The sequence below is a fragment of the Molossus molossus genome, unplaced genomic scaffold, assembly GCF_014108415.1.
Source record: "Molossus molossus isolate mMolMol1 unplaced genomic scaffold, mMolMol1.p scaffold_m16_p_15, whole genome shotgun sequence".
NCBI classification, from domain to species: Eukaryota; Metazoa; Chordata; class Mammalia; order Chiroptera; family Molossidae; genus Molossus; species Molossus molossus.
The window spans coordinates 50206656-50350834 of record NW_023425350.1 but is presented as its reverse complement, the minus strand read 5'-3'; the positions used below and the strand labels follow the sequence as shown (position 1 = coordinate 50350834).

At 45.3% G+C, this 144179-nt stretch overlaps 2 protein-coding genes and 1 non-coding gene across 5 annotated transcripts; 2 read left to right on the top strand and 1 right to left on the bottom strand.

Annotated features, from left to right (window-relative positions):
* Positions 1–27793: 27793 nt before the first annotated feature.
* Positions 27794–34224, top strand: BMP10 (bone morphogenetic protein 10). Its single transcript, XM_036263395.1, has 2 exons — positions 27794–28283; positions 33136–34224. Exons 1-2 carry the CDS (start codon positions 27950–27952, stop codon positions 34074–34076), a joined length of 1275 nt encoding a protein of 424 aa, XP_036119288.1. The 5' UTR covers positions 27794–27949; the 3' UTR covers positions 34077–34224.
* An 11106-nt stretch (positions 34225–45330) lies between these two features.
* Positions 45331–45433, top strand: LOC118631264. Its single transcript, XR_004959755.1, has one exon. It is a non-coding gene; the product is annotated as a U6 spliceosomal RNA (small nuclear RNA).
* A 22566-nt stretch (positions 45434–67999) lies between these two features.
* Positions 68000–142508, bottom strand: ARHGAP25 (Rho GTPase activating protein 25). 3 transcript variants are annotated; one of them, XM_036263505.1, is made up of 11 exons: positions 141811–142508; positions 108682–108881; positions 101149–101236; positions 95401–95517; positions 83460–83667; positions 78673–78805; positions 77779–77852; positions 75905–76026; positions 74888–75084; positions 71355–71884; positions 68000–68884 (listed from the first exon to the last, which is right to left on the bottom strand). In XM_036263505.1, the coding sequence occupies exons 1-11, from the start codon at positions 142025–142027 to the stop codon at positions 68677–68679; spliced, it is 2094 nt and encodes a 697-aa protein (XP_036119398.1). In that variant the 5' UTR covers positions 142028–142508; the 3' UTR covers positions 68000–68676. The 3 variants fall into 3 exon arrangements, with proteins under 3 accessions (XP_036119398.1, XP_036119399.1, XP_036119400.1); XM_036263506.1 differs by having other exon boundaries at positions 142088–142508; XM_036263507.1 differs by lacking the exon at positions 141811–142508 and adding an exon at positions 109396–110864 and having other exon boundaries at positions 108682–109249.
* Between the last annotated feature and the right edge of the window lie 1671 nt (positions 142509–144179).

Sequence of the window (144179 nt, the reverse complement as noted above, 5' to 3'; positions counted from 1 at the left end):
TATGCTTCTAGCTTGTTTCATTGTGTTACATTGCTCCATTTATTGCTCTTGTGAAAATACTAGTTTTTATAACTACAGGTTTATAATATATTTATCTTCACCTTTTCTCTCTCTCTCTTTTTATTGTTAATGCTCACCTGAGGATATTTTTTCCATTGCTTTTAGAAAGAGTGGAAGGGAGGGGGCGAGGGGAGAGAGAGAGACATTGATGTGAGAGACATCGATGTGAGAGATGCATCGATTGGTTGCCTCCTGCATGCACCCCGACCAGGGCCAGGGATCAAACCTGCAACCCAGGTGCATGCCCTTGACCAAGAATAGAATCTGTGAACCTCAGAGCACAGGCCGAAGCTCCAAGCTCCAACCATTGAACCACACCAGCAAGGGTATCTACACTTCTTTATTCTTTTGCTTCATTTACAAATATTTACTGGATACTGATTCGTGACAGGGATTTTGCTAGGCCATAATAACAGCTCTCATTCCCCTACCCCACTTTTTCTTATTTGTCAAATTTATCTGGGCTATTCTTGCCCATTCAGTCTTCTACATGAATTTAGAATCATCCTATTAAAAGCTTTTATAGGCACTGTGTTGAATGTATTAACTAATTTAGGGAGAAGTAACAAATAATTTTTTATTTGTAAATTTGTCTTTTTTTCCTTGCCAGCCTTGAACTGCAGCATGCCATTCACAAAGCAGCCACCAGGTGGGTGTAGGAGCAAAGAAAGTGGGATGGAAGGAGGTTATGATGATCTGCATTTGACACCTTGCACTTACCTTGCATAACTCACACACTTTCATTTATGTTATTTCCCTCGGAATTGGCAAAGAAAATGATCTTTCCCCATTTTATAGATGAAAAAGTAAAGCCCAGAGAGGTGAAGTGACTTCTCTAGGCTATGCAGCCACTAGGAGAGGATGCAGAGCCTGTGACCTCCTCCCATGTCACCGATGCTCTTTCCACCACATGCTACTGTGGACTGCAGACTTCCCTTCTCCACACCATCCAAAAGGAATACAAAATAAGTAGAAACTAAAATCCTAAGCAACAGCAGGAAAATGTGTGCACGAACATTACCTCTAAATTCAAAATCTTGGCATCACCTTCAATGGGTCTCTCATTTCCATTTACTAATTTGGGTGCTCTCCAAGCCTATGCAGTTTTTCCTTTTTGGCATATCTCACATCTCTCCTATCAGCATCATCATCGTGTGTGTGTGTGTGTGTGTGTGTGTGTGTGTGTGTTAATCTTCACCCCAAGAATATTTCTTTCCATTGATTTTTAGAGAGAGTGGAAGGGAGGGAGGGAGGGAGACAGAGAAACATCAATGTGAGAGAGACACGTTGATTGGTTGCCTCCTGCACACGTGCTGACCAGCGCTGGGGATAGAACATGCAACCCAGGTAGGTGACCTTGACAGGGAATCGAACCAGTGACTCTTTCGTGCATGGGCCACTACTCTAACCATTGAGCACACCAGCCAGGGCCCAGCATCATCATCTTCATCTCACTTCTGGCTGGCAACCATGACCCCAGGTTTCTCCTTCAATTCATCCCCGTCACCAAACTAATAATTTTTATTAGTTAGAGATCAGGAAACTGGGGACAAACCAGGTTGTTTTTCAGGATGAGGTGACTGGGGTTGAATGGGAAGTCTGTGGGGCTTCCAAAAAAGGCAGAACCTTCCAGGAACATTTGGGTGTGTCGGTGCACAAGTTGCTGAGCGATGGGGAGACATGGTTCAGGCAATCATCTCTATCCGATTATCTGGTGGTCCGTTTGTTTATCTGGTGGGAGTTGGGGAGGGAAGAAGCAACAGGAGGCAGGTGAGGGACTATCCAAAGTTCAGCAGGCGTGGACCTTGGACCTTGTGGTTTTTTAAGAGATCAGTTCACACCTTGTGGAGCAACAGTACCACAGCCACACTCAACCATGGCCCTGGCTTGAGAATCAATTATGCTCCAGGTCATGTTAATTCCAGCAACTCTGAGCCAGGGGCCTGGTAGCTCAGGGACTGTGCTGCTTTGACTCTGTTCACTGGTTCTGGATACTGAGCTCTGGGCACGTTCCACGTGAATGGGGCTTTATTTCCCACCAGGCCCTGTACCACAGGTCTCGTGCCTGAGCTCAGCCCCCAGATCTTCCAGCCCCCGGATCCCGCCTCAGGGCTCTTTCAGGGCCTGCAGGCCTGGTCTTAACTCAGCCTCGCAGGTCTCCCTGACCCTGGACATCTGCTTCCCTGGATTTCCAGTTGTTTTCTGCTCCGAGCTTCCCTGCCATCTGACTCTGCTCTGCCTACAACCCCTTAATGGACCATCCTGCTCCTGGACCCTGCTCTGACCCTCGGCTCTGCCTGCCTCACTCACATCCTCCCTGCACCTGCAGTAGACTGCCATAGCACCCCTTTATTCCTCCGGAGACACCTACAGGAGCCTCTTGAAGTTCTCCAAAGGCCAGGGCATATTGTCCCCAGAGAATGGGCAAGCACGTTGGAACAAGCACCAGGAGCAACGGGCAAGCCCTCCATTGCCAATCACCAAGAGGCTGCTGAAAAATGAGCACCCTCGTGGGGGCCTGTTTTCCCAGAAGACTTGCTGAGTCACTGTGGAAATGTGACCCTGGGCCAGGCCTCTCAGCACCTGCTGTTTCTACTTCCTATAGCCTTAACAAGAGAAATCAGAAGCCTCAGTTTTGCCTTATAAGGTAAATTGGGGCAATCCTTTTGGAAGGCGGGGCTATGACTCAAGGAGGCCTGCAGGGGGCCATAAGAGAACGTTTCTATACAGGCATAGATCAGACATTTACACACACACACACACACACACACACACACACACACCAGGCTTCATTGTGATGTCTGGGAAAGAGGACATCTTCCTTTACCCACCACACACACACACACACACACACACACACACACACACTCCTATAGCTCTTCTTTGTCCTCTGTGAATTCTTTTCCTCTAAACTCACAGAACCTGGATTCATCACTGCAGGAATGGGAGTTAGGGGTGTTTATTCCCACCATCTTGGAAGCAGGTCTACATAAACTATGCCTCTAAAAGGAAAACATCAGATTTAAGAGCCCATCAAGGGGTTGGGGCAGAAGAAACATGGAAACCTTAGCCAATCTGGTGAACAGAATTAGAAACTGTATTAGATTTTGAAAAGATTTAACCACACAGTAAACATTTCCTAAGCTGTATTGTAAGACACATTCTTAAAATAACACCTTAAATAAGAGACAGTCATAAAAGCCAAAACATCCTCACTCGATTCCTCTCTTTTGTCCAATCCAGCTTTATACCCTAGTGAATTCAAGTAGAACCCTAAGCAAGTAGAATAAAATTAAGAGGATGGAAAAGACCTTTTACTTTCTCTCTTCTGGACTCCAATTTACCCTGTGGCTTGGCAACAGTAGGTGCTGAATACTTTGTTGAGTGAACTGGGGGATGGTTTGGCCCCCGAGGAAGGACAAGTTGGTTAGGAGCTATTAGGACAGGTTGGAGAGGACCGAACCCAAATATTTCTCCTTGTTTAAGTCACCACCCTGGACAGCCACTGTTGCCCGTTCACACTGCTGGGAGTGACCTATGGATATTTTTGGTGGCTGTGGCCAGAACACCTCCCCTGGTTTTTCTACTCCAGGGCCAAGGACCACTTGGGCTCCCCGGACAAAGATGCATGCTTGCCCATCTTCAAGCTCCTGATGTCTTCACTTCACACCATATATCCATCCTATCCACCCAGCATTCAGTAACCTTAGAAAGAAGGTCCACGTTATCTCCTTGCCTAAATCCCCCATTGCAACTCCTTGTTTGGGGGGGGGGCAGAGTTTGCCACCCAAAAATATGCCTTTTGGATATTGATTACTTTAAACTGGTTATTTTTAAGAAACAAAACACCGAGGGAAAACCTTTGACCTTCCCCCTAATTGCCTAAAAGGATTTAGATAGAGGGTCTGCTCCAAAAAGGGCGCTATCATCATAGATAACTACAGTTTAATATGAACCAGGTGTGATAGACAGGGAGGAACTAGCAAGGCCTGGTTGATCAAAGTCCTCTCTGGGTCCCATTGTTAAGGATGATCCAGCAAATATTTATTTATCAAAAGTTTGCTTTTTTACACTCATGTGAATTATCTTCCTCCCCTTTGAAGTATATACCATTATCCCCCTTTCTCCTTAGCTCAAGATGGCATATACGTTTAAACTGTATGATTCATCACTGAGTCCCATATTTTTATGGCATCCCCATGTGTACACATGTAATAAATGTGGTTATTTTCTCCTGTTAATCAGTCTCATGTCAATTTGATTATTAGACTAGCCTTAAGAACTTAGAAAGGTAGAAGTAAAATTATTCCCCCCCACAACATTAGTGTCATATTTCTCTGCCCCTCTCCTCCACTCCCCAGGATTCACAAGTTACCCGATAGCCAACCTTTGTCCCTAGCTGGTGTACTGGTTTTGGAAACTGTTGTTCAAGGCCTTTCACGAGGACTTATTTGCTGTCCGTGACCTACAGACTAATTGCCAAGTGGAACAGTTCCTGAGATAGCAGCTATACATTCACTGTAGACCAGCTGCTTCCTGTTACCATGTAACTGTTCCATTTATCCCAGAAGAATTTAGCTTTATCATCTTCTTGTGCTCACCAGTCACATCTCCCCTTTTCTCAGTGTAAGGGGGTATAGAAAGTTGTACACTTGTTCTACATATTGACTGCCCCTCCCTGGGAGGGAGGGAAGCATTTTATCTCCTGCCCCATTGATGTCCGATTTTCCCATGTGACTTGTTTTGGCCAATAAATGTGAACAAAAGTGGGATGTGTTGCTTCTGGGTAGAAGTTTAAGGAACCAGCATCTGCTTCACCATATTCCCTTTCCTTCTGCCAAAAGCAACAGTGATGTTCCAAATAGAAGCCACTTGGTCTCCCTGAGTCCCAGAGCGAAGATGACAAGGAGTAAATCTGCAGCCAACATACAGTGGACATGTCATCAGCAAGACGTACACTTTAGTTATTGAAGGTGTAGGGGCTCGTTCCTGCAGCATGACGTGCAGGGGAAGCACTACAACCCTGCCCCTTGTGTTTCCATGAAGGGGAGGGCATACCTTCCATTCTGCAGGAAGAAAACACTACGGCAGAAACACTTCCAACACCCCCTGCCCCACCCCACTGTGGGATTATGCTGAGGTTCCTGTTCTTCACAGTCTTCCAGAGATTCCAGGGGGATTAAGCCCTAGTTGCCCACAGTAGTAACTGGTTTGATAGCTCGCCTTCCCTTCTCTGTCTCATTTCCCCACTGCTTCACCGGTGTTTCCTGGGATCACCCCCCAAATGAAGGACTCGTACTGGAATCCTTATGTGACTCATCTGACTGGTGAGTGGGAGAGGGAGGTGGCCACGGGACCTCCTTCCTGTCTCCACCAGGATCTTGTGTCTGCAGAGAGTGGGCATCATCTGCAGATGGCTGTGGGGTAAGGTCTCAGGGGCCAGCCTTGTGGGGGAGGTGGTGACAGTCAGTTGGCTGGTAAGATATTAAGAAGTCCATGTGGGCAAACATCTAACCCAACCAAGTTTTTATTAGTGATAAAGGCGATAGTTTGATATCCGTTATCTGCTCCCGTGTCCAGCTCTCTTGTCTGGACTTGGAAACAAGGGTGTTATCTATTTGCCTTTTAAGAATCCACAGCACATCTGTGTGGACCAAGTCCATTTCCCCAGCTTATCATATAGCACCAGGGACATCCCTAAAGATTCCTGGGGGATCTGTGCGCCACCCAGAAATCCTCTCCGCCACAGCCTGACAAGCCAAAGATGCTGTAAGGAGAGTATTACTGCTCTGACAAGAGAAAAGAATCTGCCCAGGTAGGGGGTCAGAGGACTGCTGTTTGTGATGTATTAAACTCAGAAGTCATCCTTTATCCAACTTTCCATACCATTCCTCAGCAAACTGCTTCAGTGATCCAAAACAGGGACGCAGTGCTTGGTCGAGGAGGTACCTCTGGTCCATACCTCTTTGATTAGATCCATTCACTTAGAAAACACATTTGAGTCAACTGCCTCACTTGGCTCTGAGGAACTAACCCTAAAAGACCGAGGATGGAACTAGACCAGTCCATGGCACCCTCACCCCAACCTACTAAAGCTTTTGGTTAAGCCGCTCCATCAGGAGAGGACCATGGCTCTCAAGGGAACACTAAGTATGTGTTTCATGTTGCAAAATGAGAACTAGAGAGGTTATGTGACTTGTCGAAGGTCACACAGCTATTGTTTCTGTGTCTCCTTTCAAACCAAATAACAGTCATTACAGTGACAGTTCACTGCGTATTCCCTATGGGTCCAACCCCATGCTAACCTCTTGAATTTAGTTCTCATTTCATTCTCACACCAGCCATGTACAGTGAGTCTTAGTGTTTATTACTTTAAGGATGAGGAAACCGCTCCTCTGTTTTTTATAACTTTATGGATTTTTATAACTTGCTTGAAATTTGATTCTGTAATTGATTCTATTACTCATTCTAGGCACTTGTATTGTAAAAGTTAGGATTACAAAAGTGTGATACAGTATAATAAAACTTGAAAATCGAGTCTGAGAGCTACTCAGTATTTTGCATGTGGGACTTCAGACCCTACACATCCAAAAAGGGATTTGAGAATGTTAGAGCTGGAAGGCGTTACCAAGTGCCTGCTGTGGCTGGGCCTGCACCACCCCTACCCCTTGATCACTGCGCACGCGCGCACGCACACACACGCACAGACCAGATACTCAATGTCAGCTGCCACCAAGAAAACAATTCTCAGAGGGCCAGCTACAGCTACACCCTGGAGCTATGCTGATCGTTTTATCCAGACCAAGAGGTTTATTCCAACTTGCTCACTGCACTGGGACAAAAACTAGGTAGCTTCGGTTGAGATGTTTAATTCTGAGAGTTGAATAGTGTACTGGTCAACTGAATGTCCTCACCTCTCAGGCCTTTGTTAAGAAGGTAAATATTGGAATACTTGCCACTTAGGGGCTTTTGTTGTTCAAAGTATCAGTACAAGATAGATGGAATAAATTACCATCCCATTTTGATGGTCTCATTTGGTGGGAACAGTGTGTCATGGGCCAGTGTAAGTAAGAAGCCGAGGCAGAGTGGAATGCTGCCTACATTTTGTCAACAGAGGAGCAATAGTTCCATGTTATTTATCCAGCAATTATTTTTACTTTGATACAATTCCAAAGTTATACAAAAGTTTTATCGTATGGACTCTTGGTTTCCTGTTTTATTCAGTGGGTTGTAATCCATTAGTATCATTATTTATTTGATGCGCAAAGTGTCCCCAGGTTGGTCAGAGGTAGTGCTTCCCACTGGCTTTGGTTTCCCTGTGAGCTCCCCCATCACTCCTTGAATTGCCTTAGTGTCTTGTTGAACAGAACAGATGTGCCAGGTCATCTTGTAATTTCCCTGCTCCCAGCTTGGAATGAACTGTTTCTTCAGGAGCAATGGCTCTTTTTACTGGAGAATGGTGTTCAGAAAGCAGGATCTGGTGTCTAGACGTGCTCACTGCTGTTGCAGAATCTGTGCTCTCAGGCCTTCTCGGCGGTCCGAGCTAGGGAGTACCTGTGTTCATATGCATGCATACATTCATGCTTATTTAGAAATGGATTGAGACATAGGTATAGATGTATATGTGTCACATTCTATATCTGCATATTGATAATTTATCATTAAAGTATCATTCATAGCTATATCTATAAGAAATAGATATAGATATAGTTTACACTGATACCTATCATTTAAATTTAACACCACCGGGTCCGTTTTAGTTTCTCACTTTCCACATTTATAACCCCCTTCTCTGACAGTGAGGAACCTGGTTCCCATTGTCCTTATTACACGTACTTATGTAACCAATCATCCTGCAAGTGACCGATGCCCCATAGCCATCAGCACACCTTCCCCATGTGGTCACCCTTCTCGCCCACTCAGACCCTGACTTCCTGCTCCAGGCCGCCACGCCTCCTGCTATCACCCCATCTCCCCAGCATGGATGCCTACTTTGTGTCCACCTAATGGATTTAGGTAGAAATTGCTGTTAAGTTGTTCAGGAAGGGAAGGGAAAAAAACCAAAAAACTAGGAGTACAATTCAATTTTGCAGGATAAGGCAGAGGAAAGCTCCTCCCCCACAGCACTGTACCATTTGAATGTCCTTAACAGTGAGTATTCGAACTGGCTTAGATTTGAAGGAAAGAAATCATATCCTGAAAGTTTTAGAGCAAAAGGTGTCCCCAAGTAGATAATGTTTGTTCAAAGACAGCCTCCACAAGCAGTGAGGACCTAACCCAGAAATGACTAAAGCAATTTGTGTATAAAGGGCCTGAGAGCATCTCTGTGGTTTGTCCTTCAGACTGGGAATGGGATGGGTTGGAGATTGGGGGGCAGGGGGGCAGGCGGGGTGTGTGTGCTGAGCCTGGAGTCAGCTTTGGGTTCTAATCTTGGCTGCACAACCCATTCAAGGAGGACCCAGAGGGGCAGTCTTGTTAGTAAAACCTGTTACTCTCCCTAGGTCCTCTTATAGACAGACAGCAAGGGATCCCCACAGCTCTCTGTGCATTTATAATATTGTCTCCCACCCTCCTGGGGGGCAAGGACCAGGCCTTACTCGGCACCTCTACTGTGCCTGCCCTTGTGCCTGAGTGCAGGGCTGAATCGCCCAGGCTGGCCAGGTCCCCCTTTTTGGAAGCATCCTTTACAGCACAGCTGAGAGCTCACTTCCAGATTGCATTGCAGAGAAGTCATGCTTATGAGGACAGCTGGTGCCCTGCAGGGACTTACATCCACCCCACCCGGCCCTCATAAAAAGCCCCGATCCAGATACCCCGATAAGGAGAGGAAGTGACTGCCGCAGGAATTTGATCCCTGATAACCCGTTCCGCCACTCTCCGGGCTGTGGGGCGGCCTGCAGTGCGCAGCCGCTCGTGGCGGGAGGCAGCCGCCGCCAGGAATGTGTGTCCAGACTCACTGCTGAAAGGCTGCAGGGAGAAGCGAGCCCGGACGGGTCGGGGCGGGCGAGTCCTGATGAGAAGGGCACGACCCTCCTGTGGGCAACCAGCAGGCACCGTCGCGGGGAAGAATGTGGGGACGGTTAGGAGGTCTTGCTTCCCGGGACCACTGTTCTAAAGAAATAGAAAGTCTGTCCTTGTAACATTTCAAATATGTTTCCCTTTGATCTTGCAACCTGGCCTCTCCTAAAGCTGAGATTCAAATGAATTTGAAGTTAACGCTGCCCCTTGTGTCGTTCGAGGACTTTGTAAAGGGCAGCTCCGTCCGGAGAGGAGGAAGTAGTCATCGGCTCAGTTTGCAATCTGAGGACCCCAGCTTTTTCAGTTTGGAGTGACGGGGGAGGAAGCACATTCTCAGAAGTAAAGAGCCAGGTGATGGACACGAATTCCTGCAGGAAGAAGGGAACGCCTATGCGGTTGAATCTCTGACAAGGCACCCCACCCATTTATTAGGATTATCTGTTAGTGGAAAGAGCCCTGGGCTGAGTGAGGGGAGCGTTGCCACCTCCTGTTTCTTTTCAGAGAGAGCACGGTGTACCCCGAGCCGCACCCCTCCCCCGCCCCCACAGTAAATATCCTGCTCTTTTCCAGCTCCCAAGTGAAAGTGCTATGTGCAAGGCCAATGGCTACAAACAGGCCAAAGGCATTATTAATGGTGACTTTTCTTGTTTTTTAAAACACACATATTCCCCGGGGATTAAATCTATTGTCATTCACTTAGTGTTCATTGTATCAGCAGATTGGGGTCTCCTAGTCCCTAACTATAATTAGCAGTGGGAAAAAAGAGAATTTTGTTTCAGATGAAGCTTCTACTCTCACAGCTCCAGTCGATGGGGCAGCGTTCAGAGCTGGGCAGTTGCAGGGAAGGTGGAGAAGGGATTAGCTGTGGGATGCTAATGTGAAATGATGGAAATGCTCTGGACACACAGGGAGCTGGGTTCAAATCCCAGTTCTTTTAGAGACTGAGTAAATCAGCTGGGAAAAGTCATTAAACATATTCAGGCCTAAGTTTTCACATCTACATTATAATGATGAAGGGCTTCAGCAGATGATCTGTGGCCACAAACATTCTTGAATTCTCTGGTTTAGGTTGTGAGAGTACAATATGCAGTAAACAATGAACTACTGTTTAGTATATGATATTCTATTAATGTGAATCATTACCTGAAAAGAATTAGTAAGATTTCCTATGAAGTGGTAATTCGGGTCTGAACCAAGTACAGATGATTAGTGTCATTTGAGAATCCCCAGTAAAAAGCACAGTCTCTGGTATACAGTAGGTGCTTATGTGTTATAGAGACATGTTTATATAATGCAAGTCTTCATTTTAAGACAAGGAAAAAGTCAACGCTTCTGCTTGTACCACTGAGCATGTTGTGAGTTTATCCATTCTGATTATCAAAGATTCCCTCTGTTAATTTTTTTTAGGTACAAAGAAGTATTTAAATAGTTAAAAAAAAAAAAAAAGAAAGAAAGAAAAGAAAAGAAAAAAGAAACAATCTAAATATTTAATAAAAGATTGGCTAAACAAATATAGGTTTAGGCAAATGGGGTTTTATGTAGCTATTTAATAAAAATTATATAAATGTACACTGGAATAAAGAGACAGTCAAGTTACATTGTTGAGTTTAAAAAGGTGGATTAAAGCTTCTCATATCATGGAAAAAAGTCCAGAACCCTTGTACCTCAAAATACTTACAGAGGCTCTCTATCTTCATAGCAAATTAAAGGTTTGTAAAATAATTTTTTTCTTCCTTTTTTCTTTTGTTCTTTAGCAAAGCTTAAATGAGCTATAATTCACATTTCATGTAACTCACCCATTTAACATGTATAAGCCAGTGACTTTTAGTGTATTCAGAGTTGTTCAATCATCACCACAGTCAATTTTAGAACTTTTACAACACCAGGCAGTAATGCTGCTTAGCATGTGGGGTGAGATCTGAACATTCCCAAGCTCCCTTTGACTTCTCATGGTGCTCTCATCGCTCAGAAAGAGCTTTGTATCTCCTAGCTTCTTGCATCTGGGATCTCTTCTCATTGTTTGGAGAAGGGCAGAGATATAACTGAAACCCTCATCCTTAACTTAATACCCATTTCCATGCTATGGCTTGCACAGTATTGTTTTTCATCGAGAATCACTAATTTGAAGTGAAATGGTTTCCATAAGATAGATTTAGTTCCCAAACTCAACCAAGTCAACTCAGTCATACATATTTGCTATTCATGTTTTTTAAATGATTGTGTCGCCCTGGCCGGTTTGGCTCAGCGGTTGGAGCGTCGGCCTGCGGTACAGAGAGACCCGAGTTCGGTTCCTGCTAAGGGCACGTACCTCGGTTGCAGTTAGTCCCCGGCCCTGGTTGGTCGTGTGGGTGGCAGCCACTCGATGTGTCCCTTCACATCGATGTTTCTCTCTCTCTCTCTTCCTCTCTCTCCGTCCCGCTCTATCTGAACAAAGAGTGGAAAAATGTCCTCGGGTGAGGATAAAAAAAATAAAAATAAAAATAAAATAAATGATTGTGTCAACTTGATCTTAGGTATCAGAAATAGAATTTTATAATCAAGGGATATAGGGTGATTTTTTAAAAAACTGTTGCCTATTTCCTACAGTTCAGGTATTTCATATATATGAATTTATTGCTCTAATATTTATAAATCCCCTCCTAGTAGAGACCCTCTAGTTAAGTGCTCAGTTATACAAGAAAGTGTAATCCTAATTTAAATAAACTCACAATTTATATACCTGCACCTCCAGTCTTTGGACACCATGTTTCTTTCCTTATTTACATGGTGAAGGAGGTCACTCTCCTTAACTCTGATGGCAACCAACATAAGCCCATCTAGAAAACACAGCATACATTAAGTCCAACCATATGAAGTTAATAATAGTCTACCATTTTTGATATACAAAAATGGCAATTTCAAATGGCTCAATCTAATAGAAAAAAAAACAAAACAAACTTGCACTAAATAATGACAATGAATGCTTAAAATTTTACCTGCATTGGATTTAAAATATTTTATAGGTATTGTCTCATTTTAATCTCACAACAACCCATGATGAAGTTAGTACTTTGATCTCCATTTCATAGATGAGAAAACAGAGTATCATAAAGATTCAGTAATCAGCTCAAGTTCATATGGTCAGTAGTGGTTTTATTGTCTGATACATAAAAAGGTCTGCATGACACAAAAAGACTATGCTCTTCAATGTTGTATGAAATAAAACATTAAAGGAATTGGAAAGAAAGGAATAACTATGGAGAAGTTTTTATCCCAGTGTCTAGCATATAGTGTTTGCTTAATAAATTTAGAAGGCAGAGAAGGGAATGATTAATAAAAACGCTAAGGTATGAAATTCTTTCGATATCCTTCTTTTGTATTCTGAAGCATACAGAACTCCCCTCAAGCTGTAACACATGCCCCATTGAGTCCCATCCCCATCTGATTCTGTTTTCAGAGGTTCTGAAAACTGGAGGCTTCACTCAATTCTCCTTTAATCAGCAATCTCATCACCAGCAAGAACCTTCAACTTGTTGAGACAAAAATCTCATTTTCACATTAAGCTCTTCTCTTTCCAAATGGGACCTCAAACATTCCCTGTATCCATCTACAAACTAGTTAAGAGATAAGATATTGACTCCTGAAAATTAATAGTGATAGGAAACATCAGTAGAAGAGATATATGAACCATGCATGGGTTTTGCCCTAATACATTCCAGCTGAATTCTCTTGCAGCTATGACTCAGGCTGTCTTTGGGCAGAAGTAATCTGTGTGGTAGGATACCTCTGAGTTTGCTAACAACAATCAACAACTGATAAAACACCAATGTGTGAACCACTTGACTCCATCTTGTGATGAATTCACTTTCCCAAAATTCTGTCTTTGTAATCCACCACTCTGTAAGTTTTTCTTTCTTTTTTTTTTCAAACTGTGTGCTGGCAACTGTTTGCACAGCTATTTCAGAATCCTTGACATCTATTGATGCTTTTTGGGCAATGAAATGATACAAGTCGTTCTCATAAGTCATTGGTACCAAAGGGCAACGCTAAATTCTTCCAAAGCATTCTGGGAAGAGCATCATGAAGATGGCCATAAGTGCTATCAGGCACTGCCTGCCACGTGAGCAAACCATTCAGTGAGAGGAGAGATACAGAGGAGTGTGACGGGCTGAGCGTGTGCAGGACAACTAAAATTAGTTTCCAATCTGAGATCCTCCTTTCTGCCTTTTCTGGAATGGCTGTCATTATCCACATTTTTCCCCATACATGGTCCATTCTGAAATACTCACCATTCAGAGGTCTAAATGTCAACTGCCCTGAAAAAAACTACTGAAATTCTGATGATGAATGAATGTATAACATTTCAAACAGATACTCAGTGGAATCTTATCATTCTGCCAGAAAAGCAGCCAGGGAGAGAACCACGGTCATATATTGATGAAAGGCCTCGGTGATGGCCTTGTAAGGTGCTATCTCAAATATACAGGCACAGCGTTGCGGGGTGATACCTCCTCCCAATAACAGAGTTCCATCTTGACCTGCATGCCCTTCTCCAGCCTTCCCAGTGTTGACTGTAAGCAGCCCCATCCCCCCGTCAGAAGTTGGACTGTCTGTGGGCAAATGAAAAACCCTCTCCCGGAACCACAGCACAGAGCCCTTCCGAGCCCTTCATAGGCCCAAAGGAAAGGCAAGCATGTCCCCCAAAGTTCTCCCCAAGAGAAGAGGCCACCTTCTATTTGAGGCCGTACAAAATCTCATCCTACGGTTACTGTCTCAATTACTTTTCTTTTGACTAATGAGGTACTGCTGGGAGGAAACATCAACCTAACAACCTATTTCAATATTTACTAAGGTCTGTCTGTTTGAACTGACAAAATAAAAAAAGGAAGCAAAGAATTTAACCCGTATTTTATAATTAGCTTTGGAAGCGTGCTTCCCTACAGCAATCACTCCATGTTACAAGGGGGAGGGGGAGGGGGAACCTTGCTTTAAAAAGCAATAAAATAAATGGTTACCTTGGACAGGTCATACATATACACCTCAGGACAACAGAAAAATTAACAACTGATGTTTTCTAAATGCATGTTTATGCTTGGGATCAGTTTTCTAGTGAAAGGCTGATGTTGCAGATGTCTTAGAAGTGAAGATGACAAGATCCAGAAACCATGCTAAATGACCAAAAAACCATGTCACTGATGTTGAGGATTCGTGTGAAGACTTTACCTAAAAGGAAGAATAAATAGTTTCAAAGTCTGCAGCTGAATAGATCTCTGCATTCATGGTAATGAATACTAGAACAAAGCGTTATTATGTCAAGCACCATTATCCCTGCTTTGTAGATAGTAAAAATAAGGCCTTGAGGGGTTAAGAAAACTGCCTAATCAAAGCAAGTACCAAGGTTGTCTGAGCACAGGTCACACTCTACACAACAGGAGACCCTAGGCTGGACTGTGTCTGATTCTTGGCAATGCGTTTGAATTACATTTTCAAGTCATGAAAGTGAAAATAAAATATGCAAAGTTTCTAAAAATAAATTTTCTAGAAATAAAAAGAATGGAAATGTGTCTACAGATTAAATTTACAGCTGTACCCACTTGACAGCATTACCACTTTGTTGCAGGGTACTGAACATTGAAGATGCTGTACAGGAGAACCCCCAAAGGTTGACTGTTAAAAGCCCTGTGGGTTAAGTCCCTGCAGAACTTTCCTTCTGAGGAGCGTGGACACCAGCCACTGTGCACAGAGCAGGAGTTTGTGGGCTTGGCTGAGGGTGATGGGAAAGAGTCGACTGAGGGTCGTGGGAAGGAACAGATGGAAAAAAAGAAACGTTGGTCATCCTGGTAAAAAAGTAAAGATCGTGTTGTAAAATTTTACCGAGTTACTCAGGACATTTCATTAACTTAGTAAAACACTTGAGCAAGTGACACTGGAACCTGACACCTTTAGTAACAGAAATTCAGCTACAAAAGAGGAACTTCTGTCTCTGGAGAAATTAACCTCTCATTGGCTTTGTACCAAGAAAAGAATAGCAAAGTAGCAAAGGAAATAAAGCAGAAGCTATTCTTTATCTCTTCCCTGGAAACCCCCTATTTCTTCAAGGCCCACTCCCTCTGGTCCCTGGCAGTCTCCTTCACGATCGTCTTCCTCCTCTTCTCGCTGTTGAACTCACTGTTTCCACTGAGGACCTCTGCCTGCTGTAATGTGACCGCTTCGGGCGCTGCAGACCATTTATTCATGTTCTTTACCTGGATGCTTCATGTGTGTCCTGTTTCAGAGCAGCCTTCAGTATTTGTCATCATCCCGTGGTTCTGCGGGCTCAGGTGGCTTTACTACTGAAGTCTGCAATATGACTTCAATATTGTTGAAATTCAAAGTAGAGTTGACTTTAATAATTATGGGAATAGCTGTGGTCTGCCCAGCAGGTGTGGCTCAGTGGTGGAGCATCGACCCATGCACCGAGAGGTTACCGGTTTGATTCCCGGTCAGGGCACATGCCCAGGTTGTGGTCCAAATCCCCAGTTTGGGGGCATGCAGGAAATGACCAATCGATGTTCTCTCTCACTGATGTTTCTACCTCTCCCTTTCCCTTACTCTCTCTCTAAAATCCATAAAGAAAAAAATATTTAAAAAAAAAAGAAATAGCTGTAGCCCTACTTGTATTGACTGGTTAAAATACTTTAGGGATTGCTTCAAATTTGTTACATTTTACTGAACTTTATGGAGGGAAAATGATATGTTTCAGTGACATTTATTGGTGCTGGGATTTATATATGGGTTGAGTTGTATTGCTCACTAAGTCAAAATTTTGGAACCTAGAATGTATTATACCTATATGACATATTGTTGCTATTTAAACACTATACATGCCCTGGCCAGTGTGGCTCAGTGGGTTGAGCATCATCCTGTGCACCACAGGGTTGCTGGCTCGATTCCCTGTCAGGGCACATGCTCAGGTTGCAGGTTTGCTCCCTGGTCAGGGCACCTGAGGGAGGCAGCCACTTGATATTTCACATTTGATTTCTCTCTCTCTCTCTCTCTCTCTCTCTCTCTCTCTCCCTCTCCCTTCTTCTCTCTTTAAAAAAAAAAAAAAAAATCAGTAGTCCTGGTTGGTTTGGCTCAGTGGTTAGAGTGTTGACCTGTGAACCCAAGGGTTGCAGGTTTGATTCCGGTCAGAGCATGTACCTGGATTGAAGGTTCTATCCCCAGTTGGAGTCATGTGGGAGGTAACCAATCTCTCTCTCTCCCTTTCTCTCCCTTTCTTTCTTCCCCCCCTTCCCTTCCACTCTATCTAAAAAGCTCAATGGAGCCCTGGCCAGTTTGGCTCAGTGGTAGAGCTTCAGCCTGCGGTCCAGAGACCCGGGTTCGGATCCCGCTAAGGGCATGTACCTTGGTTGCAGTTTGTCCCCTGTCCTGGTTGGGTCGTGCGGGTGGCAGCCACTCAATGTGTCCCTTTTACGTCTATGTTTCTCTCTCTCTCTCCCTCTCCACTCTACCTGAACAAAAAATGAAAAAATGTCCTCGGGTGAGAATAAAAAAAATATAAATAAATAAATAAAAAGCTCAATGGAAAAATATCCTTGGCTGAGGAATAACAACAACAAAAATCAATAAAAACATATTTTTAAAAAATGCTACACATAATGTATCTCTTGAACTTCAGTTTCAGTATATCCAGCTACCCCCTTGACCTGTTGACCTTGCTGGTCTGTTTTCAGTTCAAGTGTGCAAAGCTAAAACCATGAACCACCTCTAAGACCACCAATTTTCCATTTTATAAAAATGTTTTCAATGAAATGTAAGTTAAAAGTCATTTTCTTATATGTTCCTGAGCAGTCGTCTACTTTTTCCTCAGCTGCTTGGGCTCTGGAGTCAGAATTCCTGGATTTAAATTTTACCTTACTTAGTACATAATCTGCAATAGGTATTTTATTTCACTTCTTTGAGACTCAGTTTCCTAAAGTGCAAAATAGTGACTACCTCATGGATTTGTAAGAATTAAAAGGAATCAGTCATGTAAATAAAGTACTGCATTGTCAAACACGGACGGCACTCAATATTTGCTGTCATTATCATTATCCTCATAATAATTGTTATTACTTCTACCTCATTCTGGCTCTCATTTTACTCATCAGAGGATTGTGCTTCTTACTTCCCAGAGGAAATTGTGGATATTAGGTATGAAGTTTCTCAACTTCTCCTACCACCTCAAATATGGCTGTATTTCCACCCATCTTTCCCTCTCTCCCTTCCTTATAGACAAAGGTGTTCCCTTTTCTATGCCTTATCCTCTTCCTCCCGGCTGTGGTCTCTCCCCACCCCCTTACTTCATCAAATCAACTCCTCTTGGGACTGTGGAATAGTGTTGACGTGAATGACTGGACCTCAGAATGATCAATTTTGGATCTTCTTCCCGGCTCTCTGTCTAGCATCTTCATCTGTGGAATGGAGATGATAGCACTTAGGTCATAGGGTTTGGGAGAGAATTAGACGAGATAATAACCAGAAACCATGGGGCTCAGTACCTGGCACAGTGTATGACCTGAATAAATGGTCGCTTTTCATTGTTGTTCTGTCGGTCAGCATTGCCAGAGCAGTGCCTTTCTTTGTACCCTAGTGCCACTGAGCTTTACACAGTGTAGGTGCTTAACAGACATTTGTTCTAGTGGTGGTGGTGAAGGATGAATTATTAGCCATGATAAGTTGCCTCTGGCTGGGGCTCAAGATTCTTAATTTCTCAAAGAGCTGCCTGATATCACCACCACAGTTCCCAGAGAACAACATTTCTGCAGCGAGGAGAAGCTCCAGGCAGAATAATTTTATTTCTATGAGGATCTCCCCTCCCCCCATGAGGTCCCCTGATGAGCTGGACTGAACCAGGCAGAGGAACATTTTTTCCTCTGGCCACAAGCAGGTTCCAAGTTTAGAGCCCCGGGGTAGCCACAGTCTCCTTGTCTCTTTTTCCAAAAACCACACTTCAACCCAGCTGAGAAGAAAAACAACCCCATAGAAAACATCGTTAAAAGAGATGAAGTCCAGAGACCTTCACCCGGGGAAGGAGGTAGTACGTTGGGAAGGATATGCCCTTCTAACTGAACGATACCCAGACCCTTGTCTCATCAGCCACTTCGAGGACCAGGATTCTCATGAATTAAGCCCTGGCCAATATTCCCAAAACAACGAATCCACAGAGAAATAGCCAGTGGGAATCTCAATATTTTCAAAGAGATCCCTGAAGGAGAGTAGGTGACTATGATGTGGCACAGAAGGCAGATGGCAAGAGGCAAGAAATACCAGCACACTTAAAGATGAGAACATGCCAGCAGTTTTGAGGCCTATAGGAAGGTTATAAATACTGGGGCATTTAGGAAGGTTAGTATCCTTAATTTAAATGTAGATTTCCTTGAACACCTTTATGCTTAACTCTCTGTACAGTGCTATATCGAACTCAAAACAGATAAATATATAATAATATCCACCACAAATGTGCTCCTTTGTTTATTGATTCATTGAGCATGTAATATGTGCCAAGGTTCCAGGGATAAATGAATGAAATACAGCCTCCACTCAGGTTGTCTATGGGACTCAAGAAGACAGGCATTCTGACCTTATCTCAGGGAAGCTGATACAACACACAAGTATGTCAACCATGCATCAGAGAATGACCATTCCTGTGCCTGGAATAACAGTGTGGAGATGCATATTTTGGAATTCTTTGGATCACAAATTTGGTCAGTTGGCATTATTACTGAGTTCCCCTGGGTGCATTATCTTAGCCAAGCCAGTGACGGCTGTGTGACGACAGTGGCAGAATCAGATGACTGCAGAATCTCCTTAAAACAAGTCTTAACATTTTTCTATTATTCAGCTATCCAAACTCCATTTGGTTGTCTGTTTGGCTATTTAAAGAATTCTAATGTTATCCTCGACTAGAATTCCTTTTAAGTTCTGTTATCAATTCCAACTGCATAAAATCCCCAGAGGCAATTAACCACCGAATCCTCAACACAAAACTTTGATAAATAATTCTCTAGTAATAATATTCGTGGGCATGTGAAGGACCATTTAAATGGCTTCGATCCCCTGGACTTCCACACGATGCAAACTGCATCATAACAAGCTTAATTGAAGGTGCTTATCTAAAATACACGTTGTCACTTTCCAGCTATATTTTCACATTGTTTTGTAAGAATTGCTTAGGCAGAGTTGCTGTCTTATGACATCATAGGATTAGACTGAAGCTTGACTCTGTAACCTGACCTTTTTCCACTGAAGGAGAGAAAGAAAAGGAAGATTTTCTTGGGAGTAACTGAGTCTTTTAAGGCAGAACCGGCTACCCCTTTCTACTTAGAAGCCAAATGATTGATTCTGTAAATAGATCTGCCATTTCCAAGTTGCCGAAAACCAAAAATCGTCCATGGCTTCAACGTTGGTTTTCTCTTTATTCTGTGCATGGCATTTAATGAAGATGGGTCCATGTAGACTCTGCTTTCACCAAGAAGTGTATGATGCTCAGCAGCCGTTCTGTCACAACACACTCAGGCTATCACTCTGATACGGAAGACCTTCTCCAAGAAGCCCTTCTGGCCTGCAACCTTCAAAACGTGTCAAGTGAAAGTCGTCAGAAAAGTGGCTGCCCACTGATAAGGCAGGTCTCAGTTACTTCTCTCTCCTTCCTCCTCTCTTCCCGCAGACTGTCTGAGGCCAGCCAGGTTGAACTCCAGTGTTCCTTCCAACTCCGAGAGTCAATGATTCTAAGGGATAGGATATGCCTCGGTGGCTCATGAAACTGGGGAGCAAGGGGTTACTTTTGTAATGCACTGCATGGGTATACATTCTCAGACCATGACACCGCATTCACAGACTGATATGGCTGTAATGAATCTTTTAAAAACAATACAATGAAGCCATGTTTATTTTTCTTCTAGGTATTCATCATCTTGTCAGAGTCACTTTCCAAGTTCAATGATGTCACGGGGGGGGGGGGGTGCTTTTTCTTGACCTTGCAGCTCTAAGAAAGGTCCCGGGGCTGATCACTCACAGAGGAAATGCATGTTGTTCCTTCAAAGTTTATGTATAATGAATTCTACAGACAGGTGAGCATGTTTTCTTAATGAAAAAAGAAAAAAAAAGGCTCATATTTTGCCTATCCTTCTGGGGAGACAGAACATTTGAAATTGGAACTGTCCTAAGAAATGTAAAAATATTAGAGGATTTATTTAGCTTTCATGGAAACCACATTTGCAGCTAGTCCGGAGAAGCGATGACCATGCAGTGAGAGTTTCTGCTGTGCCCCATCCACCTTCTCAGGAGTCCAACCATGGACTAATAAGTAACCCAACAAAGGCTGTTTAGACAAATGGGAGGGAGCAGTGGCAAGAACGTAGGTATGCATCCAAGTTTTCCCAGCACGTGACCTTGGGGTGATTCATTTAACCTTTTGAACCTCAGTTTCCCCATGTAAAATGAGGAAACAAAATGCCACCTTCCACAGTGGGGCTCAGATAACGTGTGCAAAATGCGAGACGGCTGACAGCAAGGGAATTGGCATAGGACCAGGGGTCGGTCCTTTTCCCACATGGTCCGTCTGAGAAAGCCCAGGGTGCATGCTCCTCACGGCTCCTCGTGGAAAAAGTCAAAACAACTTGAAATCTACTCATTTCCTTCCCTGAAAGATTGTCCTTATTCATGTCTCAGTTTTTCCTCTGAGCTGCTTTCCATATCTGAGTGTCTTGTGAGGCGTGAATGGCAGCTTATCTTGCTGAGAGTGTGGAATAAACGCTTAGCCAGCCTCTGGTGTTAAAGGGCTTGACTTATCGGGTGCGGTGGCGCAGCGCCTGGCCGGGCCCACAGCGTTGTCTCTGCTCTCCACACGGTTGCTTAGCGCAGCTGTCAAACACCTCGAGTGATTCCGAGAGCACGCTGGCCGCCAGCCGGTCCACGGCCGCGATACCCTAGGCCGGTGGGCATTTTCATGTTTAGCATTTACTACTTAAGAAGCCCTTGCCAACAAAAATTTTGTTCGATGTAAAGAACTGTGCAAATATTATTTAAGAGACGGATCATGTAATCTCCCACAGCTTGGAAAGCGTCTTGCCTCATTCTAGGAACAAATGTGTTTCTCAAAGTGTAACAAATGCCATTTGAAATGTAATTTGGAAACTCACTATTCCAAGGAACTCTTGGTGAAGCTTTTTCTAAAGTTAATAATAATAATAATAATAATAATAATATTTTGCTACCTTGGAATTTGATAGATAGTATCACTTTACATACTTTTTCTAAATGTGGGCTGTCTCCCCCACCCCCATCTTTTTGAGCAAAGGGGGATAGGATAATAATTTATCTCCTTGTTATCTTCTAGGGTTGGAGATAGCCTGTGAGGTACTAGTGCTTAGGATGAAAGAGCCCTGCTCCCAGGACTTCCCCAAGGGCCTTTATATGACCAAGATAAAGGTTCAAAATTGTTTTTACGTATTTATCCCTTATGTGTGCTTTTGTCCAGAAAACTCTCATGCTGGGCTGCAGATCCCAGGAATGAATGGGCAGCAGAAGAAAGAGACTCCAAGCCTCAATCCGAGTCCCTAACGTCAACCAACACAGGTGCTGGCGAGGATGTGAAAAGACAAAAAGCCCTGCTGGGAGGAATAGAACTGGGAAAAATCATTTGGGGAAACAATTTGCTGATAAGATTATTCATAATATATAATGGGAGAAAAGAAAAAAGCCACGTGTCTATCAGTGGTGTAATGAATAAATAAATTTTTATAATTTATGAAACCAACAATTATGCAGTAGTGAAAATCAATGAACTACAGCTATATGTATCAACAGGTATGCATCAAAAACATTCTATTGAGTGCAAAAAAGCAATAAAACATATAGTATGATTTCATATATATATAAAATAGGCAAAACTAAACTATATAATTTTAGGGATGTGTTCATATGTAGTAAAATCATAAAAATGTAACAGATTGATTAGCAAAACTGTTTAGTAGCCACCTCTGTTAGGGAAAGGAGAATTGGGAAGGGTTACATTAGAAGTTTTAAAGGTATTGGTCTCTTCCACTTTTGAAACTAGATGGTAGGTACCTGGTTGTGTTTGTTTTATTATTGTCTTCAAAGGTTTTTATATTTATACAATCATTTTGTGTATATGGCACATTGCATAATATAATTTTAGAAGAATGATAAATTAATTCTTTGCACATTTTGAATGAATAGTGTACCAATCAAGGTATATAGTGGGTCTCTCCCTGGCTGGTTTGGCTCAGCGGTTGGAGCGTCGGCCTGCAGACCAGACAGCCCTGGGTTCGGTTCCCGCTAGCAGAACATACCACACACACACACAAAAAGATATATAGTGGGTCTCAAAAAATGCATGCATATTTCAATGATGTATATTTATTTGAAATGACATTCATGCTTTTATGCTATAAGTAATCTAAGGATGAAAATATTTAATTTCTTGCCATCATTTATCCTTTCAATGACTGTTTATTAACTATGTGCCAAGCCAAGCTCTAGGCACCTTGACTCTATCAGTGAACAAAACTAAGGTCCTTGCCACCAGGGAACACATGTTGGAATTGAGGGGGGGAAGAATGACAGGGAGGGACAGTCAGAAAGCAAGGAGCATGCTATATTCCTAGTTGTATTTTATGTTGGGAGGTGATGAGTAAATGCTGGGGCAGGGTAGGTAGGCTCAGGGTTGCCCAGTGGACTGCCATTTAGAAGAGGGTGGTCCGGGCAGATTTCACTGAGTAGGTTAATTCTGAGTCAAGACTTGAAGAGGTTGGGAGTGACCAGCAATTAGGGGGAGATTGTTTTAGGTGGAGAGATCAGTTGAAGTCAAAACCCAAGGTGGAGCAGGAACAGAGTTGACAAGTGGCAATGTCATTAGAGAGGTCATGGAGGGATACAGGGGTTTTTGCAAGGTTTTGTCTTTTTCTCTGAGTGAGGAAAGAAGTGATGATCTAATGTCACAACAGCATCTGACTGTCTTGTCAAGAATAGATTGTCAGGAGGTGGAGACAGAGGCAGGGGCCTGGTTAGTAGCCATTTCCTCAATCCAGGCACTGGGCAATGTGGCACAGACTATTAGTTTCCACTTATTTACGAGACTTACGGTATTTTACAGAGACGACATGTTATTTGACCACTCTGCTTTTTTAAAAATTTCTCCGACCCACATTTCAAGTAAGCAAATTTGTTATGTTCTCAGTCTTAGAATACATTGGCTTAATATTTCAAATCTAAAAATCTAATGTCTTTACATTTCAATAAAATTGTTAGTTTTTCTTTATTACTTTAAAAATTCTCTTACAAGGTTATGGGATATCCACCTAGTGGAATTAAGCAATTACTGTAATTACTGGTTGTGAAGACTATGTGGCAGCAGGAAACACCCTCAGATGGAATGTTCAGCGAAGAAAAAAACTAAGAGGCAAAGTTGTGTATTTGTATAGTAGGACTCAAGAAAATATCCATCACCTACTAACTGGTCCAGCCCACACTTCCTCTTGGACCTCATTTCTAGTAACTCTTCCCCTTTTATGGCTTTTCTATACCCATCCTGACCTGGCTGATGCTTAAGCCGCCCAAGCATGCTGTCTCTTCGGTCCTCAAGGCTGTTCCCTCTGCCTGCAACGCTCTTCTTGCTCGGGCCTCCCAGCCTGCACCAGGGAGGCCTTCGCAGGGCAACCGCAACCCTCCCGCGGCACGTCACACCCTCTTACTTTCACTGTACTTTCCACCACCCAGCAGGCACCTCACTTTATTTGTATATTTGTTTACTGTCTCTTTCCCTCCAACTGGAAAATAAACTCCACACGGTCAGGGGTTTGGTCTAATTGCTCCAGGTTTTGTGTTTGAACGGTACCCGATGCAGAGTAGGTACACACAATAAATCTTGTTGAGTGAAGACCTCATTTTTTTATCGGTAACCTAAGTATTGATGATAATTCACATTATAGGCCTTCTGGGACAGTGAAGGGATCACGAGGAAGGTTGTTAAAGGAGGGAGCTTAGGACTGTTTAAATCCCTGCGCTGGAGGAGTTGCGTTGAGGAGGTGGCCTCTGGGGGTTGGTGTGTGGGAACCGCTTGGCAGACTGATAAACCTCAGGTGAGCAGCAACCTAAAGGCTGGGGGGTCGCGAGAGGCAAGGAAATGTTTCCTCTACTGTAAATGTGGACTCTGGAGTATGGAGTTGATGAGAAATGTCACTGCCAAGGCAACTTCTAACCCTAGAATGAGGTGCTGAGGAGATGGTATCAGAGAAGAGCAGAGCTCCCCGACCCATCCTAGGGACAACCCCCCACCACCCACCCAGTGGTTTCCTAGGTCTGGGCACAGTGGTCAAGGTCTGGACTGAAGAGCGAGAAGACAGCCAGAGAGCAGATTCTGACAGCAGTCAAGGGAATAGTCAGTGCAAACTATCTGTCCTCATACTGAATTTGCAAACGCCAATGCCTGTAGCTTTCAGAGCTCTGGAGTAGGAATTTTAGGCTGAAACTATAGCCACCTGTAATACATAGTACAACATGGTACAGCAGTACTGTGTAGTGCTACAGTGTCCCAATACTGCCATACAGGTTGGCAACTAGCTGCCACCTGAGCCCCTCCCTCAGCATCCCATCCCCTCAGGATCCAAAGGTCAAGAGGGGAAGCTTGGGGTCTCTGGGGTCCTGCTCTGGGGTACTACAGCTAGGATCCGTTCAGATTGGCTGGGACCTGCTATATAGCTTGCTAAATACTTTATTATCACACTTGCTTTGAGAAGGTATACTCCAAAGTCCTGACAATTTCTGAATAGGTAGCAAGAGTAGTGTAATGCTTCCAAAGTAGGGTCCAAGGTGGAGGGGTCCCAAGAGCCTGAAGACATGTTCAGAAACCTCCTAACTTCATTGACCTCTTGTCAATCAGGTGGACTTTATTGATAATATTTATTCAAGGTCTGTGTATTAATCACAGGAAACAGCAGAATTCATAAGGGTGTTGTCCAAGGGTCCTCCCCTTGTCTGGACCACAGATATCTTTGAGAGGCCAGTGAAATTCAGTGTTAGAGCCTTCAAATTTATACAGTTATGAAAACTTACCTTAAAACTTGGCCCACAACTTTATTTAAAAAAAAATTTTTTTTATTGATTTTTTTTTAGAGAGAGAGAGGAATGGAGAGGGAGGTAGAGATAGAAACATCGATGAGAGAACATCGATTGGCTGCCTCCTGCATGCCCCCCACTGGGGATTGAGCCCACAACCTGGGCATGTGCCCTGACTGGGGATCAAACCGGTGACCTCCTAGTGCATGGGTCGATGCTCAACCACTGAGCCACACCGGCTGGGCTTGGCCCACAGCTCTGTAAAGCAGAGACTCTGGAACATTTTGCGGTGGGATTGGAAAGCAGAGGGATCCTAAATAGTGAGATCACTGCAGAGTAATAGATGGTGTCCAGAAAATCAAGATAGGGGAAGGAATGTGGGGATAGTTGGACTTCCAGCATCAGATAAGAGGCATCAGGGAAAGCTTCCACAGAAAACCATGGGCTAACATAAGTTAACCCAGGCCTGGAAGAGAGAAGAAGCATATGTCTCCTTCCTCCATGCACGAAACCCAGTCTCCTTCCTTGTCTCCCCCAGCAGCGGTGTGGGCTTAAGGACACTGCAGTCCAGGAAGTCACAGGCATTGAGATGTGGTTATAGACATTTTTCTATCCTACCTTCCAATCGGCCCCAACTATGAATATTTAAGATTCAGAAACTAGCTCAAATATTTAACCCCATGGTTACTACGGCACCAAGTACAAGGCAGCCAGTGGTATCTCAGTGACGTGTCTTCCCCATGAGCATGTAAGGACGAGAACTCTGCAGGGTGGGATGCCCGTGTCTCCTCCTGACCTTTGAAGCCAGTGCGCCCGGGGTTGTAAGTGCCGCCACTTACTCTGCTGTCCTGTGGCGGTTACACGCACATGCCTGCCATTCAGAGAGGTGGAGTGTGCGTTGACATCTGTGTGTGTGAAGATAAACGGGGGCTTGTTTTGATGCAGGACGTGATACAGGAGCCCTGCTGGCATGCTGTCGGAAAACTCATGTTAAAGCGTACCACCCTCAGGGTGCAGTCTGGCCCCGGCACTCACTCACCAGTGGACCTGGTCAGGGCATAATCTATTTTCAGTCTGCAGGCGTCTCTTTGATGTAGGAGCAGAAGCTTCAACCGAAAGGCAGCAACGAAGCAAAATCAACACTGCTAAACAAATGGACAGTTTTGAGGAGGAATTTTTCTTCAAAATACTGTTGTTGTTTTTCCCTATGGTAATTCAAAAATTTGCTGTAAAAATTTGCATTTTAGGAGAGGGAAAAAAAAAATCAAAAGTTTACCATTAACCTTGGGAGTCTAGAGGGGAAAAAAAGGTGAAGATATTATAGCTACCTTATTGGGGTAAATGCAGGAAAATTTAACTCAGAAACTAAGAGTATCCCAGGGTATCCGATATCTAGACACAACCCTCTGAGCACAGTGCCAGGACCCCTGAATCCTCATGCAGGGAATGAGCGCACCGAGCAAGCCGGGGAGACACCACCAGTCCCGCTGCCTCAGTGGTACAAGCCCCCCACCCCTGGCAAAGTTGTCCACAGCACCGTCCTGAGCAGACTATGCTGCTGCTACCACCAGCTGGGGTTGGAAAGTGAGATGAACTTGATTTGTCTTTCCTCAACCAGACACACAGTCCATTGTTTTTCAGACCAAGGCATTTTCCATTTGCCCAACAATGGTATGCATCAATTAGAAGAGTCATAAAGATAGATTTGTCGGGATTTGGGTCATCTTAATAATTCATTGTATGGGTGAAGGACTTGCAGACTGTTGCCTGTCTCCCGACAAGGACTCCTTGGGGAGAGCTGGGCTGGGGTTTCATTAGCCTTTCAGCATCGCTGCTCATGTCCCAGTCTAGGGGGACACTGGTTCAAAAGCCAGATTGTTTCCTTTTTTTTTTTTCATAAGAGTCAGACTGCCTGGGTTCAAACCTAGCTCTATCACTTTGAATCTTTGAGACCTCTAGCAAGCTATTGAACTGTGGGGACCCACATATATGATGGAGATAATAATAAGGTTATTACAGGGAGCACATTAGATGATATATGCAAAGTACTTAGCACATGCCTGTTTGTAGGAAAACACCTAATAAATTGTGGTTGCTTTTATAATGAGGCGTTTTCTCTATTTCCCAAAAGCTATTTTAGCCAGATCAGAAGAAGCAATTGACCATAAAGTTAATTGCTAATAACCTAATATTCTAAAAATTTATATGAATTCATTTATATCTATTAACTTAAATTGGAGGTTTTGGATATTTGGTCTTTCTTCAGAATTGTTTATGTGAGGATGGAAACCCCATTACTGAATTAATGCATATCACCATTGACGTGTATCAGGTGGATTCTTAATATTTATTATATATGCCTGCGTGAAACTGAACCGCGTAAAAGCAGAATGCAGGCATTCCTGCCCAAAGGAAGTGAATTGAAAGGAAGAGAAGCAGAGCCTTTGCAAGGAGAAAATTGTCCTATCTCTCAGCCAGTGTCAGAATGTGGAAATGTTTACAAAATGCTCATTAAAAGAAAAAGGGATTGCAAGATAGAAACAAAATCTGGTGCACAAGTTTACACTAGAGAGATAAGAAAGGCTAGGCCCCTATAGGGTATTTTGTTATCCAATTACTGCAACCTGACTTTTGGGGGAAGAGGAAGAATGGTAGGGGGAGGGAGAGAGAGGAAGAGTTTCCAAACTTGTCTCCAGTGACATGAGACATTTACGCTCCGCAAGATAAAACTGCCACTTAGAGCCCAGGAGAGCTAGACCGTCCTGGGTTGGCCTGGGGCGCGAGCGGAGCCATGGGTTCTCCGGCCCTGCAGCTGTGCGCTCTCCTCTGCCTGGCGGCTCACTCTGCTTCTGGCAGCCCCATCATGAGCCTGGAGCAGTCACCTCTGGAAGAAGACATGCCCCTCTTCGATGATGTCTTCTCAGAGCAAGACGGTGTTGACTTTGACACACTGCTGCAGAGCATGAGGAATGAGTTTCTCAAGACATTGAACCTGTCTGACATCCCCATGCAGGATTCTGCCAAGGTCGACCCCCCAGAGTACATGCTGGAGCTCTACAACAGATTTGCCACAGACCGTACCTCCATGCCGTCTGCCAACATCATTAGGAGTTTCAAAAACGAAGGTAAGTTTTATTGATGAGATCTGGCTTGGATTTGTTTTCAAGAAGGGATAAGTAAATTTATAACCCATGGAAATGATGTAGCCAATAAGGACGAATACATCTATATAAGGGTGTGTGCACACAGATACACAAAACAATGCACATTACGGCCTATACCATTTTAATGCTTATTTTCTGAATGGTAGTAAAAGGTACCAAAGACTATTTTTAATTCAAAGTCATAGAGTGTCTAGCATTTTGACATTATAATGGGTCTTTAAATTTTCGCTCTGGTCAGTTTGGCTCAGCGGTTGAGCGTCAGTCTGTGGACCAGAGAGTCCCGGGTTCGGTTCCCATTAGGGGCACGTACCACCAAAAAAAAATTTAATTTTGACAGCAAGTGATACAAAAAATTAATATTGGTCTACTACTATACCTTTGTCGTTTTTCAGATAGGCCTCAGTATCCATTTGGCTCTTGACTGATTACACAGTTTGTCAACTTCTACTTAGAATGAAAATGATGAAAGTAGACAAAAACCAGAAAGTTGTGATTTGTGTTTCGCTCAAACTTTGGATGAGTTTCTCTTGTGTGACTTATTTAAAAGATGTTCAAACAGGATGAACATATTTTAGAGAGTCTTCCTAAAGTTTTGTTGCATTTGATGTGACATGCACATCCTTGAAGCACTGTTTATCATTTCCAGGAAGTGTGCACGGCCCAGTTAGTGATCCAGCTTATATCTGTGTCTCTATGAAGAGTGATGCACAGACTTTAAATATCAGTGGGAAAGTGTTTTCTCCTTCCAGATCTTTATTCAGTAACTAGATCTAATGACCTCGCAAGTTAATCCTTCATTTATGGTGTTAGAAGGCCAAAAATTTTTTTTTTAAATCTCATGTCTATGGTAAAAACTGTGGGTCTGAAGAAATGAATTCTTTAATGTCTACCAATTATACTTTTCTAGTCATGCACCAGGGACAGAAAAGCGTTTAGATCGATGTTGGCCAGACCTTCTTACAAGGAGAAAGGTGATGTCAGAGAAATAGCTCAGGATTTGGAATTTTGAGAAGAGGTTGACTTAGTAATTGCAGATAACGAGTTTAATTTCTCTGAACCTCAATTTCCTCATCTCTGAACTGGGGATAATGTAGCGATATAATAGAACTGAGCAATTCAAAAGAGGTTCTGTGTAAGAAGTATTCCATTTCCTGTGAAGTGCTGAGTGAACATTAGTTATTTCTGATGAATTCCCTAAATTCTAGACATCACAGAAAATGTTGAATAGATATTTCTCAGTCCTGCAGACACCATTTGCCTTAAAAATTTAGTTGACAGACCAAAATTTCTAATATTTAATAACATATTGGATACATTATTTAGCGACATTTAGTAACATAATGGAAATGGCAAACTGTAATTACAGATTCCTTTGGAGGTGAGTCTGAACGGCAAATGGACAGTCTTCTATCCTGGGAGCCCTTCCTTCGTAATGTTTCTGAGGGCTGAGCCCTAGGTTCCTGGCTCACGGTGTGAGTGGAAAGGGCTCATATCCTCCAGGGAAAATGAGTTTTTCAGTTCTCACTTCTCGCACTGAGGCATTTGGATGCTCCAGGTCAGGAAGTGGAGTTTCAGAGCTTCTCAGTACTGGAGATCGGCGTGGGCAGGAGCATCTCTCTGTGGACAGCTCAGACACCCACACCTCTGTCAGTCTGTGGGTGGAAATGTGCAGCCCCCAGGACATAAAGTCTGCCCTGGGCTCGCCCTGCTGGCTGCTATTGTTTCTCTTGTGACTCTTTGGGTCTGCTCAGTGCAGCTCCTTAGGAGACAAAGACCAACAAAACCAAACCAAACAAATCCCCCAATCCCTCCAAACCTAACTAATCAGGGGAAACAATTGCCACCTCCAAGGTGGAGAGAGCATGACATCTATTCCTACCACTGCTCTGACCTAATCTTATCATCTGGGGGAAGTCAGTTCTCTGCACTGAGGTTCAACCTTCTAGTGTAAAATGGACAGAGGTAGGAATACCTGTATTGTAGGCACATCGTATGAGCTAAAACAATGTTTGCAGAGCACCTGCACAGGACATTTGCTCAGAAATGTCACTCCTCCACCTATTTCCCACTATATTTGCAAATGCATGGTAAACTTATATTTAAACAGCTTTTTTGAAGTATAATCAACATACAAGAAACTGCACATATTTATACATATTTGTAAGTATATAATTTGATAGGTGTTGACATATGCAAACAGCCATTGAAACCATCACTACAATCAAGAGAGTGACCATATTCATCCTCACCAAAGTTTCCTAGTGCCCCTTGGTAATCCTTTCCTCTCACTATAGTGAGCTTTTATTTTGCACTTTTCTTGTGGGTCAAGCAACCAGTCTACTCCCTTATTTTTGGTCTTCACGTGTTCCCCATCCAAGGGGACCTGTCTCCTCCATTCTTATAAGGGGAGGGAGGCAACTCCCAAGCTACTTGATGTAATAAGGACATATGTTATATTTATAAATCAATTTGGTCTGCTCCCAGGAATCACCAGTTAATCAACATGTTTAAAGTGCTGCCTCTAAGGCATCGTGACACATTGAAGGCATAGAAAGGAGTTTAAGCTGTGATCCCTGCCAGAATGATGACAGTCTAGTTGGGAAGATCCATTCATAAAAAGACAACTGAAATACAAGGATGCACATGGCAAAGGTCAAAGGAGAGAGAGAGAGAGAAAGTACTCAAGTGATTCAGAGGGATGGGAATGTCCAGGCAGGAGGTGAGAAGGGGAAGGTCCCACAGGGAGGGGTCACAGCTAGATAGGTGGAGATGAGGGGTCAGGGCTTTCCAAGGGTCAGAAGAACCTATCCAAAGGTACAGTGTACATATATAGCAAAGGGGTGTTTTGGCAAGTGATGAAGATATCAGTCTATTTTAAACAGGACGGGTCACCCTGGCCAGCTTGGCTCAGTGATTAGAGAGTCGGCCAGCAGGGGAGGCAACCAATCCACGTGTCTCTCTCACATCGATGTCTCTCTCTCTCTCCCTCTCTCTCTCTCTCTCTCTCTCTGTCTCTCTCTCTCCCCCTCCCTCCCATTCTGTCTGAAGATAAATGAAAAAATATCCTAGGGTGAGGATTTAAAAATAAATACATACATACGTAATACATAAACAGGAGGGTTCACAATTTATTTCATCTTTCATGCACTGGAAAGGATGAACAGGCACAGCGACTGGATTAAGAGGTGAAGACATGATTATAGCTGGTTTTGAGAGTCATGCTAGAAAGTTTACGTTCATTCCATTGATTAATATTTCCCACTGGCAGTGGATGAGGTGATTTTAGGTCGTATTTAGAGGAAGCCGTAAATCATGTGAAATCACTACACACTTTTATTTTTGTGAATTAGAAAAAATCCACATATTACCTCAAGCTTCTCATATCATAAATGCTGTTGCTTAGGACAAATCTAAAAGAGGCTAGAAGTATAAAAATAATCAGATCAAGTTAAATAAAATTGTTAAATTCATGAATGGTGTATACAGTTGGGAAAATGCTGCCAAAGATGATAGAGAAGTGGCCCTTAGCATCTTTGGTGTCACGGAACCCTTTACTTGAGGACAAATGCCCCCAGGGATTCCTTTTAGACATGTATTGCCTGGGGCAGGAGCTTTAGACTCCTATAAAATTCTTAGAAACTCAACATGATGATATTTGGAGGTGTGCTTCTAAGATAAAAGGACCTTTAAAAGTTTATTCCATAAATACTCTTGAGTGGTTTGCATATGCCAAACTCCATGCCAGGTGCTAAGGGAACAAGACTAAGGCAACCAACCTATCCTCAAGGTTCATTTCCCCCGTTTCTCCCTGTCAAGGACTGCACACCCAAAACCAGCTGCTACGACCCCCCTGGTTGATGGCTATCTTCTTGACCTGGTCAGGTTTTGGTGACTAGAGCAGGGGTCAGCGAATTTTTTCTATAAAGGGACAGATAGTACATATTCTAGATTTTATGAGCCATTTTCCTCTCTTGTGACTATTTAACTGTGTCATTGTAGTGCAACAGCCATCACAGACAATACAGAATGAACAGGTGAGGCTGAGTCCCAATGACCCTTTATTTCCCAAAACTGTTGGCCCCTAGGATATAGTTGACCAACATCTGGTCTAGAAGGAGGCCTTCAGGGAGAACCGTGCCCAACCAGCTATATGGGGATCTCTACCCATTACAAATGCAAATAAAACCATAAGGCCCTTATCCCTGAAAAGCTTCAAGAAAAGAACAACCGCCCTGGCTGGGTAGCTCAGTTGGTTAGAGCATCGTCTTGATACACCAAGGTTACGGGTTCAATCCCAGTCAGGACACATATAAGAATCAACCAATGAATGTATAAATAAGTGGAACAATAAATCAATGTCTCTCTCTCAAAATCAATCAATCTATATATATATATATATATATATATATATATATATATATATATTAAAAGGAATAACCACCACATGTGTCATTTGCTAGCTCTTAACTGGTTAGAGAAATTGGGGGCTCGCCCACACAATCTCTAAGGTCTTCCTACTTCTATAATTCTGTGGCTGACAAGCTAGCAAGGATGGGTGAATTTTCCACCATTCATTAGGCTGCCATTTTCCATTTTAGTCTTGGCAGCTTAACTCAGTTTGGCGTTCTACCATTGACCTTTCAGTATTTTCTGTGTCAAAGAATGCTACTGTCATGTCTGTTTTCATTTATACCCCTCCTCCTCTCTGTATCAAATTTCCTTCATAGACACACCCTCTTATGATATAAATAAGTGTCTGTTTTTCTCTGTGACCTACTGAAAATCTCATTTTTGTCTTTTTTTTTTTTTTTAGACTTGTTTTCCCAACCAGCCAGTTTTAAAGGGCTTAGAAAATACCCTCTCCTCTTCAATGTGTCCATCCCTCACCATGAAGAGGTCATCATGGCTGAACTCAGGTTGTACACACTGGTGCAAAGAGATCGCATGATCTATGATGGGGTGGACCGGAAAATCACCATTTTTGAAGTACTCGAGAGCAAAGAGGACAATGAGGGTGAAAGAAACATGCTGGTCTTGGTGTCGGGGGAGATCTATGGAACCAACAGCGAGTGGGAGACTTTTGATGTCACCAGTGCCGTCAGACGTTGGCAAAAGTCTGGTTCATCCACCCACCAGCTAGAAGTCCACATTGAGAGCAGACAGGACGAAAGCGAGGACACTGGCAGGGGACAACTGGAAATAGACACCAGTGCCCAGAATAAGCACGTCCCTTTGCTGGTCGTGTTTTCTGATGACCAAAGCAGTGAGAAGGAACGGAAAGAGGAACTGAATGAAATGATCACTCATGAACAACTTCTGGAGCTGGACAACCTGGGCCTGGACGGGTATTCCAGTGGACCTGGGGAAGAGGCTTTGCTGCAGATGAGGTCAAACATCATCTATGACTCCACTGCCCGCATCAGAAGGAACGCCAAAGGAAACTACTGCAAGAGGACCCCGCTCTACATCGACTTCAAGGAGATTGGATGGGACTCTTGGATCATCGCCCCGCCTGGATATGAAGCCTACGAGTGCCGTGGTGTTTGCAATTACCCCCTGGCAGAGCATCTCACACCCACAAAACATGCAATTATCCAGGCCTTGGTCCACCTCAAGAATTCCCAGAAGGCTTCCAAAGCCTGCTGTGTACCCACCAAGCTAGAGCCCATTTCCATCCTGTACTTAGACAAAGGCGTCGTCACCTACAAGTTTAAATATGAAGGCATGGCCGTCTCTGAGTGTGGCTGCAGATAGAAGAGGAGTCGTGTCGCTTATTTAATAACTGTATATGTGTATATTTGTGTTTCTATTTAATAAGATTATTTAATAAGGGTGTACAGATCATAGAGGCTTACTGCCTTAGGGGAACGGACAGGTTGGTTTGTTGTAGGAAATGCTTGTTCTGTTACACTGTCTCATGTCTTCTAATCTGTTTTTCTCTGGACTCACCATTTCCTGACAATGCCACCTCCACCAGCAAGTGGCGAGCCCAACCACGTGTCTTCCGTGTCATTTTGAAAACAATAACCCCTAAGCAGCAATATAGTGTCAAAAGATAGGTACTTGTGTATGTATATGTGTACATAGATAAGCTTAAAAAGTTTTTGGGTTCTATAGAGGTAGATTAGACTCACACACGTGCATGACTCAATCAAATGTGTATATATTAAAAGCCAATGGTATGTTCTCTGTCACCTCTTCTCTGAGTAGGATTGATGTCAAGACAATCTGCATCAGGAATTTAACCATCCTGGGAAGTTTTACATTTCTAAACACTACTGGGTCTGTAGGTGGAGCTTTCATCAGTTGGGTTTCTGCCTCTGCTCAGAGCAGCAGGGCCTGGTAAAGCCTGTTGCATGTTTGAGGACAGGGGTTATTTGATGAGGAAACCAAATGGATTCAAGAGGTAGTGACCTTAAGGTACAATAACAAGGAATAAATCCATGGGGGCATCAATGTACTCTAGAGGGCACTGCCTGGTCAAGAAAGGGACATAGTGGGGCTTCAGGGTGGCATCTGTTTCCGAGATGCTAGGAAAGCAAGGCCACTATTGGCTCGTTGCTGCAGGAGGCAGAGGAGGTGGGAGAGGGCGCACAAATCCAGATGTTATCCTATAGGCTGTGTCTGTAAAACTACAAGCAGTTCTAACTGGAGAATTAAATCTTTTGGACAAAATAAAATTTTCAAAGAACAAGAGGAGAAAAGCCAGAAGGGATCTGTCTGTTGGACTCTTCACTTGATATTTTTCTTTCATTCTTACTATTTCTCCTTTGCCTCTGCATCTCTGCATTTGTTTCTGTCCACCTTTTTTCTTCCCTCTTCCTTCTCTGTCCCAGAGCCCTGTGTCCCTGTCCCATTCCTCCGGCCCCTTGTCTTCACTGGCCTTCATTGCTCTTGCGTGACCTGGAGGGACACCCGAAAGCGTTTCTTTCCAGATGAATGGAGTTAGGACTTTCATTTCTAGTTTCCTCCCTGACATTTAATTTGATTTGCTTTTAACAATATCCTTTATGAAATGTTTTATTTGTGAAGAATACTTAAGAATAAGGAAAAGAAAATGTGAGTCCAAATGGATCCACCTAAGTAAATGAATTAATAAATAGACACACAAGCAAATGACTTGAAAGCTAAACCTGAATTTTGAAATCAGATTTGCCCCATGGTAACCCTCTAGCCTTCCTGTTCCGCACTCTTCCCGTTCTGGAACTGGCCAGGACCGAGGGGCTGGGACGTGTTCCCGACGGCAACGATCCTCTGGGTCTGCCCGCAGCTGGCCGGCTGGAAGAACACCGAGACTGTGGCTGGGGCCTTGGCGCCTCCCCACCCTCATGAGGGGGCACGGGCTTTGTGCAGGAAGAGCCAGAGCAGCGCAGTTCTCAAACTGCTCTGACACCTGCAGGTGGACGACAGGTGATTCACGCTGGAATCGGGAATGTGGTTTCTAGTGCGTGTCCCCACTCACCCCATTGGATGCTTCCCTAAGAAGTCTGGCAGTTTTTATCCTGGGAAACCAGCAGCCTCCCATTCACAAAACTCTTGGGGTTATATACTCATTTCACACTAGAAAATAGAGGCAAAGGAAGCTATTTTGAGAGACATTTTGTCCAATTTGGACGTCAGCTCTGTACATGCATAGATTCTGAGATCGAACAGAGGACAGATCCTGGGGAGTTCATTGCCCCGAAAAAGTGGTACTCTGACCACCAGTAAGTATACGGTGATGGTCATGCAGTTCAGATTCATTCATTTACAGAATAATAGTCTCCATATGCAATGGTACACGTGTGAATTTGTGTGTGTGTGTGTGTGTGTGTGTGTGTAACTGGCTTTGGATAGCCACACTTAGGACCCTCAGTGGGATGTGGTGCATCCCTTACACCCATGGTACACACTGTATACTCATATACTCTATGGTACTTCTTATCCTTTCTAAAGGACACTGTACTAGACATACAGTAAAACCTCAGTTGAACAACATTGTTCTAGTTAGATAAAAATCAAGCAAACTTTTGTGTCTAACATATGTAAAACAGTGATGTGTTGGTAAATGCTTTACAGCCAGCAGTCTTGGGGTGAATAAGCCCTGATCTGTGAATTTCAATGGTGTAAATACTCCTACCATGGCCAGTTTCAAGGTACCAAAGTGATGCCAACCAGGTTGCAAAATTCCTGAACTTAACAATCACTGCCAGGCACATGCTCGTGGGCTCTGGAACCCCACTGCTGTTAGCACCTTGCTGGCGCCTCCTGCTGACTGGCCAGGTTCCTGGAGAAATCTCACTGTGAGCACTTAACAATCACTCTTCTATTAAACAGATGTGAAAAGCTAGGCTGTCTGCAATTAGGTTGCCTATCCCAGAGGCTTCTTTTCTTATAGCCCAGACATAAACATGCATTTTTCCGTCCTTACTAAAAGAAGGTGTAGAAAGACACATACTGGTTATCCAAATGTTTCTAGTGGTATTTTTATTCTTTCTTCTCATCAGAGCACGAAAGGGCATAAACCATAAACAGGGAAGCTGTATTAATATGCAGCTGTATTAATATGAAGCCATAAAACTTTCAGGACCTTAGGAAAGTAGAGCTGGCTCACTAACATCCCTGATCATAAGCCTTGGCTACATCCCACACCAGTCTTTTTTACAGTTTTATGGCCAAATAATCACCACTGAGGTTGATCAACCCGAATGACTCTCGAGGAGAATTGTAACGCAGAGACTTGGGCAGCCAACCACCAAAACATTCATGTAAAAGTTTCTAGGTGTCCCGCTATTTATTGATGGATATATTTATTTTTGTAATATAGTGTAGAATACCAAATATTTTATTTTTATGTTTGTGATTCCCTCTTGGATGAAACAATTTTCTGTGCTTTTCACGTAGTGCCTTCCCTGGAGTGTGGCTCCTTTACAATATTTGGCCCATATTCTTATTCTCTCCTTTTACATCAGAATGTCCTGGTATTTTCAGGAGCCTTGCTATATGCTTGTCATCATCTTGTATCTTCATGTCTTGTAGGCATGCTGTGAGCACTTGACATATTTACTGATGTGGAAATAGTACAGTTTAACTGAATGCTGTTGTATTTGCCCAATAAATTGTCATGTCATTTCATAAGTCGACATCGTCTTTTGTCCATCAGAGGCCAATGTCATCAGGCTATGATTGCTGCTCAGTATTTAATTGGTTCTTTTCATTCCCAAAGGAGGTGCTTTTCCACTGCTTTCGCCTACCAATTCAAAGACCCGGTTGGATAATCCCTTTGTAATTGGACCAATTACTCTATAAATGTAAAAGATGTTCATTTAGTGATCCCAAAAGAGTCAGCCTCAAAGGGCCTAATTCTTTCCCCATATATAATTTTTGGCTGGGAAATTTATGATAAATACTTTCCCTGGAAAAGTAATACTCATAGTAATTGTACGGCTATTCTTTAGAATCTATATTTTTTAAGTAAAAGCTATTTTCTTAGAAAGGAATTTTACATATAACTTCTCACCAAACTCCCAGCCCATGAAGCCCCTCAGTGCCGTGCAGGACCCTGTACAATCTTTCTGTCACACAGAAGGGACCTTGTCCTATTTAGGAATTGTGGAGCATTTCAAAGAGTCACCATGTGTTGTACTTGGCCCTTTGCCGTCTGGTGACAAAGAAAACTACTATGACTCTGTGTATTTTCTGGGCCCTAACAAGCACATTTGATCTCACACATTAGATGGAAGGAAAGTAGATGATGCTGTGCAGTAGCCACATAGAAGGATGTTTCTGGGTGTGGAGCTACATCCGTAAGTTTATAACTTCGTCAGGGAAGGATTGCTTGTGTGGTCAGTGTGCTGCCATCACACACCAGCACTTTTCCTGTGAGTGTCTGGCCTGATCCCGTGAGGACACGGACCTGCTCGTGCCCATCTGGTGAACTTCCACAGGTGCTAATACCACGATCACACCGTATCTGCTGAAACACATCAATTTTCCTGTGTGAAACCTGTTTGTTATCTATGTTCAAATGTATGTAGAAATTACTAGACTAAAAGGAAGACGGGAAGAAATAGTTTACACCATGTTTATAAATTAAATGTGTACATTCAGAGTTATCTGTTAAATAAAATGGAAAAATTATTTTGATAATTATTTGAAACATTTTTCCTTGAGATGAACTCCATCATGCTCTCCTTCCCACTTGCTTTTTGGTTTCCATTTCACAAGCTATCCAGATGGAATAAAGCCTCTTGCTCTACTAGTGGAATATGGCCTGAAGACATAGCGCGTTGGCCTTTGTGGTCTCACCAGAGACTGAGTCCGTTGTCATGTGGGTCTCCCACTCCACACACCTGTCTGTAAAGCCCATGAATGCCAGAGACATACAATGAGTCTCCTCTTTGTCAATCAACCACTGAGAAATATTTCTTCTCTGAGTTTAGAATGAGGCAGGCTAACGAGCAATTGCTTTGGGGAAAATATCCAGGCTAAATTTCATTGAAATTTAATTATTGAACCTCAAAGAATCTCAGGCTCAGAAGGGACTTTTAAAAGTTATCTGGCCCTGGCCAGTGTTGCTTAGTGGTTAGAGCTTCGGCCTACACACTGAAGGGTCTCGGGTTCGATTTCTGGTCAAGAGCACCTACTTGGGTTGCAGTTTTGATCTCGCATGGTTGGGGCACATGCGGGAGGCAACCAATCCATGTGTGGATATTTCTCTATCTCCCTTCCTTCTTCCCTTCCACTCTCTCTAAAAATCAATGGGAAAAATACCCTTAGGTGAGGATTAACAACAAAAAAGTTATCTGGCATGCTTCGTTTTCTCCAGCAGCCCAGCAAAAACACTTTTCATCTTTCCTGCAAATATCAGTCAAGAGAAGGGAACGCACTGCCTTCTTATGAGCGCTAGTACATCTTCAGACGGGTCTGCCTGGATTGTACTCTGTTTAACACAGAGTGTAGCTCTTTACGCAAGCAAGTCACTGCAGGAGAGACTAAGGTAAGCAGAACGTTGTCAGAGAGTTCTCCCTTCCGTGGAACTGAAGTCTCTCCTGGTGTCCCTCGTGAATTCCCAGTTCATAACTCTTGAGGCGGCCCGTACATACCGAATCCATGCCAGCCCCTCGGTTCACAAATAGCTCTGCTGTCCTGCATGCACTGGCCTCTGTTTCCTGCAACTGTGTGCGTGTGAACACATGGCCAGACGCAGTGAGCTCCCTCCACCTGGTGGAAACTCGTGCGAGGCCTGCACTGGGAGGAGACCCCCTGAGTGTGCAATAGGCCTGGTGGACAGACAGACCCTGCTGCCTGTTCTGGAAGGAAGTTCATTCTATGGCAGAATGTGGGAACTGAAGGACACAGAACCCCAGGTGGCCTAAAATTCCTCCCATCAGACCATCATTCCGCACCTCTTTTGGGGGGAATCCTCTGAAGTCCTGGCTGACAGGCCATATCTGACAAGTGCGTCAGTGGGGAGCACAGTCCTTGTCCCTCACTATCAGGACAACTGATAAGGGCAAGACAAGCATTCTAGTCATGGAGGAAAGAGAGCTGAGAACCCGGGTTGGGCTTAAGCCAGGACTAGACTTGAAAAGCCCGAAAAGCCATTCGTTGTAATGTCGAATTCTTTAGTAGCCTATTCATTCTCTTCTGTAAATAATCCCATTTATGGATGTCTCTCCCAGTGCAGTGCCTGGACCCGTTCTTTTTTTTTTTTTTCATCCTCTCCCGAGGACATTTTTTGATATTTTGTTCAGATGAGTGGGAGGGGGGAGAGAGAGAGAGAGAGAGAGAAACATCGATGTGAAAGGGACACATCGAGTGGTTGCCACCCACACAACCCAACCAGGGCCGGGGACAAACTGCAACCGAGGCACGTGCCCTTAGCGGGAACCGAACCCGGGTCTCTCCGGACCACAGGCCGACGCTCTAACCGCTGAGCCAAACCTGCCAGGGCTGGACCCATTCTTTACGTAAGGTCTGACCAGAGCTTGACAGCACAGAACCTACCACCTTGGTTCTGGGAGATTTTCGTCTACTGATGATATAGCCTGGGACTGCACTGGGCAGACGCCGCTGCAGGTGATTTTGAAGGGGGAGAAAAGTTATTTTCAAAGCTCAGATTGTACATTTAATAACATGTTACAGTTTCTCATCATGCTGCTAATGTGAACTGATCTGGGTGGTGCAGGGCAGTAACGCCTGGAACTGGCTGCATGTGACTGGAGTCACATGGATGAGAGCCCACTTTGGCGCACAAGTGACTATTTGTAAAGAAGAGGCCTATTTGGAGAAGGTGAGAGCTTGTTAACTTGGGTGGTTATAAATGGATTATGCGATTATCTCCGACTCACTCCCCCGAACTGTCAGTTTACAAGAACCAGTGCCTGCCCTCTCTTCACCTTCCTTAGACCGTGAGCACAGACCCAGAGCGCTCGTCTTGTCCTGAGAAGAAAATCCAGAAACACATGAACACCCCAGTCCATTTTTACTCTTCAATGGGATTCTCAGAATCTTATCAAGAATTTAGGCCACTCAGTTCAAACTGAGGTTCTTTGGTGGGAGGCATGAAGCCCAATTGTCAAATCAGGCTGCAGCAGAAAATTTTCACTCACAGCACACAGGGCCAACCTTTTTGCACAATATGGGAACGGTGTTAGAAATATTCAGTACTAACCCCTTCTTAGTATTCCTGCCTGAAATGCAGAACGTGACCTGACCAATTATGAGGAAATATCACATAAACCTATTTAAAGAACATTCTGCAAAATAACCATATTGCACTCTTTAAAAATGTCAATGGCAACGTCCAGCTCTATCAACTGTACAACTCTCGAGTGATGTTCATTTTTAAAAATCTTCTGCATGGTTATTGCTTTTTCCCCAAATCTGTGATTTGTGTGGGAGGAGTCACTGGGCTTTGCCTAAGCCCTAACGCAGTGTCTGAGCTGCAAGAGGGCAGCAATGAAGACCTCCAAGCAATAGGCAAACTCAACGGAAGGAACAGAGACGAAGGGAAACTGCATCCGTGTGGCAGACCTGAGGTCAATAAACGAGCCGCAGCAAAACGTCTTCCTGAAATAATCAAGCTCAACACTGCATCCCCTGAAAAGAAGTGTTCTTTTCAGGCAACAAACCATCTGTTTCAAGTGTTTAGAAAAGGGATCTCCAATCACTGCTAATTTAAACTTCCTTATACCCCAGTTCAATGTTTGATAAGAAGAGAGTGCTAACAGGACAGGAACTGAGTTACTATATTAAGAAGCCCAGCCAGAACAAAAACCAGCCCCCTGCTGTTGTTTTGTTTATGCTGCAGACTCTTCTGTTTTAATTAACATAATATTTACACGAGACCAGCTCCTGTTACAGCGTTTGCTGCAAGTGTCACATGTTTTGTTCTTTGTTGTTGTTTTTGCTTTTTGAAACTGTTCCTGCAAAACACAGTTGAGACTATGCTTGAATGAAGTATATACACAGGGAGATCACACCATAGTATCCTTGCTCCCAAGGGCCAAGTCCACCTGCTTCGTGCAGTTTGAGGTCAAGTATCAGGTTGCCAGGTAGGATGCAGGGTGTCCAGGTACGTTACAATCTCAGATAAACAAAGAACAGATTGTTTAGTATAAGTCTGTCTCAAATATTGCATGCTAAAAACCAGTCTGTTTATCTGAAATTCAGATTTAAGTGGGTGCCCTGTGTTTTTATTCGCTGAGTCTGGCAGCCTTCGTCAGATGTTGCTCAGAAGGCTACATGAGTGGAAAGAGCCAGAGACAAATGGAATAGTTATCCCCACCATTTCCAGATGAGCAATTCGCAGGATCATAAATCGAGCCTATCAGGGTTCATTGTGAAAGAGCACCTTTGAGATGGAGTTGAAATCCACTTGACCGTAATACCTGCCAATATGAAAACCGCAGCAATACCTACCGCATCATCCTCCCCATTTCCCGGGCCATCTTACCTTCAAAAATTCTCTTTTTCATGTTGACTTTGCTTATTTTAGATTTTGTTACATTCATAAAAGTGAAATTACTGCAGAAAGAGTTATGCACATTTAGAATTGATCATTCTGAGAGATACTAGCAACTTACTCTCCAAAATGTTTACCAAATGATAGTCCATCAGCCGGTACAAGAGTGCTGGTTCTGTACAGTTTCCAATGTTCAAGAACACCATTGCTTTTCTTAGTGAAGTCTGATGTGGCTGAATCGTGTCCCCTAAAAAAGATGTATTGAAGTCCCAACCCCCATTACCTCAGGGTGCAACCTTATTTGGAAATGAGGTCTTCAAGGAGGTAATCAGGTTAAAATGAGTCCATTAGGGTGGGTCCTAGCCCAGTATGACTTGTGTCCTTATCAAAAGGGCAAATCTGGACACAGACAGGCAGGAACACAATGAGAACGCCAGGTGAAGACAAAGGCGGAGATCAGGGAGAGGCGTCTCTAAATGAAGGAACTCCAAAGATTGTCAGCAAACCTCCAGAAGCCAGGGGAGAGATGAAACAGCTTCTTCCTCCCAGCCCTCAGAAGGAACCCACGCTGCTGACACCTCGATCTCAGACTTCCGGCTTCCAGAGCCTCGAGCCGATACGTTTCTGCTGTTCAAGCCACGCAGTGTGCGGTGCGTTGTTACAGGGGCCCCAGCGAGCTAACACAGATGCTAAGTACGACACACTTAATTACATACATTTAAATGTATTTCTTTAATGATGGGTGAGTTTGACTATATTTTCATCTATTTCTTGACTAATTCTCTTTGTTCCATCAATAGACTTGTTCTGTCTTTAACTTATTGTTTATATTGCTTATATTCTTCTAACTGATTAATTGGAGCTCCGTGTTATGCTTTGCTATCAATAGTTTCCTGTTTGTTCCTTACCTTTGAAGTTTTCAAAAATATTACACTTTGCTGTTTAAAAGTTTTACGTGTTTGTGTAGTCAGATCTGTCCGTCCTTCCCTTTGTGGCTTTCTGGTTGCGTGCATTACTTTTAGAAATGGTTTCTCCATCTCAAAATTATTAAAATGCCTTTCAGCACGGTTTGGCTTAATAGAGGGAATAGGAAAGTTTCTCTTGACTAGGGCCACCACCACCCAAATCACACTGGGCCTGAAAAAACGTCAAAGTTTCACTTTTTTTGGTAAAAATTCTTCAAAACCCTCCAGTTTCTCAATTGCCTCTCAGTCTGCATTCCTTGTGACCTGATATCCGGTGGGCTACTCCTTCCGTAATGCCCAGGGAACCAAGGGGTCAACCCCGTGTTCTCTTGCTCTGATGGCCTTTCGTGTCTTTGAGCGGTTTTACTGAACGGTGTTCCTGTGTCTGTTTCTGTAACGCACCATCCCAAAGGGTGCTCACAACAGCAATCATGATTGGTGGCTGGGGTTTCATCATCTTGAAGACTTCCTCACTCACACACATGGCACCTGGCCACTGGCTCCTTGAATCTCTCTCTCTGTCTCTCTCTGTCTCTCTTTCTCCATGGCTACCACTCAGGGCAACTAGCCTTTTTATGGTGGCAGAAGGTTGTCACAGTGAGTATCTCAAGAGCAACAGTAAGGCAGAAGCTGCAATGTCTTTGTTATCTAGCCTTGCAAGACATGCTGCATCACTTCTGCCACATTAGACTTGGCAGGAGTGAGTCGCTGAGGCCAGCCCATAATCAACGAGCTGGGAATCAGATTCCGTCTTCTGAAGGAGGGGTGTGTTGATGAATTTTCAGACATCTTTTAAAACTTCCATAGATGGTATATAAGAAATCTCTAAGCCAATTCTCTCTTCTGCGCACTGCCCATACCAGGTCCGTGAGAAGCACACAAGCATTCCGTGCCCTGCCTGACCTCGAGAGAGCAAGCCCACCCCTGCTCGGCGGTAACTCCTGTCTTCACTCCTCCGCCAGATCGGGTCACCAGCTTGGCTCTTAAACTTCGGTTTCCTGGATGGGGCTCAAACTTGAGTCCTTGATGCCCCTCCCTGCAAAAATAGGAAGCACATACCAAGCTCTCTGAGGGGTACACTTTGAAGTAACTCTAATTGCACTTGAAGTGATGAGCAGGCATTCTTCCCCCTCCCCTTAATCCCACCACCAAGGGCTAAGTCAGTGAGTATACAGTAGAAATGAATTGATAGTCACCAAAATCAAGTTTTGAAGAATACTTGTAGGCATGGAAAATATTTTTTTTCTTAAATTAAGTCAAATGAAGATAGGATTTTAAAACTGAAGATGGCTAAGCTATATGTTTAAGCTAGAACTATATGCTTCTTTCAGTTCTTTTTGTTTATTAGATTTCAAAGATCTATTTGAAATTTTTTGCTCTTTAGACAAAGGAATCAGAGAAAAATTAAGTAACTGAACAGGAGTCACCTAATCAGTCAGTGGAACGTTTAATCACAAGACCTAGCTATCACAACTTCGCGTATCAGGATTCAATCTCATGTGATCACAATGCTTTTAGTGAAGTTATATCCTAACATCTGCCTCAACGCTTGTTTGTTTAAATGATCAGAAAACAAACAAAAAATTCCAGATCCTACTAGATTCTATTTTTCGTTTTCTAAACATTCATGAATGTATTTTAACAAATGCCAATTTTTAGCAAGCAAATACTACTGAGAAATATTTTTTAGGATGGAGGGATCTACCTAATGTGGTTGAATGCCACTGGCTTGAGGAGCTGCAAAGTGAGAAGCAAAGTGCTTTTGAGACAACCCAGGACATGGTGTTGAAAAGTTACGTGTGGAGTTAAGTAAAGGTTGAAGGCAGTGTGGATTCACAAGGCAAGTACAGTAACCAAGTCCCATGATCCATCACCTTTAGGTTTGTTGTGTTTTGCTATGACAACTGCTTATCTTTGTTAGATGCTTTTGAATCCACAGCTGACACTTGAGGGTGTGGCTTTTCTTAACTGGTTTGACAGACAAAGACTGAGAATGAAAATTCAGCAACACGGCAAGAGATTTCCGTATGGAGGATATTAGGGATTTTTTTTTTATAACTGCTCTCTTTATGATCACACAAGTGATGTCAAAAAGATACTTTGGTGGTATATATACTAAAGTCGGAACAATACAGAGAAGATTAGCATGGCCCCTGCGCACAGATGACACACAAGTTCATGAAGCGTCCACATTTCTTTAACAACAAAGACACTGCATAGGGAACACCAGTTACACTGAGCTCTGCTATTCATCAATAAGATGCAAATTTGATCAATCACCTAAAGCTAATTTGAACCCTTTAGAGCTAAAACTGGTGCTATTCCTAGCATGATAATTTAGAATCAGTAATAGAAAGATCAAACAATTGGCCTCTAGCCCTTGTGCTCAGGCAAATTAGACCAACCTGAGGTCCCAGTGCCAGATTGCAGGCCCTGGCATGCAGCCCTGAGTCTGCATGGTCATCTTATCCACTGGTACAGCCTTAGTCCCAGTCTTCTTCTTAGACCATCAAAGGACTCCACCATTTTTGTGACCAGTCTAGAAGAGGATGACAACCCTCCAGAGGCCAGACAAATAATATGACAAGTGAGGTGGCCTGGTGACTGTGGCCTCAGCAGCTGTGCTGCCCAGACGTTTGCCACAGTAGAGGTTAGGCCCATGTGCACCAGATCTTCCAATGCTTAGGGCAAACTAGAAATCTGGAACTTAAGGCTTTTTGAATTTTTCTAATTCCAGAAAGTGTCTACATTCTGGAAAGTACAAATAATGCACATCTGTGAGCCAAATGTGACCTGTAAGCTACTTCTTTGCCTTCTCTGTCCTGGAGGTTAGTTGGAACACTGGGAGAAAGACATTTGTCTTGACTAGGACTAAAACTTTCCCCACCAAGCCCACAGTTGTAGCCATTGTGTTCAGAATTGGAAAACTTTTTTTTAATCCTCACCCAAGGACATTTTTCCATTTTTTGTTCAGATAGAGTAGGAGAGAGAGAGAGAGAGAGAGACATTGACGTGAAAGGGACACATCAAGTGGTTGCCACCTGCACAACCCAACCAGGGCCGGGGACAAACTGCAACCGAGGTGCGTGCCCTTAGCAGGAACCGAACCCCAGTCTGTCTGGACCACAGGCCGATGATCTAACCACTGAGACAAACTGGCCAGGGCAGGAAAACTTCTTGAGGGTCACTCTCTCTGTTTGAGTTCCAGCTGCTTCTCTTGATCAAGATGGATGGGGAATTGGGTACAATACTTTCTAACCCACAGTTCAGGGAGCTTTGCCTCTGCCCCCTGGTGGTGCAGAGCCAACAGCATCTTTGAAGTCCTCAACAGCCCTGTTAAGGCCTACCATGGATCCTGGCATCGTTCCTTCCTACAGTTCAGCTTTAGAATGAGACTTGCTTCCACACAGAGGAACTCTATGTTGATGGTTCTCTGTGTGGTTTACGCATCAGAATAATCTGAGCGATAATTTTTAAAACAGTCCCTGGTCTTACCCAGGAGAATCAGATTTAGTCAAAGGGTGTGATGTCAGGCAGCAGTTCTCAAATGTTTTATTCTCAGGACCCCTCTGTCTCCTTAAAAATTACTAAGGATCCCCCAAAGCCTGTGTTTATATGGGTTATATTTGTTTATTCTTACTATATTAGAAATTTAAACTGAAAAATTATATAACATATATGTATCAATTCATTTAAAAATTAAACTCATTGTGCCTTAATATAAATACATTTGTGTGAATAATAAATGTATTTCTCAAAACAAAATTTATGTCATGGGAAGATTGACATTACTTTACAATTTTGCAAATTTCTTCTATGTCTGGCTTAATAAGCAACTGGATTCTTCCATGTGCTTTTCTATTCAATCCATTAACATATGTTGTTTTGGTTGAAAAAAAATGAAGAAATTGTGACCTTCAAATTTGTAGTTGAAAAAGGCAGACATATTTTAATAGCTTGTTTAGATAATTATAGATATTGTTCTCTAATACTACACTCAATGAGTGATGGTCTCTTAAATGTTAGCTGCAAGGTGAAATCTTAAATCAAATCCTCTTTGTACTTAGTTACATTAAAATCCACTTATCTTTGGTCACTTTTAAGGGATTTTTTACCCGAGTGATTCTATAACATCATGCATTTGTTATTTGAAAAATATTTGTTCATAGATCTTCTAAATGTTGACACACATTTCATTATACAGTATCATCACATATCATGTAGCCACGGGAAAATCCCATTGAACACTGTGAGAGAATGAGAGTAATAAAAACAAATAATGTCTTAGTATTATTATGAAAGCTTTGACCTCTATGGACCCACTGGTGTAGCAAAAAGAGCCCTTTCCTAGAAATATACAGATCTGGATTCTCCCTCACACTGTGCTACTAACTAGCTCAGTGACCTTAAGATACTTTCTTAGCCCTGGCCAGTGTTGCTCAGTGGTTAGAGCATTGGCCCACACACCGAAGGGTCATGGGTTCAATTCCCAGTCAAGGGCACATACCTGGGTGGCAAATTCAATCCCTGGCCCCAGTCAGGGTACATGCAGGAGGCAACCAATCAATGTGTCTCTCTGAGATCAATCTCTCTCTTTCTCTCTCTCTCTCTTTCGCTCGCTCCTCCCTCCAACTCTCTCTAAAAATCAATGGAAAAAAATATGTCCTAGGGTGAGGATTAACAGCAACAACAAAAAAAGTTTTCTCACCTTTCTATGGCCCAGTTTCTCAACTGTAAAATGGGGGTCTGGAACTCAAGCCAGTGTTTATCAGTGGGGCACCATTGGCTCTCAAAGCAGACAAATTTGTTTTTGTGAGGGACCGTCCCTCAGGCTATCGGATACTCAGCATCCCTGACTCTCCCACTGGACATGAGTAGCGCCACACCCCACCTTCAGCTACTGTGCCACACTCGGACCCTCAAGAGAACCCTCTGGAGGGTGATGGTGCCTCCAGTCCAGACCTATGGGATTAAACAAACTAAGTTTCCATCCCATTTTGAAGCCAATTCTGTTAGAATAACAACATATTATACAATGTCGATATGCGGGTGTACACATCTATTTAGGTGTTACAGACATAAATCTATTTGATGTGAACAAACAGTGACTACTCTCGAGATGCAGAAGGTAACAAAAGTAGGAGACGAGAGAGGGGCAGGGAGAGAGGTAGAAACAGGGAAACAACTCACATTCTCTTGGCCACATTCTGACCAGCGCAGGATTCTTGAAACCTTCCACAGAGGCCAGTGCTGTGCAGTCGCTGTGCCACTGGCAGAGGTGTGGGAAGGAGGAGCGGGGTTCTGCCCAGGCTGCCAAGCTCCAGGGAACACGAGGAGGGCCGTGCAGTTGCCCTCGGCGCTCTGCTTCCTGCCCCGCAGGGCACCGCGGCCGCGCCAGCCTGCCTCCCCGAGAGCCTCCGCTTGCCAAGTGAGAGTACAAGCACCTACTTTTGTGAGGATTACATGTGTTAATGCACACAAAGCACTTGGAACGCTGTGTGCTGAAGGGTAAGGAAGCAATAAATGTCCATTAATAGTGTTACTAAGGAAAGGCAGGAAGCCACGCTCCCTTCCACCGAAACCTCGGGCCACCTTGGACGTGTTGTTCACTTTTCCCTGCTAAGGTTTCCATTCTTTCCCCATAAGGCTGGACATAAAGCCGATTTTATCTTACTTTTATGTGTACATGTGGGATGTGGGTTACCATAGAAGGAAGTGCCATCTTGTAACCTTGGATGGCTTCGGCACGGAGCTCTCAGGGAGCCCTTGTGATGTCCACTCTAAGTGGAGGCAAAGACATTTCCCAAAGCCCAATGGAGCTGGCACACCAGAATTTGGTTGGAACACCCATTTTTATCCTAATTTTTTTCCTTTATTGATTTTAGAGAGAGAGGAAGAGAGAGATAGAAACATCAATGAGGGAGAACATCGATTGGCCGCCTCCTGCATGCCCCCCACTGGGGATCGGGCCCACAACCTGGGTATGTGCCCTGACCGGGAATCGAACCAGCAACCTCTTGGTGCATGGGTCAACAATCAACCACGGAGTTACACCGGCCGGACGGAACACCCATTTTTAAATGAGGCTAATCTGAAACTCTCTCCTTTGGCAATGAATCCCCCCCAGATGCAGGCCAAAATTGCAGTAAGGACTGAGAAGAGAATTCCAGATTTTTTTTAAAAAGAGACGACCTTGCCAGCGCTTTTCCATAGTCAGCATCTGAAAAGGTTTGGCGGTGAATCCTGGAAGAACGCTTCCTCTTCTTGAACTGCAAAGCGGTATCTTCTTCCTCATCCCCCTCCAGAAGAAAGAGGCTGATTCGGATTCATTCGTCCTGCTCTTTGCAGAACCTCCCCCTAGGCTCCAGAGAATATTTATTCTCACATCACCAGAGAAATGAGGGTGGTGAGGAGATAAAACAGTTACCTACCTCTAGGGGCAATTGTGCAACTATTTGCAACTTGGCTTCCGGAGGACTCCCTGAGTTCTGAGAAGAATTCTGACAGATGTGTGTATTTCATCAGCTTGCGGAGATCGGGGGAAGGTGACCTCATGGAAAAGCTTCTGTATGTTTGTGCGTCTGAATAAACACTCTCTGGTGGAGCTTCTGGGTCTGTGTTCCTTACTTCCATTCTTAAGTGGTTTAGAAATTTAGCCACTCTTTCCTGAAGCTTCTACCGAAGACCAATTTAAGTGCTTGATGGGGAATTGGCAAAAAGATTTTAAGGTCTCTTCCAACTCTGTACGTGTATGAATTTACATATTTCTAGAGCTGGCAATGGCTTCGAATTCATCCTGTTCAACCCTTTTATTTTTGACATGAAAGCTGAAGCCAGAGAGGCTAAATAAACTTCCTAGATCAGAAATTTCTTCCATAGCAAGGATGAGTTGAACACCATAACCCTTTTTACTACTTATTCCGGGGTTCTTGCTGCGGTCCATGTGCTCCCCTGGAGGTGTGTAGCTATGTACACAGCTACACAAAAGTGGCAGGATTCAACCTGGGACATCTTCCGAGTTTTCGATTTTACCCTGAGGCCAATACTTAAAACAATTTTTCTATCATATGTACCACTGTTTATATCGCAGGTACTGCTGTTTATATCACATGTACCACTGTTTATATCCCATGTACAGCTGTTTATATTCCATGAACCGCTGTTTATGTCACATGTACCACTGTTTATATACATGTACCACTGTTTATATCACAGGTATTATATCACATGTACCACTGTTTATATCACATGCACAGCTGTTTATATCCCATGTACCACTGTTTAGATCGCATGTACTATTTATATCACATGCATCATGTGTTCCCTAGATCTCAGAACAGTACCTGACGTGGTAAATAATCAATAAATATTTGTTGGATGAATGAATGAATAAATGAATGTTAAAAATAAAATATATTTTTTCAAAAATTTGTGGTAGCTTTGAGGGATATGTCAGTGGAAATATTTGAGAAAACTATAGTGATGCTAAAACAAGGTGTCTCAAAAAAGAAGCTTTATTTTGGCCATGTTCCTCATTTGATCATCTTTCTATATATTACCAAGGTCAAATGTATTTTGAAATCGATGAATAAGGAAATTGCTTCCTTTGTTCATCTCTCTGGGACACAATTTCTCCCCTTTGCACCTACCTGCATAATCTTTCGTATCACTTTCGGAAGGAAGGATTTCCTGAACCTCTTAGATTAGGTTAAACCCTCCGCTGGATCCTGCCCTTCTCCTTGGCAACATTCAACACAATTTTGATTAATGTCTGTCTTCCCAGATAGACTGCAAGTTCCCCTCATGAAGCATGACTCATGTTGATCTCACTCATTGCCTGATATCTCTAACATCTTAATCAGGACCTGAAACAGGGTGGGGACTCAGTCGCTGGGACTGGAGGTGTCTGGCTTATTCAGCTCCCATGGAGAAACAATGCTTGCCAGGTATCAGCAGCTCCACCGTCTAGACAGTGTCCCCTGCCATCTACAGTGCTTCCAGAAGCTGGAACAGCTGGTCCCGGACTCTCTAGACCCAGTGGCCACTCACTGTGACTCGGCTATTTGTCCAGCTCTTTCCACCAGGGCCACTGGTTCCCAGGGCTTCTCTCTTTCCAGAGAGCTATGAGGCAGGGAGTCGCACAAGGAAGTAGATAAAAAAAAAAAAGACCTGGTCTGAGGCTGCATAAGTGCTTGAGAAAGGAAGAGGATGAATTCAAGAGATATTTTCAGATATAGAATGACCTGAGCTTGGATGGGATGGGAACAGAGAGCAGGGTATCGAGAATTCCCAATGATTCCAGTGTTTCGTAGCTTGGATGACTGGCTGAATGGTGACATTATTAATTAAGAAGGATGAAAGAGAGGAGGATCTAAAAGGAAAACCCAAGAGCTCCAGTTTGAAACTATTGAGTGTGAGGTGCCCCCGAGGTGGACGTGTCCAGCGGTTAGAAACACGAATGTGAAAATGAGAGAGAGGTCAGGACTGAAGAACCACAGTGAAAAACTGGAGGCTGGCCAACACCACCAGACGACTTCTGTTCACAGTCAGCCAACCACTTGTCTCTACTCGGGATCCCAAGGTAGAGACCCCACCTTCTGAATGCATCCTCTTTTCCAGTAAGTGACCGCTGAGCCTGCGGCCTTTGGGTCAGCATGACCGAGGCAGGGGAGTGGCCGTGGTGGCCTCAGTAGGAGACACACAGGTCAAGGCACTGGGCTTGGCACAGCCCCAGGGAAAGACTCATCCCTAACGTGACCCAGGAGGAGGCCGAGCTGCCGGCACTGTCGGTCTTCGCGCTGCGGATGACACGTTGGGAGGTGGAACACATCAGCGAAAATGTAATAGAAATACATGGGGATTCATAAATCTTGGTAGAAAAATGGAAACTTGTAAATGTTTTTAGAAACACATGTGCCACACGAGGTAAGCCTGTGATGTGTGGCACAGGCAGGCAGGATTAGAACTGTCGGGTCCTCATTTTGGAAGGGATGCTACTTGGCCTGCCCTCAAGACTCCCAGCCAGGTGTCCACTCTTCTGGCTCTCTGTTCCTTACCATCACTGACTGGACCTCCTATTAGACTTATAAAGACCCCAGACCCCAGATCCCTTGCCTCCCTCCCTCCATTTTATCCTAATGTACCAGCATCTCCACGTTCCATCCTCCCATCACGTGCCGTGGAGCCACTGTCCAGCAGTCCGTCCGCTCTCTGGTTTATATTCTCATGTCACCTTGTCTCCGTCCTTTCAGCTCATCCGCAAGGCCAAGCACTTAGCCCGGATTTATATTCCTTTGCCTACTCCGGGGCTGCCTTAGGGAAAACCACCCAGCCAGGAGATGGGTGTAGACTCTCCATCATCTGTCTCTAGACCACAAGACTGTCCGGGGAGGTGAGACAAGATCAAAAGGGATTCAGGTCAAAATAAAAAAATAACAACTAACATTTACTAAGCTCTTACTAAGTGCTGGGCAGTGTTCCAAGAGTTTCATCTTCTTTAATTGTCATGGCAATGCCACAAAGCAACAAATGAAAACAGATCCCTTGCTTACTCCTGCTTCTCTGTTATCAGAACCCCAATTTCCATCATACTCATGGCATGGTCATCTTTGGTCTGAACAAACCAAGGTGTCCTGCCTGGCTTTGCCAGACACACGCCTCTCCAGCCACCTTTACAGCAACAGGTGGTCATGTGACTCTGCTCTGAGCAATGGGGAGTCAAGGCAAGTCCTCTGGGGATGCTTCTTTTTCCAGATAAAAGGAAGGACTTTTCTAAAAAAGAGAAAGGTACTTGTCCTCTGCTCCTTGGTTTTTGTTTTCTGTGTGTGTGTGTGTGTGTGTGTGTGTGTGTGGTCCACGCCCCTAGCAGGAACAGAACCTGGGACTCTCTGGTCCGCAGGCCATCGCTCAACCACTGAGCCAAACTGGCCAGGGCTGCTCCTTGGTTTTGAATGTGATCAGGCGACCTGAAATTGAGGTGGCCATTCTGGAAACACGAGGTGACTAGTGTGAGACAAGCCCAAAGGCCGAGGTCGGGGACGGAGGAGAAGCATGGAACAGTCTGACCTCTAAGGCATTGTGGAGCTGCTCTCTCATACCTGCACCCCTACCTCCAGATTTCTCATTAGGAGAGATCGCTGTGTCTTCATTGCCTGGGTCACTCTTAGTTGTGGGTGTTCTTTTATTTGCAGCCAAACATCAAACAGAATCAGATTATTACCATTATTAGAAAAAGAAACTAAGACTTGGAGAAGATCAGTGACTTTGCTGAGACTGGTAAGTGGGGAGGGAGGCTGGCACTGAACACACGCACTTAGACTCCAGGCCTGCTGTCTGGGCCCTGTCTGCACCTGCCAGGGTACGAGACTTTTATGATGCAGAGTTGGATGCTGGGCAAATAAGAGAAAGCCAGATAAAGGGAAGTAATTAGGAGAGGACAAATGAAAGAAGCTATATTGAAATATTGATTAAAGAGATGACGAGAGCAAAAGGTGGGGAGAGTTCAGGTTAGACACACAAATCAACAAAACATCTCTGGTGTGGGTGGAGAAGGTGATTTTGAGAGTTGGATGAGGGTGGAGCATAGAAGGGGGGATAAGAAAAGTTACTGCTAGGGATGTGGGGAGGGCGTTTCAAAAGATAAAAGTAAACTAGGACAAGTTCTTTGTTTTATTGTATTACTTTTTAAAAATATATTTCTATTGATTATTAGAAAGAGAGGAAGGGAGAAGGAGATAGAGATAGAAACATCAATGTGAGAGAAGGAATCGAACAGGCAACCTCTTCATGCATGGGTCAATGCTCAGCCACTGAGCCACACCGGCCAGGCAGAAACTCTCTCTTTAAAAACAAATAATGCTCTGGGCTCCCTGCACTGTCTTTGATGCTATATGGAGAGGAGAAAAGTTACACAGAGAGTGGCCCACGGGGGCTCGGAGCCGCAGGCCACTATGATATAATAAAGACCCCTATGGCTTCTGAAAAGCAGACGAACCTCTTTATTTATTTATTTATTTATTTATTTATTTATTTATTTATTTATTTAAAATATGCTTTTATTGATATTTTAGAGAGAGAGGTAGGGAGATGGAGAGATAGAAACATTGATATGAGAGGGAAACATCAGCTGCCCCCTGCACGCCCCCCACTGGGGATCGAGCCCACAACCTGGGCATGTGCGCTGACCGGGAATCGAACCAGGACCTCTCAGTCCATGGGACGACTCTCCATCCACTGAGCCACAGCAGCCGGGCCAGACAAACCTTTCTAAAGTAATAATTTATCCTCCGAAGTTCCTAGAGTGACTGTGTAACTCTTCAGCTGCCACATTGTGAAGCAGATGGACAGCATGAACCATGCAGCCAAGAAAAGAAGAGACAGAAATGGCTGCCCCCAGGCAAGTCAGCGGAAAAGGAAAAGACAGCTCTGAACTCCCAGCTTTGCACCGGTGTCAGCAGCCAGTGTCTGAAAGTTCAAGCTGGAACTAAGGACGTAGCTGCAATGGCTCCGTTCAGAGACGTGAACTTTGAGCAAGAGCACATCCTTGCCCCCTTTGACTTCAGTCCAGTCTTCTCTAGACTCTTCTGCGACCTGATTCCATGCAGCCTGATTGACCTCTGGCTCCTGAATGACTGAGGGCCCTGCCTGGCCTGTGTGTCTTCTCTGCTGAGAGCCCTTTCCTCCCTCCTCCGGCTGCCCTGGACCTCCTCCCCTAAGACCACGGCTCAAGTCTTCTCCAAGTAGCTCCTCCACACTTGGTGCTGGTGTTGGGGTTCCTCCTCTGTGTGTCCCACAGCAACCAGTACATGCTTCCATTGCAGCTCTGGTCCTGTGGGTCTGGAAGCCTCCCACAAGGGCCGTGCTCTCAATTATTCAATCCCATACCTGCCAGCCTCCCACAAGGACCGTGTTCTCAATTATTCAATTCCACACCTGCCAGGGACGCTGCCTCTGCCGTTTCCTTTGTCAAAATGTCCTTCTTATGGCGCTCTCGGATGTTCAGGTCTCTGTTTATTTTCTAGCAGAGGACTCTGTTTGTTTGTTTATTTATTTATTTTTGGTACGTGCCCCTAGCGGGAACTGAACTGGGGACTCTCTATGGTCTGCAGGCTGACGCTCCGACTGCTGAGCTAAACTGGCCAGGGCTGTTTATTTTTAAATAGCATTCATCACAACCTGCAGTTCTTTTATTTATTTGCTTCCTGATAGCTGTCTCCCGCCCTCTCTAGAAGGTCCCTTGTATGAGGGCAAAGACCTTGCTTTCTTGCCTCCATCACAGAAGCTGGTATTCACCGGGCGCTTCAAAATATTAGGTAGAAAAAGGAATAATATGCCCGGCACATGGTGGCCCAAAGTACCTAAAATTCAATCCAGGGTTGCTTTATTGCCTGTCTTTCCAAAAGCTAATTATCTGTATTTTTTGTTGTGGAAACTTTTATTTCATGCCAACCAGTATCATTAATATCACACACACACACACACACACACACACACACACACACACAATGTTCAGGTGGGAAAAACAGCTGTTTTAGTGGAATGCTGTCTCACAATGACAAAAACTACATACTTCTCTAGGAGACCTGATTCTTCTGAGCCAAAACATATTCTCTGTCAAAACCCCTCCTTGTGAAATGATCAGACATACCCATGGGCATTCCCTTCTAGGTTTTAACAGAGCAGGGGCTGGACAGGAGGGCCCTGCCCTGTGGCCAGTGTCGGGATATGTGTGACGTTAGCGCTAGCCCAGCACTTCAGTCCCCATCTATCGATGAACGTCCCCAGCTCCACTCACCTGTTCAGGTGAAAATGATGAATTCATTTCATCATGTTTCCTTGGTCATTCCTCCAGTAAAGACTAATAGTGGTTGTCACTGGGAAATAGAGAAGAAACAATCTTTTATTTTTCTTTATATTGTTTTTCTTGGCATACCTGTCCTTGAGTGCACTGCAGGGGTGGTGGCAGAAGAGGCGGGATGAGGAAGGACACTGAGGATGCCTGTCCTCTGCTCTCACCCATCACAGCAACACCAGTCACTCCCTCAAACAATAAAATCTCCACTTAGATTTAGTGCCCTGTCTCTAAGAGGACATGTGCTCCCAGGTGGCCACACAACTCCTCTAAAAAGAGCCACAGAGACGTTTCCTTCGTCATCACATTTCTTGCAACTTCTAGCTCTCTTGAAACACAGAGCTACACAAACACACGGGAATGTCATGAACCTTGCTTTTCTACCCCTTGCTTTTGACATCAGAAACTATTATTGCCTCTGAGTAAATTTTCTTTCTAGTAACCTGGTTTTCCCCCACCGTTCCTTGTATTTTCCCGGCATCATTAGCACAGAACACAGTCTGAATTCAAAACCTGGTTCCACCAGCAACAGTGGTGAGATGCTGAGCTAGTGATGTGGCCTCGACAAGCCCCCTTTATCTATACTTGTTTATGTATTTAGTTAGTGAAATAGAAGTCATCCTAGCAATACTTATTTCTTCAAACTTTATTACCAAATTAAATAGAATAATCCATGTGAGTGGTTTACACAATGCCTGGCCTATTGTTAAAGCTTAAATTTTAACAATAGTAACAAAAGTATAATTAGCTAAAATTATAACTAGTCAGGACAGATTAGCAAAATTTATCATCATCATTATCATGATGATGATGATGAAGAGAATGGGTGTTAGTATAAAGCCAACCTGCTTTTGAATATTGTAGTTACCACCTTCTCTTGGAGCTGTTTTCCTTCTGTGGAACAATTTCCCTCAAAGATTGCTGGAAGAGTAAGGGTCTGTGAAAATGTTCATAAATAAAAACTTAGGACCTAGCTGAAAGCTAAAGTATTCCATAAAGAGTAAGTTGCTCACCCGGCCGGTGTGGCTCAGTGGCTGAGCGTCAACCCAGGCACCAAGAGGTTGCCAGTTCGATTCCTGATCAGGGCACATGCCCAGGTTGTGGGCCAAATCCCCAGTGGGGGGCATGCAGGAGGCGGCCAATCTATGTTCTCTCTCATCAATGTTTCTCTCTCTCTCTCTCTCTCTAATCAATAAAGGGAAAAAAGAGAGAGAGAGAGAAAGAGCTCAGTGATAGAACCACCGAAGTCAGTGAGGCTGTTCCCCAAGGGTTTTCTCTGTTGTTGCTGTTGTTCATTTTCAATTACCTTGTAGCAAAGCGATGAGGCAGAGAGTTGCACTCCTGAGTCCACCAGTCAACAAATTTTAATGAAGCCGGAGGTTCCCAAACCTTCTCAGTTCACAGGGCTTAGTTTCTCAGTAGGTGGTTCATGGTGTCCTGGGCCAAAAGGAACACCGAATGACACCGTTTACTAAATAGTAAAGTCTAAACAACTCAGTAAGCATTTGTGTCTTAATAATTTAGTAGCTATTTGAAAAAAATACATATACATCAAAATAAACACAGTACTGGTTTTTATTTCATGTTTAAACAACATAAAAGGAGCTCTTGAAGGAGAATGTTGGCAAGAGAGTTTTTTCCAAGGGGCCGCTCTTTCCAACGCTGTAGGCACTTGAGTAAAGCAGGCACTTGATTAAAAAATGTTAATAATTGTGATTACTAATGGGATCAGTGCTTTTTGGGGCACGGCACGATTTCTCAAAGCCTAGAATCAGATTGGACACTGCCGCTCACTTCCTGCTCCACGCTGATTTTCATGCGACACTTGGGTTTGTCATAGCAGCACCCCAAAACCCAGCTTCAGTAGATTTGCTGTCACTGAAAGGAATGTAGTTGATCTAATATTGAAGCTCTGCATTGCCTCAAGCTGGTAGTCGGCTCTGGAGCCCATACTTGTTGGGAATTGCTATGTTTCCCTTGAAAGTGTAAAATATCGTGGCGCCCTTGCGTGCTTGCTATAGCTCCCAGAGCAGGGTGCCTCAGCACACAGTTTGGGAACCACCAAAGTAGTCAGTTACTGTGTGCCAAGAGCACTGCTACGCTCAGGGTCTACAACGCAGACTGTGCCCTATAAGTGTTACAGGTTGATGGATCTGACCAACAGTGATCAGTTCATCTTATCTAACATGCCTCTTACCAACTAAGATGCTTCAGCGCAGTAAAACCAGCCCTTGGCCAGAGGGACCTTGCTCCCGGGCCTGAGGGAACACTCCAGCCACTGCGGTTCTCAGCAGGTGTTTCCTTTGGCAGCCACAAACCTTCGGCTGTACGCAGCACCATCTTTCCTCAAACAATGACCTGGACGAAGAAGAAAGCCAGTATGTCCAAATTTAAAGAGTTAAAAATAACCATGTTAGTCATAATGAGAAGCATCCACATGGGGTCAAAGAAGTCATACCTGCCCCAGTGTCCTCTTCTTACCCCTGGTTCTCAGGGACACCATGCAGAGGGGGCTCTCCAAGAAAGACCTCTTTATACCAGTAAGGCGTTTGCTACAGATACTAAAGGTCAGGTCAGGGCGAATGTCGGGGGCTGTTAGAATGGATGCCTTTTGTCCAGGTCTGGGCAAGCTGAAGCCCACAACCTGTCTGGGCTCCTGGGCCTCTGCACTCTGGGCCTTCACCCTCATCTGTAGACCCCATGTTCTAAAAACTCACAGTGTGTAAGTAATTGAAGAGGTGGGGCAGGCCACAGGCCTCTTCGGCCACTAACTGTGTGGAGTGATGAGACTCAGAAGACACACTGAGGTGGAAAAGTTTGACCTCGGCCTCTCATTCCCTAGTCCAGCAATTTTCAACCTTTTCCGTCTCGTGGCACACATAAATTTATTGCTAAAATTCCGTGGCACACCAAACAACATGTTATAGTTTTTGCCAATCTGACGAAAAATAGGTATAATTTTGATTGATTCACAATAAGGATAATTACTTACCCTTTTTGCTCCTAAGTAACTTTTTAAAAAATCAGGTGCCTATACTTGTATATAAGGATTTCTGGTACCAAGAATTAACCATTAAGACTCAGCCTTATTATGTGATGTGACCAATAAGATGCAACTCTATTATATGACTTACATATTTATGGTTCCAGACTGGGCATTCACACCAGACCGACGGCTATTGTTGTGTTGGCTGTTGTCATTTTTTCGTTTGTTAATCTAAGGGAAAAGAGGTCAGTGCCCCTGACTAAATAGTCAGGTATTGCATGTTTTAAAAATTCTTGCAGCTCACCAGTTGAAAATCGCTGCGCTAGTCCAAGGCCCACCCACCAAAAATACGCTCACCCATCCTGGGGTTGATGGAGAGGCATGAACCTAGAGCTCCCACTAGTGGCAGGAGTAGGCCACCACGGTTTCTCGAGTTTCCATTTGTTTCTTCCCTTATTCTCATTGGGTTTAACAGCCAGGCCTATGGTCTGTCCAAAAGAAGCATCCAAAAATGCCATCTTCACCTTCATGGGGACATTTCTCACTAGCAGTTCTCTATGGACCTACAGGGAACAAGGATGCCTCCAGCCTTTATGAATGTCTCTTCATTGTTGACTGCCAAAGCCTCAGTTACTGGGAGAGAAATGAAAAGTCATCTCATTCCTATTGGCACCATCCCCCACCCTCCACTTCATTCTTTTCCTGAGGCCTGCTCAGAATCAAGAGACGTGAATTAAACACACACACATGCACGATTGTTTATCGTTATAGGTTAGCCCCATCTTCTACCAGCTAGGGGAGAGGTAGGGCTGCTGGGGAGTCTGGAATGAGCAGCTTAGAAAAGTTCTACACAGGGATTAAGAAAAATGCTCTCCTCCTCTTCTTTCTTTGATGATGCCGCTCCCCGGTCTGTCTTTTCTCAGAGTCCGCATGGTGAAACTGGGGGCGCCCAGCCTAAGGGCGCAGGTTCACATCCAGCCCAGGTACGATGGGCTCCTGTACTGCCATGAGGTCCAGCACAGGTCACTGAGGGATTAAAATGCAGTTTGGGGCAAAATCCTTATAGTAATAAAGACTGTGCAGCTGTTTGGCATATCCCCACACATCCGCCACCGGACCAGCTGGGTGAGTGCAGGTTTGGGTATTCAGCGGTCTTGGGTCAGGTGAAATACTATTTCATCCCACCTAACTAATAAAAATGTTTTTATAATAATAGTTTAATACATGATCTAATTAAAATTCTGTATCTTACACATAAAAGGCAAGCTTTCTGACAACCATTCGTTGCCCTTTTCATACATCCATGGGGGAGCAGAATTTTAGACTTCTGATGTTATCTATCTCCTCTGATGGGAAATGTTAAACAAAATAAAATAATTACTTGTGGCTTCTAGTTATGGAGATATTAAATGTTTTACTGATGTGCAGAAGAACGTCTGAAAGATGGGATCCCGCTTTATTCGAGATCTAAGGGACAGTACTACAAAGGTTACAGGAAAAGGAGACCAGGGCACAGATGGACGGAGGAAAGACCACGTGAAGACACAGGGAGGAGGTGGTCACCCACGAGCCAAGAGACAGACTCGGAAGGAACAATCCTATCGACACCTTGTCTTGGACTTCTAGCCTCCAGAACTGTGAGAAAATTAATTTCTATTGTTTCTGGCAGCCCTGGAAAACGAATGCAGTAGGGTTGGGGGTTTTCTTGGTGATTTTAATTGTAATGCAGAATTTATAATAATATTATTTAATAGAGTAGAACTGGGATTCAAATTCAGGTAATTCTCACTCTGCAATCTTTATGTAAATGGAAGATGGTATTAAATGCTCACTGCCTTCGGCTGTTTTAAAACAATGGCTATTAAAGACTGTTTGGGGGATTTTTTTTTTTAAAGAAAGATTGCTTTCTAAGTGGTGCAGAAGGAAGTACATAGGGTCACTTCATCCGTCTGTCCTAGCACGTGAGGCTTCTGGCAGAAGATCTAGGTCTGGCTTCTGCATCTTCTCCAGGCATTTCCTCTACACCAAGGTCTCTGGTGTGAACATGTCCCTGGAAGACAAAACGGGAGAGCCAGGTCCCTGTGTTGGCCATGTAAGCACATTCTTGCACATTGGGTCAAGGACTTAAAACGTCCCCTAGTGACCTTATGAACAGTAACAGCCCATTCTCTCAGGCTACATCAGGAGGCCCAGATGCCCTCCCTGTGGGCAGGAAACCCCATCCCCCAGCCCATGTCCTCAGAGGAGCTGCCTTCCCTTACCCACCATGTCACGTTTCATGGTCTCAGTTACCCAAGGTCAACCGCAGTCCTAAAGTATTACATTTCCCCCAACAATGGACACCATGTGCTCCTGACATTCAACCATGGACATCGTCACAGCTCAGTGATCCAGGATCATCCGAAGCAGATGACCCTCCTCCTGATGGATGTCAGAGGTCGACAGTAGCCTGACATTACATCACAAAGCCCACGCTGTCCACCTCACTTTACCTCATCCCGCAGGCGGTTTACAGCTCACATCATTACGAGAAGGGTGTGTGTAGTACAATAAAGTACTTTGAGGGAGAGAGACCACATGTACATAACTTTTGTTACAGTGCACTGCCATCATTGTTCTCCTTTGTTATTAGTTGTTGTTAATCTTGCACTATGCCTAATTTATAAATTAAACATTATCATCGGTATGTATGTATAGAAAAAACATAGTATGTACAGGATTTGATACCATCCTCGGTTTTGGGCATCCACTGGGGGTCTTTCAGGCATCCTCAGGGGAACCTCTGCAGTGCGTGGTGGCAGGTCTCACCGTGGGGGCCCGCATGCCAGTAAGGAAATCGGTCACAAAGCCTGTTTTAAACAGCGTCTTCATTCCAGGAGTCTTGAAGTCAGGACACCCTAGTCCTCAGGTTAAGGGCTCGCATTGTACGGCTATTTCGCTGGCATCATCCTCATGCGGCCGTTGGGAGAGTTCTCACCATTCCCCCGTGTACAGGTGAAGGAGGCCATGTCACAGGTGACTAGGAGGGACACCCACACCGCCAGGGGAGTGAATGGCATGGCGATGTGCGCAGAGGAGACTCCCTAGTGCAGCCAAGCTGGGCTGAGGGACCTGGGGTGGCCTGGTGACCAAGGGTGTGCACATGCACAGGGTGGGACGGGGCAGGTGCTGCAAAGGGGTGCTGGCCTGGCCGTTCTCTGGGGCCCACTGCACTGAGGGACGGTACCTGAGCTTGTCCTGTCGGCAAAGGTCCACCAGGCGGTCTCCTGGCGGAGCTATCAGACCTCCCAAGTGTGCTTGCGAGTAGACTCAGTCATCACAAACTTGCAACAACTTCCCCAGGTAAAACCCCTGTTTAAACTCAACCAGGAACCCCCTCCCCCCAGACTAGAGACAGGGAAGTCTGTGCTTCTAAACTGGCAGCCTACTGCTCCCCTCCATCAAAACCTTTTTGGTATCGACTTCCTTATCTACAAGACGAGCTCCTCATCTGCCATCGGTAATAACGACAGTTAACAGCAATCGCTTCACTTACTCATAAATGGCTATTTTAAGGTGGACTTCTAGGAAAATCTTTTGTGATCTGAGACTCCTCTTCTCCTCCCTGTCTCAGAGTTTTTAGCAAGTTACATTCATAAGGGCGGAACAGCCCGAACTGCCTCGTTCTCCAAGCGCGACGCTGCCACGCCTGCCCCGAGACCGCCCGTGGGAAAGTCCTCCGACAGCCTCCGGCTCCGCGGCCCGAGGGGCCAGCTGTGCTCACTGTGGGCTGGCGCCGCGCGGTGGGCGCGTTCCTGCGTGGAGGGCCAGGCCCGCGCCCCTGGGTGAGAGTCAGGGTGCCAGGCTCGGAGGGCACCTCGGCTGCACAGCTACGGGGAAGCTGGAGGCAGGAGGCACCCCCTCCCCACCGCGTTCCACATGGTGAGCTCCCTCTGCTTCCTCATCCTCCGCAGGTTTCTGACCACTGCGCACCCCGCCCGCCTCGGCTGCGATCTCCAGCTCAGTGGTCCAGGAAGGGGCTCCGCCTCGGGGGTGCTCTCTGTGGAACTGCCTTTCCTGTCAGGTGCAGACCCCACTTAGGCTGTCGCCTCCCTTCTCGCTTCGCTTTGGTTTCCAGTAAATCTGTTTCCAGTTGGCCACGCTCCGCTCTTACTATGTGGAAGCAGACTGCTTTGCCAAATGCAGTGTGTTGGAGCAATTCACCCAATTACTGCGGATCGTATGAAGTGTCAGCTTTGCCCTAAGGTGCCCCAAGCCCAGCTCCAACCCCAGAAGCTGTCAGACAACAGTTTCCCTCTGGACGTGAGACAGTTTGCAGTCACAGCAAAAGGCAGGAGCAAAAGCAGATGCAAGTCACTTGGCTATAAAACCGGACTACTGCTCTCTAGCTGTGGGGTTTGTGAGGATTAACTCCGTTAATATAAATAAAGCCCTTAGAACTGTCTGGCAGGCAATATTCGGCACCCAATAAATGTTAACGATTATTACCATTAAAACAATTATGACTTTCTATTTCACACATGCATTTAAGTGATATGAATTAAACTATACATTAGGTGAAAAATAAAAATAACCATTTAAATGGGGATACCAGAAAAAGAACATGGATAGCAACCACTAGGGCCAATTCAGTGGTCTATGCCTTAGGCCTTGTCATTTATCAGGCAGTGGAGAGGGGTTGAAGATTGAGTTCAGTAACCAACAGTCAGTGATTTAACCCATCATACCTGTGTAAGGAAGCCTTCATAAAAACCCAAAAGGATGGGATTCAGAGAGCTTTGAGGTTGGTGAACAGGAGGCGATGTGGGAGAGCATCGAAGCCCTGCACCCCTCTCCCCATATCTAGCCCTATATATCTCTTCCATCTGGCTTTCCTGAGGTATATTCTCTCACAATAAATGGTAATTTAGTGAGCAAAGGGGTTGCCTGAGTTCTGTGAGCCATTCCAGCGGCTTTCAAATTGCATGGATCGATCTGTTCATGACTAGGTTACTGACTATTATACTGAGATTTCTTGGTAACATTATCAGGCTCAGTTTTCCCCATTTGTGAAATGGGTAAATAATATAAATCCATTTCCTATCTCTCTGGTATCTCTTATCGTAAATGAGTGAGTGCATACATGATTTAATATTATCATTAATCATGACTTGAGCCAAACTTAGCAGGTTTAAAACTGTATTTAATAATACTGTCTGCACAGTAAAATTAACAGGAAAGTTTTTTAAGAAAAAAAATCTTAGGCGCCACCTCCCACCCTCCAAGATTCTTATTTAATTAATAAGGAGTGGGATCTGAGCATCAGAATTTTTTTAAAGCTCCTGAAGGTGATTCCATTGTGCAGCCAGGACTGAACCCCAGTCCTAGAACAGCATCAGTCATACAAAGGAGGCGAAAATGGCATCATAGACGGTGGGTCTTGCTTGTGACCAAATGATGAGCCCAGGTCTACACTCGGGAAGCACTCAGCAGCTGATGTTCCACGGGTTTCAAATCATGATCCTGGGGCAAGAACACTTGGATAAAAGCCAAGAATCACAAGAATCACTGACGGGTGAGTTAAAGGAGCCCTCAAAACCCATCCAAACTTAATTCTCTTCCTGATTGCTGCGTGAGCACCAGCAATTCAGCTTGGGTGTCTGGGCCTCAGTCTCCCTGGCCGTTAAATGAACAGGTTGGATGCGGCAGGCTCACTCAGGCTGTCTTCCGGTGCTGTTGCCCTGTGATCCTAAGACAGTTCTCAAACACTACAGAAAAGGGATGTTGACGCTGCGCATGCATGTTGGTATTCTCTGCTCATTCCTTGTCTGAAGTCACTCAGCCGTGCTCTCTGAGGCTGGCCCAATGCCAGCCTGAGCCCCTGGAAGCCGCTGGATCTGCAGCCTTGAACTTCCCTCCACCCAGTCTTCTCCGGCAGGACGAAGGCTTTTGCGGGATTCTTGTACAGGCAGCCCACTCGAATTGCAGAGGAAGCCTCTGAGTGAGCGCTCTGCCCTCCAGCCAGCCCCGGCCTGGCCCCTGAGGGCATGTGCAGAGGAAGTGGTGGAATGTGGAAGTTTATGGAATGTGGAATCATGACGACCTTGAGGCACACCCTCCTGTCTTCAGCTTGTCCCCCTGTTGGTTGCCTTGGGCTGCCTCAGAACCTCCTGCTTCACCCTTTCCTGAGAGGTGGGTTCTGAGCAGGGCTTAAGGAATTGGTCAAAACAACAACAACAAAAATGTTTATTGCTTACATCCTCCGTGGCAGGCTGTGCACTAGTGATGTCACGCTGGGTCTTTCCAGGCCTCAGACAGTGGCCAAAACCCATCAAAGGGGAATTGCTATGGTCTGAGTGTTTGTCCCCACCCTCAAATTCAAATTTAGAATTCCCTACCCCCAAAGAGGATACTATTAAGAGGTAGGGTCTTTGGGCGGTACATAAATCATAAGGGTGGAGCCCTCATGAATGGGATTAGTGACTTATAAAATCCCAGGGGTTTTTATAACCCTAGCCCCTTCCACCATGTGAATATACAAGGAAAAGTCTGCAACTCGGAAGAGAGCTCTCACCTGGCCCTGATTTTAGGCTTCCAAGCTCCAGACAAATAAATACCACCTAGTCTGGGTTATTTTGTTAAAGCAACCTGAACAGACCAAGGCAGGAATCTTCCCGGCCACTCCCCTGATACAAAGTGTCCTCTCCCGTGCACACAGCAGAAAACTGTCAGATCTGCCTCGGACTCAAGAGAAAGGTGCCTAATATGAGCCATGACTGAGGTTGAGGGGGAAATGAAGAATTTGGGTGGGAAGAGGGCGAGGGCTTATAAAGTGCAGGTTGCAGACCTTTTTAGGCTCTCAGTCTCTGTGCGGGTGGAAGAGGGGTTAGGTGGAGGGGGTGGGTGGCTGGAACAAGGCAGATTTAGTAGATATCGCCCATGGAAGAGCTTTAAATGTGATGGTGGGGGTCCCAGGGCCCAACAGAGCACCAGTGAACAGGTCAGTGTCTGGGTTCTGCTTTGCAGAAACTGGCACCTTGGTCCAGGTGTAGCCACCTGGTCATGCATCTCATGTGTAGCCTTTTGAGAACAGTAGCACCAGACCCCAGATCTTCTTTCCTGGCCTTTCCTTGGACTCATGGTCCTAGAGTCCTGGAAAAACTCTATCCTGTGTTCCCCTCTCATGGGAGGAGGCACCGTAAGCAAGAGGGTTCCCTCTTGATCATGAAGAGGAAGTGACACGCCAGCTTCTGAAGCTGGAACGGCAGCTCTGTTGTCTCGTGGTGGAAGGGACAGGACCAGAGGCATCGCGAGACCAGGAGGGAGCTGGGAACTAAACGTGGCCCTCCCACTCAGCCTGAGCTCTCACCCCAAAACCCAGCAAGGCCCTAGAACCCGGGCCTCCAAACACACTCCAGGGCTTCCTTTGGGATTGTGATGCCAGCTACTTCCTTAGTCAAGGTCTTAGTACCCAGAGAATCAGTGCGAAGAACCCGTGGGAGAACACGGGAGGGAACGTACACACTCCTCGGTGTAAGTTCGCTGTGCAGGAAGTGTTCCGTGTCTGCTACTCTGTAATTTCAGAGCAGTAAACTCGCCCTGGCCAGTTCGGCTCAGCAGTTAGAGCGTCGGCCCGCGGACCAGAGAGACTGGGGTTCGGTTCCCGCTAAGGACATGTGCCTCGGTTGCAGTTTGTCCCCGGCCCGGTTGGGTTGTGTGGGTGGCAGCCACTCGATGTGTCCCTTTCGCGTCTATGTTTCTCTCTCTCTCTCTCTCTTTCCCTCTTTCTCCCTCCCACTATCTGAAAAAAAAAGGAAAAATGTCCTCTGGTGAGGATTTAAAAAAAAAAGAAGAGCAGTAAACTCCAGGATATAAAATGTTTTAGTGCTTACTTAATACTGTTCCCAATCATTACCCCCACCTCCTGAACTTCTGCAAGCAGGCCTCTGGGAGAGTGTCCTGGGTGTTGCCCTCACCCTCCACCAGTCTGGTCCTCAGGGGCTGGGGTGGGTGAGCAGGGCCTAGTAGCAGGATGAGAAACACTGCCCCACCCCCATCTGTACCTTTCACTCTAGGTCAAGGCCACAGGCCCGGGGAAACTAACCAGGGTGAAGAACACAAAGAGAGGAGGAGGACAAAATGAGAAAACAAAGGAAGAAAAGGGAACATGGAGGAGACACAGATGCTGGGGGAAGGCTGAACTGCCACCCTGGTAACCATGTATTTCAAGTCATTGATTAAGCCATGTGGCTTCAAGAGCTCAAGTGAATTTATGGGAGCAACGGGATGACACACACAAAACTGGTGTAGGTAAAACCTGCTGGGAAATCGGGCCTGTGGTCTCCAGAGCTGAAAGCTATTTGAGAACATCTACTTACATTTGTTTCTGTCCGATTTTCCCATTTCTGTTCTGTGTGTATTTTATAATATATAGGACATAGCAATATGGTAATAGGACATGTATGTAATTTATAAATAAGTATTCCTACATTAGGGGGTGAATGCTCAAATATTTTCTACTAATGGGGTACATGATCAAAACAGCTTGGAGCCCACCTGACTAGAACACCCATTAACAACTCTACCATCCTACCTTGCAAGGCCGGGGGCCTCGCCACAGGCCTCTGCCAGGCAGGCTTAATGTAGAAGAAAAAGTCAGCTGTCTAGAACAATCTAGTTTCTTATGTCTCTTTAAAGGGTGAAATCACTTATATTTTGGTGAAACAGAAAAAAATATTATTATTATGACTGTTACTATCTAAACTCTTAACCAGTCTCTAAGGAAGTCACATTAGTGTGGGTCTGCCCTATGCTACTGTGGCCACCGAAAGGCAAGTAAGGACCAGAATCCAGTCTCTGCCTACTCACCGAGCCGTGTGCCCAGAGAGGGGTGCATCTTCTCCAGGGAGGGGGCCTTTTACTAACTCTCACAAAGGTGTATGAATCAGTAGTCCTGGGGGGTTTTTTTGTTTGTTTTTGTTTTCGCTTTATTTGATTATAATTTTCTCACTGATTTTACTTTCATAAATACAGTTTGGTGCCCATTTTCTCTTAGTCTGGTACTTTTTTTAGTTTCCAGCTCCTGGAGATGGTCCATCATTGTGGGAGTGGTAGAATGGGGCTCTGGCTTCAGCAGGGGCAGCCCCTCAAAACCATGGTGAGCACTCAGAAGCTGAAGACCGTTTTCAGCCCCCGTGTCTCAGAGATGCCCCAAGCCATCTGACTGGGGGTGTTGCTCCACACGGAAAACAAAGAACTAAGCCTCAGTCCAGCCTCAGTTGGGGGCAGCCTGTTCCCTGGGTCCTGGGATATGACCTGCCTCAAGTGTCTCTATTGAACATGGCCAACCAGCCAAGGATGGTTCCATTTCGCTCAGCCTGGGACCACAGTGGACTAATGCAACTCTTTTGAATACAGCCACAGGCAGTCATAAATGTCCATGTGTGTCTCCGCTTACCCTTATCTTTCTGCAAATTCCACTGTTTATTTACTGGGAAATGTGATGTTTTCCCCCCAAATGTCTTCTCCTCTTAGGGAGTAATTTTTCTTCCCAGTCATCAGGTAGCAAAGAGAAAGGGAGCAGTGTTGGGCCTTGGTGGGCTACTTCCACTTCACTCCTGGAATCCTCATGCATCGACTTTGGGCTCCTTCATCGATTTGACAAATTCCTTCACTTCTTCTTCCAAGGTTTTGTTCCTCCTCTCAACATCCTCCCGGGAGCGCTCGACATTGCGGAGGCTGATTTCCAAGGCTGCAGACTTCTTCTTCTCCTTCTCCAGTTCTTCGTTGAGCCTCACCACCTTAGCCCAGACGTCATAGTTTTCCTTCTCAAGACTACAAGAAAGGAAAGAAAGGAGTGAAAGAGTTGGGTATGACCGCTAGACTTCTCCGTCACCCTTGCTCACAACCTTCTCTGTCCATTTTCCTTTTCACATCACAAGACCCACACCCAACCTGTACCACGTATTCATGTCCCAACCCCCACCTTAGCCCTTCCTAGGAAACCTGAATTCCCAGAGCATGTCTGAGCCCCTGTTCGGTCATATACCATCCTGTGACATCTCTTCTTTGTTGCTGTTCATGTCATTTTACATTTTATATCTTCCCCCAGATAAGTCTTTGAAAGAAGGGACCATGTCTAATTATGTGTATAATTCTCCATATGTCTCTTGCTTCAAGAGTCATCTCAAATGAGACACTATGCTAGATCCTGACCAGTGAGTTCAGTGGAGAGGTAAGATCTCCCCAGCACCTTGCCTCAGGCCTGCTCAGTGGAAATGTTGATTGACTGCTGAAGCCCCATCCCTATTCCACAGATGCCCAGCACCCTTTACAGGAGTGCCTTCTCGTCCTGCTTCAGTGGTGAGCATGGACCAGTGCCTTCTCTTCTTGCTAAGGCCCCCTAGGGGTCAAGATTTGAAGTGCAGGAATTTCCCTTTGCGAGCAGCAGTTCAGCTGTCCCGCCCTCGCTCCTGAAGCCTGCTCCTGGTGGAGAATCTGTTGGGTTCCTGGATTCAGGGGATTTTCACTGTTACTGGCCAAAATCCTAGGCTAGTGCCAGGTGCCCACCTGCCAAGCTGTGCTGAGGTTAGCTCTTAGGAATAATAGTGCACATGCCATTTTTAAGCCAAAAGAGGGAGTTTCGGGCCTATGGGATGATTGTGTGATTGGGAATATGCTTCAGAATTTTATTCTGAGAGGTGCTGCCTCCCTACTCCCCCAAAGCCTGACCATTTTACATGGAGACTTGAGCTCCCATCTGAGCCCACGCCTGACTTCTGTCTTCAGGGGCTGTGCCCTGTTCTGCACGTAGTGGCCCCTCTTCTGAGCCTTCTCTCCCATTGCCGATGGCTTCTTAGAACTAAACTTGTCTCGTTCCTTCTGTTACACCCATTGCAAATCTCATTTTCTTCTCCAAATCCTCCATATACCTCTTGCTTCGGGAGACACCGCAAAGGAGACACTACGCTAGATCCTGACCAATGATTTCAGTGGAAAGGAAGATCTGAGTGGGCTCAGATGCTGGTTGATCCAGATTCTAATCCCGACCCCACCAATGATTAGGAATCCTTCTTGTCCTTCCTGAGCCCCCCATTTCTTCTGTAAAATAGGGGATATTACTTATTTTGAATGACTGCTGTGGGGATTACGTGAAAACGTGCGTCTGAAGCATGAAGCTTAGGCACCGAGTACGGTTACTTCTCCCTCTGCCGAGGGTGGGAGGCCCCTGACGGTGGGATCAGAAGACTGTTCCATTCAGGAGGAGTGGCCGCCTCCCTGGCAGCCAGTTCTTTCCTCACCCTGTTGAAGACACTCACGTTAGGGCACAGTGGGTCTTCTCCAGGATGCTTTGGTCACTGCCAAGGCGTCACACGAGCCTTGTAGTTCTACAAATGATGGATTTGTGCTTTGGCCCCCTGCACTGCTCAGTGAGGCCTTCCTGACCACCCTATTTAGCATTGGAGCCCCCTTTTGGAGTTCCCCACCCTTCTGTCCTGCTTTATGTCTCTCCATGGCATTTTCCACCATCTGGCATAGCATATATTTTCATTACTGATTTGTATTGTCTGGTCCCACTAGAAGGAATGCCCTGTTAGCACAGGGGCTTTTGTCTGTTTTGTTCACTGCTATTCCCCAATAGCTGGGATGGCACCCGGCACACAATAGGTGCTCAATAAATGTTTTCAAAATGGAATTAAATCACACTAGTATGAAAAAAGTGTTAAGTACCTCTTAATTCATTAAGGCATGTTGATCCTTAAAGAATCACTTTTTGGAAACAGTTGATTAAGCTCTTTAAGCTACCTAACTTTCCAGGAATTTAATTTAAAGCTTTGAGTTTTCACTCATTTAGTCATCTCATCACTCCCTTTACTCTTTTCCTTTAGGCCAAACTGCTATAGATGACCATATTCTGGAAACTGAGGGTTTGTAAGGTCACTTCTTTGGCAGATGAGAACAATCCCTATTGCTTCTAAAGATGGAAGCCTTGTGCAGCCGGTATGGCTCAGTGGTTGAGCATTGACCCATGCACCAAGAGGTCGCCGGTTCAATTCCCAGTCAGGGCACATGCCCAGGCCGTGGGCCAAATCCCCAGGGGAGGGCACGCAGGAGGCGACCAATGGATGTTCTCTCTCATCGATGTTTCTCTCTCTCTCTCTTCCTCCCACTCTATCTAAACATAAAATGGAAGAAATGTCCTCGGGTGAGGATAAAAAAAAAAAACAAAAACAAAAACAAAGAGAAAATTTTTAAAATAAATACAGATGGAAGCCTAGTGGCTCCCCTTCTGTATGTGACTTACTTTTTAATTTGTTCCTCATACATTTGTTTCTGTGTTTCTATTTCCTTTTTCAGCTCTTGGACCATCCTTTGCAAAGATTCAAGTTCCTCTCCTCCAGAGTTCTTTGTCTCAGGCCTGGTTTCAGAGTTTGATTTCAAAAGAGTATCTCTTTTGGGGTCACAGGCATGGGAAGAAAGTGCACCTGCTTCCTTCCCAGGGGACCCTGGCAGGGTAGGGATGTTATCGTAGGTGGAAGTCCTCTGGGAGTCAGAAAAGTTTGGCAGACCTTGAGACATTGTTCTCCTATGCCCTTCCCCTGCCTTCGCCTCTGAAGAAGAGGACCAGAACTCATTTTTGAAGATCTCCACTTTGCTGTTGGCACCTTGAAAAGCTGATGTCAAGAAGCATTTCCGATTAGGGAGCGTCTGAGTCCTTTTTCGTGATTGCAGCTTCCAGTCTCCTGGCTTTTCCATGGGGGCTTTGCTGCTGTTGTCCAGACACGCATCGCTGGGCTGTTGCTCAGTGGGGCTGGCTGCTTCCGAGTCACTGGCCTAGAAAATATGGCCACGAAAGTTACATGGGTTTTTCCTACATGTGTCATGTTCCCAAGAAGAGCATTCAAGAGTTGATAAAGTATCTCTGGGCTGCACACATATGAAACTCTTCACTAGAAGACCATCTGTTCATTTGTCACATTAGTGGATTATCTGACTGGCATTTTTTTCTAAAGGGACATTGTACTTGAAGGAACTCATACTCTAAAAGTGAAGCCCTGACTAAAAGCCTTGTATGGTTGTGGTAAAAGAGTCCAGAATGGGTTTTTGGTTTTGTTTAATAACTAGAATGGGGAGGTTTTTCTAACTATGAGTCAAAATCCAGAAGCCTTAAAAGAAAAGTTTGATAAATTCAACCTGCATGGCATGACCCCCCCAAAGGAAAAAGAACAAAATTAAAACAAAGAAATCACCACATGCTAAATCAAATAAGAAATGACAAGCTGGCAAAAATATTTGTGATGCAATCACTAACAACAGGCTACTCTCTCTAATATATAAAGTTTGTAAAAATTGAGAAGAAAAACACCAATAACCACCCTGGCCAGTCTTGCACAGTGGTTAGAGCCATTGGCCTGCAGATCAAATGGTCATGGGTTTGATTCTTGGTCAACGGCACGTAACAGGGTTGCAGGTTCAATCTCGGCCCCAGTTGGGGTCAGGGGGGAAGCAACCAATCCATGTGTCTCTCTCACATCAATGTTTATCTCTCTCTCTCTCTCCCTTCTATCTAGAAAATAAACAGAAAAGTGTCCTCGGGTGAGGATGAAGAAGAAGAAGGAGAAGGAGAAGGAGAAGGAGAAGGAGAAGGAGAAGGAGAAGGAGAAGGAGACCAATAACCCATCAATAACCAACTGAGAAGAAAAAGATCAACGGGCAAAGGACAAGATAAGACAGTTCACAGAGGAAACTGCAGCTGGCCTTTACACATAGGAAAAGATGTTTGGACTCTTTTAATAGGAGAAACTCAAATTAAAATTACTGAAATTAGTTCTCACCTATCAAAAGGACCCCCCCCCCACAAAAAAAACACCAAGTTTGACAACACATCTCTGCTGGTGAAACTGTAGGGAAACAGGTTATTTTATACATCACTGGTAGAAGTACAAAGTGGCACAAACTTCATTTGATAACTTTAATCAAAATTACATATTACAAATCTGTTTACTTTCTGACTCAGCAATCCCAGTTCCGGGAATTTAGCCCAGAAATATATGCACCTGGGATAAAAACAAAATGAAGCATGGTCAGGGTTATTCATTGTAGCCTTATTTGTAGTACAAAGGAATGAAAGCCACCTGCTTATCTATAGGGGCTGGGTAAGTAGATTATGGTACAAATCCAGAATGAAACATTATGCATTTGCAAAAACATAAGATCATATGAGGTAGCTGTTTATGTATCGACATGAAAAGTTTTCTAGTATATATTATTAAGTGGAAAAATTCAAGATACAGAGGGGAGTATGTGTGCACGTGTGTGTGTGTGTGTGTGTGGAGAGAGAGTGAGACAGAGATTATGTTACAGTTTGTGTGAAAAGTGAGGTAAATAACAATTTACATTCATATCTGCTTATGTTTACATAAAGGAACACTGGAAAGATAAATAAGAAACTAATAAAAGCAGGGGAAGATGGAGTGGATGGAGAGAGAGAAGGAGCAGGACTTCTCAATGTAGCTCTTTTTCTTTTTCAACCACGTGTGTATATAGTATATATTTATTTTAGTGAAATTAAAAAGAAAGGGAAAGAAAGAAAAAAAATGAGCCTTAAATGTAAAATCAGAAAATCGGAGCTAAAACTCTCCTTCTAACTCTTCTAGCTAATGAACTGTTCTGCAACCTCATCTGGAGTCAGAAGTACCTGGGCCTTGAGATGAGAACTAAATCTCAATCTTGTTCCATAACATGCTAGTGCTGCCACCTTGGGCCATCTGGTCAACCTCACAGAGACTCAGGTCCTCACACATAAAATGTGCATGAAAAATTCTGCCCTACAGCGTTATATTGAGGACTCCAGAGGTGATCTGTTTAAATTTCCCAGCATAGTGCCTGCCCATAGCTGCCCACACTGTTACTGTCAAATGAGCACAATGACTAGTCTCAAGAATTACTAGGATGATTCCATTGTATGAGATATGAGAATTTCTGAATATTTTAATTTTTGAGTGTTAGTAAGATGCACTGTGTCCAGACTTCACCTAAGAAACATCACCACCACTACTACTACTCCCTACATTTTTTTTTCAGTCTTTTATAATCATCCTCAGGATGAAAAGTACTAGGTAACTTATGTTACCAGGTCGACCTGAAATTTTAAATTTATTTCTTGGTCACACATAAGGAATCAGGCTTCTATATAAAGTTCATATGTTCTTTCTAAAAAAATGTTTTTGTAAATATATAAAAATATTTGACCTTTGTAAACTGTTGCCCTCAAACAATCTACATTTCAGTGTCTGCAGAGTTTTCTGACTTTGGGAACGTGAGCTCCAAGCCTTCAGTACACATGAGGGGGTTGACATTGCTGAGACAGTTTATCAGGGAATGAGAAATATTACACGAACACATCACATACTCTGAGAAAGAAATCACGTTTCATGGGTTGGCAGGAAACCAGTTCTCTTTGGACTTTGACCCACAATTTTTAACAACCCTCACTAAAACATTTACAAGGTGGTATATCTTTTCCCCCATTGAACGTCCCTGGACTGTGTTTCTAAGTGTTCCCCTGTGGGGTGGGCTTTAGTGAAGAGACCCATTGCTCAGTCATCTGATGATCGGCACACATGTCACTAATTCCACCTCCAGGATGCAAACAGGGACTAGATTTTGAAAGAGGCCAAGTTTTCAAGATGCATTCAGATGAGTCTGTGCCATCTGTACCCACTGCCACGGCATCATCCCTAACGCCCCGGATTGCCATCCAGAGCAGCTCTTAAACGAAATGGCCCGGATTAAAGGAAGAGTCAGGTGGAAGGTAGAAGGCTCTCTGCACCTTACCGTGTTATTGAAACTGTCTGTCCTAGAAATTGGGGGGTCTTCAGAGGCATCCCAGCCCACAGAGCTCCGAGCCACTGGAGGTTTCTTGGGGTCATTTTTGGGGGGTGGGGATGACAGAGGTGCATCTTTGGACTTGGGGAAGAGGACTTCATGATCTCTGATCATCATGGTCATCACTCTTTGGGTTTGAGGAGTCCCTGAAAGAAAAAAAAAAAGATTTTTAGTGTTGGACCATGGGGCAGGAGGCAGGCAGTCCTCAACGGCCTCTACCTATGGGATGTCTGTGCAGTGGCTCTAAAACCACAGGGCCCCAAAAGACCTCATGTTGGTCCTCATAGGACTCTTCTTAATTGCTTGGGGTAGGAAACTGAGGTGAAAGGGATAGGGTAGAAGAAGGATGTGGTTTGGGGTGAAAGGGGGTGATTTTCAGCTCACACTCCACTGGATCAGATTTTAATCAGAAAATTAGCAATCTAACAACAGAGAAAATTAAGACATCTGTTTCTCCTAATGTGGTCTTCAATACCACATTCAGTTCCTCGTTGCACACACAGTGACTATGTGCCAGGCTCATTGCCTCCCCAAATCCACGCAGACATCATATTCTACGGCAGGACTCGTGCTCACCAACTCAAGACACTGCCTCAAGCTTTTCAACACAGCTTTACAAGTAGCCTTTTTGTGAGCTGGCTTATAAAATGAAACTCGTTTGTTCTCTCTGGTGAAGGGTATTTAAACATAATAAAAGATTAAGGAACACCAGCTAACTGTTTTTTTGTGCTGGCCTATTCCTATTGTATGCACTGTGTGACAACTAGGTAAATCTTTAACCTCTGCTGTGAGCGGCAAAATGGACATAATTCCTGCTCTGCCTACTTCACAGGGCTATTTGTAATTCAGACAAGATAATTCGCTGAAAATTTATGGCAGATTGCAGATCAGTGCACAAACACAAGGGCCAGTGTTGTGACGGTTGTCAGTTCCTCTGTATCTGTTTTGCCACAGGACAAGCCATACCTCTCATTATCACAGCAGGGTCTTCTACCTTTGACCTGATGAGATTCACACCAATCACAGTGGCCAGATTATCCACGCTCATCTTGTTAACAGCACAGTTCAGCTGGATTTCATGGAGGAACCTGTGCACAGCCAGGAAATCTCAGGGTGAGAGACGGGATGTGGCCAGAAGGAAGCACTTCCGGGTACCCACAAGACTGCAGACGTGGATCCCAACTCTCCTCCTGATCTCAGGAATGGGATCAACTTGATCTTCCCACAAGAGTTTAGCTTCACCCCGAAAGATTCAAGATCAAGGAAGAACAGAAACCAGGAGGGGCCTTCCCAGCTACGGTGGTGGCCTTGGAAGCAGGGAGGGGAGTCACATCGGCAGAAGGCAGGATCCAGATCAGGGAGCTAAGAAGAGACTACAGAGACCAAAATGGCTATTTGATTCTCCTTGTCCTGCCTTTATAAGCTTATCTCCCAGGCTCTCAGCACCTATCCGCCCAAGTCTGCAGAGAAGAAACTCTCAGAGACAGGAATCCACAGTGCCTCCTAGCTCTCATCCTCCACTTACAACACCAAGCGCCTCAGATTATCAGCAGGTGCTCAATAATTAGCAATTAGTTTTTACTACAATCCTACCTATTTGAGGCATGCAGTTATCAGATTCACAATGAAAGAAAAACTAAACAGATCGACACAGGAATTTCTAAATACTTTTTCTAAAACCTATTTTTAAATGGGTAGGTTGAAGCAACATAAAATTCTAAATACAGAGAAATTATCAAATAAATACTGATGTATCCAGATGAGGAAACTTTACGGACTATAATTAAGTTATTTATAATCCTATTTTATGACAGAGGCAATGCTCACAATGGAACATTAAGCCAAAAAAGAAAGCAGAAAACAACTATTTATATATCTACATCTATGTGTATATTATAGATATATAATTCCAATTTGGTATAAAAATTGTTCCAATACATTTATATTGATGAATGTAAAAATCTATCATAGAGACAAAATCATCCAGATGGAAACACACCCAGGTCTTAATAGTGATTTTTGCTGTGTGAGGAGATTGTGGGTAATTTTTATTTCTTATTGACAGTATGTTGCATTTTCCTGTTTTCCAAATCAAGTAGCTATCACTTTTTATAATCTGGAAACTACAAATTATTTTTTAAAAATTAAGATAAATTTCAACTCTGCCTGGCAGGGAAATCCAGGTTCCCAACTCAGCCAGATGTGGGTCAATCCACACGCTACATATCTCCACATAGAAGACACACAGCACGTCCTCAGAAAGGAGAATTGAAAGGGTGGCCTGGAATGAATGTCTCTGGGGCACTAAGGATGATGGGAGAAATTCTAGAAACATCATAAAGATTGTAGTTCTGCCCTGGACGGTTTGGCTCAGCGGTTAGAGCGTCGGCCTGCGGTCCAGAGAGACCCGGGTTCGGTTCCCACTAAGGGCATGTACCTCGGTTGCAGTTTGTCCCTGGCCCTGGTTGGGTTGTGAGGGTGGCAACCACTCGATGTGTCCCTTTCACATCGATGTTTCTCTCTCTCTCCCCCACTCTATATGAACAAAATGTCAAAAAAAAATATATATATATATTGTTGCATGTCCCAGGACTCTGGGCAGTGCTGGGGAAGACCTGAGGACGAAGTATGTACATTTTGTGTGCCAATCCGATTTTCAGGGGATCCTTTAAATTGTCTTGTGGACACAGGAAGCTACCTCGGGGCTATGTAAATAGAGTTAACCTTCCAAAGAGCTGAACCAGAATGCCTGAGTTCACAGAGATCCTTTTTCCTTCTCTATCCAAGAACTTCTTTCTGATGTGACTGAAAACTGTGTAGTTGACACAGGGGACTCTTACCTGCAGATGTAGCTCAGAAGGCTGTAGTTTTCTCGAGGAAGAATGGAAAGTTGTTTCTTCAACTCCTGCTGAGCCTGGAAAGAGATTTTTAACACCAGTAAATGAGCCTGCTCACTTGCCTGCAGTGACACCCTGGAACATAACTGGTGTATCTGTGTAGAAGCAACACTTGGGTAGTGTTACCGGAGTGCTTGACCTCAAGCATTTATTATGCCATTATTGTGAGTATGAGTTGCTGATAGTCCTGCCTCAGGGTTCTTGGAAGAAGGCATAAGAACAAACAAATTAAAAAGTAACACTACAAAAAACAACGAGTCTCTCCATACTATTTTTTGCAACATTTTGTGAATTTATAGTTACTTCAAAGTAAAAAGTTATTGAAAAAAAACACACAAAATTATGAGAAGAGGAGTTATCACAGGGAGCTACAGACTACAGGCAGCTGGAGCTGAAAGGAACAAAGAAGGTCCCTGTCCTTCCTCTCTCTGTCACGCACTCTTTCCATGTCCATATCTGACACTCATGATCATCACGGAGCTAGTTCGCTCTGACCTCTCATCTGCTCTCCAAGCTGGTTAGCTGACCTGGTGTCCCATTGGGTCTCAACAAGGCCATTTTTCTTCAAACCTTTCTCAGATGCATCTTCCTTCTCAAATTTAAAGTGACCTGGGGGTGTTTGATTATGGTCCAATTTGTTATTAGATTGTCACATCCCGTGAAGGCTGTCACCACGATTGGCTTCATTTGCCTTATGCTGCCAAGGAAGTTCCAGTTGGACCAAGTATCTCACCAAAAAGTATGGACTCCCTGACCCACTGCTTCCCTACCAGAGTAGTGTTCCGTAACCGTCACCTTCTTTCCAAGCAGGAAACCCAGCTCTCATGAGATACCGACCTTTGCCTCGTCTGCATTCATGAGCTGCCCGCAGAGCAGGAACCCCTCATACTGTTTCCAGGGCACCACCGGCTCTGGGAGGTCTCGGAGGTAGAGCTTTAACAGGGAGGCCACCGTGTGCACATCTGTATCTCTGGAAGAAAATAAGCAATGCTCTTTGGAAGCAGAATCCCAGAAGTCTCCTCACCTTGCCCCTGGTGACCTACTGAATAGAGTATCAGGTTCTAAAGGGGAGCCTTGCAGAGGAGTAAATTCTGATAAAGGTTTATCCGACCAAAACATTTTTGCTCATTCCCTGTATGGAATTATGAATAACTCCCAACACTGTTTACTTTATCTATTCTGCCCAACTGCCTCAAAGGAAATTTCAAGGCTTACTTTTTCACCAAACCTTCAACAGTTTAATCTTCATTGTTTTCTTCTTTCTCCATGTGCCTTAGCACCTCCCAATTTAGCATTCTGTACCTAGTGTCTCATTCTTCGTGTGAGAACTGCTTTGCATCCATGGTCCGTTGATCTATTTCATCCCTCAGAGCCTTAAAATAGTGCTGGGATTTATTAGATATTTATGCATTCATTCATTCCATCAATAAGCAGTGAAAGAACCTACTCGGTGCAGTATACTATGTCAGGCACTGGGCTTTCAGCAGTGAGCCAAAGGACACACAGGACCCCTCGCCTCACTGAACCACAGAGCTGTGCAAACTCAAATGTTAGCAAGTCATTACAATACTGTGTGGTTACTACCATGACAAGGGAAGTTCGGGACCTGGGATAGTATGGAAATGTGGAAAGGGACACTTAACACAGAGTTGGGGAGCTATAGGGGACTCTTCAGACAAGATCGGCAGAGTGACGAGGAGTTACAGCACGGGGCAGGCAGCATGCGAATCAGCCTGGAGGGTGGAGGGCAGAGGAAGGAGGCCTGCTATAGGAACTGAGACAAAGTTCTTTTGATCTCCTGATTAGCGGAGAGAGACATGGATTCTTCAGCTCACCTTCACGGGTTTAGAGCAGGGGTCGACACACTATGATGCAGGGGATGACACACCATGGCCCAGGAGCCAAACCTGGCCCACTGCCTATATTCTACAGCCGGTAAGCTAAGAATAGATTGCATCTTTTAATGGTTGGAAAAATAACTCAAGAGAAGAATATTTCACATGTGAAAATTACATGAAATTTGAATTTCAGCATCCATAAATAAAGTGCTACAGGAACACAGCTATGCTTGTTCATATTTGTAAGCCTTCGGCTGAGTTCAGATAAGAGCAGAGTTGAGTAGTTGCAGCAGAGGTCATCTAGCCCACAAAACATAAATACTTCCTATGTGGCCCTTTCAAAAGTCTGCTAACCCCTGTTTATAGAGCTGTTGCATTTATTCCATAGAGAAAATAAGTCTGAATCTACCATATACTTGAAAATCATTAGCGAAGAAATATTGATTTATCTCATATCAAAAAGCTGGTGTTCATAAAAGACAGTCCTGGTAGTATTTCAAAAGCTGTGATGTGGTAAGAGGTTCAGATAATCAGTGTCTCCTTTTTTCAGCAACTGGGATTATAGACTGTGCTGGGTGGAAATACCTCCTGGGTGAGAGACAGGAAGGTAGATTGGACAAGAGGAGGAGAAGAGAGGCATTGGAGGAAGCAGCAGGAGCGAGAAGGCCAGGACTGGACTATGAAGCTGTCTCGGCATTTTGTGTAAATTTTATAAAATTGGTTTGTGACAGCCAGTGGCTGGAGCTGCCTTCTGAGCCCCCCCCCCCCCCCCCACCCCTTTGCAGCCTGTGAACTCTGTACCTCAGAACAGGTCTGTCTGCTCCATGGCTGCCCTCAGGAAATCAGGGGGTGGAGATTCAGGAAAAGACTTCCTTGCTGAGTCACTGCCTAAAAATACCCAGGGTACAACCCTCTTGACAGAGTACACAAGAAGTTCCCAAGAAAGTGTCAGAAAGACAACCAACCAGCGGACACCTCACAGGAGTGGCATTCTCCTAAGGTCCCTGCACCACAGTCTACCCAGGTCTTAGTGAGAACCCAGGGTCTTCGGGCTCTCCCCCCTCATATCCAATTAGTCCCCCAAACCCCTCAAATCTACTATCCAAATGTGCCTGCATCCCTCTAGCCCCTCCCTTCCTTCCACTCCACGTTTTCAGAGCAATGTTTCTTCACCAGGATTCCGCTCAGCCTCCTGTGGCCTCCTGCCCCAGGGTTCCATCCTCCAGTGCACTGTCCCTCTCGTGGCTCAGCCCCCGTTCTCAAAGCACACCCATGGAAGGAACAGAGCACATAAAGAATCCGAAATGAGGAAAACAGCATGGATGATATGTCAAGAAAACAGAATCTTTTGAAAAGAAACCATCATAATACCAGACAAACTACTAGACGGTTTAATCAGGAGAAACTAAGACAGCAAAAAATAGCCAACATTAGAAGAGAAAGAGGTGATAACCACAGATGCAGTACAGATACCTTGCTACTGTCAGAGCGCACGGTTAGCTACATAAATCACCGTAGAACATGCAAATGCACAGAAAGCTGCCTGACTCATTTTGCCAGGGAGGATGAGGCCGCCTCGCAGGGCTAGCTCCCCATGCTGTTTCTGTGTCTCAGCGGAAATGTCATTTTCTTGGGAGCGTTTGTAAATCCACCAGACCATGTCAAAAGCCCCTGTTCTGAATTATCATAGTACCATCTATTTTCATTTTCAGCACTTAACAGTGGAAATTATACGGTTATGTCCATACATTTTTGGTTTACCATCTGTGCCCCACTGGACAGGGCTGACTCAGACGTCCTTGTTATATTTCCTGCCTTTGCTGATCCTCCAACCCAATGGAACATCCTTAAATAGTTGTTTACATCAAAGACTAAGAGTAAAACAGGAGCCAGGTGGCTTTTGAGTTCAACCCCTGGTCTACCAGAGGTTAGCCAAGGCCTCTCAGATGGCTCTGCCCACCCTGCCCTGATCTTATAATGCAGAATGTCTGTGTGTGTTTGTGTACCGGGAGTGCATCAGCTAGGTAGTATCCAGGCTAGCAGAGGCTGGACAAACAGATGTTTAAATTCATATTATTATCTTTAATGAGAGCCAGACACACCTGTACCCGAATCTACCAAATAAAAGTTCCTTTTTGTTTTTCTTCATTCTAGTGAGGCAATTTTGGGGAACTCGTGGTGAAATCACACAACCAACCAATGTAGAGGGTCTAGATGAGTACCCGCAAGGGTCATGTGGATCCAAGAGGCAGTCCTGGGAGGACCCTGAGGAACCTTGCCTATTTCCGGATGTGTGGGCTCCTCCGTTCCGGCGGTGGAGATGTGTGATAGCTTTCCTCCTTCCGGCCCCAAATACTTCAGGAGTCAAAGACTCTGACTCTACCACCCGAGCTGATTTTATAGATGCATAAGCTCAAGCCTAGGAAGATATTTGGCAACCCCCTGAAATCACCTCTGTGCCTCCTGGCTAACTTCCCATTGCTTTTGCAACAACACACCTCTATCTTTTGATTAACTCAAAGCTAATTAAAAACAAAAGATGAAAACTGAATATAAAGGTGTTGAGCTTAATTAAACAGGTGCCTGATAATTAAAAACAATTTATGGTGCTGTTGAAAGGTCCTTAAATTTCATGCCCATGGTCTGGTATAGTTCCAGTAACAACTCCACCCATTGCTTTCCTATTGAAATATAGCACCCTTGCTAAATTAACCGATTGCATGCCGAGGGCAGCAAAGACAGGCCCATGGTGGTCCAAACTAAGACGGTGGCCATGACAATGGAATCATATAGGTCTTAGAGATCCTTCAGAGGGAGAATGGAAATGTTGGGGTTTGGAGTGAGAGGTGAGGGAGAGATGACAGTGAGACTGTCCACACGCATGACACCCAGTTATTCATCCTCCCCCCAGGACCAGCCCTGCTCCTCAGTCCTAAATACGTTTGTGAAGAATTTCAACCTTTGGAAAATAGATAGAGTTCGGGCCAATCTTGCTAAATCTTGGTTTGCGGGCTGCTGATTTGGAAAGAATACAAGTGCAGGACAAGTGCATGCAGCAACCAAGGCCAATACTGCACAACAGGCAGAGCGTGTGCAATACATGGGTGGTGGTTGTGGGCTGAGCACTGCAGACAAGGGAACCTCAGCTGGGAGGCTGGAGGAGGTGGGTGGGACAGGAATGGCAGGCATAAATGTCCCTATACCTGATATGCCCCAAACAGGGCTGGGCAACCTCCATGGAGGAGATGCCGGAAGAACACCAGGCTGCCAACCTGTTAGTATGCACTCCCTCCAGAAGCACTCAGAACTTAGCTCAGAGTTGGATAGTACTGTGTTCTCCCACATTAACAAGTCCTGGTTCTGGCCAATTCAGGAAAACTGAGGAAGACCATTGGAGCCCCTGGATCTAGACATTGTGTGTTTTCCACCACTTCTAGTCTATTGTACAGGCAACTCAGCCCCTCATCTGCCCCAAAAGCTGGGCCTGGAGCTAGGACCTGTCTTTGTCCCCCACTCTGCACTTCCCTTCCCCTACATCCCAAACATCTCCTGACTGCCCGGCAGGTTCTCCTTCTAGCTCACATCGCCCCTCAGGTAAGTGATCGCCATGCTCTCTTAACCGTGCTCCTGGCTCCCAAATTCTGAACTATGAGCAAAACTAAAGGCTCTTTCTGTTGCAAACCAGGGTTCTTGGGAGAGTCTGTGTGAGTCCCATAGCTCAACTGGAAGAGAAAGGTCCTCTTACCCAAATAGGGCAGAGGGGAGGGCAAAGTGAAGGCAGCATACCTGTCAAAGGAGGGTCTCTCGCCTGCATCAAACGCATCTCTGAGCTGCTTCACCAGGTTGTCCTGCCCAGGCAGTCGGAAGATGCCCTCTTCATTCAAGCCGTGCTCAAGGATGAACTCTGCACACTTCTCTATGAGGATGGGCACCAGGTGGGGGCCAAATTTCTGCTCATAGGCCACGGTCTCATCCAAACGCTGGCCAAACACAGCTGGGAAGAGAAAAACAGGACCCGCCCATCACTCTGACTTCCTCTGGATGAACTGACAGGCCAAAATGCTTTGCCGATTTCTCAAATTTCTGTATTGCCTATGACTTCAAATGTTTTAGGGAAACGATACTAAACAAAATAGACGGGATGAATCACCTGCAATATTCCCTGGGGCTAGAAATTGGGGCAGTCTCTGACAGGCTTTTTCTATTGACACACATTTTTATGTATTTAAAAAACAAGTCACTTTTACTGAGCACCCGCATGCTAGGAATTGTGCTCAGCACTTTGCACGTTTAATCTCAACAGCAGTCCCATGAAGCGGTATTCTTGTTATACCCACCTTCCTGTTAAAGACGCCGAGCCTTGGAAGTCCTGATGAACTTGCCAAGCTCAGGGGCCAGGGCACGGTGTGGCCAGAATTCAAGCCCGGGCAGCATATGCAAGAGAATGTGCTCTTAACTCCAGCAGCAAGCAGGTCATTGTGAAGCTTCTGCTTGTGTCATATGGCATTAAAGCATAAGTCTGTCACATGGCTGTCTCAGAGCATATGAAACCACTGTGGCATTTTTAATAATTTAGGTTGTTTACTCTTCTTTACTATATAAACATTGCCACACAGAGAACATGTTCGTTCGCCTAGCCGAGTTCCTGGAACATACATAGTGCAATGTATTTTTTCTAATTGTTTAATTAATTATTTGACATTTGGATGGATGAATATAGGCTTTTTATTCTTTTGAACTATTTCCTTAGGGCAAAATCCCACATGTAGAATCACTAGGTCACATGGCTTGAACATTTTTATCATTCAATGGTATGCAAATTGCTTTCCAAAAATACTGTTCCAAATTACAGTGCCTCCAGCAAAGCATGTGTGAACCAGCCCCATCCCAGCCCTGTCAGCACTTGGCATGGCCTTTCCCTACCCCAGCGGTGGAACAAGGCTAATTTGTAAATAATTGACTACTCATTTTTTCCGCGGCAGGTCCCCATCCCTTTATATCCTAGAGGTTTAGAAGGTCATGGCTTCAGCTCTGTCCCGCCTGAGTTTCCCTCTGTTATAAGTAGGGCTCTGTGGCACCAACCACTCCAATCCACGGACAAGGGTTCCCAAAGCCCTTCGGTTTTCCCCCTGATTCTCTCTCTGATTGGTCCCCTAGACCAGTCTCTAGTTAATGTGGATTCCACCTGTAAAGAGCTGTAATGAGTTCTTGAATTTCCCATGTTCTTTCTACCCCCACCCACAGCCCTAGGCCAGGCCAGGCTGGACTCCTCCCTCACCTGTGACTGTGTTTCTTCTCTTCTGATATGTTCAAAGCCCTCCTGCCTCTTACCTTTCTAAACCACTGGTCTACCTGAGCACAGTCCCCCACTGCTTTTAATATTCATCCACTTCTTCCCAAATTGCCACAGCAGTGTTTTACAAATTACCCCTCAGAGTTTTAGGGGTCCTCTGAGGCCCTTCGCTCATCACATCATATGCTTGGGAGGTGAGGCTGAGCAAATGTATCTCTGATCTCCCCACTCCCAACCAGGCCTGCTGGGCTGTTGTCTGTTTCCCTCGTGTTCCAGTTAAGACTGATGAAATATTTTTGTGGCTAAAGTTTTGGAGGCCAGGGCTGCCATTCTTCAGATGGGCATTCAGCCTGGCCCCCACCTACCTTTCTGGCTTGACTTCCTGCCACGCCCCCAAAGGCGCGTCACCCTGGTGTCCTCAAAGTCCACAGTGCTCTCCAGTTTTCATGCCCGTGGGTGGTCTCTTCTGACTGCCCAGTGTGTTCTCTCCCCTCCCTGTCTGCTGGAGTTCTATTTGTCTTCCGTGGCCCAATTCAAATCTTATCACCTCTGCTAAGCCCAGCCTGAGAGATTCCATCTCTACTCTGTGTAACTGGATCCTTCTGGAACATCTCAGTCCCTTCCCGTACCGTGCCACAATTTTATGTACGTCCCTGTGCCCTCTGTACAACCGTGGACTCCCTGACGCTAGAAATATGGGGACAGTCTCTTTTCACTCCCAGTGTTTAATGTAGAGCCTGGCACAAAGTAGAGAGTCAAAGAATTTTGCTAAGTTACTTAATGAATTATTTCATCATCAAGCCAATACTTTTCATCATTAATGATAATGTTGGCATTAATTTAGTTTAAACACTAGTAGAGATCTCCTCAGTAGATAATTCAGCTTCGTGTTAACATTTACTAAATGCCCTGCCACGTGCCAGCAGCAGGCCACAGGGAAGGAGCTATACAGACAAGGGAATGTGATGTTCAATTAACATGCCATCAAATCATGAAAGTGAAAAGACCCCATGCAAAATAATAAAAAACAATTAGAGAACATTTATACAATATAGAATTCTAGATAAGGAACGAGAAAGATATTTTCACAAAATTGGAGGAAAATCATTGAAATGCTCTGACTTAAAAGATAGACCACATGGCATTAGTAAAATTCCCTTTGAGGGGTCCAGGGAGAAGCACCCCAAAGAGGAAAATGGATGTGTTTCAGAGCAGGTGAAACTGGAGCTCAAGGGGCTCACTGGACCCCATGAGGAAAGATCTCCCAAACACGAGGTAATAGTGCGCATGGAGACATCACACCTGTCAAATGTGAGCTGTGTTTCTGAGGTCCCCAGGCAGAAGCTCCACTTTGCAGGTGACCTGGAATCAAGCTCCTTCTTATACTCCTCTGTGTAGTCAGCCCTCTAACTTTTCTCCTCCTCCAACTTTATCAGCCTTGTCCTGTGTTCATTCTCTTTTCCTCCCATACTCCCCAGTCAGTCACTTCAGTGTCTCTCTCTCAGGCACACTCATTCCCCAGGTCTTGTCTCTCCACCATCTCCGCCCTGCTGATTCCACTCCCTCCCCATGCATTCGCCAGGTCCTGGGAGCTATGAAGGATGTAGCACAATGTAGCATTGAAAGTTGTCTTTCCAATCTCCGTAAGATCTTGGTTTTAAAGCTTCACCGCTCTCCTTTGAGCTCACCACTGTTCCTTCTCCTCTCGGTCTCAGAGACCTTATCTTCTCTTTCCTTATCTCCCCAAACTGAGGATATCATGAGTGAATTTCCTCATTTCCAGTCCCTGCCTCTCTTATCCTTCCTCCTATCTGTCTGCTTGTCTCTCTCGCCGGAAGAAAAGGACCCCGGGCTTCCTCCAAGACGATGTTTTCTTGATCTGTGGGTTCCATTCCTTTTCACCACCTCCAGAATGTTACTCCTTCTCCTTTGTATGTTAAATGTTTTTCTTTCAGTTGAAAGAGTCCACATGAATCCAAGTCTTTGCCAGTTTATTAAAGACTAATCTCCTACCCCAAACCATCAATACTTGCCTTTTTTCTTTTCGTATACTCAGAGAAAAATGTGTCCACTTCTTGAAAGAGTCATCCACTTCACAGCCTTTACTTCTGCCCTTTGCATTCACTTCTCAACCCTTCAACCCATCCCCATCTGGTTTTATTAGCCTGCATCTTTCCACCCAATCTGCTCGATAAAATTTCTAGTGCCTTCTTAATAGACAAATCTGACCTATGTTTATGCCACACTCTGCTGAAGACACTAATTAGGTTGATTCTTCTTCCTTCGCAAGACCTTCTCCCTATGTGGCTACAAAACCGTCCACTCTCATTTGATCCCCACATCCCTGTGGGCTCCTTTGCCATCTCCTGTACGTGCCCCTTCCTCCACCTGCGGTGCCATTTCCTGGCATTCCCGCGCAGATGACTTCCCGCTCTAGATGTTCTCCTTGGGAAAGTCAGATAATTCCATACATTTGGATATCACCTAAAAACTGGTAACTTAAAACCCACATATCTGGTTCAGATCTCTCTCTATCTCTATTATCTCTATTATCTCTATCTCCATCATTTCTTTCTCTTCCTCTCTCTCTCCTCTTTTCATAAGTCCAGCATCTAATGGTAATTTTCCCAGTATCTTCTCCAGTCTCACTCTCATCCTGCCCCCCAACACTCATACGTCATCCCCGCTCTCACAGCCTTCCTCACAGGCAGTAGCATTCCGTCAATCCTGCGATCAAGTACCACGCACTTCCCTAGGCACTGAGAATACAAAGAATTCATGAACGCAAAGTACCTGCCCTTGACTAACCCGGCCAGCCAAAGTGTGAGTGCTCAAATGATCTGCAACACCCCTGCTCCCCTCCAGATAGATCTGTATATTCTAAAACACACTTTAAACCGTCTCCCTTCTCCATCCTCGCTGCTATGTTCAAAATTACTGTAATGTTTCTGGTGCAACTCTGCTTCTTGCAAATTCCTTTCACTGGATCTCACAAATCATCCAGCAAATATAGACTGAGCATCTGCTGTGGGCCAGCCTCTTTGGTAGCTGGAAAGTATGATAGAAAGGATGAAAAATGGTCTTTGCTCTTGGAAACGCGAGCGAATGCCCTTCCTCCTTCTCCCCTCCTAGAAACCTGACCTTACTGCAGCCTGAGTTCAGATGTCTTCACCGCAGAGAGACGTAATCACCTTCCTCTGTGCTCCTAGAGCTCCCTGTCTATACCTTTATTCTACCACTTCTCATGGAGTTTCACAATGATTTATTTAATCATCTCTTTTCTACAATGACTGTGGGTTCTTCAAAGGCCGGCAGCCAGTCTGGCTCAGCATCTATTTTTATCTCCTGGCACAGAGCCTGGCACCTGATGGACCAGTCCTCAGCGAGCTGCTCCCACCTGCGGTCTCCCGTCCCTCCTGCTCTGAGCCTTGTCTCTCCTGAACGCACCCGATCAGCCTGTCTTCATACTTGCCCTTGTCACGATCAGTGGCCTATTTCACATTTTTAAATCCTGGGGTCACATCCACTGTCTTCATATTAATTTCTTAATCAGCACACGTGATGCAGGAACTCACCCCTCCTTCCTGAGATGCGTTTTCGCATCGCTTTGGTCTGCCACTCTCTCAGCTCTCCACTGATCTCACTGGCTGCTGCTTCTCAGCCTCCTCCTTTTCTCCCTGTCCTCTAAATGCCAGAGTGCCCAGGCTTGCCTTCCTCATCTGCACGCACTCCATAAATCTCCTGGCTGTAAATATCACCCATATGATGAAGTCTTCGAACTTCCGTCTCCAGCCTACGAATCAGCCAAGGCTATTCTCTCCAATGAGACATAACTTCTCCAAGCTCTGGAGCCATCAGGACCAACAAGGTCCCTTCTTACAGGAGAGAAAGAGCACCTTTGTTTTCTTTCATTGGTCTAGGTCGGGCTTTGTCATTCTTCATCTCTGATCATATATGAGGAGTTTGGTATAAAACACCCTGGACCTCCAGAGACCCAGTCCTGAGTTCTACCCACCTCTGACTCCTGAGTCCCGATTGCCACCCTCTGACCCTGGGCGGACATGAAATAGCCTAGATATGGGAAACAGATGAACTGAGACATCCCAGGGAAACTAAGGATGCAGTAAAGGAGGAAGATAGAAGACAGGGGTGAGAGATACTCAAAGATCATTCTCTACCCCAGGGACACCAAGGGACAAAACAGGCTTCTCTTCTGCACGACACCCTCCTAGGTTGCACCTGTTCCTGCAGTGGACTAGTGCTCACTGCTCTTTCGAGCTCCTGCAGCCACCCCCTCTCTCGGGACTGCTCCCCCTGATGGACCAGTCAGCATTAACAGAGGCATTTCTGTCTTAACAGATACAGATTTTAAATGATCAGCTAAGTATAATATGTCATATAACACTTATTAATATATTTAATTAAGTTAATTTTATGACAAATTGCTCTAGAAGCGTTCATATGTGCTCTCATTTAGTCCTCATAAGAAACACAGGAAGTAGACATCACTGTTCCATTTTACAGATGAGAAAACTGAGACTCAGATTAGGAATTTGTCCAAGGTCATATTTGCCCCATGATTCTAAATTCACAGATTTAATTTTGTTTTGTTTGTTTGTTTGAAGTCATTGGAATAAAATTGTCTAGGAGAAATTTCAGACATCATCAAGTCTCAAGGGAGGGAAACAGAGGTAGAGAGCTGTCTAGTCCCTGCTCACAGGTCATCCTCCAGCCTTTACTTCTCAAGACCCTGCCCTAGTTTTGCTAAAAACAAACAAAAAAACAAAAACAACAAACAAACAAAATACCAGGATACTGGGTTGGTTTGGGGAAGTGAAAATGGAAGGATTAACTGTCACCTTTCTACCTCGGTTCTCCTTTCTCGTCACACAAACACTCCTGGGTTTGGGACAAGAGCCCCTTCCTGCCCAGGGCACCAGGAGAGCTCATCCTGCCCCTCTCCTGTCCCAGCTTCCCCCTTCCCACTGGCCCTGTCGGCCGAGCACTGGTACCTGCTTCCCACGGGCTCAGTTCCAGGAGTTACCCCATCCCTGACCACAGAGGGAGGAAGGGGAGCCGAGCAAAGTGCCTTTTAGTGGAAGAATTGAATTACAAAATAGGGCAGAAATACCTTTCTTTCGGAGCTTGTGGATTTTCTTCCTGAAATTCCAGCCAAAGAGCAGGGCCAGGGAGGGAAAGCCGCAGCCCGTGTCCCACTGCGGCATCCCGGGAACACGAGGCAGGCACAGGCGAGGAATCGCAGCCTCCGCTGGGCCAGCCTCCAGCCTGTCCTCCTCCCCGGGCGGGAAGAACCACCCTCTCTCGCTTTCAGACCAGCACATGCTTGTAAACACTGCTCGGGTCTGACTCCAGCACAGAAACTCCGGGATCTGCAGGCACCTGCCCTGGGCCCTCCCTCCCTCCTTCCCACACCACTTCCCCTCCCCATTCACCTTTACACACATGACTCTTGGCTTTTAAAGAGTGAACATAAAGCTGTCAGGGCCCACAATAAAAATAAGTGCCTCCTTTTACTTAGCAGCTAATTGTCAACTGCCATTCAAGGGATACCACAGAGGTGGGTTTAAAAAAACCCTCACACAAGCCCTTACCAGCACTGCCCCATATGTCAAAGCGTCTGACAGGAACACAGGATTTCACTTAGCGCTGATGAAGGCAGCCCACCCTTCTCTGGAAACGCCTTCACAACTGCAGGTGGGTGAGTCAAGCCTTCCGAGAGAACGGCCTCAGAGGTGGCTTGTTGGATTAACTGAGATGATTCCCCCCTCCCATTAAGATGATTTAGCAAATAGTGCAGCAGGCCTACCAGACAGGCCCAGGAGACTTGAAATGGACTCTTAGCATCGCTGAGGTAGAAGATGGGGGTTGGGGTTGGGGTGGGGGTGGGGGCTGCTGATGGGCAGGAGCGGGAGGATTGCCAGGAAAGGCCCTGGGCAGTGCGATGCTGCCAACCAAGTGTTCATGCCTCCATTTACTCATAGGTCAGGAATAGAGGACTCATCTTGGACACCGCGTTCTCCTTCATGTTGAATTCACTCCTGGCAATGTCACCTCTAAAATGTTGCACAAACCTATTTACTTCTTTCCATCTCCACCATCACCACCCTCGCCCTCTTCCAAGCCACCTTAAAATGAAGACCAACATCTTTAACAAGGGTATCTCCACTTTATTCCCTTCCTCTCAATCGAGAGCCTGTTCTTTCTGTCACAGGACCTTTGCACATGCTACTTCTCTGACTGATACACTTCCTCTTCCCCTTTCTCTGCTTAGTTAGCCTCTATTAGTCCTTCATATTTAAGCTTAATCATCACTAGTTCAGGGCTTCCCTGGATTTTCTGACAAACACAATATCCACCCACACATACACACACACACACACACACACACACACGTTATCATGTCTTTTTACTTTGTGGTACTTTTCAAAGTTGTAATTTCATGATTCTCCTTGGTTTTTTAAAAATTAACTTCGGTGTCTTTTACCATACTGAAAGCTCCTTAAGAGAAAAGACTTTGTCCTTTTTTTCTGTCCTCTTTCCTCCCCTTCTCCCCTCCCCCACCTCCTCTGTTGTACCCCTGGAGCTAGCACAATGCTTGACATATGACACATGCTCAAGAAACATTTGTTGAGTAAATAAAGAATTTGTATCTGTCTGGTGTTAGGATCTGAGGGGAGGGGAATGAGGGAATCCGTGACAATACGTAAAAACCATCCCTCTCAGTGTCCAGTTTAGCTAGAGAGAAAGAACCAGAACACACAGAACAACAGAGTCACAGAAGCAGCACTCTCACCGCTGAACTGTGCGGTAGATTGTGAAATCACGCTCCAAAGGACACAGAGAACTTAAGAAATGAGAGGAAACAAAGGAACCTAGGCATTTAACAAGTCAATGTTTATATACTCCATGCCTAGAGTTGGCAAACACACAAAGATGCCTACCACGTGGGACCTACCCAGGGTCTTAGAATCCGGTTGGGCCAGCAGAGCTACGTAAATTAGTGAGGTGCTTATGCACCCAGCAGCGACCTGAGGAAGACCTCAGATGGCCAGCTCTCAGAGGAAGAAGGCAGAGCAGGTCCCGACTGAGTTTGCAACAGTGAACTGCCTGCTCCCTGGGGGTGGGACAGAGACCAGGTTTCAATGTGGGGATCCAGGGAAGGCAGAGACCTCTGACTGAAAGGAGGAGGTGTTTTGGAGAAAATGGGAGGCTGTGAGCCGGGGAACAATCACCAGAAGTGGAGACGTGATCTCTTCTCTTCCCTTCCTCCTACTGAAATTGGGAAAACCTGGAAATGCTTTCAGAACTTCTATAAAGCGTGAGAGTGTGATCAACAGTAAGAAATATATATTTGGCCTTTGACTTCTTTCCTGGCACAGAGCTCCTAAAACTCTTGGAATGCCTTGTGGGAGAGTTGCAAAGGTATCTTGCATCTTTTGGAAAGCACCTAAGGATGGGAGGCTAGTTGCTGGTGGAACTAACCATGTAACTAGAGGGTTGGAAATTTAGTCCCCCGCCCCCGAACTCGGAAGTCGAGAGGAGAGAGAGGGCCTGGGGGTTGAGTCAGATGCCAATGGCCAATGATTTCATCAATCATACTTGTGTTCTGAGGCCCCCATAAATACCCAAAAGGACAGGGGTCAGAGAGCTTCTGGGTTGGTGAACACATGGAGATGTGAGGAGAGGGCAGGGAACTCCGTGTCCCTGTCCCCATACCTTGCCCTATGCATCTCCTCCACCTGGCCATTTCTGAGTTATATCCTTTCATAATAACTGGCATCTAGTGAGTAAACTGGCTCCCTGAGATCTATGAGCCACGCTGGCAAATTAACCAGATCCAAGGAGGCAGTCGCTGGCCCCTCCCAGTTAGAGCCAGTCATCCAGAAGCACAGGTGACAATCTGGACTGGAGATCGGCATCCAAAGTGTGTGGGAGACTCGGGTGGGTCTTGTAGGACTGAGCCCTTCACCTGTGGAATCTGATGCTATCTCTGGGCAGACAGTGTCAAAACTGAGTTAAATTGTAGGGCGCCCAGCGGGTGTCTATGATGTGTAGGAAGCTTCCGCACACCCACACGGGAATTGGTTCCTGAATCAGAGGAGAGGAATGCTCAGGACCAGCCATGGCGAAGGAGAAGCCACGGGGAAGGAGGTGGGTATGCCGTGGAGACCATGTGGGCTCTTTCCCATCAGGGAGAAAGGGAGTCAAGAAGGGAGATTTGGGCAGGAAGAGGTCTTAGTTCTGCAGAATTGTCCTTAGAGTGACTTTGAAAACTTAAAGTTGGGATTCATTACCTGGGGCATATAGACAAACTACAGGGTTCTGAAAATACCCTGCAGTTGTACTCAAAATTGTTTTGTCTGAACATATCTCTAGGGAGAGTATCCAAAGCTTTTCTTGAATTCTTTAAGGGGTCTGTGAACCCTCGAGAACTTCACTGAAGCTTACCATTAACGTGTTTGGAGGGAGATCATTCTAGAGGGAGCACCCATTTACTGAATAATTCTGCTGATAAGCTGGTAGTCATTTAGCAAAGTGGGGAGCCTGGGGGGGTAGACACAGTGCTGCTGTGGGAAGAGAGGACCATTCCTTTGCCCATTCATTCTGGGGTTCAGCACTGCCCAAAACAGAGGGGGAAATTCCTGCGAAGTAGATTGAAGCTTTCACTCTAGTGAGGGGAGACCAACTGTGAACAAAACAAACGAGTAAAATATTGAGCATCTCAGAAGAAGGTAAAGGCCAAGGAGAAAAATAAAGCAGGAAAGGGGGAGGGGGAGGGGGGAGGAAGGTGGGGAAGGGCTCAATGTTAAAGGAGATGGTCAAGGGCAGGCTCACTGAGATGATGTTTGAGCGAAGGCTTGGAGAAAGCAAGAGACCAAACAACACGGCTACCTGGGGAAAGAGGAGTCCAGACGGAAGAAACAGCAAGGGCAAGGACCCTGAGTCAGAAGCATTTCTAAGGTGCTTGGAGAAGGGCAAGGAAGCTGGGAAGTCTGGAGTGCAGTGAGCAGGGGCGAGAGCTCTGGAAAGCCAGGGGGACAGCAATGGAGGGGGCAGACTGTGCACTGAGTCATTCTAACACTTTGACTTCTCCTCTAGATCAAAGAGAAGCTACTGGACAGTGTCGTGAGAAGGACATTGAAATGACAGGCAGGTTTAATAGACACGCTCTGGCTGCTCTGTTGAAATCAGACTGCAGCTCAGACAGAACAGTACAGCACCACAGCAGGATGGCAGAGTGAAGGTCATGGGCAGTGGGCAGGTTCGGGGTGGGAAAGGCCATCGAAGGTTCACAAAGCGCTGCAGCAAGGCGGCAGCAGCATTCTCAGAGGCTTCCCACGGCTGAGGGTGCAAGCCCTGCCCATCGAGCAGACCCAGCGGATCTTTACGAGTGGAAGCGGGCCATCGACAGAGGCAGGAGCCCTGGCCCCACTCCTGCACAGCTGGGTCCCTGGGACAAACCACTCACTTCTTCAGGACCGAGGTTTCCCAACTTACAGACAGGAGGAACAAATATCTGACTTGCACCGGGACCTCAGACCGGATGCTGCTGTCTTCAAATTCCTTCTCATCCTACAATTTACTTTTTGGGTTCAATGAGAGGCTTAAAGAACATCTGAAATACCACATCAGAGCCAAACCCCGTTCCTTGAATAAATAAATATTGGACTTTCCCCTGCCTACAGGACTTATGCTTGACTTGCTTCTCGGGGTGGTGGCCTTGGGGTGGAGGGAGGCTGAAATCCCCATGTGGGTTATGAGAGTGTAGCAGTTCACGGTGCAAGGCCGAGCAGAGCGCCACATGGCAGCAGACGCTGGTACCGGCACAGAGGCAGTGTTCTGACTCAGACCAGGCAGGTGATTAGGCGACATCCACTACCCTTGTCAATGCAGACAGCCTGAAGGGCGGGGCCGGGGAAACAGCCAAGTGTCAACCACTTCACAATCCAGGGCAACGAGGAAGGCTGGATAGCATATAATAGAGCTTTAGCAAATAAAAGCCTCATCTCAACCTGATTACCACCGTAAAAATTATTGTGTTTAGGAATTGGGAAATGGTTAACAAAACTATGCTATCATTTTTTGTACTAGGTTGCCATTGTTCAGGGTGACTGAGCCAGGCACTCTTGAGGTGTGCCATCCAAGTCACTTTTTTCTTGTAGCCCCCACTGGGCGGGTCACAAGGCACAGAACTGCCTCCCTGCTCAAGAGCCTGGTTCAGAGGTGGACTCCAGACACCAGCTGAGATCACCTGGGGCAGTAAGCTAGAGGCTTGACAATGAGCATGGCCTCAGAGTTGTCCTCTGGTCTTCTTTGAACACTGCTCAAGGAAAGGTCATGTCTGAAGCTACTTCCTCCCCATCCCTGAGATGTTACAGACACCCGCCCAGGAAATCCTGCCAAGGTCCTTACCTCCAGAGGGTATGCCAGCGACTCTCCTAAGGAATTTAACCCACTCCTCCATCTCCGCCTGGGAGCTGGCCATGAGGACATAGGAGTCCGGTCCCATGCGACTCTGGTCCCATGAGGCTGGAGGAAGAAGTAATAATAATGAAGGTCTGAGAGTGGTAAGGGGCTGGAGCAGGGGGCGCAAAGAGAAGCTGAACCTGAATTGCTCCCGTGGTTCCATTAAACAGTCAGTCAAACAACACCAAAGCATTATCTACTCATCCTCAGTGGCACTGAGTATCTGTGCATCCTCTTTGTTTTTCTGAAGCTCTAGTTCTATAGACAAACCATTGACCACAGTGGTTTGCAGTTGTGATGACTTAGGCTGAGAGTTGCTCCGTGGAGGACAGAAGCCATTTGCTACCAAAGAGGAAGAGGAAATTCATGGGGCATTTTCAGTATTAGAAGAGACAGGATCAGCCCACACAAGTTTGAAAACTTCAATTCATCATGCCAGTCATGGATACTTTCCTAAGCTACCCTTGAACTAAGTTGTGGGGGTGGGGGAGGGAGGGACAATAAACGTTGTGTGTCATTCTAACACATCGGTGCTTCCTGTTTGGGCTCACTGCTCTCCTGCTGCACCAGACACAGCAAATGGTGGTTCTCAGTACCTATCTAATGGACAAATGAAGTTTGTTAGGACTTTCTTTGCCATTTTTACTTTGAGCACAAGGTTATAAACAGGTATGTGTAGTGTTTCCTGAATTGGTGTTCTCAAATGGACAAAAAGGTGGAGAAAATGACAAGGGTTGGGGAGGGGAGGGTTAGAGACCAAGAGAAGGAATGAGAGGAAGTGACAACAGAGGAAATTAGGGAGAAAAAAGGAGAAGAGAGAAGAAGGAGAGCATCGAGCATGGATCTTAGGGAGGATAAGAAAATAATAACAACTCCTTTCAGTGACAAGATATTATTAAATTTCAAAGTACCTTTGTAGACCTCGGCCCATTCTTCTCTCAACACCATGGCATTTCCCTCAGAGAGCCTGTTTAGCACCACATTTGCGCTAACCCTATATTTTGAAAAGCAAAAGACTTTCAAATTTCCACTTGTTCTGGTCTCTTGAACCTATCTTAACATCGCCAAGCCTCACCTTCTTTTACCCTTTGTGATGACCTAATCCTGAATCTATCTTGTCACTGGATCATCAGCTGTTCTAACCAGAAATGTCAGTCCATGGAAGCCCTGGCTATTCAGGAACATCCTGAGATCGGGGCATTTCCGAAAGCAGAATGAGAAGTGAAAATGTCTCAAGGCAGAACTGAAACATTCCATAGAAATCACAATTTCCCTTTGCCCTAGTATCATTTCTACCCTACAGATAATGTAACTCAAGCCCAGAAATGCAAAGGCATCCGCTCATTGGTACCTAGTAAGTTACTGTCAAACTCAGGGCAAGGCTATTGGTCTCCTTTCTTCCAAAAAGAGTTTCCATGAGTCCATATTGCTCCAAATTTGACTTTGGCCAAAATTTATCTGGCATCCTTTCCCGCCAGTCTGATCTGTTGTTAAGAACATGCCTTCTCAGTTCACCCTAATTCCTGAGAGACCCTTTAGTTTGGTCATGGCAACCTCATTGAGAAAAGGCCAGCTCGCAAGGCTTCGGCGGACTCACCCTTCTGGTCAGAAGATCTGATAAGCCAATGATAAGATAGATTCAGAATTGAGCCATCCCAAAGGGTAAAGAAGGTGAGGCACAATGATATTAACACAGGTTCAAGAAACCAGAACCAAAGGGAATTTGAAAATCTTTTATTGACCTATAAAAAAATGTCTGGGCACATTGAGGTGCTAGGATGGGCTCTCTTTGGGGGAAATTGCCTAATATTAATACAAAGTCCCTGAATAGCAACTCTGCCCTCAGGGACATACTTTCTCTGACCTAAGCAGTTTGTTCAACGTGTCATATATTGGGCTGTTTTCCTTGTCAGATAGGGACCTCCCTTCCTTTCTTCCCCTGCCAAAGGAAGGCCTATCCATTTTTTAAAACCTAGCTCAAATATCATCTTCTCTAGGGACCTTTCTTTTTTAATCCTCACCAGAAAACATTCTTCTCCATCTATCTTCAGATAGGGGGGAGGGGGGAGAGAAATATCGATGTGAGAGAAACACATCGACTGATTGCCTCCCACATGACCCCAACCAAGGCTGGGGACCAAACTGCAACTGAGGTACATGCCCTTGACCATAATTGAGTCTGCAACTCTGGTTTGTGGGCCGATGCGCTAACCGCTGAGCAAAACCAGACAGGAAGGGACCTTTCCTTAATATTGTCTCTCCCCACTCCAAATTAAGTGGGGAGTCCCTGTTCTAAACCCTATAATATCCCATCCTTACTTCTCTTACATCAGTAGCTAATTATCCTGAGCATCAGTTTTCTGATCATTAATATCTAGGTAATTATTTATAGGTCCCAAACTAAAGCCCTGATCTTCCCCCCAAAACTTGCTAGATGCACAAATCTCAGCAAGCGCATCCTTCTCATTGCTTAGGTCAAAACCTTGCAGTCAACCTTCACTTCTTTCCCACATCCCATCCAACAGCAAATGAAGTCCCCTCTACCTTCAACATGTATCCAGAAAATGATTATTTCTCACCTCTTCACTGTTCCCATCTCTCACTCGGAAAATTGCAGTAGCCTCCTCACTGGTCTCCCTGCTCTGTCCTTGGCCCTTTTCATTCTCAACTCCAAAGAGTTTTAAAACATACATCAGATCATGTCACTTCTTTGTTCAAAACTTCCCCGTGGCTTCCCATCCCTATAGCATAAAAACTAAACCTTGTACAACTGCCTGCAGGTCCTGTAAAGGCTGCGATCACCCCTGACGGGCTCGCCTACTCTTCTTTCCTGTCACCATTCCACTGTGACCACATCGGTCTCTGATGTTTCCTAAACATGTGAAATAGGCTCAGAGACTTTGCACTGACTGTTCCCGTCCCTGGAATGCTCTTCCTTGTGCACTTGGCTCACTCCTTCAGCTTCTTCAGATCCCTCCTTGGAGCACCTTCTCAACGATGCCTGCTCTGCCTGCTTTGTTCACAATGCAAGTCAACCACTGCCATCCCCACCTCAGCCAGCACTTTCTCTTGCTTTGCTTAACATTTTTCCATAGTACTATTCCATTCTAAAAACTATACAAATTACTCAATTATTGTTTCTTTGTCAGTCTCCTCCCATGTCGGCTGTATGCAGGCTATTTTGTTCCCTGCTGGATTCCCAGTTCCTACAGCAGTGCCTGGCTCATAGCAGGTGCTCAATACATTTGTTGAATAAATGAATGCCATCTAATAAAGTGGTATGAGAATTAAAAGCAAACATATGCAACAGAAGAAATACCTCCTTATCCCTGGTGACTCCCTTTGGGTGGGAGAACAGATAGTTTTTCTGCTAGAGATAAGTCAGGAGAGGGAAGCTTGCCCTAAAATTTTGCCTGCTCCAAATAAAGAAAAATGTAGCAAGAGAAGTTTTCTCTGTGGCCTTGGCACAACTAACACTGGTGATCACAGAGCGAGGACCCTGATTAGCAAGGTCATTTCAGCAATGGCCCCTGAGAATCATTTTGCACAAGAGAATGACAAAAAGAGGGACTGCAAATTCTTTGCATTATACCACAAAGGGTTATTTCACTCTCATTTGGGAGAAGCCTTGAAAATGATGGCACCTTTAGGAAAATTGTTCCCTGCCTTACTATTGCTTTGTAATTTTTATAATTGTTGTTTGTCTTTATGAGACTCTCTGAGTGTGTGTGAGAGATCTGTCTAAGAATTTCCCCAGCAGCCCGGGAGACTGTTGCAAGTGTGGATGATAATGAGAGAACAAATCATTTCACCCTAGCGCAGCCGTCCTTGAGGGTACCGGACTTTGGTGCAAAGACCGTGGTGAATTTGCAGGTGGAGCTTCCAGTGGAGCTACCGGACACGGAACACAGGCTCTGGGCCACGTGTTACCGTGGCTGCTGCATCCCACGAATTGTGCTGGGGAAGGGAGCCTAAGAACGGAAGAAGCCTGTGGGAAAGAGGTGAGTTTTCCCAGAGAGGAGAGACCGAAAAAATAAGCTCATCCTCTGAGGAGGAAGAGAGATGGATAGACTTTCAGATAAAGAAGCAAGAGAAGGCCCGTGAGGGGCGTGTCTAACTCTGAGCTGAGTAGACTTGTGTGTCCTTATTCTAGAACTTACAACTTTGCTTTCTATAAATAGCCATAGCTAGTTTTAGGATTTGCTTTTACTTTATAATTTCCTCTTGTTCCTCTCCAAATATCAAATACTTACATGGCACTAACTGTATACCAGGCACTGTACCGAGTATTTCATATATTGCTCTATTTTTATTTATTTATTTATTTATTTTTAATCCTCACCTGAGGATATTTTTCCATTTATCTTCATATGGAGTGAGAGGAAGGGAGGGAGAGGGAAGGAGAGAGAGAGAGAGAGGGATGGACTGGTTGCCTCCCACACAACCCTGACCAGGGCTGGGGTCGGGGATAGAACCCCAGCCAAGGTAGGTGCCCTTGACTGGAATTGAACCTGAGACTCTTTGGCCCACGGGCTGACACTTTACTGCGAAGCCAAACCAGCCAGGGCTATGTTTCTTTATTTAGTCCTCACTACTGTCATCCGTTTCCCCACTTTACAGATTAAGAAGCAGAGGCAGGGAAAATGGAATAACTTGATCACAGTTAAACAGACAGTAATGGTAGGGCCAGGTCTGGACCTGGGCGGGATGGCTCCAGACTGGGCATGGCTAACCTCTCTGTACGCTGCCTTCTCCATCAGCTTTCTTATGCACACAGCTGCTTGGGTGGGGGAGGGGAGGGAGCTGAGGGGAGGGGTGGGAGGGAGCTGAGGGGAGGGGTGCTCAGGGACACGCAGCCTGCCCTGCCTTGTCAGCATGGTGCAGCGTCATCCTGGAGTCCCTGGCGGGGCAAAGGATCACCAGACAGGGAGAAGCAGCCTTGGTGTGATGGAGTCACACAGATGCAAACTAACTCCCCTTGCCACAAATCGATGCAAATCCCCCTTGCCACAAATGCATCCCAGGGAGGTAAACTGCACCTTGATTGGGAAAAGCACCCTGCAGTGTGCTGCTTCTGTGTTCAGCAGGTGAATTACGGCACCTGACAGGTGCTAAGTGCTCAGGAAGTTGGAGCTGTCATTTATCAGGTCACACTGAACCACGGGAGAATGTTGCCTGTCGATCACTTTCCACCTTCTAAAATGGCAGTTTCACGTGGCCCAGTTTAGAGTTTCACTGTTCATTTTAATGTCCTGCTCACCTTCTAGATTGAACTCCTTCTAGTGAGCAGGGATGGTGTGCTTTTCAGGTCAATGTCCTCCCATTGCCCAGTGGAACACCCAGCTCCAAGTCCACGCTCGTGAAACATGCAGAGTTGAACCTAATGCACACCCTCTTAGCTCGCGTCCTAGTTAGTGAGCTAGTATAGGTTCTTTGACTATATACAGAACTACTATGCATTCTTTTTTTAATTTATTGTTGAAAGTATTACAGATGTGCCCCTTTCTCCCCCACTGACCCCCTCCTTCCCACTCCCACCCCCTCCTGCTTTCCCCAACCTAATGTCTGTGAGTATGCATTCTTATTAGATTGGTTGGATAGTTGTTGACAGTCTCACTGAGTGTATCTTTGACTTCTAGGATCCAGAGGAAAATGGGAATGTAATACACCTCTGTCCCACCTTTTGTCACTTACCTGGAATGACTTCAAAGACAAACTTCCCCGCTTCTTCTGGGTTTGTGGCAATCTCCTTGATCATACTTCCTGGCAGATACATACAACCCTGAAAGAGCGAAAGCCAAGCCTTTAAGAGGAGCAGCAACTTCCTCACCTATTAGCTGACATTAAGTTGGAAGACAGGATAGTTATGGGATGGGGAAGAACATGGAAAGCTAGCTATGAATGGGGCCCTTCTGCTATTCAGGTCTCAGTCAAAGCAAGTGGTAGCTTATCTAACGGCAAGCTAGGTTCTTGGGGAGAAAAGAACAAGGTACTGACAGCAAGGCACTGAACCCCAGCTCCTTCACTAGCACTTGCCTTTTCCCATGTTTCCAAGAACCCAACTTTCTGGCCAAACCAAACACCAGGTCTTTATGAAGGCAATGCTGAGACTGGGTGGACTGTACTATCTGCAGGGCTGCAGGAGGGGGCATTGAGGACTGACCACAGGTAGCCATTCAAAGGGATGGAGTCTTCCCCCTTGCTAAGCACTTTGAATATATTATTCATTTAGTTCTTCCAGCAATCCTCCAAGCAGGGTGTCATTATGCCCATTTACAAGGCAGAAAACGGGGGATCGGAAAGGTTCTGTAATTTGCCCAATGTCACAGAGCTGGTTAGTGGCAGAACAGTAATTCATCTCAGAAGTAAGTTCAAAGTCTCTTACACATGAACATGTTATTGGAAAAACAAGTCCCTCCCACCACATGTATGCTCGATGTGTTACCACTCACAGCGCACTGTCACTTGCCTGTCTCATCAGATCCTCACAAACGCTTTATAGCAAGAGTACGGCAAGACTTGCCACTTCTACTTTGGAAACCAACACTTGAAGGTCTAAATGACTGCGCAAAGGAACAGAGTGAATACGCACTAGTCAGTTACTCATAATTTGCACCTCACTGGCTGCTGGGGGCAGCATGTCTAATTCCGAGCTGAGTAGACCTGCGTGTCCTCATTCTAGAAGCAAGTGTGGGTGAAGGAGACTGGCAACAAAGAAGCTACACAGGCAAGAGTCTTAAGGAACTCTCAGATCAGGAACCTGAAAGAATATTTAAATGTCTAAGACAATGAGAAGTGAAGAAAAAGAAGAAGAAATGGAGGAGGAGATGGAAAAGGGAAGAAGAGAAAAATAGTGGAGGAGGAGGAGGAGGAGGAGGAGGAGACGAAGGGGAAGGAGAAGAAGAAAAAGAAAAAGATTAGTCTATAAAAGGGAATTCTGCATTTTTTTTTTTTTTTTTACATTTCTCTAAGTTTATTACTTAAAAATAACCTCCACCTACACGGTCCTCTCATCATCTTTAAATAGTAGTGGCCTCAGAAAAAAAAATGACCCTGAGGTTGTGCTGCTGGGCTACTTCGGGTGAGTGATGGCACCAGAATAAAAGGCCTTGCTATTTTTAGACAGAGGGGAGCACTGCCGGATAGGAAGGACAAAAAGGGGTGCCTGCCTCTCCCAAGTGCCTCTCTAAACTATTATTTGACACCAAATCATTTCACTCAAAAATAGTGAAAATAAATACCAACTGTGTACATAGCATTTATTGAGCAATTACTAGACGACAGGCTCTGTGTTAAATGTCCTAAATACATGATCACATCTACTCTTCTGAAAGGCTTATGAAGGATGACTGCTATTGCAGAGATGAGGAAATAAGGCTCTGAGAGGTTAGGTAGCTGATCCAAGATTGCAAAGCTAGGTAATAGGAAAGCTCTCCTTTAAACCTTGGTCAGTGGGATTCCAAGAATTACCAGTAAGGCTTTATTGACTGGTCCCACTGACTTGCTGGAGGAAGTCATAATCAGAGTTAAACTAAATTACATCAAGGCGTAAGTGACAAATTGCAAGCCGTTTCCTGATATTGAGCATGACAGTGATGGGGAAGAAAGTATCGTCCCGGAAAAGGAAGGGCCTAAGTTGCCCATGGCCACTTCTGCCTCCTTGGTGAGTGGATTGGGGTAAACTCTGTACAAAGATGGAAGGTGGGAAAGGTTTACGGTGGAAGCCACAGATCCTACAGCAATGACGCTGGGGAGAGGGGTGTGTTGACGGTGTGCCAGAACCCGCTTTTATTGGCTTAGTACTGTTACATTTCCAGGAACTCTGGGAACCAATTGTTAAACACAGCCACTATTAAAAGTTAAATTACATAAACTTACATTGAAATATTTTATATGAAAAATAAAGCTAATTATACTAAGAATACATCACTTCCTAATTATTTACTATATTTAACCATGATGTTTGTTCACGTGGTTATTCACATCTCATCTACCCGCGTGGTAGAAATTCTACATAACATTTGCTACTGCGCAGCCCTTCTCGACCCCGCGTTCAGTGATGTCACGGTAGCAGCCTGAATCAGCCACGTGGGAGTATTTACGCTACAGCAATTGGCAAATGCTGCGTCCAAATCAGCTCCCCCACCTCAGCATTTACCAGCACACCACTAGTAGACAACCACCTGGGTACTTCACAGAAAGCAGAAGACGACACTATGGGACAACTAAGCCAGGCTCATGTAAAACCATCCTTGTAGCAGAGACTTGAGGGCAAATTGCTGAGATTCTGTTTTAAACAACTTCCCTGACAAGAAACCTTTCGAAATGAGTTATATAAAGCTAGGTTATAGTTAAAGAGAATTATGATGTGAGAACTACAGACCTTTCTGAGTACTCAGAGATAAAAATGCACAGATTGCCTTCTATCAAGCCTAGAGGTTCCCCAAAGCACACACACACATGTCCATCATTAGTGTTTCATGACTTACGCAATCGTTCTCCCTTGTTGGATATTAGGTCCAACGATTCTCACTGTGAATAGCACTGCATATATTATTTCTTTTGATGGGTTCTTAAAACCAGAATGATAGGTATGATAATTTTTTGGCTTTTGGAAATCTGGCCAAATTGTTTTGTAGAAAGGTTGCACCAATGTACACACATATCATTAGTACATTTGAGGGACTTTACATCTGACTGCTCTTAGATTTTGGGGGTGTCTTCCTTTTTTGAGTTTTTAGGGGTCAATGTATGTGTGTTCTTTTTAAATTTACAATAAATTTCTATTTGTGCCATAGAAAAATTAGAAAGTAAACAAAGAAAGGAAATATAAAATTATGGGTAACTCCCATACTCAGAGATAACCATAGTTAACATGTGTATTTCAACCCTTTTTCATAAATATAGATTCATGATTTTTTCCCCTCAAAAATGGGATTAGTATACAGAGCATCCTTTGTTGTAAACTGCTTTTTTCCAAAACAATTATACTATGGATAGCTTCCAATTTCAACAAGTATTAATTTAGGACATCAATGGCTAAAATGTATTCTAGTGTGTGTGCGTGTGTGTGTGTGTATACACACCCTAATATAATTTAGCCCCTACCCCTGGGCATTGTTTTTACATCACTGTCATAAATAACACTGTAGTGAAAACCTGTACAGGTAAATTTAATTGTCTACATCAATGTGAAGCGCCCATTTAGGTTAAATTCCTAAAACTAGAAGTACAGGGTCAAAGGATTTGCATTTTTAAAAGGCATATTTCCCATCCAGAAAGTTGGTTTTTATGGTACAGATATTTTAATTTGTGCAATTAAATTTGCTTTCCCTGGTGCTGTCTTTGTTGTATGCTTAAAGATTATACCTCCCAAAGATTATGAGGATCTACATTTTCTGCTAGTATTTTTACTAGCTTATTTTTTTTAAGTCTTTAGTTCATCCAAAAATCATGAATGGTGTGAAACATAGTGTGGAACTGTTCCTTTACTTTTTCCAGAGAATTTAGCTCATGTCTGTAACTTTCATTTCATTTTAGATATTTGCAATGTTTGTAAATCCCAAAATAATGTTAAATGATAGCATAATAAAAGTACTCTTTTTTGAATATATTTCTCTTTATCTTAATGAAATAATTTGGGTATATGGAAAGTCTACAAGAATATTATTTTATTTTATTTTGTATTAAATTTATTGGGGTGGCATTGGTTAAGATATCTTCTTAATTCTTGTTTGTGATAATAATATGGAAATATTAGCCCAAATTTCCAGTAGGCAATTAGTTAAATGAATTATAAATATTCGTGCAATAGATTATTTTGCCACTATTAAGAATTACATGGTAGGAGAGTACTTAATTATAATGGACAATATTCGTGACATATTGTTAATTTTCCTTTTATCCTCACCTGAAGACATTTTTTTTTTCCTCACCCAAGGACATTTTTCCATTTCTTGTTCAGATAGAGCAGGAGGGAGAGAGAGGAAGAGAGAGAGAGAGAAAAACATCCACGTGAAAGAAACACATCGAGTGGCTGCCACCCACACGACCCATCCAGGGCCGGGGACAAACTGCAACCGAGGTACATGCCCTTAGCGGAAACTGAATCCGGGTCTCTCTGGACCGCAGTCCAATGCTCAAACCGCTAAGCCAAACCGGCCAGGGTCGAGGACATTTTTTTTTTTTTTTTTTTTATCATCCTCACCCGAGGACATTTTTCCTTTTTTGTTGTTGTTGTTGTTGTTCAGATAGAGTGGGAGGGAGAGAGAGGAAGAGAGAGAGAGAGAAACATCGATGTGAAAGGGACACATCGAGTGGTCGCCACCCGCACAACCAACCAGGGTCGGGGACAAACTGCAACCGAGGTACGTGCCCTTAGCGGGAACCGAACCCAGGTCCCTCCGGACCGCAGGCCGATGCTCTAACCGCTGAGCCAAACCGGCCAGGGCTCGAGGACATTTTTATATTCATCTTCAGATAGAGCAGGAGGCAGAGAAGGAGGAAACGGGAGAGAGAAACATCGACGTGAAAGGGACACATCGACTGGCTGCCACCTGCACGACCCAACCAGGGCTGGGGACAAACTGCAACTGAGGTACATGCCCTTAGCGGACACCGAACCCGGGACTCTCTGGACCACAGGCCGACGCTCTAACCACTGAGCCAAAGTGGCCAGGGCTCATATTGTTAACTATTTAACTAAAGAATATTATTATACTGATTTTGCATTTAGAATAAACAAGTTTCTAAATGTTACATATAGAGAAAAATCTGGAAGAAGTGAGGATTTAGGTGGCTATTTTTGCTGATGGGATTTTTATTTCCTACTTTGTTCTCTTCCACATCTTATAAATTTCCAACCATGTACACACATCACTTTTGTAATCAAATATATATATCCAAACAAAGTAAAGCATTCTTTCTAAGAAATTCATTTTATTCCTAAAAACGTAAAAAAAAAAAAAAACCAACCAACCAACCAAACAAAAACACCCTTTTTATGTCTGAAATGAGTATTTGATTTTACCCAATTCTTTTTTCAGCTATCGATTGAGGGATTGTGTGGTTTTTCTCACTTGACTTATTGATATCGACCTATTGATCTGATGTATTATATTAAGAAATTCCCTACAAAATAAACCATACTTGTCTTCCTAGAAGCAGTTTTATTTAATTATTCCAGTCTAAGGTAATCCGGAGAGGACTAATCCCCAGAAGTAAGGGAGAGAAACTAGGACCTTCAATCATTTATTTCACCCTTTGACATCAGTTTATACTTTTACAAAACGGTATTTTCTTACACATGTTTCATATCATTTGATCCTGTAACAAATGCAGGCCAGGTATGAGTGTCTAATTTTATTCCTATAAAAGAGGGCTCCAGAAAAATTAAATAATTACATGGTAAGCTAGGAAAAGAACGCAAGCTTGAAGATAACATACCTCTCGCCCTCCACACCTCATGGAAGTGAAGCTCACTGCACTGTCCTTTCCTTTGGTTCTGGAAGGCCCACGCATGGTTGCCCTCTCCCTCACCCTCTGCTGATGGGAAGACTTCGGCATCAGCTGTCAACGCACCAGGTACCACCACCTTAGCCTGTAACTACTTGGTTCTGATAGAACTGAGTTGCTCATAAAGTGAAGGAAGTCTGGTGGGGTCTCTGGCCCTTCTGTACCCTCTGCAGTGACTGACACTCACAGCCCTCAGTGGAGGGCCGGATTAACCAGGCTGCCGCTGTGTCGCGGATCCTCAAGCCTGCCTTTAAAGAGAACTGTCCTTACAAACAACCGTCTCCTTTCTTTACATCCCCTCCCATGCACCCTCAGTATCTTCACCCTTCTTGGGGCTTTGTTTCTGGCTCCTGAAGGTTCTAGAGTCTGTCTTCCCTAATAAGTTCTTTCTGGCCAAGCCCACTCTTCTACTTCCAGAGATATGTGTTCAGATAAGGTGACCAGTTGTCCTGGTTGCCCCAAGACATAGAGTCCATACCTGGGGTCCCAGGGTAGTTGGTAAAGCACCCCCTTTTGCTCTCATGTGCATGATGGCTACAAGGGGTCACTGATGCAGGGAGAAAAGATCGAGGCCCAAGATAAAGTATCAAAGCCCTCTCTAGCCCATTCAGTACATCAGGAAATCCTGTTTGCTATGCTTTCAAAGTAGATCAGGAATCTGGTCACTTTCCTCCAGCCCATATGCCACTGAGATTCTAAACATCATAACCTCTCACCTTGGCCTCCTTCCTCCGGCCCTGAATCTATTTTTGAATGCTGTATCCAGAGCCACCTTTTTACAACACAAGTCAAAGACTGTCCCCTTTCTCCCCATCATCCTCAGTGTAAACACTCAAGTCCTCACTATGACACACAATGTCCTCTGTAATCTGTATCCCAATCTTTCAATCCCACTCCCACGGCCTCTCTGACCTTATCCCCTCTGATTCTCTCAGTCCTTAGCTCTGCTGTTCCCCACACGTCAGGCATGCTCCACCTCAGGGCCTTTGCACGGGCTATTCCCGCTACCCAAAGTGCTCTTTCCCCAGAGATCTGCCTGACTACTTGTGTCTCCTTCTTAGTCTTTGCTCAAACGTCACTCTCTTCATAAGATCATTCTGACCACCTGTTTAAAAATTATAACACCTCCCCCAAACTCTTGACACCCTCTTAACTCTTCCTATTTTTTCCTCACAGAACTGGTGATTTTCTACCAACTACATATATTTTGTTGTTTATTATTTTTATTCTCCGCCTTTCCCCTCATCCTCTGCGTTCTATGTGGCAAAGATCCTTATCTCTTTTACTCACTGGTTTATTTCAAGTACCCAGAACAGTGTCCGGCACATAACAGATGCTCAATAAATATCAATTGAACAAACAAATGAAAGCCTCAAATCAATTTTCCTGACCCCAAATCCATCTCTCTGAGCCCTCCTACTCAGCATTACTATCCAGACCACAAGGCCAGCCTTGACCTAGAGCTGAATTTAAGGACATTCCAGTGTTCACCTGGGGCTTCCTGGAGGAGGATCGCCTTGTTAGGTTTGCAATTCGGATTATGTATCTAGAAAATGGTGAAAAAACAAGGAGTAACCTCCTCTCAAATAAACATGCGTCCAGTCCTAGTGGGCAGGCCCCTGGGAGTTGATGGTGAGCTGGGTGCGCTCCACACCCGCCCCTGTGTGCCTGAAGAGAAAGCCCTGGCAATGGGGACAGACACCTGGCTGGTACCTGTGGCTTCACGTCCTCTTCGTCCTTGTAGTAGTAGAGCTGCTGTGCCCTCAGCACGAAGTACCTCAGCTGCCAGTTTTTCACGATGGACCTCTGCTTCTTCAGCCAGCCCATCTTGATTGGCCTTTCCAGTGGGTTGGGGGTGGACGACGGGTGAAAGGCTGCCATCTGCTCACCGGTCATCACGCTCCGGGACCGAGCTATGGAGAGTAACAGACAGGCAGACTGACTGAGAGATATGAAGCAGTGTGCAAAAAGTGGGTGGAGAGGCCAGAGCGGAACCCCCGAGGGGGCCGAGAGGTGGCTGGGGCCCCAGCCAGGTCCAGCTCAAAGGTCCAGATCTGTATCAGAGAAAGTCCCCTATGACCCAGAGAGCTGCCTGCTGCCGATGCGGCCGGACGAGCCCTGGAAGGAGGCGAGAGCCAGCGGCCCAGTGCACACGCAGTCCGGCAGCTGGGGTCGGCCCCCTCATTCTGCAAAGCGAAAGATTGGCTGGAGACTTCTGAAGAGGAAGTGGCCACAGCATCCGACAAAAGGTGCTTCCTTTTTCCTGCGTGGGAGTCAGTATCTGACGAGAGAGGAGAAAATAGTGCCCTGCTCTGAGGGTTCAGGGTGAGTCCCCCGCAGCTGCCGAGGCTCGGGAAGCTGCCGGTGTTCCTCACCCAGGAGGGGCCCCACTGTCAAACGGAGCCCTTCCCCAGCCCACCCCCAAACCTGCCAGGTCCACGCAGCAGCGTGCAGGAAGCTGGCACCTCCTGGATTTTCCTGATGAGTGTCACTTAGTGCCCTTCCGTCCCCTGCCCACTGGGAGTGTTTACAGCTCTTTCTACTGGACCAAGAACCTCCTGTGGCTGTTTTCCTACCACTGTCCAGTCAGGATGCCCCTCCCCTGTGGATGACGGTGCAAAAATGTTCGAAAGGAAAATGGATCTGCCAGCAGAACACAGAAGCAGAATTTGAACACACACCCCTCAATCTAATGCATCATTCTGTTGGCTTTGTTTTTACACAGAAGCTCTGCCTGTCATTGGACCAGGGCCAGGTGTCCCCACTTGTCTCCACGGTAACTCCCATCCAGAACAACTCTCTCCTTTTCTTCCCTCTGCAGCAATGGATCACCCTGTCTGTGGTCCCCGTTAAACAATTCCTCTGAGCCTCACCTTCCTTCTTTCCCAGACAGTTCACCAGTGCCCTTGAAACCATGCTGCAGCTCATTGTCCTCAACCTTGCGCTCCACACTGGAACTCATTTTCCTCAACCTTGAACTGTGCCTCATGCTGGAACTCATTGTCCCCAACCTTGCGCTCCACACTGGAACTCATTTTCCTCAACCTTGAACTGTGCCTCATGCTGCAGCTCATTGTCCCCATCCTTGAACTGTGCTCCACACTGGCCAGGCCCTAGTGTCCCCATTTCTGTCCTCGCCAGGGGAAGTCTCCATCTCATGTTGCCTTTGTTCAGCTGTGGTCGTTCCCAGAACATCCACGGCTGAACTAAGCCCACTCCACTCTCCCCACACTGCATCTCGCCTGGCGAGAGACCACCTCCTCCTGTCCCGGCCCTTTCACCCGAGTCCACTACACAACTTCCCTGAGCATCAGTTTTCTCACTGGTTAAACTAAGACAATAATAGTCCCTACTCATCGGAATTGTTGTGGAGATTAAACAAGCTTACATATATGAGTCACTTGGCACAGTCTCTGGTCCACGGTGGCAGATGTTACCCATTTTCGTTAACAGGTGATTTTACTTCCTACTGCGAGGATGGAGATCAGCTCTGAGAGCTCCCTGAAGTCACCTCTTCGCTTCAAAAGGTCACTCCGTCGTCACGCTGTCTCTCTTCCTTCATCTCTATCGCTAATGTATTGAACTGACAACTTTCCCTATTGCTTTTGATCCCTTTTTTCCTATCTCATGGTAGGCCTGCGGTTTTCAACCTTTATTTGTGTTCATGACATACTTTCAAATCCTGAATTGAGAGAATCTTTCTTCCACTGGCTCCTGTCGTATCCGGGGTTATCAACCTGTTTACATGGGTTGCCCTTCAATCCTGCATTGCTGTCTGATGAGGACTCTGCCCTAATAGGGCTCCCTTGACCCTCACAAGGGGTCTGTATTCTTGTCACATACCTCATTCCAGGTGCCAGCTTGCAGTCACCCTTCACCTCCCACCAAGGACTGGCGAGGCCATACTATGTTCTACCCAAGGAACCACACATACTTGATTCAGCGGCCCCCTGTGGACAGACATCTGTGTAAGAGTGCATCTACTCAGCTGTAGTAAAAAGTCATTTGACATTTTGCTGACAGCCTGGCGGCACAGCTCCGAAGGGTTTGCTTTACATCTGTGCGTCCTGGAACCCCAGTGAAAATTCTTCTCAGAGCCTCTCCTTAGTTAGCTGCTATCTTCCGGCTCTTCCATCTGTAACCCACAGAACAGACTTGATGCTGCTCACTTCCTCTAAGGTTGTGCAAACGATCTGAAGGAACCACAGGGAGGTTTCAGTGGGAATACACTGGGGAGGAGAGAATTCAAAGAACTGTAGACAGCTCTGTGTCTCTCTAGGTCTGAGACTATACCTTACAGAGACTCACCTCTGTCCTAGACAGAGAGCAAGTTGCAGGAAGAGGTGAAAAGTGGTTCTCACACACACACACACACACATAAGTGGCACAGTTAGGCATTGTGGCAGATGCGGCGATTCTCCCCTCCTTAGCAGCCTCTGTGTGGCCCAGCCCAGTGTGACTTTAGTCACCATGCAGCTGAAGCAAGGTTAGACTTGGGAGGGATGGTCCCCCTCCTAGCAAGGGCACAATGTAGAGTCTTCACTTGGTTTCTGGGTGATTATGTCACTCTAAGGAGACAACACAGGGGAAGCGGAAAGCACACAGGTGCCACCTGGTGATTATGAGGACTCTGGCTTCATGGGACCCACAGAAATCGTTAGAACCGCTGTAGGAGATAGGAGAAGCCATAGGTTTCTAACAGCATTGAAGAAGTGAGATGGGGGGAGCAGGAGCCAGAAAGACACTATAGATTGAAGAGAATTAACTCAGCGCAGAAGAACTCAGTTGCTGGGGTATTATTCAAAGGTTAATTCTCAGAAATGTTTTATGCTCTGTTGTGGCGAAAACAACAACAAAAGCAAACACATGAAAACCAAAACCTCCCTCTAGAAGCATCTGTGCACTGCAGAATGACCTGGCAAAAGCAGACATAGGTTGGGGATCTAATGCTCTTAGACCTGGCCAAGAGGGGCTTAGATGCCCTTGTGACAAGAAGGCAGCCACCTGTCAGCCCATATATGGCCTTGACTAACAATTTTTTTATATTCCAGACATGATGCTCTTCACCCATACATCCACCCAGTGCTTCCTGAGTGTCTGTGATCATTGCCAGCGTAGGAGGTGTGACTGTGGTCACTGGGTCATGTGTTACAAGTTAGAGTGTGGATGGCTCAGTACAAACCTCCCACTACCGAAATGAGGCCCGAACGTGGGGGAGATGACAGCTGGGCTCCAAGGAGCAGGGGGACTTTCTGTCCTGTGTCAGGGCCACCTCCCACCTCAGCCCTCAGCGTTGCTCATCAGCCAGGCATATCGTGAAATGACCGAAATATCAAGGAGGAAAGCCTGCTGGGCCCTGAGTTTGACTTGGTTTTGACTAACTTTCCTTAAGAGTTCCTTTGAACAGCCTCTCTTTGTGGGTGTGACTTGTTCCCAGATAAAGTAAACAAAGAAATCTGTTGCTATTTATGGAGCTATTTCTCATAATGAAAATAATAACTGTGATAAGCTTCGCTTGCGACCCTGTCATTGCACAACGAGTGCACGCTCCCAGCCCTTTGGGAAGGGTTTCTGGACCAGGCTGTGGGCTGGAGGGGCTGCAGGCAGACCAAGGAGGCAAGGCGGGAAGTTGGAAGGCAGTGGGTAAGCGTTCACAGAACACTCTGGACAAGGGGGAAGTGGGGGCCTCGTGAAGACAGAAAGCCACCCTCACTCTAGTAGAGAGAGAAAGAACAGCCCTAGCATTATGCTGTCCAATACAGTAGCCACTTGCCATGAGTGGCTATGTACATAAAAATGAATTAAAATAAACAAAAACCAGTTCCTCAGTCACACCTGCCACACTTCCAGTGCTTAGTGGCCCCGCGTGGCTCAAGGCTAGAGTGGTGGACAACACAGACGGAGAGCACGTTCATCGTCACAGAACGTCCTATCGGTCAGCGCTTCCTGGAGTCAGTGTTACCATGACTCAGCACAGGACAAAACAGGCCACCAAGGCTGGGCAGCATGTCATCAAACAGAGAAATCAAGCCGGAGGGTCCAGAGAAAAAGTGGCTCCAGGTGGCAGAGTAAGAAGTTCAACCTTGATCTAAGAGATACTAGGAAGCCGTTTCTTGTACCTCGGCGAGTGAAGCCCCTGATAACATACAGACCACTATGTGCTGCACATGCTGAACTTCAGTGCAGGTGAGCGAGGGCATCAATAGGAAGGAAAGACATGAAAAAAGTGCCTATTCCAAGGAATGCTGTTTCTGCAGAAGTTCGCTGGGTTTTCTTGTTTTGTTTTGATTTTTGCCTCAAGTTGGAGCAGAGAACATTGAAGAAAGGAGTATAGACAGAGAGGTCAGCTTGGGAAGTGTTATTTCTTCCTTTCTTTATCCTCCCATCTTCTGACCTCTAACTCCCCAAAAGGATCCCTCATAAAATCTTCGAGGTCTACTGTTGAGATATCTCTTTGTTCTGCTCTCAACTTTGCCTCAGTTTCAATTCTACGTTAGATGGCTCTGAAAGTGTGGGTGAGGTGGAAACAGTTCATCCAAAGCTGCAGGAAGTACTAAAGGTACTTCCTCAATATGTTGATATGAGTGGTGCATTAGTCTAGGAACCACATTTAAATACATTTGAAAAGGGAGTAGGATCTATATGGCATCTCCTCAGAAACCCTCTCCTGAGCTGCAGACCCATCTATCCAACTGCCTGTGGTCACCACGTGGGAATCTGAAGGTCACCTTGTTGCAAGCTGAACATACCACCTTCATCCTCCTCACCTCCCACCATCCCCTGCCCTACACCAACAAAACACCCAAACCTGCTTCATCTCTGCTGGTCTCTACGATGTGCAATGAGTGACCTCTTCCTGCCGACCAACCAAACCAAAAAGCTATCACAATCAAGAACTCTTTTTTTCTGATCTTGCCTTTGTCACTACCCCAACCTGACTTTTCTGGCCCATCTATCCTGTCTCTGGATTTCTACGGTAGTTCTCTGACCTGTCTCCTTCCTACCAGACCTACCTCTAGTCCATTGATGAAATGGTTTATGACGTGGTCCTCCTAAAACACAAATCTGATCATATTCCTATCCTGCCTAAGAGTTTCTGATGATCCCTCAACATCTTTGTCCTAAAACATGAAGGTTGAACTCCCTACTGTGGGGTTCAAGGTCCTTTGTGGTTTTCCACTGCATTCCCTGCGCTTCCCCCATACCCATCCTCACGCCATCCATGACAACATTATATCCCTGTGCTGTAGTATTCTCCCCATTTATGTCCATCTGCCCCTCCTTTTACCTCTTGGAAAGCTCTCCTTCACCCTTCAAGACTTGCTTCAGGCCACACCTCCCATGAGAAGCCTTCTTAGCCCAGCCAGATTCAGTTATTCCTTAGACTTTGTTCCTTCTTAACTGGGGTCATATGTCCATCAAGGCACCTACCTTACCACCCCATCCTTTTTCTCGCTGTCTTCCCTCTCCACTACACTCTAAGAAATCAGGGGCTCTGCCTTGATGCACTGGCCTTGCTCATCTTGTGTCGCCAGCACCTAGCCCAGTTCTTGACAAAGAGACAGCTGGCGACACAGAGAACAGGCTTCCACATGCGCAGCCTGGGTGAGTCATGTTCTGCCTCTGAGGGTCCGTTTCCTCCTCTGTGAAATTGTGACGATAAGATGTACCTTGTGGGGTACGATCCTAATCTTTAAGGATTAATAATGATAAGTGGACAGGATTCAGCCAATGTCTACTTAAAACACAGCCATTATATATGGAAGCTATTACTATCAGCACTATTATTATAGTTGGACTCGATTTTATGTTAAATGAGAGAAAAGAAAGGAGATGAAAGAGGGAAGGGATGCAGAAGGGAGAGAGGGAGAAAAGGAAAAAGGGAAGACTAGCTGGACATTGTACAACATTCCAGGTGCAAATCCAGAGGCCCGAGTTAGGAGGGTGGCCATGGGAAAGGAAAGAACAAGAGAGGCAGTTGTGAGGCAGACACCAGACCGCGGCTGAACAAGGAGGACTGAGAGGCAAAGGCTTCCGTGAGATTTGGGGTTTGAGTGACTCAGGTAAGGTAGCCTTCTCTATCCATTCATTCAAAGCACATTAGCTAAGCACTTGGCATGAACCAAGAACCATGTCAGATTCTGGAATATAAGATCAACCAGATACAACCCTGCCCCTAAGTAGCTCATAGACCTTTCATGGAAGCAGGGAAGGAAGTCAGAGACCAAGGTGGGTATGAACAGGCAGGGAGTCCAGTTCTGGCCATAATAAAATGTGAAGGTGGACTGAGAACTTGAGACTTGCCCAGAGTTCTGGTTTTGACAGGTAAAGCCTGTGAATTAGAAAGAGGATAGGGGACTCTGGCTGGTGTTCCCAGTGTTTAGAGCGTCACCCTACACACCAAAGCTTCATGGGTTCAATTCCCAGCCACGGGCGTGTACCTGGGTTGCAAGTTAGATCTCCGGTCCTGGTCGGAGCACTGCAGGAGGAAACCAACAATATGTCTTTCTCACATCGATGTTTCTCTCTCTCTCCCTCCCTCTCTCCTTCCCACTCTCTCTAAAAATCCATGGAAAAAATATTCTCTGATGAGGATTAACAAAAACAAAGAAAAAGAAAAAGAAAGAGGTGCACTGGGAAAGCCAGGTGGTTTGAGTGACACAAAAATCTCAGCTCTGAAAAGTAACACAATAGATGTTCCGAAACCAAAGAAAGGGATGAGCCCAGAGGACACTAGCATCAAGGGAAGCATTTTTAACTTGAGGCTATGGAGAGCAGCTTAAATACGAGACAGAAAAGGGTACTATTTCCCTTGGGACTTTAAAGAGAGCTTGCACTAAGTCTAAGTATGTACGGAGAATGTACAGCGAGAAAATCCATGATCCCCAAGGGTGTGAGGGTGGAGCAGGGCTGCTGCCTGGAGGGGAATGAAAGGAGAGAGGCTGCCATCCTGTGCGATCGGAGGTCCAGGCTGGCTCCTTTGGATGGAGAAACGGTCTCCTCTGCCTTCGAGTGGGTGATGCAGCCACACACCAGGCTGGCAGCTTGACGAGGGGAGCAGCAGCTGGGTCTCATCCCTACTCCGCCTTTCTGCCAAGACCCTTGCACAGCCCACACTTACACAACCTTACACGTTCTGCAAGAGGCTACGTAAGCACTCTCCAAAGCAAGAGCTTCTTTTAAAGAAGTATTTGAGTTTCTGATCCCAGCTTTCTCTCCAAAAGGTGTATTTGACCACAGAGGTGGGCGGAAGGCCCCCATGGCCTCAAAAACGAGCCTCATTGTGCTTTTACTGCCTGTCTGCGGGTTATAAGGTGCTGCAGTTATAAAGAGGTTCTTAAGGGCAAGGACCAAGTCTTATTCATTTTAGTATCCTGAGGACCCTCCGGGGTCTGTCTCAGAAAAGTTAACTGGAAGGAATGAAGAGAGGAGGGGAGTGTGTGCCTGTGTGTGTACATGCGCACGTTATATGGAGAGAAAATAATGTTCAAATAAAAGATGCATAGCATAGATTCTCTTTAACAAAGACACACGTCTTTCTTATCCTTTAATTGATCAATCAGAGAATTTTTTGGGCATTTCTTAAGCGCAGGGCATGGTTTAAAAATAGAGGGAACCCTCTAAATGAGTGAACTCGAGATTTGTGGGGTTTCAAATATTAACAGTGCCCCCTGACACACGACAGGGCACCCACAGCTCCCTTTGCCAGTGGCCGCCTCAACTGCAGCCCGCTTCGTGACCTCATACTCTCCTCGGATGAAACAGGGGGATTGGCAGTCGATCGTGAACCACCCAGCATTAAGGAGAGGTCGGTATCTAGTTGAGACTTTCTTCTGGTAAAAATCAGAGCCGGTGTGGCTCAGTGGACTGAGACTTGTCCCATGGACTGAGAGATCCCGGTTCGATTCCCAGTTAGGGCACATGCCCCGGTTGCAAGTTTGATCCCCTGTGGGGGGGTGCAGGAGCCGGCTGACTGATGTTTCTATCTCTCTCTTCCTTCCTCTCTCTTTAGAAAAATCAATAAAAACATATTTAAAAAAAATTATAGCAGAAAAGAGTACCATGGTGGAAGAATGTAGACTGGAAACTCAGCTATCGGTAAGTAGGTTCCCAAGGACAGAAATTTTTTTACAGATTTTCTTCACCAATCTGACCGCATCTCCTAGAAGAGCATCTGGCCTATTGAAGTCATCCAATAAATATTTGCTGGGTGAACCAAATGAACATTTTAGAATGAAATGCGCACCACCATCAGGCATTTTGTACTCGCAACATATATTGGCCAATTTACCTACATGTGGGGTTTCTAGATATGATCACAATTGCCCACTCAAGCAGAGTGGCCAGGAGAAGATACAATCTCCGGTGTGATAATAACCCACATCAGGAGCGATATATCTATTGAGAATTTACCATGTGTCAGCCACAACGCAAACACTATAAGCCCAGGTTCATTCGATGTTCACACTGACGCTCCGCGGTGAGCCCCGCGTTGCCATCCCCACTACTGACGAGGGGGCAGAGCTCAGAGGGTGAGGGCTCTGCCCCGGTGGCACAGCTGGAACCCCAGTTTCAAAGCCCCGTGGCCATACCTAGGCCACCCCGTCCCCAGAGAAGCGTGTGTTCTAGAGGCGAAGAGAGGCATCTACATTGAGAACCAAAGTGTAACAATTCACAAGGTTGGGCAGTAAGAGTGAGAGGGCGGAGAGGGCGAACCCACCACGTGAGACACCTGCCTCGGCCTCCACCCACTTGGCCTTAATGTTATGAGTAAACAACTTTGTGTTATTTTTTCTGTCCAACGAATGCTCCGCAAGGCTCAGCAGGCCTTGAGAAAAACAGTGGAAATGCAATGGCCCTGAACCCTCAAGCCATCGCTGGGGCTGTGCTGACGTCCCCGCAGGAAATGGACATAGTAGGTGGTCCTGCCATGTCTTGCCAGCTCTGTGCCCAAGCTCCTTGGAAGAGACCTAAGGATTCTGACCAAAGCCCAGTGTGGCCATGGCATGGGAGGGGGGACCCAGGGCCAACCCGAGGTGGGCCCAGCGCCCAGGTCACAGCTGGCTCACAGCTCACAGCCTGTGCCCCACCCCGCTGAGGAGGGAGCTGCTGGGGGACAAGTGAAACAGCAGCCCTGACATCAGTGCCTCTGACAAACAGGGATTCCCCCCCCACACACACACACACACAACCCCCACATGCACCATCCCCCACACCACACACATGCAGACGCTCAGTCTGTCCAGTTATCATATCACACTGGAAAGATGTCCTGCACAGGAGAAAATTAGGTCTCTGAACTTCAAAACCTCCAGACTTGCTTTGGTTATCCCTTTCTTCCCCTCTCCAAGGCAAACTGCCCTCCATGTAAAATCACCCACCGTTCAGGAGGGCGGAGAACTTTCCACTTTCAAAACCTGGCATTGAGACTTTAGGATAAATGTATCCTGTGATTACTCTCCTGCATATGTTTTTTAAAAAATTTTGTCTTTATTGATTTTAGAGAGGAAGGAAGAGGGAAAGAGAGATAGAAACATCGATGAGAGAGAACATTGATTAGCCACCTCCTGCATGCCCCCACTGGGGATTTGGCCCACAACCTGGGCATGTGTCCTGACCGGGAATCACACCAGTGACTTCTTGGTGCGTGGGTCAATGCTCAACCAGTGAGTCACACCGGCCGGGCTATGGTTTTTTTTTAATTCTAAGTTTCATTTTTAACTTTGGGAGGAAAAACTTCGCCCCCTGCCACAGGCAACAAGCGGTGACTGAAGACGACAGAGGGGCTTGCTCTGTGCACCTGCCATTCGGTCACACGGGCTTTCCCAGGACTCTCACGGGGCAGACGAACGTATGTGACCCCATTTCAAAACATCCCCGGCTGTTCTGTTCCCTGGCTGCCTGCTTCCATTCGCCGGAACTGAGCGGGTTTGATTTTCCCATGTTCTACAGCTTGTAGAAATGCCCTGCAAGGTTTGACAAGCCAGCATTTCCACCCAAAAGAGCAGATTCTGCTTTGGAAAGGGACTTAGCATACATAGCTATGTCTTTTGCAGGAAGAGGTAAAAATGTGGTCTCAGTAGCAGTAAGAAGCGGGGGAGAGAGAGAGAGGGAGAAAGAAGGTGGGGGTGGAGACAGGAAGAAAGGGAGAGAGAGAGAGAATTGGCGTCATGTTTCTTCAGAGGCTTGCAAGGCCTTCTGCACTCTGGCAACTTCGCCCGACCTAGGGTGCCGTCCAGGGCCACCCCTGTGGTGTGCACGGTTTGGAGCTTGTGTGTTTCTTAGGACTTTCCAGTGCACTTGCTTCTTGTGGGTGTGTGTCTCTATCAGTTGCAACACTTCATGGGCCCCCTCTGCCTATCTTTGCATAACAGGAAGCCAAGCATAATAACAAGAAGCTTACAGAATTGTACTGTTTCCTCCTAAAGTCTGCCCCGGGCTGCCTATTCCTCAGCACAAGGTGAAGTGGAGATTAGGCAATTGGGGTAGCCGATGTGGCTGTTTAACTGTGTGTCAAGCTAACTGCCCTCCCAGACATCCATGTAACAAGGGACCTGGCACCCCACAGGACTGTGGGGCGCTGTGCCCTGCCGTGACTGGTGAGCTAAAGCAAGAGGCCATTGGAAGTATTGAGCCCTCCATGGTCGAAGCTGGTCATTTGTTCTAGATCAGAGGTTTTGCTCAGAATCTAACATTCATAAGTAAATAATGCATTAGAATACTTAAAGTATTTGTACCTTATAAACCCAAGTGAAGTCCGTGGCCCCAGTACTTCAGAGCAGCAATGCAGCCAGAGCAGTGCTCAAGGCCTGGCACCGAGGATCAAGCACTTGGCCTTGACAAGGCTACAAGCCATTGTCCATCCTCCAGAGGTCACTCCTAGGGCCCTCACTGGTTTCAGAAATAGTGATTGTTAACTTTGTAGCTCTACTAAGAGTGTGAACCAAGAACAATTCTTGCAGTGGGAAGGGCCTGGCATGTAACTCATAATATGATTCTCTTATTCTACAATCTAATGAAAAGATTCTATTAAATATTGAGACAATTAAATTATGAAAAGAGAATAGATGATGCCAATAAGTTATATGATTTTTATTAAGTGTGATCAGGCCATGTGGTTATGATACTATTGTATTTAGCTAGTTATCAACAACAGGAAAGGAGCAAAGGGAGGTCAGGCATTATAGGCACGTCGTTCGGGCAGCTTCACCAGGAAGCTGCAGTTTCACGCTTCCCAGGGAACCACTGGCCAGTTCCCTGCAGGTTACTGGGGAAAGGGACTGGGTGAAGGGGAAGGTGGGCGCATGTGCAGTGAGTAGGATGACCCAGGGAAGGTACTTGCCTGTCATCAAGCCCGAGGAACCATGGACTGGCTGGAGTAAGCAGGGCCACCGCAAGCCTGTGAAAATTCGGGACTACATAATCCCCCAAACAAAGGAGCTCTCTTGTGACTTTGGGCTCTTGGCTCTCTGATTCCTTTGGTTTTGTTCCTGCTTCCTTGCATTCACCCATGTTTCCTCCAAGCCACGTGGCCATGCAGATCCCACACACAATGGATGATGACTGCAGCAGGAAACACAGTTTAAGCTGGCCTGACGCGGGACCTGACTCTGCCCTGACATGGAACAGAGACTCTGGACACTGACTTTGACTTTAGCTCTGCTCAAAGCAAAATGGGACTTCTTCTATGGTAGCACTGAAGGAAATGGGACATTGGAAATTTAAGGGTTTGATTCCACAGAAATAAAGCCTCCTACGATATCTCATCCTCTGTACGAATCTCAGAAAATTTCTTTTCTTGGGATATCGCAAGAAGTCTACTCCCACTAGCAACCGGCGGAGAGGTGGAGCTCTCTCCACCAATGACAGTCAAAACAATAAAATGCTCATATTTTAAAGATGCATAATGAAGCATGAGGAATAAAACTATACAGTGTCTGGGATTTGCTTTAAAATACCTCAGCGAAGGATAAAAAAGAGAAATAAAGGGATAGATAAAGCAAATGTGACAAAACCTGGATTATTGTTGAATTTCAGTAATAGATATACATGGGGATTCATTGTAGTTATTCTCTGTGTTGCAGTTTGAAATATGTATATAACAAAAACTCTCTTTTTTCAAAATTCTATCAGGCTTTTTTTTTTTTCACACATCAGCTGTCGCCCTGAACTTCAACTTGCTCGTTTTCCCAGGCCTGCATTTCCAGACCTGCTAGTGATTCCTCCAAGCACAGCGCTGATACTCCACAGATGCTATACCACACGTACACATGCCCTCTGGGACAGACCCCGCCCCTCCACTTCCCCGGCACTGTCATTTTATCAGTTAATGAAGGGGAAGAACCGAGGGACTCCTGATGTTTCCAGTTATGGATAGTATTTCCTGTAAAGTCAACTTTTATTCAAACAGTTAGTCATGTTGGTGGTGTGCGTGAGTGTGTGTGTGTGTGTGTGTGTGTGTGTGTAATTCCTCAGGGTTAGGGAAAGGAGGAAGGGACAGCCCCACCTTGAAAAACAGCGGTTGCAAGGAAGGCAAAGACGCTTTGCCTCACGAGACCATTTTTTTGGCCTGGGAGTGATGTCTGGGACGTCTGGGGCCCAGGACGGGCTCACTGGAAGAATGGAGTGACTGACTACCAGTGTTTGCAATGACAAAAGCCGGAGGACTGTTAGTCCACAGTCTGCCACTTTACCACGAGCATCGGCACTTGAGAGCTCCCCTGGCCCTGTGGTAGGGGGCAGGCAGCACGGTGCAGTGAAAGGTGTATCTGACTGGGCATCAGGAGACCCAGGTTCAAGTTCCAGCTCAGATCCAAGCCAGCTGTGGAATTCCCTTGGCCTTTCCGAACCTTCATTTCCTCATTTGTAAATGAACGGATGGACATAAATAATCTTGAATGCATTTTCAACACTACATTTTTTGCTTGACCTATAAAACATCTTTCAGCCAATTCTCTTAGGTGTGACGTGTCAAACTTAATTTTCCAACTCACGTACGACTCCAATTCTACACCAAGAACACATGCCTCTAGAGATGCATTCATTTAATTAATTAAGAAAAATGGATTTGGCAAAAGACATACTCCGGGTGATTTTAATCAAGCAAGATGGTTTGATAGGTTCCTGGTTAGAGTGTTTGTGACTTTTAATTGTAGGGTAAAGAATCCCCTGGCAGTGCCAGCAATAACACAGGCTGGGAGGTAGAAAGACAAAAGCCACTGTAACTACTACTCAGGGACTGTCAGCTCAACAGTCTATGTGACCAATTTATTCTTTTCTTCAAAAAGAAAAAGACAAGAAGAAGCTTTCTGAAGAGAGGGAGAGTTACTCTCCCTAAATTGGATGCTTCTTACAATGTTACACATAAGCGGACCGTACCACCCAGCAATTCCACGTCTAGGAATCTGTCCGTGAGAGGTGAAACGCATGTCCGCAAAGCTTCCATGCAAATGTTCCCAGCAGTGCTGTTCATAGTGGTTGAACTGGAAACAGTCTTAACTCCATCAACTGGGGGATGGGTACACACCAGGCAGGATGGCCACGCCATGAAACACCACCCAAAAAAACAATGGAGTACTGACACATGCTACATGATGAACCTCAGAAACATTATGCTGAAAGAAAGAAGCTGAATGCAAAAGACAGCATATTGCCTGGTCCGTGTGGCTCAGTGGGTTGAGTGTCCCCCCATGGACTGAGAGGTCCCAGTCCAATTCCGGGTTGCAGGGTCGATCCCTAGTAGGAGGCGTGCAGGAGGCAGCTGATCGATGTTTCTCTCTCACATCAATGTTTCTCTCCCTCTCCCTTCCTCTCTCTCTAAAATATCAATTTTAAAAAAAAAATTTTAAAGACAGTGAATTATGGGTCCATGTATAAAAATGCCCAGAAATAGCAATCCTCTAGGGACAGAAAGCAGACCAGTGGTTGCGTAGGTCTGAGGGTGACTGCAAGGAGTGAGTGGAAGTGGGCAGGTGGGAACTAGGTGGGGTGAGAAAAGTGTTCAAAAATTGCATTGTAGCCCGGCCAGTGTGGCTCAATGGTTAAGCATCAACCCGTGCTCCAAGAGGTCGCCAGTTCAATTCCTGGTCATGGCACATGCCCAGGTTGTGGGCCAAATCCCCAGTGGAGGGCATGCAGGAGGAGGCCAATTGATGTTCTCTCATCGATGTTTACATCTGTCTCTACCTCTTTCTTCCTCTCTCTCTCTCTAAAATCAATAAAGAAAAAAAAACTTTTTAAAAACAAAAAAAGAACTGCATTGTACTGATTGCTATGTAGCGCTATAAATTTATTAAAAGTTATTGAATTGTACACAAACAATAAAGTATGGCACATACATTGTACCTCAGTAATAAGAAAGATCAAGAACTATATATATTTAGCTGCCACACACACAGAAGAAAGCCATAATGGAAGCAGCAAGGAGCTGAACAGTCTGCATAGAAAAGTAAGAAATAATTCCGAAGTCATTTTATAAAGACCATTTTAAATAGATCATACACTACACAAAATGTGAGATTTGCCCCTGTTTTGTCACTCATGTATCCCAGGTGTCTAGAACACTCCAGGAATGCAAGGATTCTACAGTATTAGGAAAACTATTAAATGATGTATTACATCAATCAGTAAAAGAACTAATAAGCCATATGTTTTCAAAAGATTGTGAACTTATATTTGATAAAGTTCAACATTGATTTATATTACAAAATGTATGGTCAAGAATAGAAGATAAGGAATCTCTATCTCTAACCAGGAGGGGGGAATTGAGAGACACTCTCTATTCCTGAAAATTCAATCACTGAAAATCAGAAGGAGCCTGAGTTCTTAGGAATCAGGCCAACTGTTGGTGTTTCAGCAGTGCAAGGGAAAATTATGTCCAGGGGAGACACCTCAAAGAAACAAAATATGACCCACTAAAAACTTTCTGACATTTCTACTATGTTGTATAAGTGAGGGTTGTGGAATGTGTGAAAAATTCCAGCGCTGTGACATTTTGCAATGCTGTTAACAACGTTCACAGTTTGATAAAGAAATCATTCTAAAATTTATGAAACCTAAGTAGGGCGACAAATCAAGGTCAATGCCTTGCTTAGAACTACTGGCTTGTGAGAAAGTATTGAGAATGTACTTTGTCCTAACACTGTGCCGTTGGCCGGTGTTTCTGTTCGTGGCAGGCGGTCCTTGATGAGGCTTCGCAGAATGAACTTCCTCTGTGAGTCTGCCACTGACATCCTCATCCTCTTCTAAGCTGTCAAACTTTATCAGTTGTCTGGGGGGTGAGGGGGAAATGGTGCAGGGAGTTTCCCTTGGGTCACCCAAAGTTCTCATAAAAACGGTTAGAATTTGGTTTGCACGCCTCTGTGAGCGACCGAGTGCCAGCGTGTGACCTGGGCTTGTTTGGTGGCCAGGCACAGACTTGGCCTGTGCATTTTTGCGGTTGGCCACTGCCGGACGGTTCTCACAGCCTCTACAGCAACTCTCTTGTTGCCCGTGGAAGAACCAGGAGAACGTCATTCTTTCTTCTTGATCCACGCTTTTGCTTTCAGCGATGGTCACCGAAGGACGAACTACACATCGGCGTCCTGGGTGCAGAAGCTGAAGAAGCAGGAAGCACAGATGGACAAACAGGAAGTGGAAGATGGGGAACTGCGGGTGGGTGACTGGGTGACTGACACTCAGACACCCAGGATTCACCCCCGGTTTTTGGACATCTCTTACTGGGCACATCTCATAGCTTGAGAGACTTTTTCCAGATGAAAAGTAATTGCAGTGTTGGGGTTGGGTTTTGTTTTAAGGGGATAATTTCACTAAACTCCATCTATGCACTAGATAGAGATTCAGCCAACAAAATAACTGGTATGTCTTAAAGTAAACTATCATGGGGCACATTTGGAAAAAAATTAGTCATATTGTAATGGGAAATTTTTAAAATGGAAGAAAGGATTTACTTTGTGTACTCAAGGACGAATCATGTTTTTTCTCCTTCAACTCCATCCTTCCCCTCTCTCCTCTTTCCTGGTGTTTTTTAAAAATTGTACCGACTATGATACGGCTGACTTCAAATCAGACCTAAGAGAAGTGGGAGGGGGCTGTACCCAGACTTAAGAGCAGCCCCTTTTAATATATGGGAAGGTGTTTCAAAATGAAAATAGAAAAACGTAACTAATTAATCAACTAGAACATTAAGTTCCATTGATCTATAGCATGAATTTTGCTACACGAATGTATTTTTGAGGAGATGGGCTTCCAAATGCCTTTCCCCCTTGCATAATTTTACGAAAGAGGGTTCAGAGTGTTCAGCTATAAAAGCAGCACTGAGGATTCCAATCTTCCAGCACTTTCCCCTGCATGATAAAAAGTACTTTGGAAAATGTGACTTTCATGATCTTTGGGAGGAGGCCTGGGAAGGGAGGGCTGAGGGTTCACAGTGACACAGGAAATCTGTGTTTGTAATGCTGAAGTGTGTGGGTGTGTTCATATGGGCAGTGCTACAGAGGAAAATGAAAGAAAATGTTTGCATACCATTGCAGGCAGAAGTTGAATGAGTGGATCAAAGAGTCTTTAACATTTGGGAAACATAACTGATATCTACAGACCATCCTGCGTTGGATTTCGCTAAGACAACTCTTGACATCAAAAGTGCGGTCTATAAAAGAAAAATGTGACATTGGACTTCATCAAAATAAAAAGCTTCTGCTCTGTGAAAGTCACTAAGAGAATGAAAAGCAAACCACAGATGGAGAGAAAATATTTTCAAATCACATCTGTGACAAAGGCAATTGTATCCAAGATATATAACGAGTTCTCAAAACTCAACAGTAAGAAAACAAACTGATTTTAAAAATGGGCAAAATATTTGAACGCATACTTCTCCAAGTGAAAAGGCACTAAACATCATCAGTCATTTGGAAAACAATAAGTAAAACCACAATGAGATATCACTGCAAACATTTTAGAATAATTAGAATAAAATGTAAAGACAAATTAACAATATCAAGGACTGGTAAGGACGAGAAGCTGCTGGAACGTCCATATAGCTACTTTGGAAGACAATTTGGCATTTTCTTACAAAGTTAAACATATGACCCAGCAGTTCCACTACTCAAAATTTATCCATGAGAAATAAGACATTATGTTCACACCTGTGCGCACATACTTATGGCAGCTTATTGAAGCGGTTTGCCCAAGAACTAACTGGCTGCTGGGGTGTCTGTAGGATCAGAGACTCTGAAGACGTGTCTGGAGAAGGAGTTTATGAAATGGACCATTCCAGGTGGAGAAGAAGACAGAATCATGTGCAAATTTTGCATTGGTGACATAGGCTAATATATCAATCAGAGTTGAGTACAGGAACTACCTTAGAAAGATTATAATCTTATTAGGATTATTAGATGTGTTATTATTACATGGATTATTATTATATGTAATTGATAAATTTATGAAATATTTGGAAGAGCTGAAGGCACAGGTACTAAACCCCTGAAAAACCTCCCAGAGAAACACAACCCTGGTTCCCTCAGGGAGTTACCACCTTGGAGGCCACCACTGGGGAAATTCCACAAGGAAGGCCCCAGCATAGTGATGCTGCCACTGCCCTTGTGCCCAAGGGCTGAAGTGTGAATCCTAGAGTTCTACTGCCCAGAAGCCTTGCATGCTCTGATCTCGCATGCCAGCAGCAAACACAAGAAGGAGCCACAGAAAGATACCCAGACTTTCTTCCACTTTCCACATCTCATATGAGTGAATCCAATGGGAGGAATGTAATCTATTCCTAGAATCCTAGCTGCAAGGGAGTCTGAGAAATCTTGGTTTTTAGCTTTCCAGTCTCTCCAAAGAGGGAAAAGAATGAATGATGTTTGAGTGACATAATCCATAATAATAATCTGTCTGTTTTGTCATCAGTAATTGCCTAAAAGCATAATTACTTTTTAAACATGTGGTCGATAAGCTCAGTTTGGCTGCTGGTGGGTGGCTGATGAGTCAACTGTGAGGCTTTGAAGACTGTCCTTTCCAACTGGAAACAACCATATGGAAGCTTCTCTCTTGTGCTCACTTCACCTTCTCCACTTTTCCCTCCTCCTTTTTCAGACCCTTCCATTTCGGTGCCTCTGTCACTCCTTTTGTCTTTCCCCCTTTCTTCCTCTCTCTTGTTTCTCCTCACTCCTTATCTCAGCTACCCACTTACACTAACGACCATATGACAACACTAATGTAGAACTTTAGTATTTGTATTTTGTGAGTAAAGCTCCCTTGTGCCTGAGTTAGGAGCTCCCTGGATTTTAACGATGTTAAAGCAAAGAAATTGGAGGGGGAGCAGGGCTGGTGAATATGCCTCTTCCAGGCCCCTCAGTCCAAAGGGGAGAAATTCTTTGGCCACATACAAGTTTCAGTCATCAAAAAGACTTTGATTAGAAGAGCAGGAAGCAACCCTTGTGACTCTATTTAGAAATCTAAGACCTGTGGCGTAGGTCCTGACCTCTCTCCAGAATAGCTGAATGCTCAGGCACCCACATACAACTCCAAATTAGCTTCAGAAATCAAAAAGCCTACTTCCCTTTCCACAAGAAAGTTAGAATTGCTTCTCTGGATCAAACCATTGCTCAATAAATACTAATGAGGGCAGTAAAAAACAAAAACAAAAACAAAAAAATAGCATTGGTCTTATTTTAACTTACTTCAGTCTCTGGGGTGTAGGAAAGCAAGCAGATCTTTTTGATCACCTACTATGTGCCAGACACTGTTTTTAGTACGATGACCTAGAAGTGAAGAAAACAGACAAAGCTCCGTCTTCAAGGAGCTTACAGTCTAGTGGGGGGTGGAGACCATAGACATGCAAACAAACAAATATCAATACAAGTACAAGAAGTGATCTAAATAAAAGAAAATGGGATAATGGAACAGAGAAAGATTCGCGTAGTGGGGACTATATTAGATACTGCGGTCAGGAAAGACCTCTTTGGAGAGAGAACCTCTGAACTGAAACCAAATGGAGTGGAGGAGAGGCGATGGTAAGAATTGAGGAAGGACATTTCAGAAACAGCAGCAGACAGGTCTTGATGTAGCTTTGAGCACCAAGTGTCTAAGGAACTAGAAGGTGAGTGCAGCTGAAGGGCAGAGAGAGAGGAACAGAAGAGTGGCAGATGGGCTGGGAGAGAGGCGCAGAGGTCAGATCCCACAAGCAGGGACCATTGGTTTGAGTTTCATTCCATGCATTATGAAGGTTTCGAAGAAGACATGACATAACTAGATTTCTACTCTCAGAAAACAGCGAGCCTGGCCGTGGTGCAGAGAATACATGGTACGGGACAAGAGTGGAGGCAGGAAGACTAGTTAGCAAATAATTGCAATAGGCTGGGCAAGAAGTGATGGTGTTTACCGTATCAGAGGCCATGGAAATCATCAGATTGGAGACACTAATCAATAATGGATCTGAAGGTTTTTTTCTGGTAGACTCGATGTAGGGTGGGAAAAAAAAAAAAAGGTGAATGAAGATGACTGTGGGTTTTAGCCTGAGCCATCTGCCAAATGTTCATAGTGCCTTTTACTGAGTTGGGTAAACTGGGTGAGGAGGGCTGGCAAGAAAGAGCATTCCAAATTCTGTTTTGGACTCACTAGGCGAGGGAAGCCTCTGAGGCATCCAAGTAGAGATGTTGAGCAGTCTAGACCCCAGGAGGGAGGTTAATGTATAAAAGTGCCCATGGAAATTAAAACCGTGGGAAGGGATGGAGAGAAGAGCTCGAGGGAACCGAGCGTACCCCCCAGACATGCCATCTGTGCAGTCATCCTGCGCTCAGTGCTCAGCTGTGACCACCTGAAATCTGAGACAGAGAGTCCATATTTTCATTTTGCACCAGGCCCCACAAATGATGTAGCCAGTTCTGCCTGAGACTCTTCAAAGTTAAGAGGTCTGGTGGAGGAGGAGCCTCCTTCAAAGAGGACTCAGAAGGTGCGGCCAACAAAGCAAGGGGAAGCCAGGGAGTGCGGTATCAAGGAAGCCTTAACATGATTCAAGGAGGAAACGGCTGAGTGTGTTAAACCTGTGGAGTAGGGGAATGAGAAGAGAACAGAGGGTTCATCCTGGGCTTGCCAAAGTACAGGTTATTAGTGACTCTGGTGGGAACCTTCCTGGTGGGGTGGCGTGCACCAATGCCGAACTAGGTTGACTGTAGAAGGCGAGTTGACCAGGTCTACCGCTGACATTTGAAACCCTGTGGCAAGCATAGAAATAGAGGCCCCACCCTGCAGCCCACACCCCTTTCTTTTCTCTCCTCCAGCTCCATTTCTCACAGCGAGGGGCCTTCACACATATGTCCATGAATCAGCCCAACAGCCAAGCTCTGTTCTGGGCCTCCTTACAATCAACCGTCTGGGGAAAAATCACTGGAGGGATCCAGGAAACATTTGTGTGGGCCCTGGAAACAGCTGTGGCCTACAGGGAACTTCACAGCCCCAAGTGGTCCAGAGGCAAGCAGAGCACAGGCTACAGACGGGCACGCCCCCTGGCCAGATGCCCTGCCCTGTGAGGAAGAATGCAGCTGGCGCAGGACCCTCTAAGATCCGGGTCTCTGTGGAGCCCTCATTGCCCAGGGCTAAGGGGAGTACTGGAGGTGAAGGTGTGGGTAGATGAGAGCATCCGGGGGCAGACAAGTGAGGGGTTCTCATGCCACTGAACATATTTTTCTTTATGAAAATATAAAAGTGAGAGTGATAGTAGGAGGACATGGTAAGGCTTTGAGGAGAGAAGAAGTAAGTCCTGGGAAAAGAAAAGGGAATTTATTAGGCGTAGTAGTGGGCTTGCCTGGCTCTGTTGAATGTCTCCCTAACATGATTAGTCACAGATTTTAAATAAGTCCAGGCAGTTCAGTGATGCGATTTTCCCCCGCCATGCTCAGCTGCCCCGGTACAGGCACTGAAAAGGTAGATCACTGGTTTACAGAGGGTTAGGGGGTTTTCCATGTGGTTATGACCATGGGAGAGAGGGACGGGGGTTTAAAGGCCTTTGTTTGGCAGTTCTACAATGACAGGATCAGGAACCTATGCTAAAGAGGACGCAGTGGGTGACTGACTGTGAGAACATCTTAGAACCGGTGGAGCAGCCGCTCACTGAGATCAGAGAACTGCTGAGTGGGTGAGCTCGGCACACGGGGTGTGGCGGTGCCAGTGTGGGAAGCTTGAAAACAAGCTTTCAGAGATGGTACAATTATAGGGATGACATGGTTGACTTATGAGTGTGAGTGGCTGAGCTGGTTGGAGGAAGTACTATTGGAAATGAGGCCATCAAAGGAGAAATACTACCAATAATAAAACAACGATTTGTGGCCAGGCACTATGCTAAGTGACTTGTACACACATTGTTTGATCCTTATAACAAAGCTATTACGTGGGAAGGACTACTACCCCCATTTTTCAGGTGAGAAAACTGAGACACAGAGAGATTAAAGCTACTTGCCCAAATTCAAAGTGGTGATTAAAGGCTGAGCTGGAAATAAAATTCAGGCTTCTCTGACTTCAAGAATGGTTTTCTTAAAGAACCCCCTCTTCTACACTCAGGTCTGGCTTCTTAGTTGAGTTGGGGGGGATGTCGGGGTGTGTGTGTGTGTGTGTGTGTGTGAGTGTGTAGTGTGTGTGTGTTTTCATTCAAGAAACACTTTTTATCTGTAAAGACACAAAGATGACTAAACCATCGCTCATTTTCATTAAAACGCTGGGCATTTCAGGCCACGGAAGGGTGGGATATGGGGATAATTTGCGCTGGCCAGAGTCTGGTTAAACCCAGGACCTTCTGGAGAGAAGCAATGGAAACAGACCAAGATGATCTGTAGAAATACTACTGTACATTGTCTGTGGGCGACCTCTATTGGCAGTTAATCACAATAGCAATCTGGGACTGGAAAAGTTTTTGTTGTTTTGAGAGTATAGACCTGAATTAACAAGGTGACACTTGTCCCTTGTATATGTTTAGGGGCTAGAGCTCCAGGGGGGGGCAAGGAAACTAATTACAGAACAAACCCTGTGTCAGCTTTTTAAATGTCACAATTGCAATGACGTCACTCATGAACTGGTTCTCTGTAGTGGGAGGGCCCCTCTTTCCCTCTGAACACCTCTCCAATGAGACCGTGAGCTACTGATTTCTTACATCCTGAGCCTAGTACAGTGCCCAGTGTATAATAGGTGTTCGATAAATATGTGTCAAGCAGAATAAAAGGAAATGAGCAAAGCGGTATAATTCCACGGGAGAAGGAAGGATTAATTCTACTTGGGCAATTTAAGAAGACTTCCAGGAGGAGATGAGTGTGGTAGCCACAGTGATGAGGAGGGAGCAGGAGAGTTGAAAAGAAATCCAGAGAGCAGAACGGGAAACCTATGGCCAGAGATAGATTCCACGGGGCGGGGGTTTTGTGTGATTCTGAACAGAAGTACTCAGCCTTGAGACTGACAGGTGTGGCTCCCAAGCCTTCCCGAGAAAGTATGAGCAAGAATAAAAAATGTCATGAGCGCAGATGAAGGAAATTAACATGACAGATTCAGGTAAGGTAAAGAAAGAATTTGAAAGGACTTCTGCTTGAAGATTGAAACAAAACCCACAGCAATTTAAGGTTTTAGAAAGTGTTCCCATAATTGCATTTTTAAAAACGTAAACTGTGTGACCTCACTGGAAACTTAATTCAGTAGATACATAGAGCACCTATCACAATGATGGCATTATTTCCTCAAAATAGCTGGTTTTCTCAGATATAGAGCACAAGGACCAGGGTGACTTTCCTGGTTTGCTTACTGACTATCTCATATCTCAGGAACCCCGTGAGTAGGAGACCAATGGAGCAGCTGGGCACCCTAGCTGAGCGGAGGACTGGGAGGGGCTCAGAAAGGGATCGGTGCCGAAGGAAGAGAAGGCAGGATGGTCTCAGAACTGAGCACACAGAACCTTGGCTGGGAATGGACCTGGGGTGACAACTGTACTCTGCACCTGTTGTTATCATAACGTCGGGTTGCGTGTGTGGAGAGATCTCTCGCCTGCCAGCTATGGGCTTCTGGGTTCTAATGACCAAGTGCGCAGAATAAGATGCAGAAGCATAGCGAAAGGGGAAGAATGCACTCACAAGTACGTTCTTGAATAGCAACAGCAGAAACTGAGGCCAGGAAGATGAAAGTCTCATTTCGAAGGTCCTGCTGTTTTCTCATAATTATATCTAAAAATAAGGATCTGAAATGAATAGTAGGTCACGTGCAGGATTCTTACAGTAACTCAGAAAAACTAGTTGGCTGTTGCTGTAACCCACATGTGAGTGATCACAGACATAAAACATTGGCCCCAGTAAGGCCCAGACAAACAACACTCAACTTCACCCCCGTGGCAGAGGTACGCGGGACAGTGGGAGACATTAGCAGCTGTGGGGGAAGTGGCTACTCAACGATGAGGGAGGGTCTTCCCGGCCGTGCACAACCCAGAGTCACTCTTTTCCTACCCAAAGTCAGGGAAGTTGAGGAGCTGCTCCCACCACAGTAGCACAGAGACAGCAACATTCGGCAGGAAACCTACCAGAAGTGCCTCTTAATCTTACTGGAAGGTCACAACTCAAGCACTTGACTGATTTAGGAATGAAATGGCGAAGGAAGGAAGGAAGGAAGGAAGGAAGGAAGGAAGGAAGGAAGGAAGGAAGGAAGGAAGGAAGGAAGGAAGGAAGGAAGGAAGGAAGGAAGGAAGGAAGGGGAGGGGAGGGGAGGGGAGGGGAGGGGAGGGAGGGAGGGGAAAATGATATAGCTGCATGAACATAACTGATAAAAATCCGTATGCATTGAGGATAGCACACTCAAACACTAAAGATGCAGAAGCAAGACGTGGCCAGTCAACCACAGACCAGCAGGTGGCTGTGGGCCAGGAAAGTAGATCCGCAGATGCTGTAAACACTATTTCTCTAAAGAAAAGAAAGAAGAACTAAACTGGACTGAGACAAGCCAAACCCTAGCACTGTTGGCTGGGGCTGTCACCAAGGACTTGGTTAGAAGGAGTGGATGTTATACCTGCATTATAGCAATGTCCACGGTGGTGATACAATGACAACTGTTTATGAAGCCCATACCTATGGTGTTATTATGTGAAGGGTTTAATAAAGATAATTTTCTTTAATCCACCTAATAACCATATGGGTTAGCACTATGTGCCCATTTTACAGATGAAGAAAATAAAGATGAAGGTCACATAGCTAGTTATTAGTGATGGTGGGATTCAAATGCAGGCAACTGACTCCAAAGCTAGCTTTCTAATTGCAGACTGTGTCAGAAATTTCTTTTTGTTAAATTTATAAAATTATTTTAAAATATTGGATCAAATATTAGCAGGCCAGTGTGGCTCAGTGGATTAAGCATCGTCCCATGGACTGAGAGGAACCGGTTCGATTCCCAGTCAGGGCACATGCCTGGGTTGTGGGCTCGATCCTCAGTGGATAGCTTGCTGGGGCAGCTGATCGATGTATCTCTCTCACATCGATGTTTCTATCTCTCCCTTCCTCTCTCTAAAAAATCAATAAAAACATTTTTTTTAAAAATATATTGAAAAAATATTCTACATCAGTCTCAAAATCTTTATACTGTAGCACTTCCTCTTTCACTTTGAAACTCCCAAACCAACAGGGAAACACACAAATGGCTCAGAAGCTATGGGCCAGGGGTCCAGCAGTAATCGCCAGCCCCATCTGGAACTAAGATCTGTGTGTGCACCTTTAGGGGTGGGGGTAGCACAGGGAGGACACGAGGAAGTGAAGCAGTTGTCACCTGAATCAGTCACAGTCCTGGTGATGGACATCTTGCAGCTCACGGGGAATGTGTGGCGACACCAAAGTTGAAAAACACTTTTTTAAAGAAAGATGGAGGTGTGGGTGACGGAGTGCTGTCAGCACCAGAAATGCAATATGGAGAATGCACTTTGAAATGGACCTATCATATAGCGGTAAGCAAATAGATGTTCTGTGAATGAATGAGTGAGTAAATGAATGAGTGAATGAATGAATGAATGAATGAATGAATGAATGAGTGAGTGAATGAGTGAATGAGTGAGTGAATGAGTGAATGAGTGAGTGAATGAGTGAATGAAATGATCAGCCTCAATATACTAAAGATACCATCATTTTATGCACCTCCAGGGAAAGAATATGAATGCTCGGAGAACTGTGTATTTATTTATGAACTAAAAATGATAATGTCTAGTTGCTACTTATAAGTATGAAATCTACCCACAGGATATCTGAGGACTTGTGGGTACTGATATAATGCATATACTTGCACACTCTTCTTGGAAGAAAAAATTTAATGGGGTTTTCATATTAGAAAACCTATTTGCAATCAAGATGTAAATTTATGTCAAAGACAGAGGAAAATATGTTGTGATTAATCATCAATTTAGCTCTGAGCTTCTATTTAACTCTGAACTTCCTGGCAGCCAAGACAAAATGAGAAACACTATAAGTTGCACAACTGTCTTACCAAAAAGGAGGAAGCACGCCAGTCCCTCTAAGGAGACATAGTATTTCTGGGCACTGAATTCTCAACAAATTTTCTCACACAGTCACACACAGGGGAGTTGCTGGCATTGCCCATTCCTTGTTCTCATTTTTACAACACACTCAGAAACAAATTTCATGAAATCACTACTCGCAGTAATGATTAAAAATGAAGGTGTAACATTAAAGCATAACTCAATGAACCCATACTGTGAGGGTGTCAGGTAATGTAGTTTGATCTGAGGTTGGAAATGAGATTATCTATGAGAAAGGAAACAAGTGTTTGCTGAACACCTAATGTGTGTTATGGGCATGAAATACTTTCTTCCTCTCAACATGGGTATTATGCATCCTATTTCATAATTTTTTTTAATCCTCACCCGAGGACATTTTTGCATTTATCTTCAGATAGAGTGGGAGGGGGAGAGGGAGGAAGTGAGAGAGAGAAACATTGATGTGAGAGAAATGCATGGAGTGGCTGCCACCCACACGACCCCAACGGGGCCAGGGACAAACTGCAACCAAGGTACGTGCCCTTAGCGGGAACTGAACCCGGGTCTCTCTGGTCTGTGGGCCGACACTCTAACCACTGAGCCAAACTGGCCAGGGCATATTTAATAATTAAACTAAGCAATTTGCCCTGGGGGTCACTGCAAAATTAGCAGAAGCCCGTGTACTCTTTCTTGTACCACATACCCTCCTCCCCTCCCAAACTCCTATCCAGAAGAGTCGATAGGCAATTCATCCCTTAGACAACCTTTTGTCAGTGCTGTTCTTCACAGGTACGTCGAGTTTATTCTCTCCAGGGAGTGCCTAGAGCACTGGTGTTAGATATTCGTGGTTCCGGACAAATTTCTTTGTTCAAAACCAAGCCATCTGTTGGTGGGGTCGACTCATCACGAAAGTTCAGGAGCTGCATTGAGCTCACGTCAAAGGAAGTCCAGTCTCTAGAGCTGTGAGCCTCTCTGTTTAAATGACTTGAGGAAAGATTATTATACTCTCCTTCCAGCGAAGTGCATCTTAGGGACTCCCAGAGGACACGATGTCCACACTCGTGACTAAAGCAGGGGTCGGAACTGGGTGGGAAGAAGGCCCCGAGGAGAGAGGGCTCAGGCGGATGAGAAAGCGCAGGGCACCGGAGGAGAAAGACCTGCCCGAGGTCCGCAGTGTGGCTGTGTGAGTGTCTGAGGTGGGCAGGTGGGCAAGGCCATGTCTTAGGGACTTTCCGTTTAATCCCCTCACAAGGAGGAGCCATGCAAAATTATGGCTTTTGTTCTCTGGAGAAACAGGAGACGGTGTGCAGGAAAGCCAGCGTGAGAAAAATGGCAAGTCCTGACTCCCGAAGCACATACAGGTCTGTATCTTCAAGAAAGGCCACTAGTGAAGGGAAGCTCAGTGGCAGGAGCAGCTCCGGCTCACAGGCTCCCCCCGTGGCCCCAGCAGCTGTCCTCAGCCCAGCGCTTGTCTAGCTGTCCTATAGGATGTCCCTTGTCTGCGCCCCCACCAGCCCCTGAGCCCTGTGGAAACAGAGAGCAGGGTGCTTTATATTTGCTTGCCAGGCCTATGGGTATAACTTTTGGGTTGTAAGGTGATTTTTGTTTTGTTAAAAGGTGTTTAAAGGGCCCGGCTGGTGTGGTTCAGTGGCTGAGCATCGACCCATGCACCAAGAGGTCGCCGGTTCGATTCCCGGTCAGGGCACATGCCCAGGTTGTGGGCCCGATCCCCAGTAGGGGGCATGCAGGAGGCGGCCAATCAATGTTCTCTCTCATCGATGTTTCTATCTCTATCTCCCCTCCCTTCCTCTCTCTCTCTAAAAATCAATAAAAAGAAAAAAAAATTTTAAAGGTATTTAAAGGGAGAAAAAGGCTTACAGGAGAAAAATTGTGATGAGTGAAGCATAAGGTAAGAAATGTAAATTATTTTCTCTCCTTGTAACTTCCATCTCTCAGTTCCCGTCTGGGGAGTCTCCAAAAGGTACGTACCCTCCCCTGGATGCAATCCCTCCGATCGACCTGGGCTCCCCGTGATCTCCCAGGGTGTTTTCCCAGCTCTCCACCGTCCTTGGGTGTCCTTTGCTGTGGCCACAGCTGGCTCTCACTTCAGCTCTTCGCACACTCCCTTCCCTTGTGTCCCATTGGCCAACCACGGTGCTGCCCATGAGAGGTGACACATGTTTTTAAGCAGCCTTGTATGTGAATGAACCATCGTCACCAACTTACTCTTCTCATTTAGTCTTAGGATCTTTCCACACCCCCATCGTGGGCATTTGTCATTCAAAGTACCATGCCCCCACTCTGTAAGGAATAGAGGTGTCTCCATAGTTCTTCCACGCTCTAGAGGTGGCAGACCAGAGACGGCAGACTGCCACGTCCGGACAGTGCTTACAGTTGTGTGCACCGGGCCAGGACCATGTGGCATCTTACTCTGGGCCCGAGCTCACCTTTGCCAATCCAAGTGCACTTGGCAACCAATCTAACACAAAGCGCACAGTCTGAAAACAGTGGTCAGAAAATGGGATTTGACTCTCGGTCATCACTCAAGTTGGCTCTCTCTTCTGATGTTTAGGACAACAGTCCCTGCGCTCCCAGGGGCCAGGAGGCTCTGGACCTGGGCAGTAAGAGGCATGCGCCTTTCGGAAAGAATTTAATTTATGCCTGAAGATAAGCCAATGACAACAGAGGGACAGACATTTTTACTTGGACAGGAATAAGACAGGTTTGGGCCTTGAGCGAAGTTCCCCACTGTGGCACTGTTCACTGTCTGAGGGGAGCAGGTTCTTGTCCTTGACTCTGCTTGCGTGCTTGGGGACCTTTGCCCGTCAGGTAAAGGAGTTGCTCGGGGACTGCAAAGGCTTCAGCCACAGCAAACAGATTAGATTTGGCCCAGGATCCAGGCCAGTCCAGGTCAGCACGATGCAAGTTTCGCAAAGCTGAATGCAAAACATAGGCCAGCTTGCCACGGGCTGCGTGAAATGCTTCCATTTCTGTTGGCAGCATTATCCCTATTCTGCAAAATGTCCATTTGTGTTGTTTGCTAATTTTTAATTATTATTATTTTTTCCTTTATCGATTTGAGAGAGAAAGAAAAGGAGAGGGAGAGAGAGAGAGAAATGTCGATGAGCGAGAACATCAGTTGGTCACCTCCTGCATGCCCCTCACTGGGGATCGGGCCCACAACCTGGGCATGTGTCCTGACCGGGAATCGAACCGGCGACCTCTTGGTGCTCAACCACAGAGCCACACCGGCCAGACTTGTTTGCTAATTTTTAAAATCAGTTTTATTGATTCATAGGACTGTTTTACATATTTAATTCTACCTCTGCATATCTATGCATCTATCTAAAAGCACACTTTCAAATATGACTTCTTTTAATAAGAATAATAACCTACATTGCATAAAGCCTTATGATTTTATAAATTGGTCTAGTTACGAAGAGCTTAGGTATGAATATTTTCATTCCCTTTACTCTGGTTTTCTTTTTTTTTAATCCTCACCCGAGGATATTTTTCTATTTATCTTCAGATAGAGTGGGAGGATGGGGGAGAGAGAGAGAAACATCAATGTGAGAGAGACACATTGGCTGGCTGCCTCCTGCACACCCTGACTGGAGCCGGGGTAGAACCACAACCGAGGGACAACATGCCCTTAACCAGACTCAAACCCGAGACTCGTTGGTCTGCAGGCTGATGCTCTAACCACTGAGAAAAACTGGCCAGGGCCCCTTTACTCTGATTTTCTAGGGGACAGAACTAGACCCCATATCAGACAGGTCATGATTTATCAGATGGTAAAAATAAGGTGGAAAAAAATCCCTCCGGTACTGTTATTATTCACTTCACTATTTGGGAGACTAGAATAATGATTTTTGTTGTTGTTACTGAATAAATTTTCAACATTAAATTTCAGAGGAAAAAAAGAGTTGAAACAACCACTCTCCTTAGTCACATTCATCGCGGATATCAGAATCACACGTTCTCTAAGGCCTGTTCTGCCCTACTTTGGCTTGGGGTGGGGCTGGGGGGAGATGTGCCTATGACTGGCTACAGTGTGGGTGGTCCTCAAATTCACTGAGCAATCTTCACTCAACACTCCCAAATCACAGGGCAGAAGGGGCCTTGCCCTGGATGTCAATACCCTCTCAGTAGAGCGCCTACCTGCAAAGCGCTGGATGTCAGACCCCTGCACAGTGCGAGAAAGGATGCTGTGTCCTGCAACACGCCCTCCAGGGCCTACAGTGAGTTGGAAAGACAAAGACGTGAAAGAGTGAGAGATGTGCGTAACCATGTGGGAAAGCAGTGGAAGGCTGTCACGATTTTCATTGTTGGGCTAAAATGGAAGATAAAGGATGAAAAGGAGAAATGTGTGCTCTTGGTGCCGCCTCAAGTCAAGTCTGTGGCTCTGCATTTCCCTTCCTTCCAGCCCCTGCCAGGATCCCACGGGCACATGGAGGGGCCAGCCTCAGTTTCTCCCAGCACCCCGGCCCTGGCGGGGGTCTCCGGCCCCGGCGGGGGTCTCCGGGCCGCCATCCAGAGCCCTCCCCAGCTCTCTGAGGTGGAAGTCCAAGGGAGAGTCCCTCCCCCACTCACACACTTTCACTTTCACAGGCGCCCTGGCTCAGCACTCACAAGATTTAGGGGAAACTGGAAGCACAGATCACAAAAAGATAATAATAATAAAAATGCTGGGGTCCCTTTCTGGGCCACATAATGGGCCAGTTTCTTGCTATTTTCCAAAGCCAGTGCTGAACTCAGCATCTTCCCTCGGCTACCCTTCCCCCTGAAGCTCTCTCCTACAAATAGCCTCTTGAAAATTAACCTAGACAGTGAATCGTGAGGTAATATTTGACTCCCAGTCCCAAGTGACCTTCAAGTCACACCCCTTTGTTGATCATCTACTCCAGTGTCTTGACCAGACATCTGGCAACGTCTGGAGACATATTTGGTTGTCACAACTGGTGGTGATTTGGGGGTGCTATTATCATCCATGGGGAGAGGCCAGGATGCTGCCAACATGCTAAAATGCACAGGTTAGCCCCCACCACTCAGAACTATCCAGCCCAAAATACCCATCATGTCCAAGTTGAAAAACCCTAGTCTACTCCTCCTAGCCCAGGCTGGAAAAAGCAAAGGTCATTGGCTCCCCTGACATGACTTCCAGTTCCACACATCTTGTTTTTTTAATTCTCACCCAAGGATATTTTTCTATTTATCTTCAGATAGAGTGGGAGTGAGACAAAGGGAGAGAAAGGAGAGAGAAATATCGACGTGAGAGGTATACATCCACTGGTTGCCTCCCACACGACCCCGATCAGGGCCGGGGACGAACTGCAATCGAGGACGAACTGCCCTTGGCTGGAATCGAACCTGTGACTCATTGGTCCGCTGGCCGACGCTCTACCGCTGAGCCAAACTGGCCAGAGCCCACACATCTTCTTAATAGAGGTGAGCTTCTTCAACATACAGGGTGGGGCAAAGGTAGGTTTATAGTTGTTCATAGTGAAAATAATAAATAAATAATAATACAAGCATAAACTCTGTGTTTCACGTACTCACAACCATATACCTACTTTTGCCCACCTGTATTGTTAAGCCAGTTTCTACATTCACATCGGACACAGGATTCTGGAGAGGGGACCAGAGGTCCAATGAGTCAGGACTCTCTCCCCTTGGAGGATTCCGCTTATAATCTGAATTCTCCTTGACGTGATGCTCATGAAAGGCATTCTGACTGCAGTCCAATCTTGTGGGATGATGAACTCACATGGCATGGGTAACAATAAGGGCTCCTTTATATTTCATTATGTAATTATTTTTATTAAATAGTCCTAAATGATATCATGTGCTGGTAATCAGTCATTGGTTCAGTCAACACATTTTTCTTTGGGCCCACAAGGACCAGGCACCATGCTCCATTGCAGATGAATGACACCTCCGAGTCTACTCAGACCACAGCCCCTGCAGCAGGACTTCATCTGGTGGGATGGAGGGGTGAGTGCTGGGTCAACTGTGGGTGCCTGGGTCTCCCTCCAGAGATTCTGATTTCACAAGTCGGGATGGTGCCCAGGAATCTGGATTTTGAGCAAACACTTTAGACTATGATACAGGCTGTCCATGGGACCAGCATTTAAGAAACATCAGTGGAAAGCGTGAAATCTACCCAACCTAAGCCCAGGTCTGAGAATATGCAGATTTGAGTACTAAGGTACTCATTTCCCACATCTCTGAGAAAAAAAATCATTTAACCCTTAATTAATCATTTAATCATTAATTGTCTCACATTTCCCTTTATTAAACAGAAGGCAGATAAGACCTGTCAAACACAGATGGTAGGATGATCCCATGGAAACAGAAGCAGGACGCTTTCAAAGGAACAGAACCATACAAGTTTTACTTCCAAACACAGATTCTCATGACATATAACAGAATGGAAATCAGCCAAATACTTTGGTGTCAACAGTAGTTAGCAGAAGAACCTCTTGCTTATGTAAGAGATGTGCACCCCGGCTGCTCTCTGAGCCGACCCCAAGGTGCTCGACTTCCAGCTGGATTAGGACTACCCCCTCCCTGGTTACCAAGACAAGCGGCTGCTCTGATCACTCTGTTTTCTTTCAAATCCTTTCTCAGGCCCACACATTAGCATTCCGTATGTGACTCTGCAATGGATCATCTATTTTAGCAGCACGTGGACCGCCATCAGAAGCCCAAGTCTGAACCTCACTCCAAGCAAACCTTTCCCGAGCCTTTAGAAACACCTGAACACTTGTCTAATATCAAGAAAGTTATCTCACCATGTGAGCAGAAGTATAAAACACAGAGAATCACTTTGAGCCCAATTGCTCTGCCCTAAATTACTGGGATCAATTTAGTAGTAGAAGAAACCCATATAAAGAAACTCAGGATAACAATTATGTCACAGACTGAAGTCAATGTGTCACTTTCATCAATGAGAAGAGGTATGAATTGAAGGCCAGCGAACTCAGAAAACTTGCCAGTGTCCCTTAAGATACTTCATCTAAAATGCATTGCTCTTTTTCAACTCCTCTATGTAAGAATCCCCTTCCATCTTGTCCTTTAACTAAAACTGTCTTTATCATACCTTCAAATGTCTCCGTGTTCCTGTCTTGTCTGCATTGTTTACTCTTGGCTCCAAGTATGAACCCCAGCTCAGCCCAAGTCCACAAAGAGGGCCTGGAGACCCAGAGAGAACAGGCTGCCTTGACTTTCATCACAGACCAATCACTTCAAAAGACCATTCTCTGTGCTTCTATCAAAATCCACTCAAAATATGGAGGAGTGTTCAAACGGGAGGAAAATGACCCTTCGTGATAAATAGAGAAAAAACTCACAGTTTTGAGTGTGACCTGCGGCCTTAACCCATCCAAAGTAACTCAGATCCCACACACCAGGGAGCTCCATTCCACCGGCACCTCCAAACAAACAGAGAGCCCCCTCCCAGCATGAGCGAACTTCGAGCCAACCTATCAACCTGAATGCAAATTTCCCCCAAACCCAGATTTGCCAAGATCCATTTTTAGGTAACCGGTGCTCCTTGCAGACCAACATGCAAATGGTGGGTGTTCAAGTAGCAGAACCCCAAAGGCAGCAAAAGAACACAGGCCATACCTATTTTCCCGGCCTCTCCTTTCAGGTTGAAATCCCAGTTTCTTGGTAACTTCAGGGACATTTTGCTTCTGGTTCTGGTGAGCAGCTGTGGAGTGGCGAGTCTGACTCAGTCCTGCCCTGCTTGCCTTGCGGAGCCTTCCCTCCGGCCGCTGTGTGTTTTCCCCTTTAAGATTGCTTCACAGGCAGTCTTGGGTTTGAGGTTGATTTGCCAGCGTGTGTCCTCCTTTCTCTCAGACGCAAGGGCCAATCATCTGTGACTTAGGGATGGCACCCAAACCCCCACCAAACCCCACCCACGTCCCCCAGGGGCTGGCACCTCGTGAAGTGTGCACCCTGATTCTCTCGCTTCCAATTTGACCAGAACTACCGCGGTTGAGACTTTGCCCTGCATCATGGGAAGCACAGCTCCTGGCTGAAAGAATCTCAGGCCTCACTGAGGAGAGGTTGTCATAAACAAGGGCGGCCTCTTGGCTCCTTTTTTTTTTTTTTTTTTTGCTTTTTTTTTTAACTGTCCGCTTCCTTGCGTTTGAGGAAGTGGTGGCTGCTCAGTGTACATGATACATAATGAGCACTGTTTCTTAAGAAAAGGTTTTCTGGAAGTTCTTGCATAAGTAGAACGGGTGCAATTGTGATATAAGGCTCTAGCTTTGATTAAAAGAAAAAGAAAATCCTGCCCTGGCCGGTGTGGCTCAGTGAATAGAGTGTCGGCCCATGCACCAAAGCGTCTCAGGTTCGATTCCCGGTCAGGGCACATACCTGGCTTGGAGGTTGGACCCCAGCCCCGGTTGGGGCACATGCAGGAGTTAATCAATCGATGTGTTTCTCTCACATTGATGTTTCTCTACCTCTTCCCTTCCTTCCTTCTTCCACTCTCTCTAAAAATCAATGGGAAGAAATATCCTCAAATGAGGATGAACAAAACAAAACAAAAATCTCAAACACTCTTGCCATGTACCTCTAAGCTCAGCTCACTGAATGGATCAGGCATTCAGAAATCATCAGTCAGACAGGCAACATTCCCCCCTTCCCCCAAAGTGACCTTCCTTTATATGTTTCCTGCTCCAAGGACCACATTGTAATTTTTCCATCTGCACAGGATAAAGGTTCCAAGTGACCTCAGCCTGATGTATTCAGCTAATGAGTTTGCTTTTGAAGGGGAGACCCTCTCACACGTTATAAAGGTCCTTTGGCACTGTGCACAGGGTGTGGGTTTGGAAATCGGATTTGGAATCAAAACTCAGCTCTTCCACTTCTTAGCTCTGCAGCTTTGCACAAGAATCTCTCTGGGCCTCAGAGTCCTCCGTGGTAAAATGGGGTTGACAATGACCACCACTGAGTGGAGTTGTGACGGCATCTAGTACAGAGCTTGACACACGGTGGTTGTACCACAAATGTTAAGTCAACCCGTGTCCTATTTAGTTCCATTCCGTGGCAGGCTCTCCTATGTTCAACTGAGTCACCCTAACCTAGTGATTTGGGCCCAGAGCCCAGCTGCTTATGTTTAAATCTTGGCTTTCCCACTTTCTTACTGTGTGATTTTGGACAAGTTTCTTGACCACTCTGTGCTTTCATTTCCTCATCTGTAAATGAGGCAAATAATAGGGCCTACTTCACAGGGCTGGCGTGCGACTTTATTAGATAGCTAGCACGCAAGCCACACATCCTTAGCTCATTAGTTCTTGGACTCTCCTGGGCCACTCTGTCATACTTTCTTCTTCACCTCCCACAAGCTCAGCCTTGTTGGTGACCTGGCTTCCGGTCTCACGTGCAAGCTGCACACTCAGCCTGCTCCCGTTACCGTGACTGGACTATCATCACGCCTCCTTCTCCACTGCATCATTAGTTTCTTCTCCCCCCTGGATCATTCCAGCCAGCATTCAGACTTATTATTTTTTTATCCTATTATTTAAAAACAACCTCTCTTTATGCCCGCTGGGTGAAGAATTTAAATTAATTCTTCACAGCTGCGAGGTCCGGGCCCCCGATGGGCCACCCAGAATCACCTGAGCATGGTTCCTCTCCTCCATTTCTGAGCAAAGCTTTGGTAAGAACTGTCCACACTTGCAAATGTGTCTGCTGCTGTTCTTTCCTG

What these genes read in the sequence shown, in the direction of transcription:
- BMP10 (XM_036263395.1), top strand. Translation starts at nt 27,950, where the DNA reads ATGGGTTCTCCGGCCCTGCAGCTGTGCGCTCTCCTCTGCCTGGCGGCT. An exon ending in TAGGAGTTTCAAAAACGAAG is followed by an intron (nt 28,284 to 33,135) that starts GTAAGTTTTATT and finishes TTTTTTTTTTAG; the next exon opens with ACTTGTTTTCCCAACCAGCC.
- ARHGAP25 (XM_036263505.1), bottom strand. Translation starts at nt 142,027, where the DNA reads ATGTTGGTCTGCAAGGAGCACCGGTTACCTAAAAATGGATCTTGGCAA. An exon ending in CGCAGGTCACACTCAAAACT is followed by an intron (nt 108,882 to 141,810) that starts GTGAGTTTTTTC and finishes TACTCTCCATAG; the next exon opens with CTCGGTCCCGGAGCGTGATG. An exon ending in TGAATGCAGACGAGGCAAAG is followed by an intron (nt 77,853 to 78,672) that starts GTCGGTATCTCA and finishes ATCTCTTTCCAG; the next exon opens with GCTCAGCAGGAGTTGAAGAA.